Consider the following 131,936-nt stretch of genomic DNA (forward strand, 5'->3'; position numbering starts at 1 on the left):
CATCAAATTCACTTACCACAAACGAGGGTGTGAGACAAGGAGGAGGATTAAGTCCAACACTATTTCTAATTTACATTTACATTTACATTTAATGAAATAATTAAAGAATGTAACGTAAAATGAAAAAAAAATGTATAATATATTTATGTATGTAGGTTATACAAATTTAAGAAGAGCACATTTCAGAAGCAGCATTCGCTAATAACGTCATCATATTGGTCGAAAATGTGAAAAAACTACAAATAAATATAAAGATAGGAATGACATATTAAAAAAACATGGAATGACAATAAAAATAAAAAAATAGTTATGATCATAAGAGAAAATGAAGAAGAAGAAAAGATAAATATAAAAATAGAAGAAGTAAATATAGAACAAGTACGAACCTTCTAATGTTTAGGAGTAGAATTAGAAGACACCGGAAGACAAGAAACAGAAATTAATAATAGAATTCAAAAAATGATAATCCTACACTTTGCGAAGAGCAATCAATTCACAAATAAAAAAGAAATAACAAGAAAAACAAAAATTAATGTGTTCAAGTCAATACAGGGTGATTGATTGGTGGGGCAAAGCTCAATAGATCCGCTGTAGTAATAGATAGCAATAAAAGTTAATAACAAAGATTGTAAACAATTCATATTACAAAATTAGTTAGAATGTTACAGGGTGTTTGATAACCTAGTGGCAGATCAAACTTGTGTTTTTTTAAATGGAACACCTTATATTTTATTTTATATTTGAAATCTCCTTAACTGCCCCATCACAAAAATATAAAGGTTTGTTATGTTATACAGGGTATGTAAAAAGTTATAACCAATCTTATATGAAAATCGTAACAAGTTCAACATCCTGTATAAATAAAAATAAGCACAACAGAAATGGTTTATTGGTGCCATATTTTTTATTGATTGTCAAAATTTTCCAAAATGATTGATGCTGCTAATTTTCTTTATATCAAATACAGGGTGAGTCAAAACGCAACTACATCATTTTCTCAGTAATTTTAAATGGACTACCCTGTATATTATATCACTTTTGAAAAATACCATTACCGTACTTAAATTTTTATATAATATTCCCTATGTCTAAATTTATTAATTTTCGAGATATTTTAATTTTTCAGAGCAAATTATTAATTAGGTGTCTAAATTTTTCCAAATTTTAAGGTGATACAGTAGCGATCAACAGGTGGCAACAAACGCGGTCCAATATTGCGAAAGTTCTGCGAACTTTCAAAAGTGAGGCAACAGTACGTCGGTAATTCGACACTGACAGTCACGGTTCTTAGACATTATTACGGTTCACGGTTATTAGACTTTATTACGGTTGTCTTGTCCGACGGTGGTGGGGAGACTTATATTTTTGACTTTACGTCACAAGAGTTTACATTCCTATATTTTTAAATTATTTTCGATCATTGGATGTGTGTTATTGTGTATATATGTGTATTATTTGTGTTATTATGAAATAATAAGACAAATAGTACACATTTTATCTTATACAGGGTGGCAAATCGTAAAAAGAGCCATAGGAAACTCAATGTAAAGTTCTGAATTGTTGAATTCCTGCTTCCCTAATTATTCTACATCAAAAGTAATGAGAGAATACTTGTAGAGAATTAAAATCTGTATTAAAATCAAAAGTTAAAATTGTTCTACGATTTAAATGCATTCCAAAATTTTGAAAAATATGATACATTTGCCACAATAGGTATGCGTGTAAAAGTAAGGCCACACGTTACTATTTAACTGACAGTGCTCACACCATCGACTGAATAAAAAAATCTTTATTATTAATCCTTTCTCCGCAACTGAGGGTATCTTATCAACTGTATTGTTTTTAAACAATAGATGATAAAATAAAAATATTGACAGTTCAAAAATGTGTTATTGCATTGTGTGTGGCCTAAGTTTGGGCTGAAAACTAAAATGTACACTTCGCGTCAAAAAAAAACTGGTACAAGTCTTATAACCGAAAATCGTGTTTTTCTAGTTGTGTAAATTGGTCTTGTCACATATGTCATTCTTATTTCTAGGCAACGTTGCCAGTTCAACTAAAATATTATATCAAACCAGGTAAAAGCAGGGCTGTGCGGCAGACAGCAAGTTTTTAGTAGGTTTACTAAAAATTAAAACAACATCGAGCATTGTCGATTAGTCAGTCACATTTATTTAAACATGCATCCTAAAAAATTCTCTTATTAATTTTGTAATGTTCCATCATCTCAATTAAGTACCCATAAATTAATTCGTGTTCTATTATAATTTATGACAGATATGATATGAATGACAGATAATAACTCTAGACATGACATTAAATTATTATGTTTAATTTAAAATCGAGAAATGTGAAGGGTTTCTCGTAAAGTTGTGGGATACTAATAAATAAAACACACTGGAAAAATTAAAATTTGAAATTAATACAAAATAAATAACTTTTACAGTGAACAATTGTGAAATTTAAATATTATGTATTACAATAAAATTCGAAACTGCTGAAATATTAAGCACATAGGTGGAAAATGTCGCCTGTCAAAATGTTCAATGTGTTTTATTAAATGTATTCATTTTTTTTTCGAATCATGAGAAATATAATAAGAATTTTTCAGAGAAATACGCCAAAGTTAGGCCACACACATTACCATAATGTGTAGGTATCGGTTGCGTTCCGTCACAGTGAAGTTATTATAAATATTGACAATTTGAACTGTCAAAATTTTTATTTTATCATTTCTTGTTTAAAAAAATAATAAAATTGATAAGATAGCCTCAGTTGAGGAGAAAGTAATAATAATAAAGATATTTTATTCAGTCAATAGGGCTTTTCATTCACAGTCATTTGTTTCGAGCTTCTGTCATGTGTCACAATAATATTAATATATCTACGTCATACGTTATTGGTATATACCATGATACAAACCAAAGACGTATGCCGTAAATATATTAATATTATGTGACACATGACAGAAGCTCGAAACAAATGACAATCGATGAAAAGCCCTATAGTGTGCGAACAATAAGGTAAATAATACGTGGGCCTAACTTTTACACACATGCCTACTGTGGCAAATGTAGGTATTTTTCAAAATGTTGGAATGTGTTTAAATCCTAGAACAATTTTAGCTTTTGTTTTTAATACCGATTTTAATCCCATACAAATAGCTTCTCATGATTTTTGTTGTAAAATGATTAGGGAAGCAGGAATTTAAAAGTTTAGAATTTTACATTGAGTTACCTATGGCCCGTTTTACGATTCACCACCATGATTTTTGAACATTATTTTTTGTATTTAGATTTAGTGCAATTCCATTATCTGTGCTGGCAACAACGCCGTGATTCACGAGCCATTGTGTCCAGTCTGAACACAGGTTTACATTGGGAAAAAAAAGTGTACCAGTTTTTTTTGACGCGAAGTGTACCTATTACATTTTTACAAAATTTTGGAATATGTTTAATTACGTAGACCAATTTTAACAGTTATTTCCAATACAGATTTCAATCCTCTTCAAATAGTTTCTAATGTCTTTTGATGTAAAATAATTATTAGGGAATCTGGAATTCAACAGTTCAGAATTTTACATTGAGAATGCAAAACTTTGACGCATGTCAAAATTCTCAATGTGTTTTAATTGTATTCATTTTTATCGAATCCTGAGAAAACTAATAAATATTTTTGAAAAATTTAAACTCAGAATGAAATACTACATTATTACCGAGGGCCGAAAGTCCCTGAAAACTTCTATATTGTTTATTTTAATAAGTTACAGGGCTGAAAATAAAAGAGAAGTGTGATATTTAATTTCAAATATTTCATTCAATAGAATCTGCTTGTTTATTCTAAGGGGCTTTCCGCCCTCGGTAATAATGTAATCTTGCATCCTGCGTTTAAATTTTTCTAAAATACTTGGTTTTCTCAGGATTCGAAAAAAAATCATATTACGATTCAAATGACAGTAAACTCTCGTGACGTAATCTCACCCTTAATGTTCATTGGTTAGTCGATTTAGGCAACCGTAGTTTTAATAGGGCTTTTCATCGATTGTCATTAAATTTGTTTGGAGCTTCTGTCATGTGCCACATAATATTAATATATCTACGTCATACGTCTTTGGTTTGTATCATTGGTATATTCCAATAACGTACGACGTAGATATATTAATATTATGTGACACATGACAGAAGCTCGAAACAAATGACTGTGAATGAAAAGCCCTATTGTATTCATTTTGTTCGAATCCTGAGAAAACTAATCAATATTCTTGAAAAATTTAAACTCAGAATGAAAGACTACATTATTACCGAGGGCTGAAAGTCCCTGAAAACTTCTATAATGTTTATTTTAATAAGTTACAGGGCTGAAAATAAAAGAGAAGTGTGATATTTAATTTCAAATATTTCATTCAATAGAATCTGCTTGTTTATTCTAAGGGGCCTTCCGCCCTCGGTAATAATGTAATCTTGCATCCTGCGTTTAAATTTTTCTAAAATACTTGGTTTTCTCAGGATTCGAAAAAAATCATATTACGCAGTACCGGCGCTAGGGTATAAGGCGTCCGCCTGCAAAAGAAGCATAGGCGCCCTTCGGTGTCTTTTAAATTAGTATTTTGTATAGCACCGACAGAAAAAAGGTCATTTTGGCGCCCCCAAACAGGGGCGCCCGTCTGCAGTGCATCCCTTGCAGGCCCGTTATCGCCGGCCCTGATATTACGATTCAAATGACAGTAAACTCTCGTGACGTAATCTCACCCTTAATGTTCATTGGTTAGTCGATTTAGGCAACCGTAATGACTGACAGTGACGTTTATACTATTAAAAACAATAATTTTTATACAAGTAGGGGCGAAATGTTGCCAAGTCAGTGACGTTCGATTTCTTGTTATAAAAAAATCGATTTTTAGTAGTTCCAAGATTACACAAAATCAAGGCATGGAATAAAAAAGTTTATTTGAAGAAAGTGTATTTTTTTGTCTTTCTTAATGGCGGTACAGGCTCCTTTTTTCAATATTTTATTTAGTTGTAGAGTAATTTCAACATACTAACATATTTCTGAAATTGGGCTCTGTACCGCCATTCTTTATTATATTACGAATATGTGTGCCAAATATCTCGACAAAATATTCAAAATTAGAGCCGCAATCTTGGAACGCGTTTGTTGCTACCTGTTGATCACTACTGTTTCCTCTTAAGTAAGCCATGACTGCACCGTTTTTATGAAACGTAGCTTCATCTCTAAATAGTACATTATCCAAGAAATCTCTCTGTTGATTGATTTTATCTAAAGCTCATTCACAAAATAATATTCTCTTTTCAAAATCTTCCTGAATTAATTCTTGGTCCATTTGAATGCGGCAAGGGTGCATTCTGTTTATTGCAAGAATTTTTTGCACAGAGTAGTAAAGTTTGTTCTTTTTCTTTGCAAATATTTCGAATACTTGTATGTGGATCTTCAGTAACTGCCACCAACACATCTATTTCGTTCTCCTCTGTTACAGTACTTTTTGTTCGTTCGTGTTTTTCATACCTAACTGAACCAGTGCGGTTAAACCGATTATTCAATCTTTCAAAAATTGCTTTTGTAGGTTGTCGTTTTCCAGGGAACCGCTCATGATAACTTCTTACTGATAATAATGCATGTTTACTATACCCCCTCAATATCCGGCCAGATTTACCATTTCCTCAACAGTAAAATTCATCTCAACTATTTAATAACACAATAACAGTTTTATCACGATGAACTGCCAGTTTTTGACTACTCAGTCATGGCTTACTTAAAATTTGGAAAAATTTAGACACTTACTAATAATTTGTTCTGAGAAATGAAAATATCTCGAAAACTAATAAATGTAGACATAGGGAATGTCGAAAAAAAAAATGAAAGTATGGTAATAGTAGGTACTTTTCAATAGTGATATAAAATATAGGGTGTTCCATTTAAAATTACTGAGAAAATAATGTACTTGCGTTCTGACTCACCCTTTATTCAGTATAAAGAAAATTATCAACATTAATCAGTTTTGAAAATTTTGACAATCAACAAAAAAATATGGCAACAATAAACCATTGCTGTTGTGCTTATGATGAAAAACTGAAGTATATAAACACTATAATAAGAACTACGGGAAAGAAACACCTAACCAAATCTCCAAAGAAACATAAGGTGTGGATGACACCAGACATACTAGAACTAATGGATGAAAGACGCAAATTGAAGAATAATTCAGAAAAATACAGAGAGGTTGATAAGAACATAAAGCAAATAATAAAGAAGGCCAAATAATCATGGATTAAAGAACAATGTGTAGAAATGGAAGACTATGAAAGAAAGTATGACACATTCAATATAGGTACATAAAAAAGTAAAAGAACTTAAAGGAACCCAAAGAAGACATCAAATAAGTCTGCTTAAGGACAAAGACGGAAATATTATTGTAGACTTAACAGAAAAAATTAATAGATGGAGTGAATACATAAGAGAATTGTTTGAAGACAACAGAAATAACATTGACAAGGTAAATGGTGAAACGGGACCTGAAATCCTAAAATGTGAAGTAGAAATGGCACTTAGAAATTCCAAAACTGGAAAGGCAAATGGACCCGATGAGGTTCCTACTGAATTACTAAAGCTCTTGAATGATGAATCAATAGGTATAATATTGCACTTATTTAACACAGTATACAATACTGGTATTATACCTCAAGAGTGGCTGCTGTCTACATTCGTTACACTGCCAAAGAAATCCAATGCAAAAGAATGTTCAGAACATCGAACAATATCTTTAATGAGCCATCTACTAAAGATATTTCTAAAAATCATCCACAACCGAGTTTATCAAAAGTTGGAGTCAGATATTAGTAATACACAGATGGGGTTCAGAAAAGGACTAGGTACTCGAGAAGCTCTCTTCGGTTTGAATGTTCTTACACAAAGATGCCTAGACGTTAATCAAGAAGTACATGCATGTTTTATCGATTTTGAAAAAGCGTTTGACAGAGTACGCCACGATAGGCTAAGAGACATTCTTGAAAGAAAAGACATAGATAATAAAGATCTGCGAATAATTCTCAACTTATATTGGAATCAGAAAGCTAACATCAAAATAGAAAACGAGATATCAAAAGCAATAGAAATACGTAGAGGAGTAAGACAGGGAAAGAATCACAAATGAAAAAATCACAAATTGAAATTACAGATTGAAAGAATCACAAATCTTGAAGTAATACGAAGGATAGGAAGAGACCCAGAAATATTATTAAAGATAAAACGAAGAAAACTCGAGTATTTGGGTCACCTGATGAGAGGTCATAAATACGCATTACTTCAAAATATAATGCAAGGAAAAATAGAAGGAAAACGGAATCCAGGCCGTAGAAGAATGTCGTGGATGCGGAATTTGAGAGAGTGGTTTGGTTGCACCACTAATGAACTTTTTAGGTCAGCTGTAAACAAAGTCAGGGTAGCCTTGATGATTTCCAATCTCCGATAGGAGTGGCACAAGAAGAAGAAGAAGTTGTGCTTATTTTTATTTGTACAGGATGTTGAACTTGTTACGATTTTCATATAAAATTGGTTATAACTTTGTACATACGCTGTATAACATAACAAACCTTTATATTTTTGTGATTCGGTAGTTAAGGAGATTTCGAATATAAAATACAATACAAAGTGTTCCATTTAAAAAAACATAAGTTTGGTCTGCCACTCGGTTATCGAACACCCTGTAACATTTATACTAATTTTGTAATATGAATCCCAAAGTTGTCTATAATTTTTGTTATTAACTTTTATTGCTATCTATTACTATATACAGCCGATCTATTGAGCTTTACCCCACTATTAATCAATCACCCTGTATATAGCCCTGTATTAACCTTTGGTTGCGAGTCGTGGGTTCTAAGAGAACAACAAAAGAGTAAAATAGAGGCAGTAGAAATGGAATACCTTAGAAGAGTATGAGGAGTTACCAAAAGAAATTGACTACGGAACACTCGAATAAGATTTGGAAATAGAGTCAACCTTAGAATATAGAAAGAAGGCAACTTGTGGGGTTATCTTCAGAATGGATTATATAAAACTGGTGAAAGAAATTTCGCAAATAAAAATATGCAAAGAAGAAATGTAGACCACGACAAACATGGGCTAGAGCACTAGGAAAAATATTCGAAATAAGGAGAACAACATGGATAGAAGCAAGGACAATGGCCAGAAATAAGAATAAGAAATGGGTCACATTTGTATATAATATATTATTATGTGAACTTAAGCTTAAGATTAAGTTGGATATTCATATTGAGTTGTTTTTGTTTTGTATTATAATGTATTGTCGCCCTACACCACTATGTGGTAACAGAGTTTTTGAAAATATATTTTTATTTTTGTTATAAAACCGATATTGCAAACGAGAGTGATTTTTTCATAGAAGTGGGTTTAATGTAAGTTGAGGCAAGTTGAGGGAAAAGCTTACTTGAAGCTTGGCAACACTGCTTACGCTCCCTAACCTTCACTAAATTGACATCTGTCATTAAATTTTTAGTAATTTCAAGGTTAGGGATGTCATTTTAATAGTGTGTCAGTGGGATTATTAAATAAAAAATTCAGTGATAAAGTCGTCCTGTAGTAAAGTGTATATGGGTTAACATACCCAAATAATCGCGTGTCGTCCCTTTAAATTCTATATATTTTCTGGACAGTTTTTGTGCAATATTCCACATACCTCTGTTATGTAATTAAGTACTCAGTGTTCAAATGTAGTGAATATGTTAATCACATTTCGTGAAAATCAAACATCCTAAATAATTCTAAGGTAGTCTGGCTACCTAAATTAGTCAAATAGATAGTTTAGAACACACCATACACCATGGGATACAACTTGGACTGGATCATGCCTAGGCTAAGGAGTCCAACAACATTTTGGAAAGTGGCTAGTGCACTGACTGTGTGTGCTGTGGGTCTCTTTAGCAAAATTTTAATCCGTAATAGTAACATAGTTGATCTAATCAAGGAATATTTTTAATAAAGTGTGGTTTTTTAGATTTATTGAATAGAGCCAAAGTATACAATAGGAATGTAATGAGTAATCTACTTGACAATAGGCCTAAGCATGTTCCATTAATCACAGTATCTAACCATCACTCATGTTTTGATGACCCAGGAATGTGGGGTAAGTAGATAATGTTGTTTTAATAGTTTAATACTTTAACAAGATTATATTTATGCAAGTGTGATAATCCTATAATGGTTCCATACATTAAGTAATATAGTGTCTTGTGCTTTTTCCATGATTAAATGTAGTTACTTATTTGAATTTGCTTACTTACTAAACTACATTAATTCTGTGGCTCAGAATAAAAAGAGCAGGTGTCAAAATATAAACTCGAGTAATGGTCCATTGTTTATATTTGGCCACATAGTAACCACCCTTGCTTGTAGTTTTCTTGTTACTCAATACAATATCACCAATATATTCGTAAAAGTTAATGGAATATCCCTTTCTCTCTCTCCGCTCTCCTATGGCTAGTGTTGGAAAATTCTCTAGAGAATGAAAAATCTGAGAATACTCTCGATATGGAGAATTTTCTGAGAATGAACCCCCATGACGCAGTTCAGAATATTGTTGAAGATGAAAAATAGGGTTTTAAAAATTATGATCTTTCTTTCTTTCTTTCTTTCTTTCTTTCTTTCTCCCCTTCCTTGTACCCTATCAGGGTGTTGGATTTGGGATCTCTATTTTAATTTACATTCACCCGTCTCTTCCAGTCTTTTCTGTTTTCTGCCATTATTTTTAATTCCTCGAGTGATTTTCCATTAACTTTTCCCGCCTCTACTATTTGCTGTATCCATTTTTTCCTTGGTCTTCCTCTTTTTCTTTTTGCAATGTTCCTTGCTTCGTGGATTTTTCTCGTAATTCTGTTGGGTTGCATCCTCATCAAATGCCCATACCAATTTATTTGTCTCTTTTTTAGTTTATTCATTATTGGTTCTTGGTTGGCCATTCTCCTAATAGTCTCGTTGCTTAATCTATCCCATTTTGTCTTTCCAACTATCCTTTTTAAATGTCTCATCTCCATTGCATTTATTCTGCTCTTATGTTTTTCCAGAATTGTCCAGTTTTCACTTGCATAGAGCACAGTCGGTATCACTATTGTGTTATATATGCTTATTTTTGTTTCTCTTGCAAGTTCTCTTTTCCCCAGTATTGGGGCTAAGGCATAGTATAACTTGTTTGATTTCTTTGCTCTGTTTGTTATTTCCCAGTCTATTTTTCCGTCGTTAGTAATGATACTTCCCAGGTATTCATAAGTTGTAACTATTTCCAGTTCTGAGTTTTTGCATTTTATCTTTATTTCATTATCTTCTTTGCCGTTGATTATTATTATCTTACTTTTTTCCTCGTTTATTTCCATTTTAAGCTCTTCTATTTCCTCTACCCATATATCCATTAGTTTCTGCATTTTGTTCTCGGAATCTGCTATTAGTACTATGTCGTCCGCATACAATAAGGACTCTATTGTTACCGGTTGTAATCTATGGTATCCTATTATTGTCTGTAGTTGGTTGGTTCTTGCTCTAGTTTTTCTTATTAATTCATTCATTACGATTATGAATAGAGCAAAGGGCTGAGACTATCGTCTTGTTTAATACCTCTATTCCAATTAAATTCATCTGATCATTCCCCTGCTATTTGTACTCTTCCTTTTACCTCTTTGTAAGTACTTTCTATAATTTTTATCAATCCGTTTGGTACATTTATTTTCCTCAAGCATTCCCCTATAATTTGTCTTTCTATCGTGTCGAATGCTGCTCTTAGGTCTATGAATGCTAACACCAGTTTTCCCCCCATGTCTAAGCATCTTTCGATTAGGTTCCTGATGGTATATATGTTGTCATTTGTTTGTCTTCCTGGTCTAAAGGCCGCTTCTTCATCTCCCAATTTCATTTCTACTTCTTGCCTTAGTCTTTTCTCTATTATTTTCATATACATTTTAAAGCATACCGATGACATATAGCTCTGTAGTTTTCGCAGTTTATATGTTTTCCTTTTTTGTATATTGGTACAATTATGTTATTCTGCCAGTCCCTAGGGATTGCTTGTTTTTATTTATTTGAATTTGCTTACTCACTAAACTCCATTAATTCGGTGGCTTGGAATAAAAAGAGCAGGTGTCACAAATATAAACTCGAGTAATGGGCCATTGTTTATATTTGGCTACATAGTAACCACCATTGCTTGTAGTTTGCTTGTTACTCAATACAATATCACCAATATATTTGTAAAAGTTAATGGAATATCCCTTTCTCTCTCTACGCTCCCCTATGGCTAGTGTTGGAAAATTCTCTAGAGAATGAAAAATCTGAGAATATTCTCGATATGGAGAATTTTCTGAGAATGAACCCCATGACGCACTTCAGAATATTGTTGAAGATGAAAAATAGGGTTTTAAAAATTATGATCTTATATACAAAATTATAAGACGAAACAATACAGTGTTATTTGTATATAAAAAAATACAAAAACAACAGAAAACACAAAATTTCTTTGATAAAAAAATGAAATTTTCTTCTTAACAGCAAATAATTGACGTGGTATGATAAAAGATGAGACCTCAGATTCAGAATCTATTTCTATTAGCTCATCTTAGTCATCTACAATCTGCATTTCAATATACTGATGAGTTGTGGGATTTTGTTTTTCACGAGTAACCAACTCAGTCATGGATTGGTCCACGTCTAACAATTTTAAATTGTGAGCAATAAAAGTTACTTTATGAGCCCTCTCAGCAGTGAGCCAGTTTCTTTTAGAGGAGTGGATAAAAAAACCATAAGTACTGAAACTTCTTTCAGTCGCTGCACTGGATGAAGGTATGCTTAATATATCAACTGCTATTTTAGTTAATTTTGTTCCGAAACATGTACCTTTTCACCATATGATTAAGTCTAATTTTTCAATTGATTTTACAACGTATGGTTTTCCAAAAAATCTCTCCTTAGACCTATAAAATGTCAAATCTGCCATTATTTCAGCCAACTCATCACCATATTTTAAAGTTGCTAAATTATCTACAAACTAAGTTTCCTCAACTTGTTCTTCTCTGCTTAAATGAACACCATTCTAAATATTTGAACGTTAATATTTCACCAAAACAATAAATATTGACACTGTAAAAACCCTCGCTAGTGGTTCATGGGATTGGCAAAAACAATATACCTACATATTTTTTTAAATTATAAGAATTTGACCCGTATCTAGTTTTTATTTTTGTTTTGGTTTTTGAAAATATAGAAAATTTTTGCTGAGAATATTCTCGAGAGAATTTTCTGGCCGAGAATATTTTCTTGAGAATATTCTCTTCTAACATCACTACCTATGGCTCTGTAGCCTAGGTCTTGTTCTGGCCTCCCTCAACATCCTCCTCCAAGTATCTTTGTCCCTGGCTGCTCTCCTTCAGTTGTCCGCCGTCAATATCTCTTTAGCATCAGTTCTCACTTCGTCTATCCACCTCTTCCTTGGTCTTCGTCAGTGGCATAGCGTGAGTGTCGGCCGCCCGGGGCGGAAGACAATTTTGCCGCCCTCTTATTTAGGTATTATATTATAGTATTGTATAACATTACATACATTAATTAGAGAACTTTTCTGCAAGAACAGTCATCATTATTTTGCATTATACAGGTTGGATTTTAAATAAAAAAGTTTATCTAAGTTTTACAATCACGTTTATTAATACAAAAATTCTTTTACTTTAACCAATTAGATATATTGATATAGGTAACTTGTAGTCGGAAAAATGAAAGAATACCCATGAACGATCGGATCAATCACTTATTTTGTATTTGCTGTCTTTTTCTATAAATAACAAACGTTTGTTATAGGAAAAGATAGCAAATACAAAATAAGTGATTGATGTGATCGTTCAAGGTACCTATACGCTGTGAGCTCGTACTTAGAGGGGATATTTATAAATTCACGAGCGCCAGTAGTGACAAGTCTGTAAACGTTTACCGGAAATTTGACATAAATGTCAAAGTGATTAATTTAAAATTAAAATTAAAAACATTAATTATAAAAAATATTAGTTGGTCAAAGCTGTGGTATATATTTTTACCTTAAATATACTTACGTTTTAAATACTGAATTAACGTTTTTTTAATGTTCCGTAATATGTAATTATAAATTAATCTATTAATCTTAGCGCCATCTACACGATAATTGTGAAAGTATCCGAAGTAAGAAATTAATATTTTATCAATAGAACGTCAAAATGATTAGCAAAATTTAAAAAAAATCTATTACAATTTAATTACTTTTTAGCGTTGTAACTATTAATCGATAACAATTAAATAATTAATTTAAAAATTACCTCCTCTTGCTCAATAGACAAAATAGCCAAATTAGTTAGTCTTAGAGTACTCATTGTCGATCTTAAATAATTCTTAATTATTTTCAATTTTGAAAAACTCCTTTCACAGCAGGCATTGCTTATAGCAACTGTGAAAGATATTCGGAACATTATTAAAATATTGGGCAGGGTATCTTCCAGCTTGGATTTAACAATAAATTTAAATAATTCAAGTGAGTCTGCATTAATCAATATCGTTGCCTGTAGTAGCAACGAAAGTCCGCAGTCAAAGTTTGTCCAGCTTGAAACCCTGCTCTCAATTGCATCAGATGCTAGATTACATTCAGTGTTGTCTGGAACTAATAATATAGCCTGCGTTAGTTAAACAAACTTATCCGTTAAATTCTGTTGCTGTTGAAAATGCTCACGAATTTCTACAATAACTCTATCTTTACGAAGAAAACAGCTTTCATCTCAACTCATTTTTCCGTCATCGAAAATATGCTTTCTTGTTATGTGCCTCCGAGGTTTTATGGAAATTCCAAGTTCTTCACACATATTTTTGCATAACCTACAGCACCATTTGCCAATTCCTCTCTTTTCTCTGTCAACATCATCTGCAAAGCATTTACTTTCTGAGCGCACAATATTATGTCAAGTCCCCTTGTTTGTAAATATTTTTGTGCATTATTCACTTCATGTAGCACCGGTTGCCACAGGCCCCAAAAACAAAGAAAGGAAAATGACTGCATCGAAACTAGTAAAGTACCTGCATCTGTTCTAGTGTTTAAGCTTTCACCTGCCTCTGTCAGTTTTTCCAAAGTAACGAGAATGTCTTTGTAATGATGCCATGTCACATTTACGGCATAGCCTGTTGCACTCCACCGCGTGTCTTTAATCCTCCTTTTGCCTGTAGCTGCTATCAGAACTTCCCAACGATGTGTCGATGAGAAAAAAAAAAAAAGAATAGCAACGTTCTAAAGTGCCGAAAAAAGTTGTGCTGATTGTTAGTCATAAACGGGGAATTACCACAAGTCATTATAGACGTTGTTGCCAGTCGCTACAAAATATCATTAAAAAAAAAGGAGTTCCCCGAATTCGTCACAAAATAAGGAATGAAAAATTCCGAGCTACTTTCAATCGGTCCGAATTTGCAGTTGCGATAAAAATATAAAATGGTTCAAATATTTACAAAATATTTTTATTATTTATTGTTAAATTTTGCCGCCCCCTAAAAAGTGCCGCCCGGGGCGGCCCGCCCCTGCCGCCCCCACTACGCTACGCCACTGGTCTTCGTACGAGCCAACGTCCCACCATAGTTCCACTAAGTGTTGTGATAAGTAGTGTTCTCTCATTATCCATTCTTCATAATCTTATAATATTCGAATATTCTTCATAAGGTGGCCTGCTCAGCTCATTTAAACTTGAATTTTTGAGTAATTTTCTATAGAGGATTCTTTGTAATATTGATACAACTTGTGGTTGAAACTTATTCTCCACACACCATTGTCACAGATGGGTTCAAATATCCTTCCCAATATCCCTATCCTAATGTTTATGCTAGAAAAGTTATAAATATAAAATAATAAAATAAAGGGTCAATTGTCTTTTAATGAACTGGTTTTCAATTAATTCTTATGGGACACCTGACTTTTTAAGTGGATGGGTACGTAATTTCTGCTCCAATGTTATTCAAATCGGAATAATTTTTTTCGAATCCTGTGAAAACTAATAAGTATTTTTGAAAAATTTAAACGCAGAATGAAAGATTACGTTATTAGCGAGGGCCGAAAGTCCCTGAGAACTTCTATAATGTTTATTTTAATAAGTTACAGGGGTGAAAAACTAAGAGAAAATTTAGTGTGATTTTTAATTTCAAATATCTCATTCAAAATAAACTTTTTATTTATTCCAAGGGACTGAGCAATCAGAACTTGGTCATCAGCGAAACATAAAGAGTATAATGTCTCGTCATTGAGAGGGATTCCCATTCCAATACATTTTCTTTTCCACAGCTTGAGTGCTTTTTCCAGATGAATTTTGAACAAGGTAGACGAAATACAGCAACCCTGCTTCAATCCTTTCGTGACCTTAAATCACTTAGACATCAATGATCCAGTTTTAATTTTTGCAGTCGTTCCATTATACAGACTTTGGACTGCTTTGATAAGACCATGTTTAACGTTGGTTTGCTGTAGCGTTGACCATAGTTTGCTGAGGGGCACACTGTCATATGCTTTTTGTAAGTCTACATACGCTAGGTGAATAAAGTCTCTTAATTATTGACAGCTGTTTTTTTCTCAATAAGTTGCTTAATAGAGTACAGGTGGTCTACTGTGGACCTCCCAGCTAATTTGCTAATTTCTCTGGTATATAAATTATAAACATAGGTACTTACATACTAAAAATGAGTTTTAGATAATGTTTGTGACAATTTTTTACCATTTTATAGCGTTACTTACTATTATTAACTGTGGTTAACCAGGCGGAAAAACATACAAGTTTTAATCTAAAATATGTTAATTACAGTCATAACTTTACCTTTATAATTAGTCCAGAAAGCCACTGCGCATCCGCTAGGAAAAATATTCCGATTCGGATTTTTTGCACAATCTTATTCAAAAAGGACCCCTTTTAACAAATTGGCATGTTGCCAGGACCAAAAGTGGGTCAAAAAATTTTTAAACGTTTTTTTATGTTTTTTCCTAAAATTATTTTTTTTGCACGGAACAAAGTTTTTTTAAGTTTTTTAGATCATTCCAAACAGAAAAGGTCTTTAGTGACTTTTCTCTAAAGTTGATAGTTTTTGACATATAAGCGATTAAAAATTGAAAAATTGTGAAATCGGCCATTTTTAACCTTAAAAAACTATGTGAAAAACTTAAAATTTGAATGTTGCCAAAGTAGGTAGATATTCTTTAAACATCGATTGATGAAATCCCAAAGAGTTTTTTGCAATACAGTATTCAAATCTCCCTTGTTTTTTAATTTCTAATCACGCGTGCGCGACACTATTTTCCACCGTTGCATGAGTTTACAGTATGGTGCAAATGAAAGGAATAAATTCGTTATTTTGTAAACCGGCGACTTTAAGGAAAAAACCCGAAACAGTTTGATTTTTATTTTTAAGTTATGATATTGTGGCATATATGGTATACTAGTGACGTCATCCGTCTGGGCGTGATGACATAATCGATGATTTTTTTAAATGAGAATAGGGGTCGTGTGGTAGCTCATTTGAAAGGTTCTTCAATTCTCTATTCAGTAATGTAAACATTTACATAATTATTTATACAGGGCGTCCAAAAAATTTTTATTAAATTAAATTATTTGACAAAAAAAGAAGTAGAAGGACAGCCTGTATAAATAATTATATAAATGTTTATATTATTGAATAGAGAATTAAAGAACCTTTCAAATGAGCTAGCACACGACCCCTATTCTCATTTAAAAAATCATCGATTACGTCATCACGCCCAGATGGATGACGTCACTAGTATACCATATATGCCACAATATCATAAATTAAAAATAAAAATCGACCTGTTTCGGGATTTTTCCTTAAAGTCGCCGGTTTACGAAATAACGAATTTATTCCTTTTATTTGCACCATACTGTCGGTGAAAAATAGTGTCGCGCACGCTTGATTAGCAATTAAAAAACAGAGGAGTTTTGAATATTGTATTGCAAAAAACTCTTCGTGATTTTTATCAATCGATGTTTAAAGAATATCTACCTACCTTGGCAACATTCAAATTTTCAGTTTTTCACATAGTTTTTGAGGGTTAAAAATGGCCAATTTCGCAATTTTTCAATTTTTAATCGCTTATATGTCAAAAACTATCAACTTTAGAGAAATTTCACTAAAGACCTTTTCTGTTTGGAATGATCCAAAAAACCTAAAAAAACTTTGTTCCAGCAAAAACAACAATTTTAGAAAAAAAAAAAACAAAAAAAAACGTTTAAAAAGTTTTTGACCCACTTTTGGTCCTGGCAACATGCAAATTTGTTAAAAGGGGTCCTTTTTGAGTAAGATTGTGCAAAAAATCCGAATCGGAATATTTTTCCTAGCGGATGCGCAGTGGCTTTCTGGACTAAATAGGGGAGGCAAGTATGCTAAATTTGCAGTTACTCAGCATGAGTTTTAAGTAATGTTTTTGACAATTTTTTACCATTTTATAGCGTTACTTACTATTATTATCTGTGGTTAACCAGTCGGAAAAACATACAAGTTTTAATCTAAAATATGTTAATTACAGTCATAACTTTACCTTTATAGTAGGGGAGGCAAATATGCTAAATTTGCAGTTACTCGAGCATTATGCGGACCTATTGGGTTGTGAAGATTAGGTCCTAAAACCAAAAAGAGTTAAGTTTCCATTTTAGTGAAGACTTTCCATGTTTTAATTTAATTTTCCATTTCCAACAATCGTTTTTACCGATTATAGCGCCATCTATCCATAATTCGAAAAAATGTTTCGAATATAAGTTTTAGTCGATTCGCTAATCTGAGACACAAATATCTACACTACAATCACAGTGAAGATGCCCTAGAAATAAACAAGTACGAGGGAGTGCTGGAAATCATGGAAATCTTGGTTTGTTTATTTCTATATAGTGCATTTTTATTGTGATTGTAGTGTAGACAGTTGTGTCTCAGATTAGCGAATAGACTTTACTTATTTTTACACAGATAAGGAATCCAAATTTGCAATGAAAAATCGGGGTTCCTATTTAAGATTTTATAGCAACCCATTCGCGTTCATTTCGCGAAATATCGCGGGGTTCTTATTTAAAATTTTAAAGTTACCCCTTCCCCTCTCCGTGGAGGGTCGTGTTTGGTATCATTCGATAGACTTTTGAAAAATATTTTTTTTTATTTGCTAAGTGCTACAATCTGGTCTTTGACCAATGAGTAACTTTTTATCTATCCTATCTTACTAACTACTTAATATCTAAGAGTCACCCTTTGATGTCGTCTTAGTTGTTTTTATTATTACTGGGGCACTTTTTGCTTGCGCACTATCACACCAAGCGCTGCTTTTCACTTTATCACGCTGTGCACCAAAACGTTGCTTGCACACTAGTCGCGCAATGCTCCGCTATTAGCTCTGTCGCACTACACCAACTCGTGAGGTTTGGTCCTCTTCAGTCTTCTTTTCTGGTTTGAGTTGTCCAGGAGCTGGATGGCCTCAATATTTTCGTGGAGAAGAAGTCTTTTTTCATGACTTTCTGCGTGTTTTCTGATTTCTTTGTCGACGGGCTCCATTCGTAGATCCTTGTGGAGGTCGTCATTACGGATGTACCAGGGTGCATTAACTATGCCCCTTAATACTTTGTTTTGAAAAGTCTGTATTATTTTCAAGTTTGTCTTTTTTGTACATCCCCATAGTTGGATACCATACGTCCATACTGGTTTTATAACTTGTTTGTAGATTAGCATCTTGTTACACGTTGACAACCCTGAGTATCTTCCCAGTAGCCAGTACAATTTTTTATATTTGATATTTAATTCTTCTTTCTTTTTCTTTACATCTGCTTTCCAGCGAAGCTTCGTGTCTAGGGTTAAGCCCAAGTATTTGGCTGTATTGGCATAAGGAATATCTTGTCCATTAATTTTTATTGGTGCGTAGAGAATTTTTTTATCAGTGAAATCAACATGTACTGATTTGCTTTCATTCAATGTAATTTTCCACGTCTTAGTTCATTTTTGGAATTTGCTCATCGCATTTTGCAGTTTATTGGCTGTTTCTACGTTATCTTTACCTACTGCTAATATTTGCGGTGTCGTCGGCAAAGGTAGCTAAACAGTAGTTATCGAATTCTGGTAGATCACATGTATAAAGGAGATATAGGACCGGGCCCAATACGCTACCCTGGGGGACTCCGGCTTTTATTTCTTTAAGTTCAGAATAAGCATCATCTTGCTTGATTCTGAAATATCTATCAGTTAAGTACGATTTAATTATGTCTGTGTATGATTTTGGAAGAGTAGCCTCTAATTTATGAAATAGTCCTTCATGCCAAACTCTGTCAAATGCCTGGGCAACATCTAAGAATAAAGCTAAACAGACTTTTCTTTCCTCTAGTGCATTTTCTATAATATCGGTGACTCTGTGGAGTTGGTCTATAGTTGAGTGTTTCTGCCTAAAGCTAAACTGGTGATTTGGATTAATTTTTTGTTTACTATAATTGGTTGCAATCTTCTGAGGAGAAGCTTTTCAAATAATTTAGACATTGTGGGTAGCAGTGGTATTGGTCCATAGGAGGAGGTTATATGTGGTGGTTTGCCTGGTTTTGGTATCATCACTATTTCCGCCACTTTCGCACTGGTCGCAGCATTAATTAAATAGGTCAACTTGACAATTGCTTTTCTTGGGAGCTGTTTTAATATTTGTCCTGTTATTAAATCAAAGCCAGGAGCTTTTCTCGGGTTTAAATTATACTTGATTTCTTTTATTACTTCTTCTACAGTTACTGGCATTATGTTTTCTTCTTCTTGCAAATGGTTGCTCTGTAATGCTTCTTCTTCTTGTTGTTGTTGATGCGGTTGAAATATTTTCTCTAGATGTGTAGCAAAGCATTCTGCTTTTTGTTCGCTGCTTCTAGCCCAAGTGCCGTCTTCTTTTTTTATGGGTGGTATTTGCATTATTGGTCTTTTTAATCCTTTGGTTGCCTTCCATAGTGAGTATTCTCTGGATCTATCATTCGTTAGGTTGTTTAGGTATGTCCTAGTGGATTCTTCTTTAAATTCTTTTATCTCTCGTTTTAGTTGTTGGGTGAGATTATTTACAATTGTTTTATCACAATATTGAACACATATTTTTCAGTTTTTCGATCTGACGTTCATTTCGTGAAATATTCGCTTTTTTTGGGAAACTTTGTGACTCGCTTATTTCTTTACGCCCCTCACAAATAGTCAGATTTTTGAAATATACACTGTTCTCCATGTACTTATCTTAATCTGACGATTTCCAGTTTGACTACGGATATATTTTTTTTCGGACCCCCTTAACAAACTCCCCTGTATTAAGAGCCAATATGTGGTAGAGGTACATTTATAGAGTACAAGGTTTCTCCCCATGTGATTTTCTGACGCGCTCCAATAACTGCAAAAATCCCCGCTTGGGCTCCCCTACCATTAGTTAGGTAATTATTCATTCATTAGTTTATTTACTACAAAAATATATTTGCAAGTTTTCAACATTCAAAACAATTTGAGTTGCAAAGTCTAGATTTTATTTACAAAACAAACAACTAAAAGTAATTAAAATACAGTGTATTTTAGGGCTGTTGTTCGAAAGCTAATCAAGAAGTTGATTATATTCAAGTCCCCTTAACAACCATCAAATAACAAAATCAGTTGTTTGTACGCCAATCAGTTGATTGTAATCAATTATGTTAATTGTCATTATAATAATTAACAGAATTGATTGATTAATTAGATATTAATTAACATAACAATTATAAACATAATTGATTAACTAATCAATTAATCTCATAATTGTAATTCATAAACTCATAAATACATGTAACTCATAAATAATTAATCAGTTGATTGTAATCAATTATGTTAATTGTCATTATGATAATTAACATAATTGATTAACTAATCAATTAATCTCATAATTGTAATCAATTATGTTTTCAGCAACCCAATCAAAGTTGACATTGACAGTTGGTGACAGTAATTTAATATTTTGATAATGATCAGTTGATTCCATTTTTGATTAGCGTTCGTAATAGGTTTCAGGTTAATAGGCTAATAGAGTTTAGTAGTCTAATAGTTAATAGGTTTCAACTATAATATGGCATTTTAAATGTCTAGCCAAATAGTCTACAGTCTACATAATTTTTTTTTGGTGCGTTAATTTCGAAAGTATATTTTATTTGGCAATAATTACTGACGCATTCCAAAACTGTTTCTAGTCGATTGAAAATGGTTATTGTCATTGTATACTGTAAATGAATGCTATTTTAGATGGGCGTTTATCTACAGAATTGTGTTGCGGTCAATTTGGTATAGTCACTGGTCTGTTTAACAAGTTTGATAATATCGCTCTATATTTAGAATTGTAAAATTGACCATTCAATTGAAATAAGTACATATTGGTGTTATTTAAAACCAGGATCAGTGCGGTTTTTTTATAAACGTGGCCATTTCATTTTAAATAAACTGCTTCTCAAAAGGAACAGCGCCACAAAACGTTTAAACCAGCGGTTCTCAATATGGGATACGTGTACCACTGGCGGTACATATTTTTATTTGTGGTGGTACGCAAAACGCAAAAACACAGCCAAAATCAGCACCACTATTATTAGTCCGTTCTTTAACGGTAAAATATTGCAAAATTTCAAAATTTTAAAAAACCGCTTGGATTGACATGAAATTTGGCATACACATAGCTAACAAGTCAAAGAAAAAAGTGATATTGTGATGTGTGCTTTTGCCTTGGGGGTGGTTTTCACCCCCTCTTGGGGGTGAAAAAATATTCGTCCAAAGAAAGTCAGGAAATGGATAAACTGGCTAATTTTAATTAACTTTTGTTCTATAGAGTTTTTTCACTAAGTCAATACTTTTCGAGTTATTTGGCAGTGAATATGTTCATTTTTTCAATAAAATAACCACGCTTTTAGACGGTTTTTCGCAAATAAATCAAATAATAAGTATTTTGTCGAAAAAACAGTTTCAGCAAAAATAGAGCCTGTAAAATTTTTTAAAAAATGGTGTATATATCACGTCTCTACACCTAGTAGAAGCAGAGTTATAGCTAATGAAAAATAGGTTCATATTCGTTCAAATTCCAAATGGAATACTTTAACGTGAAATAACCAAAAATGAAGCGCATTTCGGGGAAAACTCATTACAACTTATTTAAAGTGTTTAAAAACAGCTTCATTTTTGTTTTATAAAAAAAATTTCTAGCATCAAAATTAAACAAGTTACGCTCAAAATAAAGTTAGTCCATTTTGGTTTTGGTAAAAAAATCGAGAAAATCACCCCCTAATTAGTATTTTAAATGAACTTAATCGTTACGACTTCACAAGTTTCTTGACTCGTGTATATATTGTTTATATGATCTGTAAGTTTCATCGGTTCAAAGTCCTTATTATTGAAAGGGCTGTAGTTAAAAGGGGTTGAACGAGTCACTGATCACGAATGTATGCAAAACACCAAATCTTAATCAATTTTTGTCTAACAGAAAAACAAAAAATACATGATATTCAGAAAAGCAAATCTGACTTTTTTTTGTTTTTCGAGATTTTTGGTATCTCTAACAATTTTTAAGTTATTTTGAAAAAAAGCATATTTTTCAAAATTTAAATTTAAAAAAAATTTACTTTGAAACCAATTTTTTTCAAAAATAAGCACTTTGAATCGATAAAACTTACAGATCATATAAACACAACGTAAGTAAAATAATTTGTGGAGCGGTAACGATTAATTTCATTTAAGTTGCTAATTAGGGGGTGGTCTTCCCGATTTTTTTTGCAAAAACAAAAGGGACCAACTTTATTTTGAGCGTAACTTGCTTAAATTTAATACTAGAAACATTTTGCAAAAACAGAAATAAAGCTTTTTTTAAACACTTTAAAAAAGTTATAATGGGTTTTCCCCAAAAAGTGCTTAATTTTTTGGATATTTCACGTCGAAATATTCTATTTGAAATTTGGTGAATATTAATCTATTTTTCATTGGCTATAACTCTGGCTCTACCAGATCCAGAGACCTAACGCGTACACCATTTTTTTTAGTTTTTTATAAGCTATATTTTTGGTAAGAACGTTTTTTTCGACAAAATACTTACTTTTTGAGTTATTTGCGAAGAACCGTCTAAAAATGTGGTTATTCTGTTGAAAAATGAACATATTCACTCGCAAATAACTCGAAAAGTGTTGACTTGGCGAAAAAGCTCTATACAACAAAAGTTACTTAAAATTAGTCAGTTTACCCATTTCCGGACTTATTTTTTACATATATTTTTTCACCTCCCAGAGGGGGGTGAAAGTCACCCCCAGGGCAAAAGCACACATCGGCACAATATCACTTTTTTTCTTTGACATGTAAGCTATACGTATGCCAAATTTCATGTAAATCCAAGCGGTTCTTTAAAATTTAGAGCAAAAACCGTGAAAGAATGGACTATATAGTTAATTAGATTACTTAGATATAATATATTACCTCAGCTAGGTGGCACAAAAAAATAAGAAGTATTTTGTGGTACATGACTCAAAAAGGTTGAGAGCCACTGGTTTAAACAATATTAATTTTCAAGCATAAATGGAAAACATTTATTTTCAAATAAATTAAGGTCAGTTTATATTTTTCCCAGCAATAATTTCTTTATTTTTAATTTGAAATATTTCAGTTGCTTACCATTTTTTTCTTTAAAAAAATTTAGAAAATCACAGGTATGCGTGCTAATGGTGAATATAATTTTCCTAATTGATGGCAATAAATACGCAATAACTATATCTTAAAAACGACCAAATTTCATTTGCATATCTCAACGGTATGTATCAGCGCAATAAATAAATCGTCAGTAGTTACGAAAAATTGTATCACCCCGTATCTCGGAAAAAGAAGCATTTGCGAACATTTTACATAGTCAACTGTCATTATTTTTTTATGCAAAATCACACTTTAAAGTTTGTCGCACTTAGTCACTAACACCCTGTATATTATATAAATATGAATTAAAAATTGACACTGATTCTTTCTGAATAGACCTGTATACACAGTGGGCCAAAGAAAACAGTCCACCTCGATATTTGGCAGTATTTATTAGGTTTTAAGGAAACGACGAAACAGATTTTTGATCTAAGGACACATTTTTACGGTACATACATTTGTCAACCCCCTCCCTTCCACGTCACACACCCCTTATTTTTAAATAGATAATAGGAGTCGTGTGCTAGCTGATCTGAAAGGTTATTCAATTCTCTATTCAGTAATATAAACATTAACATATTATTTATACAGTGTCCAAGAAAAAATATTTTAATTAAATTCCGTGACACAAAAAGAAGAATGTATGTAATTTATTGTAGACTCGCGATTATCCGAGATATCTGGCACCGTGACTACCCCGGATATGGAAAAACTCGGTTAACACTGAGATTGGTTATGTTGATAGAAAAACACGTAAATAACCAAAACTGTGGATATTTTAAATCACAAAACTAATAAGTTTTGCTGTTAGTGCAGTCACTGAAGGTTTTCACCCCCGATTTCGTTGAACTTCCATCGATTTTCATGAAAGTTGGTGAGTAATTAGAGGATACCTCAAGGAACAAAGGTGACATGATGCTAACTTGCGCTTTATCCTGGTTTTCTTTTTTTTTAAATAATACCATAAGTCGATAGAGGGACCAATTATAAGCAAAATTTATTATATAAAGTTATTAAAATAAATCGACACTTTTTGAGTTATTAAAGACCAAAGATTTTCTTTTTTTGTAAAAAAATACATGTTTTAAATCGGTTTTTCACGTATAAATCAAAAACTGTAAGCTTTAACAAAAAAGTTATTATTACTGAAATTGAAGATAATAAAAAATTGAATACATTCCTCACATAAAGAACTAAACTAATGTTAGTTCAAAGTGAGTTATTGGCAATTGAATGTGTATAACGTATAAATCAAAAACTATAAGTTTTAACAAAAAAGTTATTATTACTGAAATTGAAGATAATAAAAAATTGAATACATTCCTCACATAAAGAACTAAACTAATGTTAGTTCAAAGTGAGTTATTGGCAATTAAATGTGTATTATTTTCGACGAGTTCTCAAATCTGAGTATGCAATCAAGCTTAAATAACGGGAAACCATGCAATGTATAAAACATTCCTGCTAAACATTTGCAAAAGTACTTCGGAATACCTATCAAAAGAATTGTTTCGAATTTTTTAGGAAAAAGTGAAAAATAAAACATACGCCATCTCCACAGAAATTAAAATTTATAGTAATCCTTACAAAAACTTCTTTATATTAGCATAAGTAATGTTTTCAATAATTTTGACCGGTTTAGAATGCATATTTTTGAAAAAAAGATATAATTTAAAAAAATCATAATTTTTAAAATTATTGTAATTCTCATATTCTTTTGATAATAACTCCAAAAATACTCAATATACGTAAAAAATTATATATAACCCAATTTTAGTTTTTTCTGTGACAAATATTTTACCTGTTTTACTATTTCTATAGGGTAAAAAAATAACCGAGATAGAAACGTTTAAATCTTAAATTTTGCTGTGGGAACCATGCAACCGGGGTCATTTAACTTTTATTTTTAAAAACGTAAGGGGTTTCAGCTTGAATACTCTTTTAGTTTGAATAGTTTTTTACTCGCCGAAAAAAATATACATTCAATTACCTATAACCCACTTTTAGTTAACATTAAAAGATTTTTATAGTAAGGAGTTATTTCATTTTTTATTAGCTTCAATTTTGATAATAATAGCTTTTTTGTAAAAACTTACACTTTTTGAGTTATTGATGAAAAATTGGTTAAAAACATGCATTTATCTCAGGAAAAATTAAAATCTTTGATCTTTAATAACTCAAAAAGTTTTGATTTATTTTAATAACTTTATATAACAAATTTTGCTTGAAATTTGTCCCTCTATCGAATTATGGGGATATTTTTATTAAAATAATTTTCACCCCCGAGAAGGGGTGGCATCCACCCCCAGGGTAAAAGCGCAAGTTGGCACCATGTCTTCCTTGAGATATCCTCTAACCACTCACCAATTTTCATGCAAATCGATGGAGATATTACATTTGATTGATTTTTGCGTAAGCTTCATTCCTGTTTTTGAGGCGGCGATGTTGCACCAAGGTTGAAAGTTGTAACTCACCAGTTATGACTTTTGCCTCGGTTAACCGAGTGGTTCGGATAACCGAGACTCGGAAAATCGCGAGTCTACTGTAATTCAAAATACATTATACTGCTGTCACAAAACAGAAAAAAATGTTTTTTTTAATAAATAAACATTGCTTTTCGCTTAATTTCAATGTTCAAGCTGCCACCTATCTGCTTCTTGGTAGGTTGAATATTGAATTTAAGCGAAAAGCAATATTTATTTGTCAAATAAACATTTTTCTCTGTTTTCTGTCAGTGTAGAATGTATTTCGTGTCAATTAATTTAATTTAAAATAATTTTTCTTCGACACCCTGTATAAATAACTATGTCAATGTTAATATTACTGAATAGAGAATTGAATAACCTCTTAAATGACGTAGCACACAACCCCTATTAAGGGGGAACGGAAGGGAGGGGTTGACAAATGACAGATGTGAGTACCGTAAAAATGTGTCCCCCTTAGATTAAAAATTGACCTGTTTCGTCATTTCCTTAAAATCTAATAAATACTGCCAAATATCGAGGTGGACTGTTTTCTTAGGCCCACTCTGTATATTGGAATTTTTTACTAGCTTTGATGGCGTAGAAAGGTATTGTAAGATATTGTAAAGTGAAATCATTGAAATATAATAAATTAGTAGATTTAAATTCACAAAAGTGAAAATGATTCAAAGTCAATATTGCAACGGAAGATATTATTTATGCCCATATCATTAGCAAAACGATAGATGTGTTATTTAAAAGAGTGTTATGTAATGGCAATTTTTTATTCCAAATTTGCTACTGAAAGCCTCTGCATAACTACAATAGGTCTTCAAATTTAAATATTTTTAAATGCTTTTATGCACAGACAAAATTCAATGTTACCGTTCTTGTTAATTGTTACCGCTCATGGTCAAGATCACATAGATAGACGGAATAACAGTTTGAATTTGCAAATACGTATTTCGCTTGTACTTCAAAATGTTTCTTTTGAATGAGATATTTGAAATTAAAAATCACACTAAATTTTCTAATTTTTTTTTCACCCCTGTAACTTATTATAAACATTAAAATTATTGTTTATTTGCAAGTAAAATAAACATTATAGAAGTTTTTAGGGACTTTCTGTCCTTGGTAATAATGCTGTCTTTCATTCAGCGTGTAAATTTTTCAAAAAATACTTGTTAGTTTTCTCAGGATTCGGAAAAAAATTAATGAATTTAAACCACATTGGCGCGAAATTTTTGCACCTACGCCCTTAAGCTACTAAACAAAAATGCATATGTTTCACTATATAATGTACAGATAAAATAGTACCATCTATTATGCGTCATCTTATATATACCTCGTCCAATTTACTTACCTTGCACGTCATCCGCGCCATAGCCTGTGACACGATACCAACACGAAATATTTAGGCGGTGGGTATGTTCTTTTTTAGAATCAAAATGATTCTAAAGGGGAACACACCTACCGCCTAGATACTTCGTGTTGGTATCGTGTCACAGGCTATGGCGCGGATGACGTGCAACGGTAAGTAAATTGGACGAGGTATAGGTATATTTAAAGAAATGGTTATTTAATCATTATTAGAAAGCTACACTACAACACTTTAACTGGTAATTATTGTTAATGTCTAATGACATTATGATGTTTGCCCCGCAAACATCAAATGTGGGTTATTTTTCAATTATCTCAGGTGTCTATACCGAGTTAGCCTAAGTTATCAACAATTTCTTCACCTCTACAAAACGTTATACAACAATATGCAGTAAATATATAATATTCGTCAAAACATAGGAAACTGAAAACTTAGGATTTATTAAATACGAAAAATGAAATAACGAACATCAAATCATGTGAATTTTGAGATCTGCAATAAAAAATGTGTCAGTGTGCTCATACTTGCCATTAAGGCAGTACTGATAACTTAATTTTTGTAAAAATTAACTGCTGTGTTCTTATGAAAAAGTCAAAAATTCAGTACTGGCAAACTATGTATTGCCAAGAATTAAGTACAATATGTACCACTTCTTAATTTTCTGTAGGGTAGTATAGCTCAATTTGTGTATTTTATAGAGAAAACATCAGAAAAAGTGTAGGTATTTAATTTTATGCGGTCTATACAGGAAAATCCTGCCTCGTATACGTTAATTAAACATCATTAGTAACACCTCCAAATGTGTTATCGTCAAAATCTGATAAACATTTGAATTATCACACGAGGTTCAAATATTCCTAGGTTAAAGTTCAAACATCGATTGAAAGCTGTGATTCTAATTACCTGCTCCAAATATTATTTGCTTGTCATATATTATGTGCTTACCATAATGTCGGTATGGTACATTCACAAATATAGTGCCTTGCTTATGCATAATTTTGGTTAGCGGTAAACCACTGGATTTACCAAAGGTAGAGGTAGGTACTCGAGAATACCTGTTGAATATAAGACAGGTAGTCGAAAAATCTAGGAAATTAATATTTAAGGGCATGGTGCCTTTTAAGCGTGTACTTAATTTAATCTTGTAACATCGACTGGTAGTCACCATATTTTCATAAAATTTAAAATGTAAACCATGTATTATGAAGTTTCCACTTTAAATAGTGTGCTAGTTACAATTACTTAGCAGAATGTAAGTATTCTCCACATGTTTTTCTTATTAACAGTCACAATTTTAACCTTTTTGCCTTAATCTAACGAAGAAATACTTCATTCTAGGCACTGGAGATGTTCTGAATTAGAACGAAAACGTTTTGCACGACATTTTATGAAGTTTTTTAATAAACAATTTTATACCAGTATACAACTTGGAAGTTTTTACTTCTGTATGAGTTTTTTAAGCTATGGTATACAGCCAACTATTGGGATTTTCCCATTGATTTTAGTTTAATATTCCACTGTACATATGCTTTATAGATTATCGTAAAGCTTTCGACATGGTCAAGTAGAGACACTTATGGCGAATACTAAAAGAAGTAGGAGTACCACAACACCTTATTTCGCTTATAACTGAACTATACGAACACACTACTGGATCAGTTGATGTGCTCTACACACTTTCAAACGAATTTCATCCAGAATTGGGTGTCAGACAATGCTGTATACTATCTCCCCAATTATTCAATATACAGGGTGCGCCAAACCTCTGGTTTTCTTTGATTACGGCTAAATTATGGGATATACAAAAAAAGTTTTTTACAAAATTAATGTATGTCGAAGCCGTCTATAATTTAAAATTATTTTCGATTATACAGGGTGAGTCAGAACGACGGTACGAACCAAAGTTGTGTTTTTTTAAATGGAACACCCTATATATTATATATATCATTTTGAATATATTTTTTAAAAATATTAAGAAAATATTATAGGCCTAAAGTTAACAATTTTCGAAATATTTACACTTTTATTGAGAAAAATAGTAATATTCAAAGGACTGTAAATTAGGCTTTCAAGGTAATAAAAATTTAAATGACATTGTCAAAGTTTTTTTAGTATACCTACTATTATTTTTAAATAAATTAACATATTTGACATATAGCCATAAAATATACAGTGTGATCACTATTTGCAAATACAAAATTTTCTCATTTTTTTAATGGGACACCCTGTATATTAGTATTGCTGTTTGTAGTAAATATTACAACCTTTCTTTTGGTATAAGGTTGTATGTATCTAGCGTGTTTTGTTTTGTAGATATTAAAAAAAACTATAGATTTTACGTTTTTGCGGATTTTTTATTAAATTTTTTTTTGCAAAAAAATAATTATAATCTGGTTTTAGAAGGATACATCAAAATATCAAATATGACAATAAAAACGTAATTAAAGATTAAAATAAATCGTATACTAGTACAATCCAATTGAATTTAATAACTTAAAATTATTTTACAAAAAATATTTTACCATACTAATGAATACATAAATTAGTTACTATAACTTAGTTATAAATTAAATAAACAACCAAATTAATTCTTAGTTATATTGTATTTACGAGTAAGATCAGTTAAACTTTTAATTTACCTTTTAAATTTACTTACATCTTGAGAACATAATTATTATCAAGTATGCTTTGAAACAAATGAATGTTAAATGATGCAGTATTAACTGGTGTCACAAAAGCTGGTAATACCTACCTACTTTTGTAGTGGAAATTTTTGTAACAATTTTTTATATTTTAAATTTTAATTTTTCAACCGAACAATTGATGGATATGACATTTGTTTTGGGCGAAACCATTAGAAATTATTACCAGCTTTTGTGACACGACTACATAGACACTATTTACTTCATAATATACTTCTATAACGTTCATTTATTTCAAAGCATACTTTATACTTTCTCAAGATGTAGGTAAATTAAAAAGTTATTAACTGATCTTACTCGTAAATACAATTTAACTAACAAAATTGGGTACAATAAAGTTATTAGGGTAGAAAAATTTCTAGGGTAGATTTTAAAATTGGTTGTTTAATTTAATAATTAATTTTTCCATATTATTAATATTATATTTCCATATTAGTATGGTAAAAAAGTGTTTGTAACATAATTTTAAAGTTATTAAATTCAAGTAAGTTGCACTTGCATACGTTTTATTTTAATCTTTAATTACGTTTTTATTTTTATCTTTGATATTTTAGTGTTTGTTTCTAAAATCAGATTATAATTTTTTTTGCAAAAAAATTAAATTCAAATTATCGCGGATATAAAATATCCGCGAAACGTAAAATCTATAGTTCTTTTTTAAATATTTACAAAACCAAACATGCTATGTACTTACAACCTTATACCAGAAGAAAGGTTGTAATATTTACTAGAAAATGCAATACTAATATACAGGGTGTTCCATTTAAAAAAAAATGAGAAAATTTTGAATTTGCAAATAGTGATCACACTGTATATTTTATGGCTAAAAGTAAAAGATATTAAATTATTTAAAAATGACACTGTATTATAAAAACTTTGACCCACCACTTAAATTTTTATTACCTTGGAAACATAATCCACAGTCCTATAAATTACCATTTTTCTCAATAAAAATGTAAATATTTCGAAAATTATTAACTTAAGGCCTATAAGACCTTATACAAATTTTTCATATTTTTAAAAACTATATTCAAAAATAATTTAACATATAGGGTGTTCCATTAAAAAAAATACAACTTTGGTTCATACCGTCTTCTGACTCACCCTGTTTAATCGAAAATAATTTTAAATTATAGACGGTTTTGATATACATTAGTTTTGTTAAAAACATTTTTTTGTATATCCCATAGTTTAGCCCTAATCAAAGAAAACCAGAGATTTGGCGCACCCTTTATACGGGGAGTATATTATGAGAAGAGCACTTGAAGAATGGGAATATATCTCAATAAATGATTGTAAAATAAACATTCTACGTTTCACAGATGACACATCCCTTGTTGCAAATAGTCAAGCAGAGCTGATTGAACTAATATGACCGGTCGAAAACGAAAGTCAAATATTTGGTCTATAATTAAACATAAAAAAATAAACGAGATAGAAACTTTCAAAGCTTAAATTTTGCTGCAAGAACCATGTAACCGGAGCCATTTAACCTTTTACGTTTAAAAAAGTTAGGGATTTAAAGCATTAAATTTAACGTGGTTTAATAGCCCTTGGAACTAACTTTCAAATGGTTTTTAGGTGAATCTGATATCGTAAAAACTAACAGAGCTATTAACAAAAAACAATAACAATTTTTGGAAACATTTTTAAAAGATAAATTTTGAATAATTTTTGGAGCATACATTTTAATGCCATCAACTTTTTTGGGGCTCATTTGATAGATATTTCTAAGTACTTTAACAAATGTTTAATAAGTTTATGTTATAAAATGCATCATTTTCCCGTTATTTAAGCTTGAATACATAGATTTGGGTACTCGCCGAAAAAAATATACATTCAGTTAAGTACCTATAACTCACTTTTAGTTAACATTAAAAGGTTTTTTTAGTAATAACTTCATTTCATTTTTTGAGAGGAGCACTTAAAGAATGGAAATAGATCTCAATCAATGATTATAAAATAAACATTCTACGTTTCGCAGATGACACATCCCTTCTTGCAAATAGTCAAGCAGAGCTGACTGAACTAATATGACTGGTCGAAAACGAAAGTCAAATATTGGGTCTACAATTAAACATATCAAAGACAAAGATCATGGTAGTGGATATACTACATAACACACATAACCACAATTCATCGACTTGAGGTTGTGAGTTCATACTTATATCTGGGATCATTAGGTTTGTTCTAGCGTTAGTTTTAAACGGTTTGAAACCATCAGGAACATGCGCATTTGTTTGATGGCGTTCAAGCAAACAGATTACTAGTTTGAAACTACTGGTCGGGCGTTCTAACAACAGTAAATTTTCATTTGGAAACTGGCGTCAAACGGTCAAAAGAGTTTGCGGATTTTGTCCGGATTTTAAGTTTGTGCGTTGCGCAGTGGAATTATTTGTTTGACGTTTACAAATTTTAAATGAAAGTAGTAGGTTTTGACTATGTTACTTAACATTATTTACGTTTATAATATTAATTTTTAATATTTAGCATAAATCTTTAAAATTTGGATACTTATAAGAAAAATGTATTTCTAATCTAACCTCAAAATTATAAATAAAAACCAACAATTTGACGTTGGTATTTTACTCCGATAAAAAAGCGTTCTAGCAAAAAACAGTTTGTCAACAGTTTGTGGATGAAACATGCGCAATAAAGCAGTACAATAATTTGGTGTCAAACCATACAAAACTGCATGCTAGAACAAACCTATTGATCACAAACGCAGGGTCACTACAGGAAGAAATAAAACCTAGATATCATCTAGCAAAAGTTGCCACAGCAAAAATGACCACAATATGGAAGCACTGTCAAATTTCGAGAACGTTAAAGAGGAGGTTGATCAGCTGCTTAATATTCCCAATACTGACCTACGGATGACTAGTGTTGCCCAAAATCGGTCTTGGTCTTGCAGTCTTGGTCTTGTTCTTGCGTTCTCGCAAGACCAAGACCAAGACCGTCTAATTTTAGCAAGACCAAGACCAAGACTTACCGTGCAAGACTTAGCACAACAAGACTAAGCCTGCGAGACTCTTGCGTCTTTCAGTTAGAACTGAGGGTCGTTTTAGGTAGTATATAAGTTCGGCTATATTCTTAGATACTCTGTGAGAAACAAAAAAAATTGTAACAAAAATTTTGAAAATTGGACTTATGCGCATTACGAACAATACCATAAACATACATAGCGAATTAAAATATCCATTATAAGAACACTCGACACATTTGACATGTACTGAGAGGTCATTATTATAATGTAAAAATAAAATTTTTTAGTTATATATTCTTTCTCAGCAGCAGTGGCGTAGCTCTCAGGGGCCCCGTATCAAAGATTTTCGCGGGGCCCTTTTCAAGAACTGATATAAGGTAGTGCTAGAAAATGTTCAATGGAACACCGTACTTATGTGAATGTGTACTCTTTTGTATGGTGGCGAAGGTTAGACTTTAACGGATACCCTTCTCAAAAAGCTGGAAGCCTTTGAAACCTTGGTGTATCGGAGGATCCTACGAATAAGTTGGGTGGATAGAGTTCGTAACGAAGTTCTTATACATCGGAGGGGAAAAATTACGGGAAGTCATCAGAGCAGTAAAAACTCGCAAACTTGAATATTTTTTTGGCCATGTTATGAGGTGCTATGTGCTATCCGTATTATACTACGGGATGGAAGCGTGGACACTGAAGAAAATTGACGTGAGAAGACCGGAGACATTCGAGATATGGATGTGCCGAAGAGTGCTGAAGATCTCATGGGTAAATAGAATAACCAACGTAGAGGTAATCAGACAGACGTATGCATAAGGAAAGGGAAGTACTTCTAACAATTAAGAGAAGAAAACTGAGATATATGGGACATGTGATGGGAGAAGATAAATATCTAATACTCCAGTTCATTATGTAAGTAAAATCCAGGAAAAAGATTTATAGGAAGCTGATAGCTGATTTTACTCATGGCTGAAGAATCTTAGGGCATGGTTTGGATGTAGTAACAACGAATTATTTAGAGCCGCACTCTCAAAAGTAAAAATCGCTTTGATGATTGCCAACGTTCGAAGCGGAGACGGCACCTAGAGAAGAATGCGCCCAAAAAGAGAGTTATAATATACTCCATTTAATAATAAAAGTCAAAGGAGACGGAAGAAAAGGACCAGGTCGAAGAAAAACGTCATGGCTTAGAAACCTAAGAGAGTGGTTTGAGAAACTCCAGCTTCCCCTTTTCCGAGCTGCCGCCAACAAAATTACTATAGCCAATTTTGATAGCCAACACTCGATAAAAGAGCACGGCACATGAAGAAGAAGACATGTGTGAATAATTTTATTCCACTTTAAAATTCCTGAAATTCAAATACTCATCAGTACGAACTAACCAGCATCTGAAAGAATTACTAAGAAGTGCTGTCACCATTTATTCATGAAGATTTAAAGAATTATCAAAAGAAGTAAAAAAGTTCTGTAAAAAATGTTTCAACACCTCTTTTTTGCATAACTTTTTAATACGCATTTAATGACGGCTTCTAAAAGAATTCAAATTTCTATCAAAGAATATCAAGGACCTTGGCCACCCCCGTTACAGACGACAATTAGATAAGAATTATTGTTTCATTAGTAGATAGAGATCTAGTACCTACTTACCATTGCAATATAAATCACTTTAAGAATCTGGTTGATGGAAAAATGAAGAAATTTTGGGTATCTTCTTCAGAACTTCTTCCTTTTTTTGTTTCATTTTTCTTTTCATCGCTCCACTCAGCTACTCTCTTTTTATTTCACTCATTTTTTCACTTCACAATATTTTCAGAATTTAAAATTTAAACTTTCTGAATCGACTGCACAAATTGAACCTAATAAACTCTAATAAACCAAACTCAAAAAATAGATTTGAAAACAGATTCAGTTTTTTCAACAACACTTGTTCTTGTTATATTATATAAGCCAAGGGTGACTGGACAATGAAAAAATGGGCTAAACAATAAATAGATTAAGTACACGAAAATATACCCAAAACAATATACACACTTTTCCAAATCGTCAAAGATTAAGCGATAACAAAAATTGCAATTTGGCCATTTTACAGTGTGTCACCGCCAACAGTGAATGAACAATGAAAAGTAACTTGAAACCAAAAACAAAGCTACTTTGTTGTTATGGAATATGGCGGCAAATATTGTAGATAAAGAATCCATTACACGAAAAGGTCGACATCCAAACAATACACTGTTTCAAAGCGTTTTATTAGGGAAATTGTAGAATATTTTGTTCAATTTTTTAAATGGAAGTTTTGTTTCGACATGCAGCGCCGGGGCCCCGTATAATTGATACGGCGCGGCGGTAGCTACGCCTTTGCTCAGCAGCCGACTTCTTTGCTCTGAAATTATTAATTGTCCTGGTTTTGAGAATAGTCGTCTTCTAATCATATTCATATAACACAACATTCCTGCGTTGCGACGCCTACAGTAATATCGAATATCGTATCCAAACTTTTTAAAAATATGTCACCTTAGCACTTATATTTCTCCAAGAAATTAACGCACCACCTATCTTTATTTATACGTCCATGGCACCATACCACCTTAGAAACGGGGCATTTTTAATGTCTCAAATTTCCTAAACCTGTTGTTATTTAAATTTAAGTGATTTTTTTTTTAATATTTGGTCTTATTCTATTCTTTATAAATATCGCAGTAATAATATATATTATTGGTAGACAGGTCAATTATTGTCAGTGTATACCGGGTGTACCAATCGAACTGTGTTTTTTCTTACTTTATAAATGCTTTGTTTACCAAATAGGGAGGGGTTGAAATTTTTCTTACAAACTGACGATTTATTTATTGCTCTAAAATCGGTTGAGATATGCAAATGAAATTTTGTGGGTTTTAAGAGGTAGTTTTAACTTTAGTTAGTTAGAACATAGACAGCGATCGTGGGTTCAAACCCCACCCGGTGTCAGTTATTTAGATATTTATTAATTTGGCTAGTCTTTACTATGGCTATGATATTTTGGCTAGTCTTTACTATGGCTATGATATTCAAGCTTAAAATGTACCTCTCTGTTACGTTGTTCTAAGATATGCAATAGGCTAATGGGCAACTGCGAGACTTGCAAGACTCTTGCTGCAAGACCAAGACCAAGACCGGGAGCGCAATACCAAGACCAAGACCAGGTGTACTGGCGCAAGACCAAGACCAAGACTGTCTAAGTCTCGTCTTGGTCTTGCATTTGGGCAACACTACGGATGACACAATCGGAAAGAAGATAGACGCCACTGAAATGTTCTCCAAGACTTTGGACATATTATGAGAGCAAACACAGAAAACATGGAAAGACTCATACCAAGAAAGGTGGAAGTCCAAAGGTCACGAGAAAGATCCCCAACAATATGGATCAATCAAATTACAGGAATATGCAAAAGACCTATGCATGAATTAAAAGAAATGACCAGAGACAGAGATCTTTAGAGACGGATAATACACATCACGTGGACCACTACACTTCCTCCTGGGGGTCAGGATTGAAGAGAGAAACCAAGCAATAAACACAGCGGGGGTTTAAGAAGGAAAGGCTCTAGCTTTGAACTTTTAAAAGGACTGTGGTGAGTCCAAGGATCGTACGACTTTTTTATGGGATATTCTGAGTTTCATATAAAATTAGAGTAATTTGATAAAATCATTACCAATTTTTATAAAAAAAAACTAAGCACTGAACATACAAAATTGAAAAAATAAAAGCTGTAAAGGTAAATTAGGTAATTATCTCAGGTTTTAGGGTTTATTACAGTGAAAATCACGATAATCGAACAAATGTTGTATTTTCGTCTTTACAGTACAAACTCTGAATGCTAACTAAACTAAAACAGAAACTGAAAATAGGGTCTTTGGGTCTTTCTCAACATCTGCAAAAACATTAAAGATAAAACACACCACTCTAAGGACACATATTAAGGCATTAGCCCCACACAAGTATCGGTTCCCGGAAAGGCATGTGTCCCACTGGTTCCTTACCGACCGACGCATTCCTTACATAGACGGCGCGAAAGGGGCTGATTTGTTACAAAGCATATTAAATATTTATTTTCAAAATTTTACTATAATACCTTACATTCACATATATCTTCTTTTCTTGTCATGAAATAACCTACTTGGGAGTGATTTTGTTTACTTTTGTACGTAATAAGTTGAGTTTCTCCCTTTTGAAAGAATGTGTTACCGATCGCCATATCTAATGCTGTTGCTGATTCAAGCTTAAAATCTACAGCTACATTTCTATTTCCGTCCCACCTTGACGTTATACTACTTTACAGTATAGGGAACATAGGCAATGCAGTCCTGAGAGTTTTTAGCGCGGTGATGCCGATTTTATTAAAAAGAATTTGTAATCGAACATTAGAGAGATTAAATTAAAAGTGTTTTAGAAAGACCATCTACAATTTTAGGATTCATATGCGTAATGCCTATAGTATATCAAATAAACTTAAAAGCATTCGAATCATAAAATTGTAGATTGCCTTTCTAAAACAGTTTTAATTTAATCTCTCTAATGTTCGATTACAAATTCATTTTGATAAAATCGGTATCACTGCGCTAAAAACTCTCATAAGGACTGCATTGCCTATGTCCCTTACAGGGTTGGACAAAAATTGGTTAAAAAAAAAACAAAAAACATGTTTTTTTTGTTTAAAAACAATGTTTTTTGTTTTAAAACAGTTTTTTTTTTCATCTAAAAAAACACTGTTTAAAAAAAAGACACTGTTTTAAAACAGAAAAAAAAAACGTTTTAAAATAATTACGTACTTCACTGGATTTCTAACGGGGATTCCCATAAACCTCAACTGGCACACCTATGGGATTCCCGCGAAGACCGCTACCTGCGCGCATATGCAACGAGTGTTTAACTGTTTCGTTTCCTTATACCACGTGATATTATGTAAATCACAATCACATTTCACATTCGTTATTCAGTTTTTCAGGATAGATCGGAAGCTTCTGCTTTATTATAATATAATTTCATATTGGTATCTTCGGTTCTATTTTAATTTCTACTGGATAGTTGCAGTGTATACAGTGTAAATTATATTAAGTTTATAAATATCAAGTCAAGGAAGGCGGAGAGATCCAATTTGGATAAATTTTAATTTTATTAAAGAGAAAGAGAATATCAATCTTAAGGATGGGAGAGAAAGTAAAAAGACAGTGTCTAAAGCTGAGTGTAAAAAATGCAAGAAGCAATTGTCCATATTAGTTGCAAGAATGAAAAAGCATCATGAAAAATGTGTTTTAACTTTAACGAATGTTGATTTTGAGGAGCCAGAGGAAGCTAATAGTGGGACTGTGTAATAGATGCTGTTGTAATTCAATAATTATTTACTTAATTTCTTAATTTTCTTTTTCTTTCAACTTTATTAGGAGTATTGGTTTAGTTAATGTTACTACAGCACTCAGCACTGTCTACCAGTACTAATATGCTTACTACCTGAACATAAATAAAGTTTAGTCAGTTACTTTTTTTTCAGTTTTACTTTTTACTTCGCATTAATATTGTTATTGCACCTACTTACTCTATAATCTATGTTTGCAATTTTGCAAATTAGCAAAATACATTTTTAAATTTGCTTAAAAATCTTTGTTTTTCTCCATGTAACTCGAAAACGATAAGAGATACGAAAAAAAAAAGATACCGAACAAAAATGTAGGGTTTTTCCAGATAACAATAATTTTGTTTTAGATAAAAAAGATCAAGGCAGGTTTTAGGGTAAATTTTGTTTTAGTTTTTCATTACTGTATCTCTTATTATTGTTTTCAATTTACAGGGAGAAAAAGGAAGATTTTTAAGAAAATTAAAAATGCGCTCTATAATTTAATCTTATTTTTTTCAAAAACCATTCATTTGAAATCCGTCTAACTTTTTAAGCATAGAAATAACAATACAATAAAAGGTGTAGTATAAGGAAAACGATGCATTTAAATTCTGGTGGATGAGGGGTTAAATTTACTTCTTATTTTTTATTAAAATACAGTAGTCATCAATTTTTGTGTAGCATATCTCGCTTAGTTTGAATATAATCGACATTTTAATATTATTCATTTTAAAGGTCCTTTTGAGCACTACAAAAGGTATTGGTAGCATTATACACCTAAATTGACCGTTTCTTTGTTATTTCAAGTTGAATACACCGATTTAAGCATGCATAAAAAAAAACAAACTTTTTTCACCTACCATATCTCTTTTTGTATTATAACTAGAAGATTTATGAAGGAACGAGTCTCTTTGTCTTCTTATAAGCTACAAAAATGTTTTATAGTTTTTTTAGTGAGATGCACAGTTTTTAAGGTATTCGCAAAAACCGTCCGAAAAGGTGTCATTTTTTAATGAAAATGACCAATTTTCAATCACGAATAACTCAAAATGTATCGAGTTTTCAAAAAAGAAATATAGGACGGCTTTTGCTTAGAATTAGGTTCTATAGCCACTTCCGTGGTTATTTTAACCGAAAAATTTTCCACCCCCGAGAAGGAGTGAGAACCACCTCCAAGATAAAAGCGCACATCGGCATAGGGTAGACTTTGAATTAGGAGATAAGTAGAGGCTAATCTCAAAATTTCATTAAAATCCGTGCAGTATGATAGAATTCGGAGGTAATATCCTATTCTTACTCCCATTGTCTGGCGTAAAACACCCCTGTCAGAGTACCCCGTCAAAATAGCCCCGTCAAAAAAGCTCCGACAAAATAGCCCCGACATAATATCCCGCACACAACATAGCTCCGACAAAATAGCCTGCAGACAAAATAGCCGCGGAATAATAGCCCGCCGACAAAATAGCCCCGACAAAATAGCCCCGACAAAATAGCCTCTACAAAAAAGCTCCCTTCAGAATTCATCATGAAATAATTCCTTAAAAATACATTTTTTCGGAAATGGTAATTATCCTCTATTCAGATGTTTATCTTAACTACATTAAATAAAAATGGTCTTTTCAGAGAACTCGAGTCCTGTCTTCCCTGCCTCTTGGAAGTTTGAACATTTAAATTAAGCGAAAATCTTTCAATCAATGTTTATTTATGATATAAATATTTTTTTTATTTTCGGGCAAGAGTAGAATGCATTTTAAATTAAATAAATTAAATACATTCTTCCTTTTTGTCAAATAATTTAAATTAAAAAAAGTTTTTGGACACCTTGTATAAATAATTATGTAATTGTTTATAAGAGGCTGTTTTAGCCGGGGCTATTTTAGTCGGGGCTGTTTTGACCGGGGCTATTTTGTGTACGATCTATTTTGTCGGGGCTATTTTGTTTGCGGGCTATTTTGTCGAGGCTATTTTGTGTTCGGGCTATTTTGACGGGGCTTTTTTGACGGGGCGGTTTTGACCGGGCTATTTTGACGGCTCACGCCCCTGTCAGACTTCATTAGAATACAAATATTGCAATGGGCCAGACATGTGATAAGAATGGGAAATGGGAGAAGATAGGCTACCAAAAAGAGCACTGAATGCTAGAATGCAGGGAAAGAGACCGGTTGGAAAGCCATGAAAACGCTGGGAAGACACAGTAAACAGCGACGCACAAGCCCTTTTAGGAGTCCGTGTATGGAGAAGAGCAGCCACAGACAAGCAAGGGTGGAGGCAAAAAATAAAGGAGGCCAAGGCTCAATTTGAGCTGTAGTGCCGTAGAAGAAGAAGACGATATGAATATAATAATTATTGTTACCACAATATTGCGCCTTTGTTTTTTATATTATAGGTACATAGTGTTATTGTCACTGTCGTACTGCCGACACACTGTTGCCGCACTGTTGAATATACTCAGAACTTCCAAAAAAATATTGATGACGCGCTGGTGTAGCCTCTTAAGCTATTATTATCGTCAAAAAACTACATATATATTCAACAAAGGAGATGAAAGAAGGAACAGAATGTCACACCAAAGTTTAAGAAAAGTTTTATATAGGTACTAAAAATTGTTATTAATTATTATGTCGTTGTCGATGCGGTTTGGTATCCTTGATAATAGAATAATTGGTTTACAAAAATGGTTACACAGAATGCTAATTATTCAGCGAACGTTATTAAATATGACAATTTAGTCAATTTACATTAAATATACTATTAAATGTTTTTACGAATCGTGAAGGCTACCACTATAATTACGGTGTATTAATACTTTTTTAGTCAGCTAATTTAATTTTTTTTATCACATAAATATCTAATATGTAGTTATTTGAAATAAATACCTACATAATAAAATCGGTTAAGATTATAATCGGTAATACACACAAAACTTTTTTTATTGAAAAAATTTTACCGTATCATGATATGATAATCGGAAATATAATGTAGGTATACAATTCAAAAACTTTAATTAGGGCAGGCACTGAAGGTTTTCACCTCCGATTTCGTTGAACCTCCATCGATTTTCATGAAAATTAGTGAGTAGTTAGAGGATACTTCAAGGAACAAAGGTGACATGACGCCAACTTGCGCTTTTACCCTGGGGGTGGATGCCACCCTTTCTTAGGGGTGAGAATTATTTTATTAAAAATAATACCACAGTTCGATAGAGGGACAAATTCTAAGCAAAATCTGTTATATAAAGTTATTAATATAAATCAATACTTTTTGAGTTATTAAATATCAAAGATTTTATATTTTCGTAAAAAATGCATGTTTTAAAGCTGTTTTTCACGTATAACTAAAAAACTACAAGCTTTTACAAAAAGTTATTATTGCCAAAATTGAAGATAATAAAAAACAATTTTTCACTCCTCACTCCTCACTTAAAGGACTAAACTAATGTTAATTCAAAGTGAGTTATGAGTAATTTAATGTAGGTATATTTTGTTCGACGAGTACTCAAATCTAAGTATTCAAGCTTAAATAACGGGAAAACGATGCATTTTATAAAATATACCTGTTAAACACTTGTCAAAGTACTTTGGAATATCTATCAAGTGAGCTCCAGATAAAGTAAATAGCATCAAAATTAAGCAAGTTATGATGAAAATTAGAGAACTCTTTCGAATTTTTTAGGAATAAGTGAAAAATGAAACAAAATCAATGGGAAAGTCCCCGAAAAATGAAACGTACGCCATTCCCACAAAAATTAAAATTTATAGTGATCCTTACAAAAATTTCTTTATATTAGCATAAGTAATGATTTCAACAATTTGCACCAGTTTAGAATGCATATTTTTGAAAAAAAAATTATTAAAAAGAAAGAATTTTTAAAATTATCTAATTTTCTTTTGATAGAATATTTTAATAGAAGGGACTCAGAATGTCATTTTATATGGCATTATAACAAGTTATCGTGATTCAAAACAAGCTTTTGATAAAATTTTATAGTCTAGAAAACGTTAAAATACCGTTTTTTACATTTTCTTTTATTCCCAAAATGCATCATAATCGATTTGGATGAAAATTTGCCCACAGATAGCCAAAACATAGAACTTTAAGTGGTCAATACTAAAAAAGTTACATGCAATATCATAGTCAAAAATATAGGTGTCTACAGCAAGTAGGTACAATTAACTCGGAAAATATCGACTTCACGACAAAAATTGGCAAAAAGAAATAATTAAATTGTAAATACGATTTATTTGGAACAATTTCTTTTTTTCTTTCATTTAGCTAATGTCTCGACAACTAATGGCCATTGACATGGTAGGTACTGTGAATTTTTGCAGTTAGGTACCTAGTGTCATGTGTAGTGTATGTGTCGAGTAAGTGTCTGGATACTTTGCAAAGTCGACGTCATTGTCTTTGCAAAGAGACGCTAATTATATCCGAACGTCTGCGGTCCCTCCGGTGAGTACCGATCCCACAAGGACAGAAACTATTTTCATAAACGAAAAATTTCTGACCCTGGTGAGATTCGAACTCACGACCATTCGGACCGTTCGATCCAAAGGTAGGCGAAAATTTTGGGAAGCTCGGCATGCAAGCTCAAATGCTATCCCGACTGGACTAATATACTTTTGAGTCTGATATTATTGCATGTAATTTTTTTGGTATTGTCATAATTCAAATCCTTCTAACCACTTAAAGTCCTATGTTTTTTCTATCTGTGGGCAAATTTTCAGCCAAATCAAATATGATGTATTTTGGGACTGAAGAAAAATGTAAAATACGGTATTTTAACGTTTTCTACATTAAAATTTGATCAAACAACTTGTTATAATTTCTTATAATGACATTTTTGAGTCCCTTCTATTAAAATATTATTTTATCCATCGATACTTGACGATAGAAAATGCAAATTTGTTTAAATAAATACCAAATTACTCTAAAATCGCTTAAAATAAAATTTTGAGAAAAAAAAAAGAAGAAGAAGACGACAATTCGACCTTAAATGTTTTATTTTTACATTCCGCAGATGCTATATACCAATTTTCAGACAAATCGGAGATCCAAAAGTTGAGTGATTTGAAATGGAATCACCCTATTATATTAGATGCTAACTACATATTATACTAGTCATTGTTTGAAAACTTTTATTTATTTTAAATTACGTAGAACTTTAATTTTTTAAACCGAGATAACTCGACAAAATATTAACAATTGGGAAATGGCGGAAAATTCACAATTTCTATTTTTAAAAATTTTTTAACAACACCTCAACATGAAGAATGTGTAGTGGAAGAAGATGAGGCCCTAGAAATGTTTAATAATAATGAATAAACCAAATTTAATGTAATAAACAATTTTTGAATTTATAAAGGTATCTTTAAAGGCGGGATTTAGCAAAAAAAAACTAATTAAAATGACAGTAAAGTATAACACTTATTCATATAATGATCAAAAATACTATCTATACCTACATAATAAATGCATCATTAGTTTGCGAAAATTTACACAAACACATTGCTTTCGACGAATTTAATGCAGCGATAATAGTCGAGGAAATGAAGCTGAAAAACTGGCAAAACCTCGCAATTTTTTCGTCCAGCATCGATTTGTACAAAAATTTGGGATTAGGCTCATTACACCCTCTAGTTCATTTTCTATATTGATCCGTTGTACGCTTTTGGTTTTTTAAGGGTGAAAACTACCCCTAATTGTAAAAAATTATAAAATAACATTTTAAACTTTAATATTGTCAACATTTGATTCTTATTAGTTACATAATGATTGTTTTATGCTTTAAGGTATACTATCATAATATTTCAACCCTTAAAACCACCCTTGTTGGAGCTATATATTAAAAATTTACTTATCCTAAAAGAATAATTTCGGCTTGCATCGATTAACATAAAAATTTGGGATTAGGATCATCTCACCCTGTACTTCATATTCTATATCATGCTTAACGGCGTTGATTATTTTTAGGGGTGTAAACTACCCCTTATTGTCAAAAATTATATAAAAATATTGTAAACTTTAATATGTGTAAAATTTGGATTTGATTGGTTAAAAATGATTGTTTTATACTTTAGAATATAATATCATAATAGTTCAACCCTTAAAAACCACCATTAATAACATTACAGTTTTTAAGTAGATATTTTAATAGATCTATACAGAAAAAAAGTAGAATTAAGGAATTACAAAAACATTTATTTACACAAAAATACGAATTTACAAATATGTACAAATACAAATACAAATAGTTTTTTAGTCATCTTTCAGTATACGAACCAGTTCTGTGGTATTATACATACATTGAAAATTATCCATAAGCGGACTATTCGAATTTTTCGAAAAAAAGAATCGTTTTATAAACATAGCTCCTTCATTTTTGGCGATAAAAAGTTTTTTAAAAACTGAAGTTGTAGGATTTTTGAAGAGTTATAAGATTGTGTAAAGTAAATTCCGTAAGATCCCTTAGATTTTAATTAGGGTGGGTTTAAAGGGCTCGAATAAGGGGGTGTTTGCTCGTAAATAGAGGTTTTAAACAGCTATATCTCTCTAACTGTTCACTCAAATGAAAATCTATGCACAAGAAAATTTTAGTTATTAAAAAAGCTACAATTTAGTGGTCCATCATTTTTCTCGTATCTCCAGTATTTTCGGAGATATTTTGAAGTAAAAAGTGAAAAATGGGAAATTGCAAAAAAATAATTTTTCTTTAAACTCCAATTTTTCTAAAATTAGGCCTTTTAAATAGGTCAAACTTCTTGGGTGTATTGATAATACAAATATAAAAGGAATTACACAAAAGTGAAGACCAATTTTTAATTAGGAGGGTAGTTAGGGGGTTGTTTTCACTTATTTTTTCATAGAGAAAAGCAGGTACCGACCTTTTTTTGATCATAAGTCGCTTAATTTTCAGGCTATAAACTTTTTATTATTATGTTTTGAAAGATCTAACTGTATACTTGAAAAATATTATATAAGTTTTCCTCGAAAAATGCAAAGTTTTTCCGTTACTTGGCTTTGAATATTTCAAATTATGCATTTGACGAAAAAAGCTAACTTTTAACATGCCGTATCTCGGTTTTTATTGGTCTTAAAGATATTACAGAAAAATAATTTGGTTTGTGTTACTAAATGATACAATTTTGATATCTACAGTTTTTTTGATTAAATGCATATTTTTCGAGGTATTCTCGAAAAACCCTCTAAAAAAATCGATTTTTTCGTCGAAAAACTGTTACTTTCAACCGCGAATAACTCGAAAAATATTAGTTTTACGAAGAAAATGTAAAAAACATTTTTTTCTTAGAATTAATTTTTACATCGATTTACATGGTTAAAATTTAATAAAAAAATCCTGCCCCCGAGATGGGGTGGCAACCACCCCGAAGGTTTTAGCGTACAGCAGCATGATATAGAAAATGATCCTTGGACTATTCCCCACCTTCTTTGAAAATTTCAAGTAAATCCATGCTGGACGAAAAAATTGCGAGCCAAAATGCTTCATTTCCTCGACTATAAGGATTTATTAAACTAGTTGAGCATTTATGTTGCTAAAAAAATTTAAAAATTAGGAATTATGAATTTTCCGGTTTTTCAGAGAGATGGAAATTATCTGGTTGTTAATATTTTGTTGGATTCAATCTCAATATCTGATGGGCTCCAAACTTCTTCCTCCACCACTTTTCCTTGGCCAAGCCAAGGCCAAGAAAAAAATTCTGGGAAGATCAAAAACATCATCTGGATAAAACCCATCTAAACTTCAGCTTTTAACCCCATTTATTAATTGTAGAATGTTAACGAAGATATTTCTCATTAGACCAGGGCGCATCTTTAAAAATATTAGTACATTTGGACGTTGAGAGGCGACTCAAATTTTTTTGCAGAAAATGCTTGAAAATTACTCAAATAATAATATTTGAGTTATCCTCCCTCTCAAAAAGGTCCGGAACATTGTTTAACTAATCAAAATGTCAAAAAATGAAGGAAAAATTCAATTTTTTTCTTCGTTTTTTGATTATAACTTTAAAAGTATTCGTTTCCGAGAAAAGTTGAACTAACATAAAAGTTGCGCAATGAAATTTCCTACAGTATACAATTGGTTAAAAATTTAAAAAATAGTCACCCTTGTTGCAAAATAGCAATAATTGCGAAAAAACCATACAAAAACAAGTATTCGCATTTTACTTTTTTCAACCATTTATGCTACACGTAGGATCTTCATATTTCACCCAGAAAAACTTTATGATACAGTAAAACAGCACTGTAAATTTCATTAAGATCGGTTTAATAGATTTTGCAAAATAAATTTTGCAATCCAGCTTTCTCAAAAAAATTCATTTTTTCAAAATGTTACAGGACTGAAAATAAAGCAGATAGCAAGTTGAATTTTTTTTTGCTTATAGAAGTGTACTGTACCTTTCATTTGCAATTTGCAAAATTAAAATCGATTAACTACCACGGCATCAGGAATTTTTTTAAATAAACATTAATTATTGGTGCTACGCGCAGGACAGCGGATAGTTTGCTCTGATTGGGCATTCCAGTGACCTTTGATAATGGTTGATACATTTTAATTTTTATTACATTTCGATATAAATAAATAAATTTGTTTATTGCAAAATAAAAACACATACTTTATCTTTTGAAATAACACTTTTTTTAGCAAAAACTTTCTTTGTTCATATATTTTAACTTACAGAATAAAATTAGTTCAGCTCCCTGTATAAATAAAAATATGCACAACAGCAATGGTTTATCGGTGCCATATTTTTTTCATTGATTGTCAAAATTTATAAAAATGGTTGATATTGCAAATTTTCTTTATATTGAATACAGGATGAGTCAAAACGCAAGTACATTATTTTCTCAGTAATTTTAAATAGAACACCTTAATTAATAACTTGCTCTGAAAAATGAAAATATCTCGAAAACTAACAAATTTAGGCATAGGGAATATTATACAAAAATTAAAGTACGGTAATGATACTTTTCGATGGTGAGATAAAATACAGGGTGTTCCATTTAAAATTTCTGAGAAAAGAATGTACTTGCGTTTTGACTCACCCTGTATTCGATATAAGGAAAATTTGCAATATCAACAATTCTTAAAAATTTTCACAATCAACAAAAAAATATGGCACCAATAAACCATCGCTGTTGTGCTTTTTTTATTTATACTGGGAGCTGAACTTGCTACGATTTTCATAAAAAATTGGTTATAACTTTGTAAAAGCTCTATATAACATAACAAACCTTTATATTTTTGTGATGGGGAAGTTAAGGGGATTTCGAATATAAAATAAAATATAGGGTGTTCCATTTAAAAAAACATAAGTTTGGCCACTATGTTATCGAACACCCTGTAACAATCTAACCAATTTCGTAATGTGAAGCTGAAAGTTGGCCACAATTTTTATTATTAACTTTTATGGCTATCTATTACTATAGCGGATCTACTGAGCTTTATCACACTCATCAATCACCCTGTATATTGAATTTAAATTATTTTAGGACGAAAAATTTTTTTGTCATTACTTTTTAAACCACAGAAATGTTTGGCAATTACAGTTCATATTTCTAATAATGTTTAAAAAGTAATGACAAAAAATTTTTTCGTCTTACAATAATTTTAAATTCGGATTTGGAATGTTCATTTCATTCCAAATACAAAGTATTTGGAATGTTCATTTAAAGATGGAGCTACTACAAATAAAATGGTATCTTTGGATGGTGAAATGATTGTGAAAAGCAATAGTTTTAAGTACCTGGGATCGGTATTACAGAGTAATGGAGAAATAGATGGAGATGCGTGCAGTAGAATTAGGGCTGGATGGATGAAGTGGAAAGAAGCGAGTGCTGTGTTGTGTGAAAGAAAAATTCCAATGAAGCTGAAGGGAAATTCTATAAAACAGCCATAAGACCGGCTATGATGTACGGAACTGAATGTTGGGCAGTGAAAAAGAAAGAGGAACAACGAATGCATGTGGCGGAAATGAGAATGCTTAGATGGATGAGTGGAGTGACAAAGAAGGATAAAATTAGAAATGAGTTTATTAGGGGAAGTCTAGGTGTGGCACCAATTGATGTCAAAATGAGAGAGCATAGGTTAAGATGGTTTGGTCATGTTCAACGTCGAAATGTTAATCACCCAATACGAAGAATAGCTGAAGTGCAGATTCCTGGAAGGAGTAGGAGAGGAAGACCAAAGAAGACCTGGGGGTAGACGATAAGGCAGGACATGTTGGTAAAGGGGATTAACATTGATATGACCCAAGATAGAATTGTGTGGAGAAATGCAATTAGGGAAGCCGACCCCGCGTCAAAGCGGGGCAAAGAGAATGATGACAATAATTTTAAATTCGATATTAGACCAGTAAGGATCTGTTTTTAGGTGGATGTGAGAGGTGGCATTCAGATTTTTGCAGATAAAATTAGGTGATAACTTCGTTAATAATAATTGATGTATGCTCCTTCTCAAATATGCCCGGAACATTAATAAAAAGAATAAAATATTAAAAAATTTCAAAAAATTTCGTTTTTTTTCTACTTTCTTTGCTTATAACTTTAAAACGATTCATTTTGGAACAAAGTCGTATAGGAATAAAACAAAGATAATTAAATTTTCTATCAGATGCGATTGGTTAAAAATGTCTTAATTTATCACCCTTGCTTCAAAATAGCAATAAATATAAAATAAGGGGCAAAACAAGCCTGTCCTTATTCAATGATTTTTTGCAGAAATTGCTTGAAAATAACTCAAATAATAATAGTTGAGTTATCCTCCCTCTCAAAAAGGTCCGGAACATTGTTTAACTAATCAAAATGTCAAAAAATGAAGGAAAAATTCAATTTTTTTCTTCGTTTTTTGATTATAACTTTAAAAGTATTCATTTCCGAGAAAAGTTGAACTAACATAAAAGTTGCGTAATGAAATTTCCTACAATATACAATTGGTTAAAAATTTAAAAAATAGTCACCCTTGTTGCAAAATAGCAATAATTGCGAAAAAACCATACAAAAACAAGTATTCGCATTTTACGTTTTTCAATCATTTATGCTACACATAGGATCTTCATATTTCACCCAGAAAAACTTTATGATACAGTAAAACAGCACTGTAAATTTCATTAAGATCGGTTCAATAGATTTTGCAAAATAAATTTTGCAATCCAGCTTTCTCAAAAAAATTCATTTTTTCAAAATGTTACAGGACTGAAAATAAAGCAGATAGCAAGTTGAAATTTTTTTGCGTATAGAAGTGTACTGTACCTTTCATTCGATTAATCGATTAACTACCACGGCATCAGGAATTTTTTTAAATAAACATTAATTATTGGTGCTACGCGCAGGACAGCGGATAGTTTGCTCTGATTGGGCATTCCAGTGACCTTTGATAATGATTGATACATTTTAATTTTTATTACATTTCGATATAAATAAATAAATTTGTTTATTGCAAAATAAAAACACATACTTTATCTTTTGAAATAACACTTTTTTTAGCAAAAATTTTCTTTGTTCATATATTTTAACTTAGAGAATAAAAGCTTATTATTTTTAAACATATGCAATTGTTTAAACAATATTTCACAAACAATAATAACATTAGTTTGATTTTTGCGGAATTAAAATATTAAAATACAACAAAATATAGAGTAAGAAAATAATATATTAGATAAAAATTGGAAAAAATTTTGGTGGAAATCAACTTGTGTGAATCGAACACCGCTGTCCTGCGCGTAGCACCAAAATGAATGTTTATTTAAAAAATTTCCTGATGCCGTGGTAGTATATCGATTTTAATTTTGCAAATTCCAAATGAAAGGTACAGTACACTTCTATAAGCAAAAAAAATTCAACTTGCTATCTGCTTTATTTTCAGTCCTGCAATATTTTAAAAAAATGAATTTTTTTTGAGAAAGCTGGATTGCAAAATTTATTTTGCTAAATCTATTAAACCGCTCTTAATGAAATTTACATTGTTGTTTTACTATATCATAAAGTTTTTCTGGGTAAAATATGAAGGTCCTAAGTGTAGCGTAAATGATTGAAAAATGGAATTATTGCTATTTTGCAACAAGGGTAACTAATTTTTAAATTTGTAACCAATTTTGTATTGTAGGAAATTTAATTACGCAACTTTTATGTTAGTACAACTTTTCTCAGAAATGAACAGTTTTAAAGTTATAATCAAAAAACCAATAAAAAAATCGAATTTTTCCTTCATATTTTGACATTTTGATTATTTAAACAATGTTCCGGACCATTTTAAGTGGGAGGATAACTCAAATATTATTATTGTGAGTTATTTTCAAGCAATTTCTGCAAAAAAATTTGAATCACCTCTCAACGTCCATCTCAAAACAGATGCGCTCTGGACTACATTGTTTTACCTACGTTTAATTTTTGAAGTTACACTTCTTTATGATCGAAAGTGAAATTTTATAATACCGGGCGCATGCGCACACGGACAGTATGTAGTTCGTTGTTAATCTTTCAAGATATGTATGTATCAGCGCTGTCAGCGCAAATAAGTCATTAAAAGGATATATTAGTGTTTTTAGTAAATGTATTATTTATTATAATTTTTGTGTCTTTGGATTTGTCTTCCTCGGGAATAATATATTTTATAATAATGGTAAGTATATTTAAAGTATTTTTGTATACTTCACTTGGTCTCTTGATCACAAGGTAAGAAAGTTAGTTTAATATTTAAATAAAATACAAATAACCTGTTAAGTATATTTATTTCTTTGAAATTATATAATAGAAGTATAACTTCTTACGTGCGTACAAAGTACACACACACACACATTCTTTTTTCATTATACTCTACTTCTACTATTATCTATGTATTTAATACTTGATTTTTTGACGTTTCTGCTCTGTATAATTTTTTAAAAATCATACCTTGAATCTCTTATTTTAAACTAAAATACTTCTACCTTATCGATGTGTGACTTATCCTTGTCCAAGAGCAACGACTTGTTTTAAACCAATTTTACAGTTGTCTAAAATAATCGAATTGCGAAACCCCTAATTTAAAATTTCACTTGGTTAATGACCCTCGAATAGTAAGGAGTAAATTATAAGGTAGGCGTAGATAATTGCCAAAAATAATACAGTTCACAAACACACCACACACCAGCAGCCAGCGTGATTGTCAACTATATTGTATGTGGTTGGTGCAACTTAATCTCTTTGTCAAGGAACAGATAAACATAATAATCGTGGTTTAGATTTCTAATCTCGATATCATGAAATATGCAAACAAATCGTGGAGTGTTGTCTTTAAATAATCGTCAATCGAATTGTTTCCATAATTGGTCATAGATTATAAAATAAGACACACATGTTCTTTCTTCTTTTAATAGGATCTGCTTAATGCGTTCTGATTGATCCTTCAACTACATCCCCTATACCAGTGTTTTTCAATATTTTTGATCTCGCGACCCCTTTACAAGTTGAAATAATTTGGCGACCCCCTGGTGTCATAGAAAGCCAAAGAAATAAATTAATTATTAAAAACTATATACGTTAGGTAATAATTTTTTCCTATTTGGGTACATTTAACTTTTATTCACGGGGGCCAACAATTAAAGAACGGCCAACATTTGGTTTGCAGTTTGACGAATCTACACAATATGTCTCCAATTGTGCACAGTTTGTAGTATTTGTGCGCTTTGAAGCAGATGATAGTATCAATGGTATCATGGAAGAAATCTTATTTTGCAAAGCACTTTCTGCAAACACTACTGTCCAGTGTTTGTACGATATATTTTTAGAAAGCACTTGCGATTACAATATTGATTGGAAAAAATGTATCGCTATTTGTAGCGATGGCGCTAAAGCAAAACTTGCAAAAATAGCGGACTCATTGCAAAATAAAAACGACAATGCCAAACATATCCTGGACACACTATTTTCTTCATCGACGGGCTGAAGCTGCTAAGTACCTTTTGCTCTAAATAACGTGCTCAAGGAGGTAATAAAAATTGTAAAATCTATCAAAGGTAAAGCTTTGCAAACCGGGCTATTCAGAATCGTTTGTGAAGATATGGGATCGCTTCATTAAAATCTCCTTTATCACATAGAGGTCAGGTGGCTATCCAAAAGAAAGGTATTGTGAGCTGAATTGTTAATGTTCTTACAAGATGCAAAATCTAAATATACTTTTACTCTTTTTTCTGACCATTTCTGGCCTTTTGGCAGATCTTTTTAGCCACCTTAACAATTTGAACAAGAACCTTCAAGGAAGAGAAGATAATATATAAAATAAAAGCATCTCACGCAAAACTTCGTTTGTGGTGAACCTCTCTGCAAAACAAAATGTTTGTCTTTTCCATGTGTTCAGAAGATTAACGAAGATAATGCAACAGACCAAAGTTTTGCAGTATTGGCTCACATTCCTTGCATCATTTAGAGCTCGCATATTCTACAAGAGCAACTTTTGACTTACTTTCCAGACTTGCACGCTGAAGCTGACAATGGGCGTAGATGGATTTTAAACCATGTTTTGGACAAATCAATAGATCTGGCTAATATCACCGAAAAAATGAAAGAATGTCTTTTAGATTTAGCTGCTGGTGGCATGCTTAAAATGGAATTTTATTCGCAAAGTGTCGACGTACTTTGGATGAAAATAAAACACCAATATCCCGCGCTGGCAAGGGAAGCTCTTAAATGATTAGTTCAATCAGCCACTTCATACTTGTGGGACTGACATTTTCTTCAATGGTAGACGTAACTAAAAAGAGAAATATACTGCAATTAGAAAATGATTGCCTAAACCTAAACTAAACCTAAACTTTTTCTTTCAGTCGGCGACCCCCCGAGAAAGGCTTCGCGACCCCCCCGGGGGTCGCGACCCACATATTGAAAAACACTGTCCTATACAGTTCAAAAACTATGGACGTAAATAATTATTTTTTAAGTAGGAAATATAGAATTAGCCGGTTAATTAATAAAGGCCATAAAAAATGAAATATCTTCTTCTTTGTGTGCCGTGCTTGTTTTCAAGCGCTGGCTATCGTCGTAATAACAAGCTGATGAAATGTTTCTCGGTCGACAGCTATATGAAACATCCACAAGGAAGAACTTCGTGTAGTTGGCTGTATACCAATAATTACAAGTGAAATTTAATAAAAAAATTTCTTGGTAAAAGGTATATTAGTTTAAAAAGCCAGAAGGGCTACAAACATATAAACAAAACGTTTTCGCTCTGTAACAAGAGCATCATCAGTGTTACAAGAACATGGTGAGCCAACCAAAAAAATACAAAGGTCAAAGCCTTTCAAAAAACAGACAAAAGTCTTATATAAATGGATACATCGAAAAATCCAAAGGATGTATTAAATTCCTAAGGATACGGCCCTAGGGCAACATATGACTCCCACATGTGGTAAGTGGGTCAAAAGGTAACTAGGTATGATAATCATAATGACCTAGTTACCTTTTGACCCACTTACCACGTGTGGGAGTCATATGTTGCCCTAGCTAGAGCCGTATCCTTAGGAATTTTATACATTCTTTGGATTTTTCGATGTGTTCATTTATATAAGACTTTTGTCTGTTTTTTGAAAGGCTTTGTTGACCTTTGTATTTTTTTTTGGTTGGCTCACCATGTTCTTGTAACACTGATGATGCTCTTGTTACAGAGCGAACACGTTTTGTTTATATGTTTGTAGCCCTTTAGGGCTTTTTAAACTAATATACCTTTTACCAAGAAGAAAATTTTTATTAAATTTCAACTATATGAAACAATTCTTCGACTGTTCGACCTGTTTAAAGTGGACCTGCTGAAATTAAATATACATGGTTGTAGATATAAGACAAAACAATTGGCACAACTCATAAATTATTATCAGCACAAAGGAGAAACCACTTACCTTTTAAATCGAAACAGTAGCTACGAAGAAGAGGCATAGATTGTTGTCGCCCTCGCAGGAAGTAAAGAAATAGAGTCTGCGATGACGTGGGCGGTAACAAAGATTTCTGACTAAGTTCTAAGTAGCAGATGTGTGCGTCTAACTCCTTGGAAGGAGCGACCCTATTTACGTAGATGGATGTGGGACGAGCTTACGGAACCTTTCGAAAGTCGGATTGCTTAACGTTTAAAAGACGTATCTAATAAATTAAGTACTTTTCGAGTTAATTTTTCAAAAGGCTATGAATTCGAACGTTTTGGGGTAAATTATTGATTTTCCCACAAATATATCTAATAATATCTTATGGATAAGTGGCTCTTAGCTTGCAGCCTTCATACAACGCAATAAGTAATTAAATAAGTAATTAAATAAGTAACTAAATAAGGTCATATGTTAAAATAATAATAATATTAAAAATTCAAAAATAATAATAATATTAAAAATTCAATATTTACGGAAGCTCTAAATACTTTTCCAAACATTCTCCCCCTCTAAAAACGAATGTTTTTTAGAACAACTAAATTTATACGGGTAAAGAATGAACATAATGATGAATGAATGAACAAAAGAATGAATAGAATATAAATATAATGACAATAGAATGAAGTAAGGACAAAGAATATTTATGAACAAATAAGCAGTGGGCCCATATTTTGACCACTGGAAGTTGTAGGACGCCATCTAAAGCTGTCCTCAAGCAAACAACACGTTCAATGCCGTCAGTGCTGCAATGGAACTCAGTGATTCTGGACGATTGCCAACGAAGAAGAGGCTGTTGTTCTTTTTTTTTATAATAGTGAAAGACGTGGTAGGACTATGCCATTTGGATCGCCCTTAAAGGGAATGAATGTCCTCTTTAGACCATATTTTACAAGTCTCCTCGTATCCTTTGAATTAGTTGCCAATGATTCAGATCCACCATGGGTTCAAAAAACAAAAAGTGACCAGGAGTTAGTGCTTGCAACTTGTTAGGATTAGAGCTTGCTGCATACAAAGGACAAGAGTTGAGAACTGCCTGTATCGTTTGTATATTTTGCTACCCTGTACAATTGTACAAAATATTATCGGACTTAACATAAATGTCAGAAAAACTAAGATAATGAAAATATGTAAATACACCGAGAGAAATGCGAATATCACTGGGAGGCACGGAATTAGAAACGGTAGAGAAATTTAACTACTTGAGCAGTATTTTGAACAACAAAGGAGGGACGGAGGAGGACGTAAAACGGAGAATAGGAATAACTCAAAACGCATTTAATATGCTAAGGAAAATGTGGTCTTCACGTCAGATGACAAGAAAACCCAAGATATGATTATTCAACAGCAACGTGAGGATCGTGCTACTATACGGAGCAGAAACTTGGAAAGTGTCAAGAAAATGTATTGGCAGAAGCAGGTGTTCATAAATAAATGCATATGGAAAATTCTCAACATTTACTGGCCAAACCGCATATCAAACCAAGAGTTATGGACAATAACTAACCAGGAACCTATATCTAAGACAGTATTCAACAGGAAATGGAGTTGGGTGGGTCACACACTAGGTAGACCTGACACAGACATAACGAGGTAAGCCTTAGAATACACACCACATGGAAAGAGAAGACCAGGTAGACTCGTAGAAACATGAAAAAGAAGTGTCGAGAAAGAAATTAATACTATTGGGAAAACCTGGGCAGAAATAAAGATCAGTGCAAAGGATAGGGCAGAATGAACAGAATGGATAGGGCACACAGTTGACGCCCTATGCTCCGCATGGAGTGAAGAGGATTAAGTAAGTAAGTAGTTCGGATTTCTGTGCCACTTGTTATATAAACCAGTTGTATATTTTAATGATTTCATTTTCTGTTATACGATACGATTATACGATTATCACAGCATAAAATTGTAGAACTGAATTGAACAACTAGTCCAAGTAATGATGCTTAAAATAGGACAAAACCTCGCAATTTTTACAGAATGGATCGATTTGCTTGAAAATTTGAGAATAAGTAGTGGATAGTCCAAGTATCAAAATCTATATGATGCCGAAAGGCGCTTTTACCATGGGGGTGGTTGCCACCCCATCCCGGGGGTGGAAATTTTTTATTATATTTTGACCGCAAAGATTGGTAAAAACGTTCACTCTAAGGAAAAAACGTTCTATACATTTTTTTGATAAAATTAACAGTTTTCGATTTATTGGCTATCGAAAGTGTTAGTTTTATATCGAAAAAAACAATGTTTTTAATCAGTTTTCTGCTAATAGCTCCAAAAGTTTTCGTTTTAGCAAAACAACTTTACTTAATAAAAATGTAGCTTTTGAAAAAATAAACACAACCGTTTTTATTAATTTTCCGTAAGACCAATACTAATCGAACTATACTTTATTATATGTTAGCTCTTCTTCGTCAAATGCTAAATATTGAAGTTTCAAAGTCAAAGGACGGGGAAACTATGCATTCTTCGAGGATAACTTGTTCAAACTAATTTAAAGTACTTAAAAATATATATCTCCAGAAATAAAAAAAGTCTCTAGCTCGAAAATTAAGTGACTTATAATGAAAAGAATGTCAGTCCCTATTTTTTTCAGCGAAAAAGTTATCGGAAGCAACCCCCTAATCACCACCCCAATTAAAATTAGTCATTGACCTTATTTGGTCTTCTTTACTTATGTATTATTAATAGGCTTTAGAAGTTTGACTGGCTTAGAATAATTAGTTTTTAAAAAAAATTTAGTTAAAAGCGAATAACGAATTTTTGTAGTTTGGGAAAAAATGGTCCTTACTTCAGAATAGATAGATTGGCATCAGGCAGAGATACGAAAAAATGTTTAAATATGAAATTGTAGCTTATTTAATTCCCAAGAAACTGGTTTGCATAAATTTTTTCTACGGCAAAAATTAAGTGAGCTATTGACAATTAAAACTTGTAATAACATGCAAAAACCACCTTTACCAACCCTTTCAAAGTCACCTCTTTTTGCGACTGAGGATTTTAAAAAGATTTAATATTAATAGGCTTATATATCTTGTAAAAACCTACAAAATTGTTTTTCACCAAACTTTCTAAGATAAAAATAAAAAAGTTACGGTTAAAAAATCAATATATTAAAAAAAAGGGAGACATCCAATTGGAAGCAGAATAATGCAAGTTAGCGGTGTTTTTAGTCATTGGCCTTATTTATTCTTCTTTATTTATGTATTATTAATAGATTCTAGAAGTTTGACTGGCTTAGAATGATTAAATTTTTAAAAACTGGAGTTAAAAGCAAATAACGAATTTTTGTAGTTTGGTAAAAAATGCCATTTTCTTCAGAATAGAAAGATTAGCATCAGAGATAGGAAAAAATGTTTAAATACGAAATTGTAGGCTATATTATTCCCAAGAAGTTGGTTTGAAAAAAAATTTCTACTGCAAAAATTGAGTGAATCGCAAACGAGTATATCGAAAAACATTGATTTTTTCGATATATGTAAAACAAACACTTTCGATAGCGAATAAATCAAAAACTATTAATTTTATCAAAAAAATTTATAGAACATTTTTTGCTTAGAATGAATGTTTTTATCAACTTTTGTGGTCAAAATATAATAAAAAATTTCCACCCCCGAGATGGGGTGGCAACCACCCCCATGCTAAAAGCGCCTTTCGGCATCATATAGATTTTGATCCTTGGACTCTGCACTACTTACTCTCAAATTTTCAAGCAAATCGATCCATTCTGTAAAAATTGCGAGGTGAAAAGCTTCGGTTCCTGGACTACACCCACATTTTACTAATTATTTAGTTTAGTTCGATTTTGATCGGAACGAACCTTAAATAATATTCACTTATTTTTTTGCAGGTACCTTAAAACTAAGACAACTCTTGAGCCCGAAAACAATGAGGTGGTCATTAGCAGCGCACGACATTTGTTACACATGTGCGCAGCATGCCCACTTCTTCAGCCTTGGTAAGTGTATACCTGTCGTCAGAGGAGCAGGGGTTTACCAAGACGCCGTCGATTTTTGTATAGAGCAGCTCGCTAAGGGCGGGTGGGTGCACATTTTTCCAGAAGGTGAGTACAATATCAAAAGAAATGTTAAATATTATAATATATAAATATTTTTATTCTTCTTGTAGTTCCTTCTCCTATCGGAGGTTGGCTATTATCACAGCTATCCGTACCTTATTGGCGGCTGCTGTAAAAAGATGTACTGAGCTGCAACTATACCACTCTTTTAGGTTTTTCAGCCAGGAAATTATTCGTCTTCCTATGGATCTTACCCCTAATTTTACTTTGCATTGTGAGCCTTAATATCTCATATTTCTCACCCCTGGTAATGTGGCCTAAATATTCTAGCCTTCTTACTCCAGGGAGATAAGCTAGAAATAGACCATGCTCGAAGATCCAGGTAGCTGACTATTTTTTAGATATTGTAGACCTATAGGATGAAAACCTACCTGTTTCCTGCCTAGAGTTCGCGTCCGTTTTTTAATTATTAACAATTTAGTGCAAAAATCGCGATTTTTTCGATTTTTGCACCCCATTCAAATGCTCAATAGTTGACATAAAATTGTATGTATGTATCGGTTTTTAGAACGTCTTTCGACGTTGTCCGATGCCTAACTTCCACGTTCTTCTATCATCCCATTGGCCATCTCGAAGATCCCTTGCACTCATTGCTTTGGTTACCCCCTCTTTCCATGTATTTTTGGGTCTTCCTCGTTTTTTGCGGTTTGGTGGTACCCACTGCATGATCTTTTTGGGCAGTCTTGTGTCTTCCATTCTTTGAACATGACCATACCAAATCAACTGTTTCCTCTCAATGTCTGTTGTTAAGTAACAACAGTGACATAAAATTACAAAATTTAATTTTCTAGAACATTGAAAAACCTTCAAAATGCCGATTTTTTAAAGTTAAAAAGTTAATTTGTTGCTACGCAAACTGCAAAATAAGTGAAAATCGTTATTTGTTAATAACTTTTACTAAAACTACCTTTTTAGAACTTTAGTGTTTCACTCAAACTTGGGTATTTTGGTACTTAACAAACCCTCAAAATTTGAGACCGATCCATTAATTAGTTAAAAAGTTATTCTATTTGTTTATCCCAGAGACCCTTATTTTGCAATAACATAAGACAGAAAATAATGATAGGACAATTCTGCATATGCCAAATGAAAGTAGAAAAGTGATACTATCAAAATGTACTAAAAACAGATCAAAAATTATCTAATACCGGATTTATACTCAGCCCTGTTCGGCAGGAAATTGGACAGGGAAGTGGGCAGCGTGAATGTGTAAATAGCTCACTCGCGCTGCTGCTCGTCATGCTATTGCTATTGCACCTACATACCTCAAAAGTCGGTTTTCTGTGGTGGAAGTCAAAGGGAGGCAGCGCGAGGACGAGTGGGTATTCACATTCAACTACTCTCTCTCTCTCACTTGCCGCCGGCAAAGCGTAAGGGAGCAAGATGATGCTGTCATCACATTCCTTTCTTGTGAGTCATTCGGTAATGAGTTGTGAGGACATTGGCGAGGAACTGATGTAAACACCTCACTTCCATCGATATCGTATTTCACGCAATATTTCCGTCAGCGGCAGCAGGAGTGGCAATAGCTGAGTATAAATCCGGCATAATATAGTCAAAAATCCTAATGCCAAATTTTTGAAATTTTGTAGTTTATAAACATTTAGAATAACTTTAAAAATATTGTCCGTAGACAAAATCATTTTACATATTCAAAATGCTGGTATTTTACACGAATTTAAAAAAATGTAGTTTAATTGGTGACTAGTCGTGGTAAGTGTGGGGGGAGCTGGGAGCCGACAAATGCATGAATTCAAAAACTAAAAAAGGCAACTTAAAACTACTATTATTTTCTATATCTCGGGATCTACTGATTATATTTGGATCTTTCTTTTTTTAATTTGTATGTAATTTTTCTGTACATTACAAATATGAAATTTGTCTCTACATTTATTAATTAGTAAACAGTCTAATTTGTTTAAACAATTTTTGAAAAAATAATTTTATTGCCAACCGTCACTAAAGTCATTCATAATTGTACTCATTTGCGGCAGTAAAGTAGCACTTTATTGTACTGAAAGAAGAATTTTACTTTACGTGCCGCGATTAATCGAGATTGAATGTAAGTGGTCGATGGCAGTAATCGATTATTTATTTGAGTAACTTACAATTTATTTACTTTAGTTATTTAAAAATATTGTACACAATTTGCGATATTATCAATTAAATTTATGTCAAAAAGTGAAATTATGTAGTGTTTTGCAATAATTACATTCATATAAAATAAATTAAAACTTTACCGATTTAGTAATTATTCAATATTGATAACTATCGATTAAAAATCGAAAGCAACCATCTTGCAAAAGCTATCTGTCATCACTGTCATGAAATTATTATGACGTTTAAAATTTAAAAAGTTCTTAAATTGTAAATTGTAAGTACCTAAGTGTTAAAACCAATATAAAATGCTATAAAATTTTGTATGCACCACGTCAGTAAAGATTCTTTATCGACCTCTTCTGTTATTCGCCTCGCTCGCTAACGCTCGCTCTGCTCATAATATCAGACTCGTTCGATAAAGAGTAACTTTACTGACTTGGTACATAAATAACTATTTTCCCAAAAATCCATGTTTTTAATCATACTATCATTATTAATCATAGAAAAAGTTAAGGTATACTTTTATAAATAAATTATCTTCAATAAATAATTATCTAATAGAAATTATTTATTTATTAAAGTTACTTATGCCTGGTTACACCAACAAATCTTAACCTTAAGACGAGAATAAGATAAGAATTAATATAATATAATTATAATAAAATAATAATATTATAATATAGTAATATATTATGTAGATATAATTGATAATAAGGTAAGACTCGAAAATTATGGTGCACCGTAAGAGATACTTAAGGGAGCCCTATCTATAAGTTGAGCTAGGCTAAGCTGTAGCTTAAGATCTGTTGGTGCAACCGGGTATTAATAATTTATTTACTAAAGTTAAAGTGTACTTTAACTTTTTCTATGACCATTAATGATAATATGATTAAAAAAATAGATTTTTGTAAAACAAATGTTTTCAAGAATTGTTAAAACAGATTAGACTGTTTATTAATTAATTTTATAAATAATTTGCATATTTGTAATGTACGTAGAAATTACATACAAATTAAAAAGAGAAAGATCAAAATCGATTGAGTTGATCCGGAGATACAGAAAACTGTATTAAATAGCTTAACCCAGTGGTGCTCAGACTTATACTGCGTGGGATCTACCACATAAACGTCAAGCTTCCAACGATCGACTGATAGTAAAAAAAAAACAATTTTGAAAATGAAACACTTTATTGCACATTTCTATTTGATAAAAAGTTGTAATTACAGAAAGTCGTAATTAAAATCATGTTTTTCATCTTAATTTTATTTGGATGTTGATGCATGGCACTGCGTATCATCCACAAGTTTTTAATATTGTGATGGTACGTAATTACCGAGGACCAAAAATGATTACCAAAATCAGTTAGCCGATTACGATACTTTGATTTTACTACCTTAATTTGGGGAAATGCAGACTGACACAAGTATGTTGATCCAATAATGTTGTGAATTGCAGAGCTACTTGCCTCAAAGACGGATATTTGTCTGGCGATATAAAAGGCAAAAAAATTTCGTATTGGTCGCTCTGGATTGAAGATATATATCCGACATTATTTTCCTCATTTTGGACGGAAATTAGCTGATTGAATGTAATTGAAAGTAATGGAGATTTCAGTGGCAATTTTTTTCATCTCTTCACAAGAAAATTGATTAGACATAAATATTACAATATCTGTGTTTTTTAAAATCAGCGAAGCGTCTATCAAACTCACTACGAACTGCTTGCAGCTCAGTCTCCTAATAATAAACATAATTCAAATGAGGGTTACCCTTTTTTCAACGATGGAAAGTTGTTTAAATCCTTTCTGTTCATTTGATTAATCAATAATAATTTCAATTTGTCGATAAAAGAATGTAGGTACTGTGCTCATCACATCGATAATAATTGTTTTATTTTTATCCTGTAGTTCCAAATTAAAGCGGTTCAAATAATTTGCTAAATCTGATACGAAAGCCAGATCACTGAGCCAGTTTTTGGTTTTGAAGTAGATGAGCGTCGTTCCCTCGTTCTTCTAGAAAACAAATTATTTCGAAAAGTAACTCCTGGAACCTATCTAAAAATTTTCCACGTCTCAACCACCTCACATCTGTAAGCCAAAGTAAATCAGTGTGTTCAGCAGAGTCGCTAGCTTTCAATTGCGCTTTAAAAAGACGTCGTTGCAAGCTTCGCGCCTTGATTGAATTCACAATTTTTGTTGTCATCTTCATGACGTCTTTCATATTTAAAATTTTGGAACACAAAAATTGGTGATGAACGATGGAAAGTCATCGTTAGCTCGACACAGTGCAACACATCCATTGTTAATGCCAGTCATGAATGGTGCACCATCTGTTGTAACACACACTAGTTTGTAAATCGGTAGCTCCTATTATTTTACAAAATTAACAAACAAAACGTTGTATATATCTTCTCCGCAAATTTTTTCTTTCAGATGCATTGTTAACAATTCTTCTTTAGCCAACATATCAGAAAATACCATCCGAATAAAAATAACAACTGGGCGGTATCATTAATATCAGTTGAGTCGTCAAATTGCAAAGAAAAGTATATTATACACTTCATAGTATCACTTTTAACTTTGCTTTCCAAATCTTTTTCATGATTTAGATACATCTATAGAGCGTTTCACGTTAAGTATTGAACATTGCGGAGATAGCCGCATGATAGTAACCGTTGGACGTTACAACAGGACTTCTTTGATAGCAGACATATCTTTTCCATTTGTATTTTTCCGAGAATCGCGATCGACTTCAAAAACTTTGGCGATCGACCGGTCGATCGCGATCGACTCTTTGAGCACCACTGGCTTAACCCCTTAACGTGCACACTCGAGTTAACTCGAGTGCGCTAAACTGGCCAAAGTGTGAACACTCGAGTTAATTCGAGCGGTGTTTGTATGAGCGTACTTTATGTTACTATAATTTTTCACACTAGAATGCAATCGAGAATTGAAAATAATAATGTGAAAGCAAAAAAAAAACAATTGTTTTATTGATATACATAATTTACATGGGAATGTAAGCTATAACACGTATTCAAGTATAAAGATAATCCTTTTTCTACTTATCACTTCTGATTTATCTCTTCCTAGTGAGCCGCTTTCATTTCAAATGCTTCCAACTTGTTTATAGTATGTACTTTTAGTGTCCAGCTTTCCATTCCATACAACAAAGTCGATAACATGTAGTATCTTAAGGCTATCCTCAGTTCCAGAGAAAGGTCTCGATTAACAAACATTTTTTTTTCATTTTTATAAATGCTTGTCCTAATTGGTCTACCTTGGTCATTGTTTTTATTTACCCAGGTTCCCAGATATTTGTAGTTATTCACTTTTTCTACTTGTTTTCTCTCGGTATCTACTCTTCCTGCTGTATGTTGCTTAGAAATGATCATGAACTTGGTTTTCTTAACGTTCATTTGCAGTCCATATCATAGGCGTAACCAGGGGGTGGTTTTGGGGGTTACAACCCCCCCCCTTAGGATCATCCTGGTTACGCCGTTGGTCCATATTTTATACTAACTTGATGTAATCTATTTAATAATCGTTGCAGTGACGTTCTAGACTAGACTATCTACAAAAATAACGGTGTCGTCTTATTAATTAATATAAAATCGGTCGAAAATTATATCAAATGTAGACTTAAGATAGGTACTGATTCTTGGGAAATATTTATATTCTTTTGTTTATGGCTCCCTACCCTTTCGGAATTCCACATTTATCATCACAAGTTTTGACTGACCGTCGTAAATTCATAAATTGGAAGAATAGAATTTTTTCAGGTCCTTTTGTAAGAAGTTTTCTGGTAACAGACATGAACTGTAGCTCTATATAAGTAAAAAGTCAGCTTTGAGTTCTATAGGCTGGAATGCAAAGACAGTCCTGAGGCGGTATTGCAGGCTAAAGGATGAATATTCAATATTTGTTAGTCTTTTATTAGATATACATACATTAAGGGAGACATGAACTTAATGCCTAGATTAGGGTGATCAAATCATAAACTAGAAAAAATGGGACACACCCAAGGGGGGTTTGCGGGCGATGCCCTCCAGCTAAAGGGGAGTACGAGAGGGCTCCGTCGAGACTTAGGGCCAATTTCTCATATCGAGTTCAACTCCAGTTTAACCTGAACTTTTAGTGAACGTCAGTTTAAAGTCAAAAACGTCTTTCTCAATTCACGTTCAACCGATGGCAGTTTAAACTTGAACGATGCTTGAACGCTGGAATTCGGCCGTTCAAAGATTTCTGAACCCAGTTCAGATGATTTCATGGATTACGCATGCGTTGTATTAACACGAAACGTTGTCATAATATAAATATAATCTATTTTATTATATTAAGCCTAAAGATAAAAGATGACATTATTTTTGTTTTTATAACATTTATTCATAATTATTAAAATTACTATTTGACTATAAATACTTAAATTTAATAAAGGCATTTGATATTTAATTTCGATTCAGAGATCATTACCATCTTTCTATGGACCATTTCGAACTTCTGTTCTCTTCAGGAAAGCATGTAATGATGCTCTGAATAGAAAATAGACACCTTTGCCCGGTATGCCAATTACAAGAAATAATTAACATTTAGACTCAATAGCGACCTCTATTAAAGAAACCTCAACAACTTTTTTGATCTTTGCCTCGGTGAATTGATGTGCTGTGGAGTGCAACTATGTAGACTCCCCATGTCTCTGCATTCATCACCCTTTATTCCTTGCAAATTTTAGAAGGATGGGGAATAGGTAGAAGAGAGAATCTGTTTCCGAATTAAGAAATCCAAAGATTTTATTTTTAAATTATTTATTTTTGTTGAAAGTCGCTTGGGTTTCGTCGTTACTTAAATTTAACTTTATTCAAAAACAGCACAAAAAAGGTAGTTCAAAATGGCGACAGTTTTTTATCTTTTGCCATCTATTGGCATTTCTCGAAAGCTGTAGAACGTGCACTGACATGAACGTGCAATGAGAAATGCATTCCAAACAAAACCGAAGTTCACCGGCGAACCTGGTTCAACTGAACCATAGATTACCGCAGGTATGAGAAATCGACACTTAATCATTGAAATATGCTGTTTTTGGCTAATTTAAGGATAAATTAAATCTTTTTAAATACACCTATGAATACATAGGTTTTTTAATTTAAATAATTGTGACGCGTATAATAAATAAAAACAACAATTTTGCAGTAAATACTTATTTACTATAACTATCTTCAAAACATAATAAACAAGATAACTAAAAGTGTCAGTCACAGTTAAAATCTTTAGGAATCAAAAAATCTTTAGGATTTGAATAGGGTATATTTTTCTTCCGTTCCAGCCAATTTTAACACCTCATTCTTTTCCAATATAAATTTTTACATTTTTAAGTTGTAGAGTACAGACAATATTGCAGAAAGGGTATCTACTCCCATCTTGTTCCTTTGCTCCGTCCATTGAATGTTTATAAGCAAAAAGATTCTTTTAGTATAACCATACCATTATGGACAGGGATCGCAAACAACGTACTGGCATATCTACAAAAAAATTCAGAATGCTGTTCTGGGCTGGTATGCGTTTAAAAAAATCCATTTTCCAAAAATCCAAAACCATTTTTTGTGACACTGAGATGGTTTTTTTATCTTCAGTTCAATATTTACACTATTTTATTTTTTTGGGACCCCGGTACGATCAAACGGGATAAAACGGGACGTTTAAAATTAAGTTCGCTCGTACCTTAGGGTGACCAAATCATAAACCTGAAAAAACGGGACACATCCAAGAAACAGTAGCGCACCTAGAATTTTTCTCTGGGGGGTGGTTGGCTTGCTCATCGAAATTTTTTTGTATTGTTTGTGAAAGACAAGTTACATTTTCCTACTGTTCTTTATATATGTTTCAAATGCCCTGGAGAAAGGGGGTTTAAACCGCAAACCTATCCTAAATACGGCTCTGCCAAGGAAGGTTTGAGGCGATACCCAAACAGGGAGGGGCGATTGAAACATGGTCTTTTAGCTAATTTGGGACCTATAAATCCTTTCCAATTTACCTTTGAATGTGTAATTTACGTACGATCAAGACTGCAAAACAGACAGATCACAAAAAAATTCCGCCAGAATGACATAGATCAACAACCCGTCAGAACAAAACAGGAAATAATACAAAATAGCGAGAAACAAAGCCAACTCAACAAATAAAAAGAAGAAAAATGACTGGTTTCGCTGGAGGATATTGGAAAAGACAAAACCATAAAATAAAACAATTTTACAAAAAAGTCAGAGCACAAAAAATACCCCAGCATTAAAACAAGAGGAATAAAAAACCAAAAGGGAGAAACCGTATTTAAAGACAAACAGATCAGCGGAATATGGAAAGAATATTACGAAAAAATGCTATTCACTATGAAGAAAACACACTGCGATGAAGAAGTAAGGCCGTACAAGATAACGACGAAGTAGAAATTTTCACAGAAGAAGAAGTACAAAAACAAATATTAAAAACCTAGGAAACAGAAAAGCAGCAGGAGAAGATGAAATAGCAGTAGAATTAATAAAATACGAACGAAGAGAATTACATAAAGAAATAAACCAGCTAATACAACAAATATGGACAAAACAGACTACCAGACAATTGAAACTCAGGTATTATAGTACCTATATATAAAAAAGGAGATCGGGAGAAGTGAATGCATATTACGAGAATAACAGAACGGGTTCAGACCAGGGAGGTCGACGATTAATTGCATACATACAGTGGAGCAAATAATTTAAAAATCGAGAGAGCACAACAGAGAAATGCACTTACCTAATATGTATTCGTAGCTTTTAAAAGTGCTTTTGATACAATCAATCGGACGAAAATGATGGAGGAGATAGAGAATGTTGGAATCCCAGAGAAATTAAGACATATGCTAACAGTGAGCCTAAAGAACACCAGAGCAAGGATCAGTTTCAACGGAACAATTTCTAAGAAGATCAATGTAAACAAAGGCGTGAAATAAGGTAATGATATCTCCCCGACACTATTTAATCTGATAGTAATCATAAGGAGGACAAACTTTGCAAACAAAAACATTATTACGGATCAACTTCAACTAAAAAATGACACTTATAAGAGCAGTTGGAAAATTAGATAAGGAAGCGAAGAGAATAGGACTAGAGATAAACCAGCATAAAACAAAATACATGACGACAGGGAAGGATAACACAACAACTCAGAAATATCTAATAACACAGAACCATAAATTTGAAACTGTATCCACCTCTAAAAACCGGAAAAGAAAGAACAGAGGAAAGAATTCTGAAAGGCAGAAAAACATATGGAATTAATAGAAATCTGCTGAGAAGCAAGACTCTTAGTATAATATGAAGTCTATATTATAAGACCTATTGATATAGGATGGAAATAATGATGATGGAAAAAAAGAGCTTTCTGAAATTTGAAAGAAAAATAATGAAAACAATACTGGGCCACAATGTAACAAGAGAGGGAGAAATAAGAATGAAAACAAATTCTGAAATTGAAGAAAAATTAAAGAGAGAAAATATAGTCAGATACATAAAATCAACCCAACGCAAATATGGGACATTTAGGCGTCCCGAGAGACTTTTTCGGGACCCCGGGACAAATCGTTAAAAAACGGGACAATCCCGTTTGTATGGGACGTTTGGTCACCCTATCGTACCTAAATTCGTCTCTAGGATTCAAACTTCAAACTACCCACTTGTTAATTTCCTACCTGAATGAATACCCACAGTTTTAACTTACTATCTGTCTGTTTAGCTTTTCAATTTTGAAACTATATTAAAATAAATTTTCTTAACCCACGGTATACACTTCCGTCTTACACAACCGATCCAAACATCGCCGACATATTTGACTGTTTAATTCTTTGTGTTTGGCTTTCCACATTCACTTAACAAAACTTTCGATGTTTTTTTCACTAGTACACAAATCATATTTCTAACTAAATTCATATTTTAGTAATCTTACATTTTATGCAGCCTCCTCAAGACAATCACTTGCTCGAGGACAAGTTTAGTTGTGAATTTATAGTACCATAATAATATAACAGAACTACATATTGAAGGTAGGATCATTTGTATTACCTGCTCGTGGACCTACTTAGGATCGCCCACAACCCATATGAAAATCTAATGATTTTTTTATTAATGTAACTGCCATTTGTCTTTGGGAATTAATTTTGCTAAGCTTGATCTAATAATACTCAAAAAAATTTAACTTAATCCCCCTAATCTTTTCCTACTATCTAAATATACGGAAAAGGTATTATAGTTTATTAGCTTTGAAACAACGTGGCTGTCTGTGTGTAAATTTCATTTCCAAAAATACTTCAAATGATCTTATCACTTATCACTGTTCTTGTGTGTATAATTTTCTTGATTTTAATTTCGTTAATTTTGTTAACGATAATACCGCTATCAAAGAAAATAAATGAATCAATCATTTGAATAATTTTAGGTTTGTATCAGGATGTACACGCCTGCTTTATAGACTTTGACAAGGCCTTCGCTAGAGTCCGACACGACCGACTGAGACAACTTCTAATCGAAAAGAACATTGATGAAAAAGATATTAGAATAATAACTAATTTGTATTGGAATCAAACAGCACAAGTCAAGGTCGATGATGAAATGACCGAGGAGATCAAAATATGTAGAGGAGTAAGACAGGGGTGTATTCTGTCTCCTCTTTTGTTTAATTTTTATAGCGAAGTTATATTTAAAGAAGCTCTGTCGGAGGTTAGTTGTAGTGTAATGATCAACGGAAATACAATCAATAATGTGAGATACGCTGACGACACAGTGATATTAGCAGACAATCTTGCAGATCTGCTACGGACTTACATTAAACCTCAGAAAAACTAAATGGATGGTAATAACAAAAAATCACACGCCAGGAATGATTTGGTTGTCAATAACACCGTTATAGAAAGGGTATCCTCCTATAAATACCTTGGAGCTTGCCTGGATCATACAGGCGATCAAACAAAAGAAATAAGAGCAAGAATAGAAATAGCTAGATCAGCATTTAACAAGATGAAAATATTTCTCTGTAGTCGTGAAATAAATCTTGATCTGAGAGTGCGTATGCTGCGGTGTTATATCTTCTCCACTTTGTTGTATGGAGTGGAGTTATGGATCATGAAGATGGGCAGCATTAAAAACATTGAAGCTTTTGAGATGTGGTGTTACCGTAGAATGCTACGTGTATCTTGAGTGGACCACGTGACGGATGCCGAAATTTTACGTCGGATCGGAAAAGGATGTGAAGTTGTACTTACTGTTAAAAGAAGAAAGCTTGAATACTTTGGCCATGTTATGAGAGATGACAAATACTCGCTGCTGAGACTGATCATACAGGGTAAAATCAGGGGTACGAGAAGTATCGGTAGGCGCAGAATATCTTGTTTAAGAAATCTGAGGGAATAGTTCGGCTGCAGTTTCATCGACCTATTTAGGGCGGCCACCAGTAAAATAAGAATAGCTGTGATGATTTCCAACCTCCGATAGGAGACGGACTTTAAAAAGAAGAAGAAGAAGGTTTGTATATTTTTTATTAAAAAACCAGAACGAGGTTAAAGTTCTATTAATACTTGACCTGATAGTAAAATAATTGAATCATTATATATTTTAAACACTATAGATATTAATATCAACAACACAAAGAAAATGTTTGTGAAAATAGAAAATCAAGCAAAAACGTGGAAGTAAAGTGTGATAACATCTTAAAAGATTTAAATATCATGCAAATACAAGATTGGAGAGAAGATATAATGGACCGAAGTAGATGCAGACATATCGTATAGAAAACGAAGGGCTGTGAATCTAAAGAGAGAGAGAGCGAGATAGAGAGAGAGAGTTTTACCTTTTATAAGTTTTAAACTCAGAAAATTGTCAATCTTGATTCCAAATCCTTTTTCCAAATGGTCTACCCATAAACATACATAGACAGAGTGTCATGTTGAGCGAAGTGACGACACCATCTTTTTTTGTCTCAGGGCTGTTTCACTCTTCCGCATAGTAAAGCTGTGACAATAATCCTCCCCTTTCGTGCCTACGTATACCCCCACTTAGTTTCATGTTAGTTTCTCGATAAAATGTGCTAGAACGAGATACCTCAGTCTATGTTAGTATATACGTCTATGGGTCTATCAAGTCTAGGACAACCTTTTAGCATTTCTCGGCCAAAAATTAAAAAACAAAAGAAGAATTTTCGAATAAATTCAAATAAAACTTTGATGTGAACATCGCTTGCAGTATATGCCTTGATGAAGATATAATTAATTTTGTAGTCTGTAGTTTTATAATTTTTATGGCAAATTTATTTTATCGCATCATTTATAAAAAAGGCATCTTCAGTTTGCAATAAACTTATAATATAATTTTATTTTAATACTTACATTAAAATCGCTAACAAATGTATCTTTGTGTTAAAAGTAATAAAGTATTTGATTACACTCCTTACTAGACAGTGTAATTAGCTTTTTATGTCATCTTTTAAATTAAAATTAATTGATCATCTACACACAAAGAGCTTTCTATTTTTAATATCGAATATTGTGACTTGTCATTACAGTCTAGTCATAGATTTACATCATTTTGTATAATTTTTTGTACATGATCTAATTTGTTGTAAGTTTATCAACGAATATTGTACGTATGGGAATAGACCACAATTAATAATTGTAATTAAAAAAGTAAACATGAAGTACATCAGGTTTTCAGCTATATATATTTAGGGTATGAAATTAGAATAGGAAAATAAAATCAAACTTGTGAGATCCAGCGTCCTTTAGGCTTGGGATGTGCAACATTTGGCAAGATGAGACGCGTTCTAAATGGAACGCTACCGATTTGCTTGAAGAAAAGTTTACAACCAATGTATACTGCCGTAATAGCATATGGTTCTGAAACCATAACTTTGACTAAACTTTCTGCAAATAAATTGAGAATAAACCAAAGAAAAATGGAAAGAGCAATGTTGGGAACAACAAGAAGAGATATGGTACCACATAGGATAGTGACAGAGAGGACCAAAGTGACAGATGCTATAGAAAAAATTGCGCAAGCCAAATGGAGATGGACTGGACGGTTCCATGACATCTCGTAACGCGACAGTTCGTAACCGGACAGTTGGTAACGGACAATTCGTAACAGCGACAGTTCGTAACGGCGACACTTCGTAACGGCGACAGTTCGTAACTATACAAATTCGTAACGGACAATTCGTAACGTCCAAATTGAATTATTCTGTTTATTGTTGTTAACGTGGAAACTAATTGTTATTACAGTTATAAATGAAACTATGTTTATCAATTTAACGAATCAGTATCGGGATAAACATTTTTAAGGCATTTCATATTTCGTGTTTCAGAATATAATAAAAGTATTTAAACCAAGTATTAAAGTAATAAAAGCCACCCCTCTTATCAACTACAGTAAAACCTGTTTTACCGGCCACCTGCCAAAAATGGCCACCTGTACTAACGGCCAGTTTAAAAATTCTCCAAACCAATTATATGGAGACTACAAAAACTGGCAATACCGGTCACCTTTCAATATCGGCCCATAGTTCTTTCATTTTTAGTGGCCGTTACTGACAGGTTTTACTGTATAACCGTTGATTGAATGTCCCAAAGCTACATATTACCAATCACAAGGTTTATTATAATAACAGGTAGTTATAATCTTTCCAGGTTGAGAAGAATGGGAAAAGATAAAGATGTTTTATAATATTAAAGTTTTTAATATTAAAGTCAGAAAACTGCAATATCTGGGACATGTTATGAGGGGCGAGCGTTATAACTTGTTACAATTAATAATACAAGGAAGAATACAGGGTAGAAGGAGTCGCGGAAGAAGACGCATCTCCTGGTTAAACAATTTGAGAGCTTGGTTTAACTGCACTTCTGCTGATCTCTTTAGAGCAGCGGTATCGAAAGTGCGAATTGCCGTGATTGTTGCCAACCTTCTTAGAGGAGATGGCACATGAAGAAGAAGAATAATCTTTCCTTTACAAAATGTTTATTTAAAAAGTTGGGACTGTCTAAAGACGATTATCAGACTAAAGATTTCAGGAATTAAGTACTTCATTATTCCTTTGTCTAGGTACAGTAAAACCTGTCAGTAACGGCCACTAAAAATGAAAGAACTATTGGCAGATATAGAAAGGTGGCGGTATTGCCAGTTTTTGTAGTCTACATATACAGTAAAACCTGTCAGTAACGGCCACTAAAAATGAAAGAACTATTCGCCGATATAGAAAGGTGGCCAGTATTGCCAGTTTTTGTAGTCTACATATACACACACCGGCAAAATTAGCCGAACACGTTAAAAATGGGACTTGTTTGATGTCTCGTATTTCATAAACCAGTGGTCCGATTTGAGTGATTCTTTTAGTATGTTATAGCCTTATTATTTAAGAATATCGGTGTAATAATATTGTTGCTAGACAGGTAAATGTCATTTTATACCGGGTGTAACAAGCATACTGTGTTTTTTTCTTAAAGTTCGGAACACCCTGTGGAATATTCCAGCATATATAAAATATTAAAATTAAAACTCGATTGTAGAATTATGCTTTCTTAACATTTTCTTTTTTGATTCATTTGCTTATGTTGGAAAATAAAAAAGTTATGTGCTTTAACAACTAACCATGTTTTTTATCAATAAATCCTCATAGTAGGGGAGAAAAGTATGATAAATTTGCAATTACTCGAGCGTTCTTGGGACCTGGAGTAGATTGTGAAGAGTGGGTGCTACAACCAAAAAAAGTTAAGTTAAGTTTTCCATAAAGTGTGGGACTCTCCATTTTTCAATTTAATTTTCCATTTCCACCAATCGTTTTTTTCCGATTATAGCGCCATTTATCCATAATAGGAAAAAATGTTGCGAATAAAAGTTGCTTATTTTTACGTCAAGGATCCAAATCTGCAATAAAAATTGGGGGCTCCTATTTAATATTTTAATGTAACCACCACCCCACCTCCGTGGGGGGTCGTGTTTGGTGCCATTCGGTAGATTTTTGAAAAATATTGAATAGGTGTATTTTGCAGTTTTACGATCTGATGTTCATTTCACAAAATATCGCAGGGTTCGTATTTATAATTTTTAATTTACCCCCACCCCTCACCGTGGGGTGTCACGAGCCCCACGGAGGTGGGGTGGGGGATTTAATTTAAAATCTTAAATAGGAGCCCCCAATTTTTAATGCAGATTTGGATTCTTTACGTAAAAATAAGCAACTTTTATTCGACATATTTTTTCGAATTATGGATAGATAGCGCTATAATCGGAGAAAAATGATTGTTTCAAATGGAAAATTAAATTAAAAAATGAAAAGTCCCCCACTTTATGGAAAACTTAACTTAACCTTTTCCTGATTTTAGCACATACTCTTCACAATCCAATAGGTCCCCATAACGCTCGAGTAACTGCAAATTTAGTATACTTTCCTCCCCTACTATGAGGATTTATTGATGAAAAACATGGATAGTTGTTAACGCACATAACTTTTTTATTATCTCACATAAGTAAATGAATCGAAAAGGAAAATGTTAAGCAAGCCTAAGTGTACAATCGAGTATTAATTCTAATATTTTACATATGCTAGAATATTCCACAGGGTGTTCCAAACTTTAAGAAAAAAACACAGTATGATTGGTACACCCGGTATAAAATGGTATTTACCTGTATAGTAACAATATTATTACAACGATATTCTTAAATAATAAGGCTATAACATACTAAAAGAATCACTCAAATCGGACCACTGGTTTATGAAATACGAGACATCAAACATGTCCCATTTTTAACGTGTTCGGCTAATTTTGCCGGTGTGTGTATAATTGGTTTGGAGAATTTTTAAACTGGTCGTTAGTAGAACTGGCCGTTTTTGGCAGGTGGCCGGTAACACAGGTTTTACTGTATATGCAAATTTAAGGAACAATAAGAGGAATAAACTTTTACGCTTTGGCCACACGGGCGATTTTTTACGGCGCGATAATTTACGGCGCCCATTGGTTTAACTACCTCCTCCACCAATTTTAGATGAAATTATTTAAATCAAAATAAATATAAAAATGAATGAGTAAACTGTTCAGTGACCGCACTGTACATCAATTGAACTTTTCAAAGTCGCCGTCTCTAAAGTCCAAATAGCTATGAAGATTGTCGACCTCCGTCGCTAAGATGACACTTAAAGAAAGGGATATTACATAACGGAATTAAAGAACATGTAATTCAAATCAGTTTATAATTGTAAACATCCAAAAAACTTTCAATTTTATTTTAAATTTGAGTAGGTTCAGAACGCTATAACTTGTATACGACCCCGTCGATTGGATAAAAAATCGAATCATTTATTTGCATTGAAAACTCTCACTAAGAGGATTAAAAGTAATTGTAAGCATTTGGCAGATTCCTGTAAGTACCAGCAATCGCTCGCTAGGTAAGAATCATGAGAGCAGTGAGCGGTCTGAGACCCAAGGTTGTGTGAATTAGAACGCGGAAACGAATTTTTGGGATTTCATTTCCAAATTAGATCTATTGGGGGTCAATCGAATTGAAGGAGGCAAGCCATACCGGCTTTTTAATCGGTATGAGCGATTGTTTGTTATTTGAGGGTTCAAAACATCTTTATCTTTGAGAATCAAAAGTATCTTTGGCAGTAGTGTTGATTGGTGATAGTATGCAGTCAATGAAAGAATACGACGTAATCAAATATTTGCCGGCAAGTTATTCTTCAGAGATCTAGTTACTCGGTCTGGATCCCGCGTACCAAAAAAAAAGTTGATTAATAGCAAGCTGAAAATTTGTTAACAGCTTAACGCTGTCTAGTCGGACAAACTTTGATGTACGGGAACACTGGAACAGGGGAAGTTTTAATTGTGGAACAGTTTAAAAATTTGGAACGTCAGATTACGAAAACGTCCCATGTATTTTGTCAGACAGAACATCCAATTAATTTGTTACCCTTGCATTAAACTCTCATGCAAAAATCAGACTGCTATTACTAACCAACATGATTCCTGTCATTTGACATGTTCTTCGTGTTCCACTCATTAAAATGCCCAGTTGATGATAAAAACCAGTCTGATTTTTGCATGAGAGTTTAATGAAATGGTAACAAATCAATTGGAAGTTCTGTCCGACAAAATACATGGAATGTTTTCGTAGTCTGACGTTATAAATTTTTAACCTGTTCCACAATTAAAACTTCCCCTGTTTCAGTGTTCCTATACATCAAAGTGTGTCCGACTAGACACCGTTAAGCTATTAACAAATGTTCAGCTTTCTATTAATCAACTTTTTTTTGGTACGCGGTGTCCAGGTCTATACAGTAAGCGCGTAGGAAGTGTTTTGCAGTCTATAAAGTTTTTAGTGAAAAAAGGACAAACTGTAAGTTATAATATTTTTTTGTTCGGTTTTTTCTTTTTGATGAAACAATGGAAGCTGCAATTGTCTATGGAATGAAACCAATTTTTTACTAATAATAAAAACTTGTCACTGTTTAGTGGTAGTGTTGTGAAAAATCCGACAGTACATCTGGATTATTTTTTTTTATATTGTATAGAGAAACATTTAGTCCTGTCGCCAGTGGGGGTACAACGGCCTCCTGTATTCAGATGGACTTACCCAAGTTTTTTTATGTATTTTGACCCGTAGAACACGAATTTTTTGGGTAACAGTTGATCCGGATGTCGATAAGATTGTTATAAACAAAGAAGTTGAAGAATTACATAACAGCGATTTCTCGCAAAACAAAACATTTTTTTGTATTTTTTGGGCCATTCTAACAAAAAAATGTTTCTACAAATTTTTTCGTAGGATGCATAGTTTTCGAGATAAACGCGGTTGAACTTTCAAAAAATCGAAAAATTGCAATTTTTGAACCCAAATAACTTTTGATTAAAAAATAAAATAGCAATTCTGCTTACCGCATTTGAAAGTTCAAGTCAAATTATATCGGTTTTAATTGTTTGCATTGCTAAAAATTTATTATTTTATTGTTAAACCAAGCTATAAACACCTAGTGTTGAGTGATGTTTTCAATGATTTCTCATTTAAAATCGAACGAGTAGGTAGAGTAGGTAAAAGTGAGTGCGAGGCTATTTCTACGTAGCATGCGTTAAAACGCATGTATTAGGCACGGGAAACACTATGTGTTTATAGCTTTTTTTAACAATAAAAAAATAAATTTTTAGCAATGCAAATATTGAAAACCGATATAATTTGACTTAAACTTTCAAATGCGGTAAGCAGAATTGCTATTTTATTTTTTATTCAAAAGTTATTCAGGTTAAAAAATTGCAATTTTTCGATTTTTTGAAAGTTCAACTGCGTTTATCTCAAAAACTATGCATCCTACGAAAAAATTAGTAGGAACATTTTTTGGTTAGAATGGCCCAAAAAATACAAAAAAATGTTTTGTTTTGCGAGAAATCGCTGTTATGTAATTCCTCAACTTCTTTGTTTATAACAATCTTATCGACATCCGGATCAACTGTTACCCAAAAAATTCGTGTTCTACGGGCCAAAATACATAAAAAAAACTTGGGTAAGTCCATCTGAATAAAGGAGGCCGTTGTACCCCCCCTGGCGACAGGACTAATTGTATATTTCTTGTAAGAAAATTATTGTCTTTTTACTGTTCCATTAAATCTGCATGAAGATTGTAAGTAATAAATTTATGATTCAGCTATTAATAATATAACCAGTATGTAACAACATTGTATTTTTGATTTCTCTGACAATCTTCATGTCTCTTGGACACAAAAAAAATTGCCAACAGGTTTGTTGAAACGAGCGTATAAGGCGTAACGAGCGTGATTGTTACTTGTTCATTTGTTTATGTATGTAGTTTGGTTCTAAGAGTTTTCTTTATCTCTAGAAGAAAAGACAAAGTGGCGTCCTTTTTGGCAAATTGTTCTCAATTTGTTTTCTTCGTTTTATTTATTCAATATAAGTTTAGTAGCTATAATCATATATATTTTTATTTCTCTCCAATTACATTTTTGTCCGATTTTTATTTCAGAATGTTTTGAAAAAAATTAAAATAAAATAAAAAATGTCTTAATCAAATGTAATGTTAAAATAGTATGTAATGTAAATAAAATAAAAATTTGTATTACAATTATTCATCATTATCGTTCCTCACCTCTTGCATCTACTGTTGGATATAGGTCTCCATATTCTTCCATTGTTCTCTATCTTGTGCCTTCTGTATCCAATTTCCCACTGTTTTTCTCAAGTCATTCATCCATCGTTTTTCATCTAAAATTGGTGGAGGAGGTAGTTAAACCAATGGGCGCCGTAAATTATCGCGCCGTAAAAAATCACCCGTGTGGCCAAAGCCTTAAGAATATTGTTAAAAGTTTGTATGTATTTAAATATTTGTTTCTGTTTAAAGACTTTTAATATAGGTACTCTGAAACACGAAATATAAAATGTGTTAAACATGTTTATCCCCGTACTGATTCGTTAAATTCATAAAGATAATTTCAATTATAACTGTGATAATAGTTAGTTTCCAATAAACAGAATAATTCAATTTGGACTTTACGAATTGTCCGTTACGAATTTGTGTAGTTACGAACTGTCGTCGTTACCAAATGTCGCCGTTACGAACTGTCGCTGTTACGAATTGTCCGTTACCAACAGTCTGGTTACGAACTGTCGCGTTACGAGGTGTCTGGTCACGGGACTGGGCCCTGTTTCTAAATCAAATTTCGACACTAAACAAGTCGCTTTCAATATGGCGACGTCGAAATGCGACTGTGCGAGCCTTGTGGATAACGAAATGACGTCACGAAATAGCGACTATCGAAATTAATAGCGACTCCAAAAAAGTGGTTGATATTATAATTTCGATGTCGAAATTATTTGACACGGAGATGAATGAATGGCCAAAAGCGAGGTTAGGTTTAGTTTAGATCTGTTTTGTTTATTTCTTGCAAGGAAAACTAAAGCAAAAGGTATTAATATGGCTGGGTTTAATTGAAATTTGCTTGTTTTGAGGAATTAGATAGAATAGTATTAAATTAGAAATATAATAATTGAGAATGTCCACAACATGAATCATCAACTCAATGAAAGATGTAAGGTAATAATCTGGGAAAATTAGTAAAAAACAAGGAAAATTAACTACCAGCTATTTTATTGCTGGACATGCTGAAATCAAATCTTAAGATTTCCTATATTAGTAATATAGCTGTGCAAAGTACACAGAAAGTGTGCTATTTCTCCGAAATCTTTTTTTTAATTATTGCTCTATAACTCCGAAAATTTTAACTTTAAACCAAAACACTCGCATAAAAATTGACAGTAATTTAATTCTGAACATTGATAATTTATTCCAATTTCCTTCGACGGAAATTTTCCTCGGAAAATTCGGGTTTTCCAAACAAAATCTTTAATTTTCAACTAAAATTTGAGAGAAGTAATTATTTATCAATAATTAAATAATTTGGTGACAATGACATAAATCTTTTTTGCTATGAGTGTCTTGAAGATATGAGAATTTGTATGTACAAAGAGGACCGGAATTAAAAGGTATCTAATGGTTCAAAGATTAAAATCCTGTTGTTTATAACTCTGTCGCAAATGCCGGTCAAATTTGACCGGTTATACCTGGAATCACTCCTCACAATTCAATTTTTTTTTCTTCGAAAAGGGCACAGAAGCCGTGCCCTTTTCAACAGCGTTAACTTAATTTAATTTAATTTAATATTTTCTGAGGGGTTATATTTGTTTATAAGCCAAAAAAATGTTTCTTTATAACATTCCTGAGACCGCTCAAATGGTCCAATTTCAATCATGTAAGGTACGTTGAATAGGTATAGTGCTTTTTTATACGAAAATCATAGTTATTCTGGTGTATCATAATCTTTCTGGTTATTATTTCGACCGAAATTTTTTAATTAACATTTTAATTATTGCTAAACTATTGGTTAGAATGCCGCCGGTCTCCTGATATACAGAGAGGACCTAATTATGGAATAAATTCATTTTCTCTAAAATGGACGATTTTAGAGAAAAATCCCGAAACAGGTCGATTTTTATTTTTAAATTAAATTTTTTTGGCATATATTTGAAACTAGTGACGTCATTCATCCGAGCGTGATGACGTAATCGATTATTTTTTAAATAGGAATAGGGGTTCGTGTTGTAGCTCATTTACAAAGGCGTTCAATTCTCTATTCAGTATAGGGCTTTTCATTCACAGTCATTTATTTCGAGCTTCTGTCATATTTCGTATAATCCGTAAATATTAATATTATACACAGATTATTCAACATATGACAGGACCCCGAAACAAATGACAATCGATGAAAAGCCCTATTATAAACATTAATATCATTATTTATACAGGGAGGCCAAACAATTTTTTGAATTAAATTAATTGACGCAAGAAGAACAATGCATGTAATGTATTTAACTCAAAATACATTCTATTGCTGTCAGAAAATAGAAAAAATGTTTATTTTGCAAATAAACATTGCTTTTAGCTTAAATTAAATGTTCAAACTGCCAATAGGTAGGAGGGAGGCTGTTTGTGATTTAATTTAAGCGAAAACAAATGTTTATTTGTGAAATAAAACTTTTTTCTATTTTCTGACGGCAGTACAATGTATTTTGAGTTAAATAAATTACATACATTCTTCTTTTTGCGCCAATTAATTTAATTCAAAAATTATTTTTTGGCAACCCTGTATAAATACCTAATGATATTAATGTTTATGTTACTGAATAGAGAATTGAACGCCCTTTCAAATGACCTACCACACGACCCCTATTCCCATAAACAAAATTATCGATTACGTCATCACGCTCAGATGGATGACGTCACTAGTATGAAATATATGCCAAAAAATTGTAATTTAAAAATAAAAATCGACCTCTATCGGGATTTTGCTCTAAAATCGTCCGTTTTAAAGAAATGAATTTATTCCATAATTTAGCCCCTCTGTATAATCTACTATAAATCTTTCATGTCATCAATTATTTAATTATTGATAAATAATTAGGTACTTCCCTAAAATTTTAATTGAAAATTGCCGATTTTTTGGGAAACCTCGGATTTTCTGAGTAAAATTTTTGTTGAAGGAAATCGGAAAAAAAATAACTTTGTGCAGAACTAAATTACGGTGAATTTTTATTTGAGTGTTTTTGGCTCAAAGGAAAAATCTTAGGAGTTACAGAGCATGCACTAATGGAAAAAAAAGAAGATTTAAGAGTGCTAATTTGTTTATAAATAAAATAACACATTTTCTGCGGACTTGTCATACCCCATATTACTAATATATGCAATCTTAAGATTCGATTTTAGCAATAAAATAGCTGGTAAATAATTTTTTCAAAAAATGGCATTTTTTCGATAATTTTCCCAGACTATCAACAAATTCCAATAAACCGGAGCGCCAACCCAAATTCTAAGCAGTGTCAACATGATAAAGTTAATATCCCCAGTTGTAACTAATATCGAAATGAATAATAATAATAATAATAAAGGCCTTTATTCATTCTATAATATTATTCACATAATGAATATTAGTTTAAAAAAAAGCTCCAGGCGAGTTTCAGTTCAGGAGATGTATAATGCGGGGCAGAATACATGTCCTGTCTGTTCAGCTAACCTGGGCAAAACAAATAATAAAAAAAAATATCTAGGATTATGTATAATAGGTTACCTACTAACATTTAAATAAAAATAAATCAAAATGTAACATTAATTAACTTTAGTTTACCAATATGCGCTTTGAATGTAAGCTCTACTCATACCATGTCAGCCAACTCTACCTATGCAATATTTCCTAATTTTTCAATAACGAACCTTCTAAATTTGTTTTGAGTAAAATTAGTACCAGTAGTATATTTATTCATAACTTGGGCTATTTGATATGTAAAAGACCGCTTGTATTGCTGTGTACGATGATAAGGAATAGAAATGGTGTTTTTATGTCTTATGTTAATATTGTGTACATCAGTACGGAATTTTATTTTATTATAGAGATACGGGGGGTTTTGAAAATAATAATTTTTTGGAATTGACAAGCTGAATGTACATGTCTTCTATGTTTCATACTTAACCACCCTGTTTCTTTAAGTTTGTAACTAATTGCTTGATATCTACGGATACCATGTATCAAACGCAGACAAGAATTTTGCATTTTTTGTATCCGATAACTGTCACGTTCTGTGATACAGGAATTATAAATGGTATCACAGTAATTAAAGTGTGATAACACCAAAGTATCACAGAGCAATTTTTTTAATTTTTTAGTAAATATATGACGAGATTGGAATAAAAACTTCAGGTTCAAATAACTTTTCTGCAAACACTTGGCCACATGACCACCAAATCTTAGGTTTTGATCTATATGTAAACCTAAGTTTTTCACAGTTTCCTTAAACTCTATTGAAGAATTATCGATGGTGATCATGTGAGCAAAGTCTCTCAGAAAGATTTCTCTCCGCGCCGCTGAACCAAACACTATGCCTACCGACTTGTTGTTATTAAGTCGAAGACAATGGCTAGTCGAAAACTGATAAACTCTTTCTAAATCATAGTTGATTGCTGCCACTGCCTGTTCAGACTCATCAGGCTTAAAAGATAAATATATTTGAGTATCATCAGCAAAATAGTGTTGGTTACAAGAGAGAAAGTTTGCAGGAAAGTTTGAAGTGTAAATACTAAACAATTTGGGACCCAAAATAGAGCCCTGTGGTACCCCTTTATTTGTATTAAGATAGTTTGATGTCCTACCGTTGTAATGAACAGCTTGACTTCTATTACTGAGATAACTAGATATCATATCCGATGCCCGCTGAGACATACCAATATACTTAAACATTGAAGTTAATAGCGAATGATCAAGCGTATCAAATGCTTTCGAGTAATCCAGAAGTATCAGCACTGTGATTAAACCATTATCGCAGGCATCAAATATGTCATCAGTTATCTTTAACAAGGCACTAGTACAGCTGTGATCCCTTCTGAAACCAGACTGATTTTCTGGTAGAACTTTATGTTGACTCAAGTGAACCTGTAGTTGCTGATTTAGAATTTTCTCTAGTATCTTTGAGAAAGTGGGCAGTATACTAATTGGTCGGATTTCGTTATATCCTGTCGGATTAGTTGTTTTCGGTACCGGTATAATTTTTGCAACTTTCCACATTGACGGGAACTCGGCTCTTAGAATGCAAGCATTAATAATGTGTGTCAAATAAGGCAATAAAAAGGGTCAATAATAAGAATCGCTTATTCTCTGCGGCTGTCATGGCGGTGTCGAAATGAAATTGCGACTGTCGAAATGAATTAGAATCAGGCCCCTGGACATGTAGCATGTTTAAACGATAATAGGTGGACCAAAAGACTCATAGAATGGAGACCTAAAGAAGATAAAAGACACCGAGGTAGACCACCAAAAAGATGGATGGATGACTTGAGAAAAACAGTGGGAAATTGGATACAGAAGGCACAAGATAGAGAACAATGGAAGAATATGGAGACCTATATCCAACAGTAGATGCAAGAGGTGAGGAACGATGATGATGAATAATTGTAATACATATTTTTATTTTATTTACATTACATATTATTTTTACATTACATTTGATTAAGACATTTTTTATTTTATTGTAATTTTTTTCAAAACATTCTGAAATAAAAATCGGACAAAAATGTAATTGGAGAGAAATAAAAATATATATGATTATAGCTACTAAACTTATATTGAATAAATAAAACGAAGAAAACAAATTGAGAACAATTTGCCAAAAAGGACGCCACTTTGTCTTTTCTTCTAGAGATAAAGAAAACTCTTAGAACCAAACTACATACATAAACAAATGAACAAGTAACAATCACGCTCGTTACGCCTTATACGCTCGTTTCAACAAACCTGTTGGCAATTTTTTTTGTGTCCAAGAGACATGAAGATTGTCAGAGAAATCAAAAATACAATGTTGTTACATACTGGTTATATTATTAATAGCTGAATCATAAATTTATTACTTACAATCTTCATGCAGATTTAATGGAACAGTAAAAAGACAATAATTTTCTTACAATAAATATACAATGTTTCTCTATACAAGAATATAAAAAAAAATAATCCTGATGTACTGTCGGATTTTTCACAACACTACCTTTAAACAGTGACAAGTTTTTATTATTAGTAAAAAATTGGTTTCATTCCATAGACAATTGCAGCTTCCATTGTTTCATCAAAAAGAAAAAACCGAACAAAAAATATTATAACTTACAGTTTGTCCTTTTTTCACTAAAAACTTTATAGACTGCAAAACACTTCCTACGCGCTTACTGTATAGACCTGGACACCGCGTACCAAAAAAAAGTTGATTAATAGAAAGCTGAACATTTGTTAATAGCTTAACGGTGTCTAGTCGGACACACTTTGATGTATAGGAACACTGAAACAGGGGAAGTTTTAATATTGTGGAACAGGTTAAAAATTTGGAACGTCAGACTACGAAAACATTCCATGTATTTTGTCGGACAGAACTTCCAATTGATTTGTTACCATTTCAATAAACTCTCATACAAAAATGAGACTGGCTTTTATCATCAACTGGGCATTTTAATGAGTGGAACACGAAGAACATGTCAAATGACAGGAATCATGTTGGTTAGTAATAGCAGTCTGATTTTTGCATGAGAGTTTAATGAAAGGGTAACAAATGAATTGGATGTTCTGTCTGACAAAATACATGGGACGTTTTCGTAATCTGACCTTCCAAATTTTTAAACTGTTCCACAATTAAAACTCCCCTGTTCCAGTGTTCCTGTACATCAAAGTTTGTCCGACTAGACAGCGTTAAGCTGTTAACAAATTTTCAGCTTGCTATTAATCAACTTTTTTTTGGTACGCGGGATCCAGACCTAGTAACTAGATCTCTGAAGAATAACTTGCCGGCAAATATTTGATTATGTCGTATTCTTTCATCGACTGCATACTATCACCAATCAACACTACTGCCAAGGATACTTTTGATTTTCAAAGATAAAGATGATTTCAACCCTCAAATAACAAACAATCGCTCATACCGGTTAAAAAGCCTTGTCTCCTTCAATTCGATTGACCCCCAAGAGATCTAATTTGGAAATGAAATCCCAAAAATTCGTTTCCGCGTTCTAATTCACACAACCTTGGGTCTCAGACCGCTCACTGCTCTCATGATTCTTACCTAGCGAGCGATTGCTGGTACTTATAAGAATCTGCCAAATGCTTATAATTACTTTTAATCAGTGAGAGTTTTCAATGCAAATAAATGATTCGATTTTGTTTATCCAATCGACGGGCCCGTATACAAGTTATAGCGTTCTGAACCTACTCAAATTTAAAATAAAATTGAAGGTTTTTTGGGTCTTTACAATTATAAACCGATTTGAATTACAGTCGGAAAAATGAAAGAATACCCATGAACGATGTCATCAATCACTTATTTTGTATTTGCTATCTTTTTCTATCATAAACGTTTGTTATTTATAGAAAAAGTAAGCAAATACAAAATAAGTGATTGATGTGATCGTTCATGGGTATTCTTTCATTTTTACAACTGTACATGTTCTTTAATTCCGTTATGTAATATCTGTTTCTTTACGTGTCATCTTCGTGACGGAGGTCGGCAATCCTCATAGCTATTTGGACTTTAGAGACGACTGCTCTGAAAAGTTCAATTGATGTATAGTGCGGTCACTGAACAGTTTACTCATTCATTTTTATATTTATTTTGATTTATTTTTTTATTTACTCAGTTACCTTTTATTTTGATTTTTTAATTTTAATCAACCTATTCTGGTTCGGCACCGGTAATTAACGTAACTTCGACGCAAAAAGTGCGTTTAAACGAGACAGGAAAGAAATCGGCCACTAGATATACTTCTTCTTCTTCTTGTGCCACTCCTATCGGAGATTTGTTTACAGCTGACTTAAAAAGTTCATTAGTGGTGCAGCCAAACCACTCTCTCAAATTCCGCAACCGTGACATTCTTCTACGGCCTGGATTCCATTTTCCTTCTATTTTTCCTTGCATTATATTTTGAAGTATTGCGTATTTATGACCTCTCATCAGGTGACTCAAATACTCGAGTTTTCTTCTTTTTATCGTTAACAAAAGCTCTGGGTCTTGGATATGCAGTATGGTGCAAATGAAAGGAATAAATTCGTTATTTCGTAAGCCGGTGACTTGAAGCAAAAATCCTGAAACACGTCGACTTTTATTTTTCAATTATGATTTTTTGACATCTATATCACACTAGTGACGTCCTCCATCTGGGCGTCATGACGTAATCAATGATTTTTTAAAATAAGAATAGGGTCGTGTGATAGCTCATTTGAAAGGCTATTCAATATTCAATTCTCTATTTAGTAATTAACATTAACATCACTATTTATACAGGATGTCCAAAATAATTTAAAAAAAATTAAATTAATTCACACAAAAGAAGAATGTATATAATTTATTTAATTCAAAATACATTTTACTGCTGCCAGAAAACAGGAAAAAATGTTTGTTTTACCAATAGACGTTATTTTTCGATTAAATTTTCAATGTTCAAGTTGCCACCCACTTGCCTCTTCGCAGTTTGAATATTTAATTTAAGCAAATAGCAATGTTTATTTGTGAAATTAACATTTTTTCTGTTTTCTAACAGCAGTATTTTGAATTCATTTTTCTTTTTGTGTCAATTAATTTAATTTAAAAATTATTTTTTTGGCCACTCTGTATAAATAATGACGTTAGTGTTTATATTACTGATTAGAGAATTTAATAACCTTTAAAATGAGCTACCACAGGATCCCTATTCCCATTTAAAATCATCGATTACGTCATCCCGTCCCAGATGGATGACGTCACTAGTATGATGTATATGCCAAAAAATTATAATTTAAAAATAAAAATAGACCTGTTTCAGGATTTTTCCTTAAAGTCGCCGGCTTACGAAATAACGAATTTATTCCTTTCATTTGCACCATAAGGGTGTAAACTATTCAATGAACGCAGCTGCACATTTCTTATCATTTTCTCAGGTTGTGCAGCCACAATATTTTACGTCTCCCCATGCTTCTTTTTCTTTGAAACTTTCCCTGCTTAATGAATTGGAGCAAGTTGTATCTCTTTCCACGTCTCTCTTCTAATTTGCTGGTTTTGATGGTATTTAAGATTTCCATTTCTTTTTTCATCTTTCTCAGAACCTCTTTGTTTGTGATGTGTTCTGTCCATGCTATTTTCAGAACTCTTTTGTACACCCACAGCTCAAATGATTCCAGTTTTTTCATTGTTGCCGCATTCAAGGTCCAAGCTTCCATTTCACAAAACAAAGTCGTGAAAACGTAGAATCTAACCAACGTAGGCTCGTTTTCACACTACGTCTTATTGTACGTTTTGTGTGTCATGCAAAACGTACGACAAAACGTACGTTTTGTCCAGTGTATAATGTGGCGTGTAAACAGCAAAACGTACGTCTTGTCGACACACAAAACGTACAATAAAACGTAGCGTGAAAACAGCAAAACGTACGTCTTGTCGAATCGAAAAAATTAAATCCGCTTATTGACAAAACGTACGTTTTGTCGTACGTTTTGCATGACACACAAAACGTACAATAAGACGTAGCGTGAAAACGACGCTTAACTCTTAGCTCCAACATCAAATCTCTTTTGCAGAGCACTTTTCTCATTTTGTTAAAATTTGCTCTAGCCTTTTCAATTCTGATTTTGATTTACTGGAAGTAATCATTTTTGAAGTTGATTATTGTTCCAGGATATTTTGACATTAGTTCCGTTTATGAAAATATTCTCGTTATTTCTTTCAGTTTTCGATATTCCCATAAATTTTGTCTTCTTGACATTCATTGTTAGACCGCATTCTTGTCCATACTCCGCTATTCTGGTCATCAGTCTCTAAAGATCCTCAAAATTTTCGGCTAAGGTGACAGTGTCATTCGCATATCTAATGTTGTTAATGGGAACTCCTTTCCACAGAGAACGGCAGTTCTCACCAGTGGCGCACAACACCCCTACAAGCGACACTATATATACACGAAATTTTCGATTTTCTAAACCTGACTGAATTTAAAATTGGGCCAAATCCCATATTACAGTTTAGGAAAAGACTCGTCCATCCATATGTTACTTCTCCATTTTGGTCCAAGGGTGTGGATTTTACGGCCCTTCCCATTTAAAGCCTGTTTTTCGTTCTCGTCCCCAAAACTCCCAAAAATTTCAAAAATTTAAGCCCGACCTTTGCGGCTTCTGATAGCATAGATCATTACCTTTCCAACGCATGTTTAATTTTGAAAATCGGTTATACCATTCAAAAGTTATCGAGCTCAGACATATGACTCAATTTTTATTTAAAAAATGGAAAATGTTTGTGGATATGTATGTATGTATGTATGTATGTGTGTGGAAAAGTTAAACCGATCTGAATTTTTTTTTCTGTGTTTCAAGAGGGTGTGAGGGCCGATTCAGAACCGGTCCAATTTTTGACTTCTGGCTACCCGTAAGTTAGCTAGAGGACTAGGTAAATACAAAATAGCATATTTTTTGGGCGTATATATCTTAGGTTTAAGGAAAGACAGGAAAACCGCAAATACACCAAATCAATAGGGTTGAGTTAAGCTTTCAAATGGCGTTTAAGCGATCAAGCTGAGACATACGCAGTGCTCATCATAGCCAAAAAACTGAAAAATTAAACTTTGAAAATTTTGGTTTTTCGACAATTACTCAAAATTTCAACCTACGAATTTCGCCAATAACTGAGCGTTTGTAGAAGGACTCAGGACGCGTCTAACAGTGTATACCTGATATCTGGGAAAATTCGAATTTTTAAGTTATAGGCTTCATAAGTATGATCAAATCTATTTCTTATGGGAAAAAACGGTTTTTCAAGCTCAATAATTCCTGTAATACGTTCAGTTATCATACTCGATCTTGGATGCATCAGATACTACTTGTCAATACGTTTCAAATTCATGTTTAGTGATCAACATCAGATAAGCCGTTCAGAAGTTATAGAGCTCCAAATGTAGAATTAGTCCAGGAACTGAAATTTTTCACTTCGCAATTTTTACAGAATGGATCGATTTGCTTAAAAATTTGACAATAAGTAGTGGATAGTCCAAGGATCAAAATCTATATGATGCCGAAAGACGCTTTTACCATGGGGTGGTTGCCATCTCATCTCGAGGGTGGAATTTTTTTTTATATTTTGACCACAAATGCTGGTAAAAATATTAATTATAAGCAAAAAATGTTCATTATACATTTTTTTGATAAAATTAATAGTTTTCGATTTATTAGTTATCGAAGCTGTTAGTTTTATATCGGAAAGATTACCAGGTAACGGTAGTTCTCGCCAGTGGCGCAGAAATAAAACCCCCTACACGCGACACTTATATATACGAAATTTTCAATTTTCTAAATCTGACTGAATTGAAAATTTTGCCAACTCCCATCTTCAAGTTTAAAAAAAGACTCACCCATTCATATGTCAACCATCCATTTTGGTCCAAGGGTGTCGATTTTACGGCCCTTCCTATTTAGGGTCTGTTTTTCGTTCTGGTCCCCAAAACTCCCAAAAACTTCGAAAATTTAAGTCCGACTTTTGCGGCTTCTAACAGTACTGATCATTACCTTTCCAACGCATGTCTAATTTTGAACATTACCAGGGAACGGCAGTTCTCGCCAGTGGCGCACACCCACACCACCCTACACGTGACACTATATATACACAAAATTTTCGATTTTCTAAATCTGACTGAATTGAAAATTGGGCCAACTCCCATCTTAAAGTTCAGAAAAGACTCACCCATTTATATGTCAACCATCGATTTTGGTCCAAGGGTGTAGATTTTACGGCCCTTCCTATTTAGGGACTCTTTTTCGTTCTCGTCACCAAAACTCCCAAAAAGTTTAAAAATTTGTCCAACCTTTGCGGCTTCTAATAGAACTGATCATTGCCTTTCCAACGCATGTCTAATTTTGAAAATCGGTTATACCATTCAAAAGTTATAGAGCTTAGAAATGTGACTCAATTTTTATTTAAAAAAGGGAAAATGTTTGTGGATATGTATGTATGTGTGTTTGAAAGTTAAACCGATTTGATATTTTTCTCTGTGTTTAAAGAGGGGGTCAGGGCCGATTTAGAACCGGTGTAGTTTGTTACTTTTGACGACCCATAAGCCAGCTATAGGACTTGGTAAGTACAAAACGGCATATTTTTGGGGGTATATATATTCGGATCACGAAGAGGCAGGAGAACTGCAAATACATCAAATCAATAGTGTTGACTTAAGCTTTCAAATGGTGTCTAAGCCGTCAGGATCAGACATATACACGGCTCAGTATAGCCGAAAAACTGAAAAACTAAACTTTGAAAATTTTGGTTTTTCGACAATTACTTAACATTTCAACGTACGAATTGCTCCAATAACTTAGCGTTTGTAGAAGGACTCAAGACGAATCTAACGATGTATACCTCATATCCGGGAAAATTCGAATTTTTAGGTTATAGGCTTCATAAATATGATAAAATCTATTTCCTGTGGGAACAACGGTTTCGAAAGCTCAATAATTCCTGTAATAGCTTCAGTTATCATACTTGACCTTAGATCCATCAGATACTACTGGTTAATACGTTTCAAACTAATGTTTACTGATCAAAATCGGTTAAGCCGTTTAGAAGTTATTAAGATACAAAAGTATAATCCAATTAACGATTATTCCCCAAATGGTTTATGTAGTTGTAGTGGTTACGACGCTAAATTCGATCTGGCAACGGGCAATCCGACTTCATTTACCGGCCATCTCAATATATTTTTTTTTCAATCTATTTCGAATAGAAAAAAATCTAGTATACATTCGATGGACACTAGATCATTTGGCAGATAATGCAACAAAGGTGACAATTTATAAAGCTTGACGTGTAATAGAGGAACATTGCATTCAACTTCATACATTTAATTTGTAAATACCTTTGAAAAACTCATGATACAAGAATAAAAAACCGCTAAACGCCGTAAAAATGAGTGGCGCATAAAATATTCCAGCTACAAAATATCTGATATGAATGTTACGTGGCGCGAAAATGGATTTTCATTTGATGCAAAACAAAATTTTAGTTTTAGTTTAAAATATTTTTCCATAATATTTGCTAAATTTGAAGTAAACGCGCCACAAAAGAGTTTCAAAATTCAAACTGTATCAAAGTTACTCTTTTGTGGCGCGTTTACTTCAAATTTAGCAAATATTATGGAAAAATATTTTAAAATAAAACTAAAATTTTGTTTTGCATCAAATGAAAATCCATTTTCGCGCCACGTAACATTCATATCAGGTATTTTGTAGCTGGAATATTTTATGCGCCACTCATTTTTACGGCGTTTAGCGGTTTTTTATTCTTGTACCTTTATTCCAGCTGTTTCACCCTAAAAAGCTTTTTCAGGATCTCTTCCGAGTATTCATTCAAAAGAATTGGCGACAACACGCATCCCTGTCTCACCCCACGTCTGATTTAAATTTCCGCTGATAGAGGGTCATCCATAAACTACGTCGTTGAGAAGAGGGAGGGGGGCTTGCTTATTACGACGGAGTACGACAGGGGGAGGGGGGTATGTGTGCCCATTCGACGTCGTTTAATATATTGGTATATTTAAAGTTGTCGCTATTGTGTCTATAAAAATAATTTTTTACTAGCTTCTACCAGCATTAAAGTATCAGATATTCATATAAAAACGTAGAGTTTTTGATATGAAATTGAAAATAAAACAAAACGTTTACGAATAAATATACCTTTGTTAAAATTAAAAAGAATAATTCTATTATAGATACTTTTATCGCATCTTTTCATTTCGGTTTTATCAGTCACGGCGTTAAAATAATATTAGGTAGCACTTTTGTACAGGACAACAAACAATAAGACATTGTTATTTGGGTTTAAACAATCGCTTCTATATACAGAACGACGTCTGGAAGCAAAAAAATATTAAATTATTAGTTCATTTATGTGCTGCATACTGTGTATGAAACAACAGTTCTGAAAGAACGAATAGAAATAAAATATTGTTTTCTATTTAGTTAGTAAGTCGCATTTATACTTTAGAAGAAATGGCATCGAAATCAAAACAAAATAAATATAAAGATTTATATGATGCAGTTAAGAAAGCATACCCCGCAAAATCTTGGTCCAATGCTATTTAAATGAATTTTTTTTTTCGAATACTAAGAAAACTAATAAAGATTTTTAAAAAATTTTAACGCAGATTGAAAGACTGCATTATTGCCGAGGGCCAAAAGTTCCTGAAAACATATATAATGTTTATTTTAATAAGTTACAGGGCTGAAAAAAAAAGAGAAAATTTTGTCCGATTTTTTATTTCAAATATTTCATTCAAAAGAAACCTTTTGTTTATTCTAAGGGACTTTCAACCCTCGGTAATAATGTAATCTTTTATTCTGCGTTTAAATTTTTCAAATATATTTATTAGTTTTCTCAGGATTCGAAAAAAATTAATGCATTTAAATAGCATTGGACCAAGATTTTACGCCTCATTATCATCATCATTGGCTCGACAGCCCTTTCTGGGTCTTGGCCTGTTCCAGGATTCTTCTCCACTCTGATCTGTTTCGTGCTTTTTTTCTCCAGTTTTTTATTTTTAAGGTTTTTATATCATTTTCTATTTGTTCTAAATATCTCAGCTTCGGTCTTCCTCTTGTTCTTTTTCCTACTGGCATCTGTTTGAATATTTTGTTTGGTATTTCGCCTTCTTCCATTCTTTCTACATGTCCCATCCAACGCAGCCGTCCTATTTTAACCCGGCACCTGCCACGTGGGGTGCTACCAGCACCCCATAACATATTTTTATCAAATATTTGGTATTTCAAGTTTGGTAACCGAGCTGTGCGTTATAGTAGCTTTCTATAATATTATATAGCATAGATGTGTTAGTGTTTGAAGTGGTTATTTAGTGTCATTCTGAACTTGTAGCTCTAAAGTCGAATTGGGGTGTCATCATCTGGCACTTTAAGTTTAAATTTTTTTTTTGTATTTCTGATAAACAGGTCAAATTTACATTTTTATTGAAATAACTGATTTAAATTATTAATATAGACTTTATACTCACTAAATATTATTTTTTTTAGATATTTTACGTGATTTCATTTATTATGGCTTGGTACTTGCTCATTTGTTTATAACACATTTTTCATTTTATTTTTTAACTTTTATAACATATTAGTGGCTAATAAGTTAATAAAACATGTTTTTTTATATTCTTGTGTTACTGAACACATTATTTTGTTTTTTAATCAAGTAGATCACAGACAATTTTTACGGGGTGCTCTGAGCACCCCACGTGGCAGTTGGCGCCTTGCAAAGCCACGTGGCAGGTGCCGGGTTAATGAATGTTATGATATCCGGATCCTGGTATATTTCGTATAGTTCAAAGTTGTACCTTCTTCGCCAAATTCCATTTTCTTTTGTGCCCTTACATATGTGTCGCAAGATTTTTCTTTCAAAGGTGGCTAGCAATGTTTCCTCTCTTTTAGTGAGTGTCCAGGTTTCTGAGCCGTATGTGAGTACCGGTCTTATTAAGGTTTTGTATGTTTGGCATTTTGTTTTCCTTGCGACGTTATCTGATCTTAGTTGCCGAATTAAGCCATGGTAACTTTTATTGGCAATAAATATTCGCCTCTTCACTTCCTCTGCTACGTTATTATCAGATGTGACTAGGGATCCCAAGTATGTAAAGTTTTTTTACCCCCTCAATGTTGTATTCTCCTATTGTTATATTTTGTGGCTGCCTTATTTCTGTGTTTTTACTTACCTGCATATATTTTGTTTTGTTCTGGTTGATTTTAAGGCCACTATTTTGTGCAGCTCGTTCTATTTGATTGAATGCCTCTATCATTTCTCTTCTTGATCTTGCGATTATGTCAACATCATCTGCAAATGCTAGTATTTGCACGCTTTTATTAATTATTGTTCCTCGAGTATTGACTGTTGTGTCCCTCATTATTTTCTCGAGTACGATATTGAACAAGATGCATGATAGAGCGTCTCCCTGGCGTAGTCCCTTTTTCACATCTATTGTTTCCGTTAGTTCGTTTTGTATCCGGATTTTACTTTCTACTTTTAGAGATTCTTTTATCAGTTCTATTAGTTGTGTTGGTATATTAAATTCTTTCATTGCTTTTATTAAGAATTCTCGGTTTATATTGTCATATGCGTTTTCGAAGTCTATGAAGACAAGATTTTACGCCTACCCCCTCATATTTGATTAAAAAAAAACAGAAATAATATTGATTTTTTTTTAAATCAATGAAAAGGGGGTCGTGAGTTGCTACGACGACCGACATGTGGGGGAGGGGTCGTCTCTAAACGACGAATTACGACGGGGGGGGGGGGCTATTAAAAAGTTAAAAAATTTTACGACGTAGGTTATGGATGCTCCCTAGACGTATTTTTGCTGGCCGCATTCGATATAATCCCGAGGTCATTGTAGTCTATCTTCTTCGATTTCAGGATATACAATAATTGTTCATGTCGTACTTTGTCGATTGTTTTATTATAGTCAATAAAACACGCATATATTTATCTTGATTGACATATTGATTACTGTCTAATTTTGTCGTTTTTTGTGTTTAAGGTAAAGTGAATATGACAAAAGAAAACATGAGACTGAAATGGGGAGTCGGGCGAATGATCTACGAGGCTCCTGTGACGCCGATCGTCCTTCCCATCTGGCACATAGGCATGGATGACGTCCTTCCAAACGAACCTCCGTACGTACTGAAGTTCGGTAAAAACCTCACCTTCAACTACGGTGAACCACTAGACCTTTCAGAAATGGTCCAAGCGTTAAGAGAAAAGAAAGCGACGGAAGAAGAAGCCAGGAGACACATAACAGATTTTCTCCAAGAAACGTTGTTAAAACTTAAGGACAAAACTGAGGAGTTACATCGAAAAAGTCACAAGTTAAAATCGTGATATTAGGCTGTTATTAGTGATATGTAATTTGTAGGTGTCCATCTAGTCCAGGCTGTATGCTTGCCTCCGTTAGATAAATTATTCCGATTCGTTTTTTGCACAGACTTACTCAAAAAGAGGTCCTTATAGCAAATCCACATGGTACCAGGCGGTACCGTCGGAAAATCGTTTAAACAATTTTTTTAAACAAATTCAAAAAATCAATTTTTTTACTTCGGACAAAGTCCGAGTAGAATTTTTGGGTTATTCTGAGCAAAAAAGGTCTTTTGTGATTGTTTTCTAAAATTGATTGTTGTAGAGTTATACGCGATTTAGAATTTAAAAAACGCGGAAATGGCCATTTTTAAGGCTTAATAACTCGGTTAAAAATTGTTATTATGAAAGTCAAAAAGTGACCAAATCAAATTTTAAAGCCCCCCAACAAGATCCTGAAGGAATTTTTGTCATTATTTTATTACAAATCTGTTATCTTTAATTATTAACAATGAGAGATTTGCGCGTATTGAGCGTTGAATAACGTTAGAAATAACATTAGAAAAAAAAAACAATATACTTGCCACTAACAACACCAAGCGCCAGAAAGTAATTTATCAGGTAATATTTATGTACCAAGTCACTAAAGTGACTCTTTATCGAACGCGTCTGATATTACGAGCAGAGAGAGCGAAGCGAGCGAGGCGAGTAACCGACGAGTTCGATAAAGAGTCTTTACTGACGTGGTGCATACAAAATTTTATCGCCAATCGCAAAAAACATAAATACTTACTTAACACTTACTTAATTACATCATCCTTCTAATGAAAAAAAAAAGCGTGTGTACTTTGTACACACTTAATTAAAGAAGTTATACTTCTGTTATTATGATTTCAACGAAATAAATAATATTTTAAACAGTTAAATTGTATTTTTTTTAAATATTAAACTAACTTTAATACTTAAAATAATACCAGAAATTGAAAATAACGTTAATAATTACGTCATTTTCTATAAACTGTAGCCTACCCGCAGTTACTTTTCCCTTGATGAATCGTAGAAAATCTAAATAAATATATTTACTAACAAATTGTCACTAAAATATCTTATCACCGTAGTATATATAATCGAATTAACAAAAACACAATTTCACACTTTATTTGCATTAATACCTAACTTAAAAGATTTAAGAATTTTTTAAATTTTAGATGAAATGAAAATTTCGTGTGACAGTAATGACAGAATCCTTTTGCATGATGGCCGGTTTCGATGTTTAATCGATAGTTGTTTAATCGATAAGTAAATAAATTTTTAGTTCACTCAAATAAATAATCGATTACTGCCATCGACCACGTTCAATCTCGGTTAATTTGATTAATAATCGCGGCAGGTAAAGGAAAATTCTTCTTTCAGTACAATAAAGTGTTACTTTATTGCCGAAAATGAGGGCAAATGAGTACAATAATGATTGACTTTAGCGACGGTTGGCGGTAATAGTTATTTATGTACCAAGTCAGTAAAGTTACTCTTTATCGAACGAGTCTGATATGAGCAGAGAGAGCGTAGCGAGCGAGGCGAACAACAGACGAGTTCGATAAAAAGGCTGTACTGACGTGGTGCATACAAAATTTTATCGCCAACAATTTGATATTGGTTTTAACACTTACAATTTACAATTTAAGAATTTTTTAAAATTTTTTAACGTAATAATAATTTCATGACTGATGACAGATGACTTTTGCACCATGGCCGCTTTCGATTTTTAATCGATAGTTGTTAATATTGAATAATCACTAAATCAGTAAAGTTTTGATTTATTTTATGTGTGTGTGTGTGTGTGTGTGTGAAAAAATGGCTTGGATGCGGGTCCGTTAACCACAGATTTTTATTTTATTTTTACCTCAATTTATTAGTTTTGTTATGTTCCCACCTATCTGACTCAAATGACTATATTTGTTTCTTTCAAGTAGTTTATGAGTAATTTAAATATTTCCATTTTATGACAACTTAATAGATATTCTATACTAATTGGAAAGTGAACTTGTGATTGTCGTAAATTGTAATACAATTGATTTATATATCTCTCGTTAATTTTGCATTCAAAGAAAATATGGTTCAAATCTCTAATCGAAACATTATCACAAAAACAGACTGATGAATTAACTATTCCTAATTTGTGCAGATGTGCCTCATATTTTCCGTGTCGAGTTTTTAATCTGACGATAGTAGAAATATCTTGCTTTGGCAGGTTATACTTAAATATGTATTCAGGTGGCGGAGGAAGTTCTTGATGTAAAGAAAAATATAAATTTTTTGATATGCTTGAAATATTTTTCCATTGTTTTTTCCATATTTTATTTATTCTATCTTTGACGTCATTTATTGCATCTGTCGATAAGATCTGAGTTAGGATCTCACCATTTTTTATTGCATCTTTGGCCAACTCATCCACTTTCTCATTACCCAGTATACCGGCATGCCCTTTTGCCCATATAAATACTACTTCCACTTTAGACAAATTATTTTTTATATTACATCAAATTTTTGATTTGTATGAATTAAAATCAGTGTTTTGAATTGCATATATTGCAGATCTGGAGTCTGTTATTATCACAGCTTTTTCAATATTATTCTCTTTGATCCATTCTAGAGCTTTTTCGATGGCTATAATCTCAGCTGTAAAAATACTACTAATACTAGATAATTTATAATTATTATGTTGATGGGTATTTTGCACATACATAGCACATCCTACTCCTGTTTGATTTTTAGAACCATCTGTGTAAATTACTGTATAATCCACAAAGTCGCTCAGTATAGATTTTACTAAAATATTATTTAAATGATTTGATTCTGTATATTTAGGAATTATGATTTTTGGTTTTTTTATCAAAGTTTTATACGGAAATTTATAAACTGGTAATAATTTACTGTTGTGTAAATCTGTATAATTCCTGGTTTCAATGAATGCATCTGTTAGTGGTGGTGAATATGAATATAATTACAAAATACTACAGAATTTAACTTTTTGACATACATTTAATTAACAATGTTGGCGATAATAGTTATTTATGTACCAAGTCAGTAAAGTTACTCTTTATGGAACGAGTCTGATATTATGAGCCGAGCGAGCCTAGCGAGCGAGGCCGAGCCAAGGCGAATAACAGACGAAGTTATAACGAGTTCGATAAGGAGTCTTTACTGACGTGGTGTATACAAAATTTTATCGCCAGCAATTTGATATTTTTTTAATACTTACTTACAATTTACAATTTAAGAATTTTTTTAAAATTTTAGATGTAATAAAAATTTCATGACCGTGATGACAGGTGACTTCTGCATGATGGCCGCTTTCGATTTTTAATCGATAGTTATCAATATTGAATAATTCTGAATCGGTAAAGAGTTGATTTATTTTATATGAATATAATTACAAAATACTACAGAATTTCACTTTTCGACAGCAATTTAATTAACAATGTCGTAAATTTTGTACAATATTTTTAATAATTAAAGTAAATAAATTGTAAGTTAACTCAAATAAATAATCGATTACTGCCATCAACCACTTACATTCAATTCCGATTAATCGCGGCAGGTAAAGTAAAATTCTTCTTTTAGTACAATAAAGTGTTACTTTACTGCCGCAAATAGTGGCAAATGAGTACAATAATGAATGACTTTAGTGATGGTTAGCGATAAAGTAATTTATCACACACTCCTGAGTGTGAAAAAGGCATTGAAATATGCATTTCCGCGTTTTTCAAATTTTAAATCGCGTGTAACTCGACAACCATCAATTTTAGAAAAAAATCACAAGAAACCTTTTTTGGTCAGAAGTGCCAAAAAATTTAAAAAAAATTTGTCAGAGGCGAAAAAATTTATTTTTTGAATATGTTTAAAAAATTTGTGTAATTTTCCGACCGCGGTACCGCCTGGCGGTAGATTTTAAGTAAGTTTGTGCAAAAAAACCGAATCGGAATAATTTACCTGACGGGGGCGAGCATGCAACCTGGACTAATCTGAAATGTGGTTTGGCTTCTATTTCATTTTATCTTTACATTGTTAAACTTTTACCAGTTATCTTTTAAAAAAGAATTTTTGTCTTTTTTCCTTGTTGTTTTTTCTTGGGTCTGCCGTGGTTATGTAGATAGTAACTTCCGGTTGATATAAGAAATATGTCAACTAAATATTATAAATTGCATTTGAATTTTGACTTACCATATCAAATATGGGCTTTAACGTATTCGACTTCTTTATCAACTTTACAAGTGAATTTGTGGAGTCTTCTAAATATTTTAAATATGGTGGAATATTTTTACATTTTAATTTAATACTGAAACTGTAAAAACTACGTTTATTTATGACAATATTGAATTTAAACAAACTGCTTTAGGTAAATGAATATAACCAACTTCTTTTAAATGTTTACCATTTGAAGGATAAGTTGTCCTTCGCGTCGTTGCGCACTTATTATTACCATATTCATGGTAGCGCTCGGCCGAGCGTGCGCTTGACTTAATTTATCATAACTTTTTAATGAATTGGTCAAATTAAATTTTAGAAATTGGAAATGAAAGAGAAACAATAAAGCTATTTAATAGTTATATTACAAAGAAAGAAATATCATGTGCATAAGTACAGTGTGAGCGGAAAGTGGGACTTGCATGAATTTTGTTTAAAAATGATTTAAAAATGTGTTACTAATAAAATTTTACGTATAAAACTCTCAAATTTGCACAAATTACTTTTCAAACATCGTACTAAACAATGTTCCATTAAATTTTACACGTCTCAAAAAATGTGATTTCCCGAAATGTTAAAATAGAACTTAAAGTCATACCTAACAACAGCAGACCTTAAATTATAGTAAATTATTTATAACAAATATCTCAATTTAATTTTGAGATGTTGTAGATTGTGATATTGACGGATGATGCAGGGTGGGTCAATAAGAGTTCTGTTTAACTCTCTGGTACACTACTTTTTATACGAAGCTTACATAATTCGTCACTAATTTGTCATAATATTGAACGAAGAATAAAATGAGCCAACAGAAACACGTTTTGTCTTTAATTTAGTAAATTTTTTAGGCAACAAATGGAAAAAGTTTTAATATATCAGTACATATTCTCGTATTGATAATACAGTCGAACCTGCTTATTGGAATAGCCTTCGTGCCAAGCAAAAATATTCTTATAACCGGGATATTCTAATAACCGATCATTGGTGGCTAGCCGTAATAAGTGTACCTACCGAATATACGTAATAATAGTACATACTATGTTAATATTATGTATATGTATATGGTTTTAGGTCTTTTTATGTAAATAATACAATAGCGTAACGTATTTAATAAAAAACCAAATTACATTGTATTATGTGGATGGATACAGTAATTAATATGAAATGTATGCAATATATAGATTATGTAAATATTTTCGTATTAAAATACATAATACAGAGTGTAACAAAAATACAGGTCATAAATTAAATCACATATTCTGGGATCAAAAATAGTTCGATTGAACCTAACTTACCTTAGTCCAAATGAGCATACAAAAAAAGTTATAGCCCTTTGAAGTTACAAGATAAAAATCGATTTTTTCCGATATATCGAAAACTATTAGAGATTTTTAAATGAAAGTAGACACGTGGTATTCTTATGGCAGGAACATTTTAAAAATAAATTATAAAATTTGTGAACCCCATAAAAATTTTATGGGGTTTTGTTCCCTTAAACCCCCCCAAACTTTTTTGTACGTTCCAATTAAATTATTGTTGTGGTACCATTAGTTAAACACAATGTTTTTTAAACTTTTTTGCCTCTTAGTACTTTTTGGAAAAGCTAGTTTTTATCGAGATATTTTGAATATTTGTCAAATCCACCACATATTTGTATACTGTTACGTACGATTGTAGAGACCTGGTAATAATATGAATTTTTTTTTATAAATTACAGTTTGAGGTATATTTTGAACCATATTAGGAAATATGAGAATATATTTAGAATAGCTCGAGACAGAGACAGTTTCGCCATGTTAATCGCCAACGTCAAGGGGACTTGATAGGGCACGTTAAGAAGAAGAAGGAAAGAAGCCACATCTCGATAAAAGGTGCCTCATCGGAAAAATACTAAGAGGCAAAAAAGTTTTAAAAACATCCTGTTTAACTAATGGTACCGCAATAATAGTTTAATTGGAACGTACACAAACATTTGGGGGGTTTAAAGGCACAGAACCCCCATAAAATTTTTATGTAAACATAGTAAAAAAGAAGCCGCATCTCGATTAAAACTGGTTTATCGAAAAAATACTAACAGGCAAAAAAGTTTTAAAAACATTGTGTTTAAATAAGGGTACCACAATAATAATTTAATTGGAACGTACAAAAAAGTTTGGGGGGTTTAAGGGAACAAAACCCCCATAAAATTTTTATGGGGTGCACAAATTTAACTATATTTTATTTTTAAAATGTTCCTGCCATAAGAATGCCACGTGTCCATTTTCATTAAAAAATCTCTAATAGTTCTGGATATATCGGAAAAAAATCGATTTTTATCGTGTCACTTCAAAGGGCTGTAACTTTTTTTGTGTGCATATTTGTACTAAGGTAAGTTAGGTTCAATCGAACTATTTTTGGTCCCAGAATATGTGATTTAATTTATGACCTGTATTTTTGTTACACCCTGTATACTTAATAAGAAAATTACTTATTTAGTCTTGAAAAATAATCGGTAATTGTAGCTTGTTTTATTGTTACATAAAATATTAGTCACTTTTGTTCCTCTGAATTATATAAATTAGAAAAATTTACAATGGTTTGGCCATCCCGAAAACGATTTATAACTTTACAAGCGATTAGGATGGCCGAGCTGTTTCTTAAAAATTTTATAACATGCAACTGGGTGGCAATATGTATACTTTCTAGACAAAGGAAATTATTTTACGACTGGATTTGTCGGTAAACGATTGAATTGGTACTCATAACAACGCAATAAAATATTTATTATCTATCTGACAAACCCAAATAATATAAGTAAAACAACACTACAGGCCTTCGAAGCCCTCGGCGAGAAACCATAGTACAAGACATAATTTGAATTTTAGGAAATTCGAAATTGTAGGTAAAAATTTATTCGTCGATCTGAAAAATATTATTCTAATAAGCGGTATTGTTTTATGAATACGTATTCCAATAAACGGATAAATTTATTAAGGAGTAAATGAAAACGTTTCGGGACCTCGAATTTATATTCCATAAACCGGGATATTCCTATAACGGGTACTCTAATAAGCGGGTTCGACTGTCCAGGGGAAATAAAGGAAGAGATATAGAGCTCATGGTAAATTACCATCAACCTTCTAGGAACTACTGTTACTACTTCACGGCACTACACAATCCGTGGTGTTCCCGGTTCTTACCAATTACGTGCTTCCAAGTATATCGATCTTCAGTCACTGGGGACCTTCTTCTGATTCCTCACATCTTTAACATCGTCGATCCAGCGAAGACCGGCCTTCCTCAATATCTCCTGGAATTTCTGGGGTAGAACTTAGAGAGAAGCTAAAAACAGAATTCAGGAAGAATAACCTGTATCATAAATCACAAAATTTTCCTGTTTGGGTGCAAATTTAAACGAACAGTGGAAAAAATCGACGGAAATTAAGTTAAGCATGATAAGATCAGAAAATTAAATTGGAAATAAAAGTTCGTTTACCAAAATGCTACGTATTCTTCTTTCATAAGGGGAGTCATGGCCTTGACTGAACCATCACTGAAAAACTTGAAGTATTTAAAATGTGGTTCTATAGATGCACATTGAGGATTTCTTAGATGGACAAAGTTTCCAATGAATAAGTTCTACACCGAATGGGTCACAACCTGGCATACCTGGACTATTAATGCGTAATGAACAATCATACAACCTACTTCGGACCATATTTCAAGACAAGGTGTATGGAAGAATAAGGCTTCATCACCCACAAAAATGGTTTGACTTGATCACTACCGCGCTTTACCAACATTCAACAAATAGGCAACATAAGAAAAAAAAGAAGAAGAATGGGTAACGACATGTATCTGTGAAAGGATTGGAGTTTAGACAGGCGATATATCTCAGGAGACGTTACTTTTTTCTTTGTGAGCCGTCTTTATGTCCAGGTAATATCCTATGACCATATACCCTGTGGAAGAATAAGCTAGTTATGCTTGTGTAATTTCCTGCTAGTTAGAAAAACATCATATCTAGGTCACATACTGAGTAATAATAAGTATCAATATGCTAAACTAATATTGAAAGGAAAGATCAAAGGAAAGAGAAAGGACTAGTAAGAAAAAAACTATCGTGGCTAAGAAACATCCGACAATTAAATTTTTAACAGCTGAAGACAGCTTCTCCATTGAGAAGAGGGCACTTTAAGAAGAAAAAGAATTTTCTACTAGTGTTTGTATATCTTTAGTCTAGTTTTTCGTGTGTATAGCATTTAAAGAGATTCCAATCCCGTGGGATTATTTTATACGCCAGTCAATGAGAGCAAGAACAGGATCATATTACCTCCGAATTGTATCCTACTGCATGGATATTAATGAAATTTTGGGAATAGCCTCTACTTATCTCCTAATTCAAAGTGTACCCTATATACTATGGCGCTTCCCACCCCTTCTTAGGGGTGGAACATTTTTTGGTTAAAATAACCACGGAATTGGCTAGTAAACTGTACAGTAAGGGAAAAAACCCATTACTGTATAATATAATATGTATCTAAAAAATGTATATAAGTAATTAGGTTGTTACAAAAATGTTGTTTCTACATACGCAAACAAAACGAAGGTTGATTGACGGAGTTTCTTTTGTGTAACCTCGCAGAGATTCACGTATCGTTTACTTTTCAAAGTCCGAATTATAAGAAGATATAAATAGCTCACAGAGGGATTAATATTGACTTTATAGTATTGTTATTATTCATATTAAGATTAAGATCGTTACTATACTAGTTAACAGTCATGCGAGAAGGGTGTCCTGAAGGACTACCCCGCGAAACAACATCTTAGTAACCTTATGTTGATGGATGTTGTAAATCATAAATAAAGTTATGTTAGAGTCAGTGTTTCAACTCGACATACCAACCCTGTAACGTATCATGGCAATCTGCCAACTTAACAAAACCTAATTCTAAGCAAAAACTGTTCTATAATTTTTTTTTGAAACTCGATATTTTTTAAGTTATTCGTGGTTGAAAATTGGCCATTTTCATTGAAACATAACACCTTTTCGAACGGCTTTTTGCGAATACCTTAAAAACTATGCATCTTACTAAAAAAACTATATAAAACATTTTTGTAGCTTATAAAAAACGTTCCTTCATAAATCTTCTAGTTACAATACAAAAAGAGATATGGTAGGTGAAAAGAGTTTGTTTTTTTGGTGCATTCTCAAATCGGTTTATTCAACTTGAAATAACATAGAAGCGGTCGATTTTAGGTGTATACCTTTTGTAGTGCTTGAAAAGACCTTTAAAATGAGCAATATTAAATGTCGATTACATTCAAACTAAGCGAGCTATGCTTAAAAAAATTGATGACTAATGTATTTAAAGAAAAAATGAGAAGTGTATTTTACCACTCATCCACCAGAATTTAAATGCATCGTTTTTCTTCCACAATACCTTTTATTATAGTGTTATTTCTATGTTCAAATAGTTGGACGGGTTTAAAATGAATGGTTTTTGAAAAAAATAAGATAAATTATAGAGCGCATTTATAAATTTTCTGGAAAATCTTCCTTTTTCTCCATGTAATTTGAAAATGATAAGAGATACATTAATGAAAAATAAAAGCAAAATTTGTATCTAAAAAAACCCTACATTTTTGTACCATATCTTTTTTTCACATCTCTTATCATTTTCGAGTTACATGGAAAAAAAGGAAGATTTTTAAGAAAATTTAAAAATGCGTTCTATAATTTGAATAATCTTTTTTAAAAACCGTTCATTTTAAACCCATCCAACATTTTGAACATAGAAATAACACTATAATAAAAGGTATTGTAGAAGGAAAACGATGCATTTACATTCTGGTGGATGAGGGCTTAAAAATACTTCTCATTTTTTCTTAAAATACATTACTTATCAATTGTTTTTGTAGCATATCTCGCTTAGTTTGAATGTAATCGACATTTAATATTGCTTATTTTAAAGGTCTTTTCAAGCACTAAAAAAGATATAGGTAGCATTATACACCTAAAATCGACTTTTTCTCTGTTATTTCAAGTTGAATACACCGATTTGAGCATGCAAAAAAAAACAAAATCTTTTCACCTACCATATCTCTTTTTGTATTATAACTAGAAAATTTATGAAGAAATTAATCTCTTTGTTTTTAATAAGCTACAAAAATGTTTAATCTAGTTTTTTTAGTTAGATACATAGTTTTCAAGCACGAATAACTCAAAAAGTATCGAGTTTTCAACAAAAAATTGAAGAACAGTTTTTGCTTAGAATTAGGTTTACTAGCTACTTCCGTGGATATTCTCACCAAAAATGTTTTCACCCCCTTAAAGGGGTGGGATCCGCCTCCAAGATAAAAGCGTAATGGTATATACTTATATAGGGTAGACTTTGTTTCTTGAGCTATTCCCTACTTACTGTGAAAATATCAAGTAAATTGATGCACTAGAATGGAATTCGTAGCCAAATACCCTCATCGACTGCCCTATTAGATTTTAAGTGAGCAATACTTCCATTTTCCAGAAACAAATTTCTGTAATTCTTTTTGTAGATAGCCACTTTGTAGTATGAAAGAAGACAGATTTTTAGAGATTTTAGACTTTTGTTTAAAATAGTATAAAGTAAATTACATAATTTAAAACTAAACCACTAAGTATACCGCAGAAAATTAATTTTCCATTTCGAAAATCGAGATTTTGATTTATCTTTGCATGTAAAATTGAAGTGCATACATTTGACCCACCTTGTCTATCGTTCAAAGATGTCAGTGTTGTTGAAAACTTCTAAAAATCATCATCTAACGATGTTATTTTTTTAGTTTAAAAAGCTTTTGCTTATGAAAAGCAAATATTAAAACCTAGAAAACCGTAGTCCAGTGTAGTAACTTTTAAGAAAACTTTATACGGTAGATTATTGATATAAAACGTATTACTGATAACTTTTGGGCCGATTCTTGCAGTGAGAGAAGTATATTAGTCTCTTGAAGAGATAGAAAAAGAAGTACAAGTGAATCTATCAGAGCAACAGTGGACTAAGATCAAGAACGAGGTTTGCACATAAATGAAATCTTTGCATTCGTATTTCCAGTATATTTGGTTGAGACAACAAGAAATTATGTAGCGCCATCTAGCCAAATATACAGGCAAGTTCTGTAGGCTCCTGTTATTCCGAAGATCCTATGTTGGTGCTTTTATTGATATATTAATCTAAAACTGCTCAATTTGTGGCTTAGGCCACTGTTGCTCTGAGGGCCTCAAATATGTTTTGGGTAGTCAGTGACTGTTAAAGTGTACTAATAGTCCATTCTTTCACGGTTTTTGCTCTAAATTTTAAAGAACCGCTTGGATTGACATGAAATTTGGAATGCGTATAGCTTACATATCAAAGAAAAAAAGTGATATTGTGCCGATGTGTGCTTTTGCCGTGGGGGTGACTTTCACCCCCTCTTGGGGGTGAAAAAATATATGTCCAAAATAAGTCCGGAAATGGGTAAACTGACTAATTTTAAGTAACTTTTGTTCTATAGAGCTTTTTCGCCAAGTTAACACTTTTCGAGTTATTTGCGAGTGAATATGTTCATTTTTCAACAAAATAACCACATTTTTAGACGGTTTTTCGCAAATAACTAAAAAAGTATTTTGTCGAAAAAAACGTTCTTAGCAAAAATATAGCTTATAAAAAAGTAAAAAAAAGGTGTACGCGTTAGGTCTCTGGATCACGTAGAACCAGAGTTATAGTCAATGAAAAATAGATTCATATTCACCAAATTTCAAATAGAATATTTCGACGTGGAATATCCAAAAAATTAAGCACTTTTTGGGGAAAACCCATTATAACTTTCTTAAAGTATTTTAAAAAATCTTTATTTCTGTTTTTACGAAAAGTTTCTAGCATTAAATTTAAGCAAGTTACGCTCAAAATAAAGTTGGTCCCTTTTGTTTTTGCAAAAAAAAATCGGGAAGACCAACCTCTAATTATCAACTTAAATGAAATTAATCGTTACCGCTCCACAAATTATTTTACTTATGTTGTGTTTATATGATCTGTAAGTTTCATCGATTCAAAGTGCTTATTTTTAAAAAAATTCGGTTTCAAAATAAAATTTTTAATAATTTAAATTTTGAAAAATATGCTTTTTTTCAAAATAACTTAAAAATTGTTAGAGATACCAAAAATCTCGAAAAACAAAAAAAGTCAGATTTGCTTTTCTGAATATCATGTATTTTTTTTGTTTTTCTGTTAGACAAAAATTGATTAGGATTTGGTGTTTCTAAATTTGCATATATTCGTGATCAGTGACTCGTTCAACCCCTTTTAACTACAGCCCTTTCAATAATAAGTACTTTGAACCGATGAAACTTACAGATCATATAAACAATATATACACGAGTCAAGAAACTTGTGAAGTCGTAACGATTAAGTTCATTTAAGATACTAATTAGGGGGTGCTTTTCTCGATTTTTTTACCAAAACCAAAATGGACTAACTTTATTTTGAGCGTAACTTGTTTAATTTCGATGCTAGAATTTTTTTTTATAAAACAAAAATGAAGCTTTTTTTAAACACTTTAAATAAGTTGAAATGAGTTTTCCCCGAAATGTGCTTCATTTTTGGTTATTTCACGTTAAAGTATTCCATTTGGAATTTGACGAATATGAACTTATTTTTCATTAGCTATAACTCTGCTTCTACTAGGTGTAGAGACGTGATGTATACACCATTTTTTAAATTTTTTACAGGCTATATTTTTTCTAAGAATGTTTTTTCGACAAAATACTTACTATTTGAGTTATTTGCTAAAAACCGTCTAAAAGCGTGGTTATTTTGTTGAAAAATGAACATATTCACTGCCAAATAACTCGAAAAGTATTGACTTAGTGAAAAAACTCTATAGAACAAAAGTTACTTAAAATTATCCAGTTTATCCATTTCCTGACTTTCTTTGCACGAATATTTTTTCACCCCCAAAAGGGGGTGAAAACCACCCCCAGGGCAAAAGCACATATCGGCACAATATCACTTTTTTTCTTTGACTTGTTAGCTGTGTGTATGCCAAATTTCATGTCAATCCAAGCGGTTCTTTAAAATTTAGAGGTTTTGCAATATTTTACCGTTAAAGAACGGACTATAATGCCAGCAGTCTACAGATTTTTTATTAATGCTGTTATGACCAAATTGATTAATAGTAGTAAACAAATACAAGTTTTATCAATGAGAATTAATTATTTATTATGTATCTTAAATTATTGAATTAAATTGAAACTGAAATTTTATAGCATTGGTTAAGTAAAGAAGTATTCTTTTGTTCCTAGATTGCTAAGTTTATAAATTTGAACGCCCATCATAATTTTCGTCTTTCGCCTAGGGATGGCGGTTGTTTACAAAACACCAGTTTTCGGTTATACCGGTTTTTTTACCTACGGTTTAACCTGACGGTTTTGACCTAGCGGTCAAAAAACCGGTTATTCCAAAAACCGGTGTTCGGTTTTTGTAGTCAATAGCCAGTACCCAGTAGGTTAAAATTATATTGCTCCATACGAATCGATATCAGTCATCAGTGTTGTCAAATCGGTTTCGGTCAGCTTAAAATTTATCGTTCGCGTGCGAGGGGCGAAAAATTTTCCCATTTTTTCTCTGCATGCATTATTTTTTCCACTTATTCGGTTTTAACCGGTTATTAGTTGAAAAAGAAAAAACCGGTCATAACCGGGACAAAAAAAAAACAAACGGAAAAACCGATTATTGCGGAGTAAAAAAACCCGTTTTAGGTTATAACCGGTAGGTTTTTTCCATCCCTACTTTTCCCATCAACGTCTTTTGTTAGTTCGTCTAATTTTGAGTAAGGTCTTCTAATAACATTGACAATTTAGTTGTGCTATGCCACCACCTGAATCAATTAATGTTAATAGAAACTGAAATGGAAACTATTCAGGTTATAATGTCAAAATGATCAAAACATCACTTTTATTTTGATTACTTATGAAAGAGGTGGATCTTGTTCTTCAGTCCCGAGTTCAGCAATTTTTTCCTGTTCGAGGCCTTCTTCTAATATATACTCATATATTGAGCATCAGTGAGGAAGGTATTCAGTTTGAGAATAGATAGAAAGTACGAGGGAGCGAAATCAGGAGAATAAGGTGGATGTTCCAGCAATTTTTAGTACATAATCATTCAATCGGTAAGACATTGGGTGGTGTGAATGAAAACGGAGTATAAAATCTAAGTGTGTTCTCATGAGTATGAGCATAACTTATAAGTTTATACTCCATTTCATATAAATAAAAATATTTTGATGTGATGAGTTTCTACTCACAGTATATAAGAGTAGTTACTCTCTATTTAATTTTTAAATCGTCGGAACTCGTTATTTTAGTTATTCAAAACATCTTTCAATTAATATACGCCCTTTGTAAATAATTTGTTATAAGCAAGCTCTGCAGGAATATTTTGATTTCTAAAGGGCACCAATAACCATGGTAGTCCAAGTAATGAAGCTTAAAATAGGACATAACCTTGCAATTTTTACAGAATGGATCGATTTGCTTGAAAATTTGAGAATAAGTAGTGGATAGTCCAAGGATCAAAATGTATATGATACCGAAAGGCGCTTTTACCATGGGGGTGGTTGCCACCCCATCTCGGGGGTGGAAATTTTTTATTATATTTGAACCGCAAGAGTTGGTAAAAACATTCATAAGTTTTCTGCTAATAACTCCCAAAAGTTATTGTTTTATCAAAACAACTTTACCTAACAAAAATGTACCTTTTGAAAAAATAAACAAAACCGTTTTTTTTTAATTTTCTTTAAGACCAATAGTAATCGAGCTATACTTTATATGTTAGCTCTTCTTCGTCAAAAATGCTAAATATTGTAGTTTCAAAGTCAACAGACGGGAAAACTATCCATTTTTCGAGGATAACTTGTTCAAACTAATTTAAAATAGTTAAAAATATCTATCTCCACAAATAAAAAAAAAGTCTCTAGCTCAAAAATTAAGTGACTTATAATGAGAAGAATGTAAATCCCTATTTTTTTCAGCGAAAAAGTGATCGGAAGCAGCCTCGTAATCACCATCCTAATTAAAATTAGTCATTGACCTTATTTGGTCTTCTTTATTTATGTATTATTAATAGGTTCTAGAAGTTTGACCAACTTAGAATGATTAGTTTTTAAAACAATGGAGTTAAAAGCGAATAACGAATTTTTGTAGTTTATAAAAGAGTGATAAGAAAGAGTGATTTCTTATCAGAGATAAGAAAAAATGTTTAAATATGAAATTGTAGCTTATTTAATTCCAAAGAACCTGGTTTGCCAAAATTTTTTCTACGGAAAAAAATTAGTGAGCTATTGACAATTAAAACTTGTAATAACATGCAAAAACCATCTTTACCAACCCTTTCATAGTCACATCTTATTCCGACTGTGGATTTTAAAAAGATTTAATATTAATATGCTTATAGATCTTGTAAAAACCTACAAGATTATTTTTTACCAAACTTTCTAAGATAAAAAATAAAAAAATATTTTTTTGTAAAAAGAAAGGAAAAATCCAATTGGAAGCATAATAATGTAAGTTAGCGGTGTTTTTAGTCGTTGCCTTATTCATTCTTTTTTAATTATGCATTATTAATAGATTCTAGAAGTTTGACTGGCTTAGAATGATTAGTTTTAAAAAAACTGGAGTTAAAAGCGAATAACTAATTTTTTAGTTTGGTAAAAAATGCCATTTTCTTCAGAATAGAAATATTAGCGTCAGAGATACGAAAAAATGTGAAATATGAAATTTTAGGTTATTTAATTCCCAAGAATTTGGTTTGAAAAAATTTTTTCTACGGCAAAAATTGAGTGAATCGTAAATGAGTATATCTAAAAACATTGATTTTTTTCGATATAACACTAACACTTACGATAGCGAATAAATCGAAAACTATTAATTTTATCAAAAAAATGTATAGAACATTTTTTGCTTAGAATGAATGTTTTTTATCAACTTTTGCGGTCAAAATAAAATAAAAAATTTCCACCCCCGAGATGGGGTGGCAACCACCTCTATGGTAAATGCGCCTTTCGGCATCATATAGATTTTGATCATTGAACTATCGACTACTTATTCTCAAATTTTCAAGCAAATCGATCCATTCTGTAAAGATTGCGAGGTGAAAAGCTTCGGTTCCTGGCCTATGGTGCTACGCCGTAACCTTCATCTAAAATTATTGCATTTTACCTTCAAATGCTCATTTGAAGGCTCATTTTTAGTAATGTTACAAGGTGAGTTGTTCCATATCTGCGAATCATGAACGGATTCTGCCCATGATGCGGCCACGCCTCTAAACCACTCATCTTCATTACAAGTGGCTTGAACGTTGATACTGTGATATCCCTTGCGATTGATATATTCATCACATCACCATTGAGAGGTATTTTTTTTTATTTTTATGTGGGTTACATCCACATTTTGTGTGGAAAATGAAATCATCTAATATGCGTCATTTCACACTTTTGTATAGGGCTTTTCATTCACAGTCATTTGTTTCGAGCTTCTGTCATGTGTCACATAATATTAATATATCTGCGTCATACGTTATTGATATATAACAATGATACAAACCAAAGACGTATGAGGTAGATATATTAATATTATGTGACACATGACAGAAGCTCGAAACAAATGACAATCGATGAAAAGCCCTATTCAAACAACTGTCAGCAATGCAAAGGCAGTGAAAGGTTATAACATAAAATATTTTGCTGTTTCTGTTACCTTACAAATTAATTTTTTTGCTTTAGATTATTTTGTTGTCTTAAATTATATCTTGACCAGCGTTTCCTATCATTAGCTAATTTGCTGTTTGTATATCTATAAATGCAAAAGTATGCTTAGTTTAATGACTACATAGAGAGTATTTAATCACCTGTGGTATTATTTATATGTATATAATTACCATAATATTAAAACTGCCTTGTTTAAAGTGCTGATAAAAGACCATACAAGATCGATTGATATAATGACAAGTTCATTAATAATTCCAATAATAGTTGTTTTAATAGACTGACTGCTTTCTAGTTCTTTAATGTTTTAATGGTTTCTGTTATAATGAATACATTCACATCAGTGGCTGCTCGTGGCTTTAGGGTCGGCAACGTTTTGTCTCCTCAGATAGGTATGCCATCTAATTAAAAGGCTTCAATTTCATAGGAGATTTTTGGTTCTTTTTTTGTTTTTTCCTATAAATTTAGAACCTAAACCTGTTTATAAATTAACTCTAGTCTATGTTGTTTCGAAGTAGCAAAATGGGTTATAACGTCATTGTAAAATTTATTATTGTTTTGGAGAGATTTTAAAAGTTTTTTCTATTGACATTTGAGACAAGTTTGACATTCTCTCTTGTTTCATGGTGTTTCGACAATACATTTTGACTCTTTTGAGACAAGAGAAATCCCGTTTATTTGAGGCAGAATTTGCCCACATTTGAACACAATAATTTATTAATTTCGGGAACAGTTTGTTGTACCTAATGAATTGCAGTATATAAAATTATACATATTTTGTAACTTATCCGACCTTCCAAAATATTTGGATCAGCATAAAAAACTGTTAATCCATTTTCTTATTTTATTTGATTAAATAATGATGGTTAATTTTTAATGAACTTGTCTAATCGATATTTTGAAAATTCTTTGGCGTAACTTTTAAATTTTGAATCGTCAAAGAGGTCAATGACTTATAACAGTGAGCAAATAATAGTTTTGCCTGGTGCAAAAATTTTTAATCTGTCCTTTAAAACACCTAAAATATATTCTGTCTTATGGCTTCTACTCACGTCTGAAAACCTAAAAACCTCTCATAAATATTAGACGTAACGCGTATCGAAGAACAATTATTGATACTTGTGAATGACATGTTACCTCTATCAGTAGTTTCGTCTACTTCTACCGAAAAGGATCAAAATGTAACTACTAATTGATTCTTTCATTCTGTGCTGTTTTAGGTACGACGCTAAATGTCTTCGAGTCAGAAAGTAAATTAGAAAATTCCAGATCGTGTTTGTTAAACAATTTTATTTGTTCTCTATAATTAACTTGATTTAACGAATGCTCCGATTCAATCTGTCCCCTAAATGGTAATTCCTAACAACTTAAAAAAATACAATAACAATAATTAAACGAAGTAAAACTACTTACCTATTTCATAATTTTATCCCGGGCGCGCCAGCAAGGTACGTGGCTAGGTACGTGCCTTGCTGCCGTTTGCAGATCACCGCTCGGCAGATTGGTATATGCCGTGCTTGCCATTCAAATAAATACGGGGAATGTATAATTGGTTGCCTATCGGCTAATATTCCATAGCTTCTTATTACAAGCAAATCGTCAATCTGGGGACGGCTTGCCGAAACAGGCCTTTTAAGAATTCACACAATCGCAATCGGGTGCATGGCTATAGGATCATTAATTTGAAAAGTCTCTTACGCACAGCGCACAGGGATCACTTAACGTATCGGATCGATCGAATTCTTTTAAAAACAATGAATAAAATTTAGTTTGTATTATCTCGCAGATACTTTTTTTATTTCAAAGAAACGAATATCATCAACTCTTATTAAATTAAATATTTAACAAAATCTATAATGTGTCCATAAATGTGTGGGTCGGCAATGCCGACCCTGACAAGCCGCCACTGATTCACATTATACCTTTATAATTAATATTTACTACACTAGCAGTACAATATTTTGATAAATTTTATTTTTAAAGTCTTCATTACTTAATAGTTATAGTACAATTTCGTACAGTGCTGTCACAATTTTGAACGATTTAAAATTTACCCTTTAACAGTCACTGATTCTGATGAAGGGTCAGAGGAAAAAACGATGAATGTCAATTTTTGGTCATTTTGCGATTTTTGTGCAATCTGTTAGCTTAGACAGAGTACTATCAACCTGTGAATGGCCAACGGGAAATAACGATTATAATCGACTTAAAAACGCGTCACAAGATTGGACGCAAGGGGGAAAAGCAATCAATATGTACCTAACTTTGTTTCTCATTTTACCGAAAATGCTTCCAGATAGACATTCATCCTTCTTCCCCCTGACCCTTCAAATAGTTATCATATTTAAAAAGTAAAAACTGCTCTTTTTTATCTCTGAAGTTGATTATTGTTAATATAGATTAGTGCCGAGCTAGTCATTCACGAATTTGCCATTTTAAATAATTTTTTACTTCCACTCAGTATCACTTGAGAGTCTTATTCATTGGTTTGTAATTTCACCAGTAATCAGATAAGTACTTCTTTAAACTACTTTACTATAACTTCAAATTAAAACCTAAATTTTTTCTGAAAAATTAAAGAAATTTCTTAATAGCAATTTTGATCCAAAAAAGTTGAAAAAAATCGGTGTATTTTTGAGCATAACAATGTATGTTCGTAAATTTTTTCGGTTTTTTCAAAGGCAGAAGATCGCTCAGACAATAATAATAATATGGGGAGAATACCAAAAAATTAGGGTTTTTCGAATTTTGAGAAATTTTCTGAGACAAAATGGCAAATCTTACCCCGTTATTCAAAATAACGGATAAAAATACGCAAAAAATAATTATTTCGAAGTCCGCTAAAAATTACCTACATAACCTAAAATTTTTTTGACAACTTCAAACATTTTTCTTGATCTCAATTTTGATCCAAAAAATTTGAAAAAATTGGTGTATTTTTGGGCATAAATGTATATGTTCATAAATTTTTTCAGATTTTTTAAAACAAAAAAAAAACAAATTTTTTGCTATACGGTCACCTGGAATCACGTAGGGAGATAATAAATACTTTTGATAAGTTCTCCCTAAAGCATTATATCGAAACAAAATATTTGAAGAAGTACTCTTAAGACTAATATTTAAAATTTGGTCAGAATTCTTGATCTTACAGCTTGTAAACATTGTAATCAAACATTTGAGAATTGTATCCTACGTGGAGTTATAATAAGTTGAATAACGATTTTCAGGCACTATGTAAATAAAAAAGAATATTGTACCTTGTGTACTACCGTAGAAGGAATGTTTAAAAACGTTTTTATCGGACTTGTTACCATAGATCTAGCAGACATCTTACTGTGTTTATTATCTTCATATTCCAGTATTATTAATGTTTACTAAACTCATATTAAAAGACCCTGTATGCTTAGGTATCTTCCTCACCAGCACGAAATTTGATCAATCCTTAGACACTATTTCACCGTATTACTATTGAGTGGGATTAACCCGGGATCGGTCGCGCTGTCGCGGGAACAATTTTCCGTGATAAGTTGATGAAAAATTTGGCAACATAGTTTTCCACTCGTAAGTGCCTCGAGGAAGAGTAAACGACGCCACTGAAAACGTAGGTCAAAATTTTCAAGTATAATTTTCTGTATTCTGTAGTCTTTTTGTACTCAGGTATCTATGTATTGTTATGCTCTACTTTATCTCTTTTATTAGATCGATTAGCAAATTCTTAATTTAATTAATTACTCAATTATTTTAATTTCTGCCTATGTAAAAACAAAACCAAATTCAAATTAAATTTTCTAATGAACTTTATTCTCAGGGCTAATTTTGTATTCGATGCAATACCTTTGATTTGTGGCTTCTAGTATCTCTAGTTGCTTACTCCTTCCAGGATAAAACAGCATAAAACAACATAAAACAATATGCTGTAAAATAAGATTTGAAAAAAATACTAAAATCTAAATTTGTTGCAACAATTTCTTACTTAATAAATCAAGCTTTAATTCTGATGTCTCCTTGTTTTAACAAAAAAAAAAAAAAATATTTAAATAAATTATTGTTTATTCATACTAAATTTAATAAAATTTACTTTTTTCCTTTTGAATTGATTACTTAAAGTTGGAATAACTAACTGAGTTATAGAACTGTTCAATACAAAAAACATTGAGCATATATGGTGTGGATATAAACAAGCTCTCTCGGTTTCGACAAATGATTTGACTAACCTTTTTGTTTCTTCACTCCTTCTTTTCCCAGATTGCGTTGTCCTTGATTCTCCCACACGTACTCTTTTGATGTTGCGATAAGGTCCCTCTCGTCCAAACTGCTTCAAAAACAAACAAAACCAGGACTCGTTCGAATTCTCCACTCAGTTTTCTCCTTGCTCGATATCTTGTGCAAATAGATACCAATCAGCTACTCGTTCTAGACAGAACAAAGGAATCTTCCTCGGACACAGGAAAATTTTGCTTCTCAACCGGTCAACAATTTCGTTTCAACTTGATTCTGTTCGCAAAGGCCGATTTCACCACTTTACACTGACTTCTCACTTTTCAAAAACTGGACTGCCCTCTCCCGATATTCGTCACACAGTGTCTATCTTTTCTCTCTGAAATTCCGACTCCACATTCTCATCCCTTTCATCGATCTTTCTCTACCAATCCAAAAAAAAAACAATCTCTCTACCCAAAACATTCATACTTTCCTTTCCTAAGAAAACCAACTTAATTTGTATCCAACTTTCCATTTTGTTAAAATTCTAAGAGACATCAAATTACTATCGTTTTTTCAAAAAACTAAACGAAAGGCCTTACATTCTAAACTCAATAAAATTTGTTTAATCGTTTAAACCTTTTACGAATTATTTACAAAAATCCTATTGATGTTCACAAAACGAAATAACATGCACTTTCCAATATTTCCGGACCATTGTCTGTAAATCCCATTCAAAAAACCCATTAACGAAAACCATATTAACGATTTCACCTTTCCCGAACCACTGTTTATGAACTAAATTAGACTCTATACAATTTTTGGTCGTATACAGGGTGAAGAAAATCTATGATCTTGTGGTCCCTGATATAAATTTATTTTCTGAATTTTTCAAAAAAAAAACATTCTACAACAGTATACATATCTAAACGATCTCTAATCTAACGCGCGACCGATCGTGTGACAGAAATGAGCGCGACTGTTCCCGGGTTAATCAGTTTTTCCCATTACTTATTTTAGTTTATTGTTTATGAATGCTTTTCATTCTGTCTTTCATTGTGTTAAAGATAATTTTCTAGCGTCTTTGTCTGTTTCTGGTAAGGCAGATTCGCTAACAAAAGTACTTTTTAGTAACCTATAAAAAACTAGTATTATTATGAACAAAATTGTAATTAATTATGAACAAATGATTATTTTCTTTCGTCTAGGTTATTATTATATACTTTTTATACTAAGAATTAAAATAAAAAACCTTTATTGGTTCCACCAAAAGTATTCTTTTGCAAAATATTACGGGCTTGCAAAGGCACCTGCATACAACACACAATGTACTCATAACTCTGAGAAAACTAAACATTATACTGACCATAAAGTATCCTTACTCCGCTACTGACAAGCTTCCTGGTATAAGTCATAGCGATAGCAAATCGATAGGATAAAATAAGTGATCATGCCTATAACTCATTTCATTTTTTGTTTGCTGTAGTATAGCATCATATACCCAATATCTACGTTCGTTCACTGCTCTCATCAACAATTTTTTTGTAAAAAAAACTAAGTTTTCAATCTAATAGCACATAAAACAACATCCAAAAATGTGACTCTACATCCTACCAGATTGAAAACAATGGGAACCTTCTCTGGTAACACCTCCGAGGCTTCTACAATTTGCAAATCATAACGGATGCTGACACTAAGGAAGATGAGGGAATTTTACAATTTATAATTCACGTCCCATCTGCTCAGCGCGGTAAAGTTCCAACGAGAATGGTTCCCTTCGTACTCCAATCAGAGTAAACATGTAAATCAAAAATGAAAAAAAAAATGAATAATCATTTTCAATTTCGTTGCAACACGAAACTACAGCCGCATCATTATTCCAGTTCAATTAGAGAGTGCAGCAAGCACCTCTGCCGGTTTCGAAACTTATTAGTCTCTCATCAGGAGGCACATATGCTGCTCTCTCTGACCCAACTAGGACAAACCCCGGCGCGCGTGCAGTCAATGGTTATTCATTTTTAATTTTTTTTTGTAATTTGATATACTTCATTCAAACAGATAGGCAGAATAGCTAAATCGTTGTTATAGAAATGTTTCAATACTATACGCAGAGTACTTTTCACGATCGACTGACAAGATAGACGATAGATTCATGTAAAATCGAAAAGGAGTAGGAAGAGAGAATGACATGTGTGCTCATTACTTTCCGATCCCGCACCGATCAGATTTTTGGAGCAATATCGGACCGAAGTATGATCGGAAGGCTGCATAACAGGTGTGTCTAATCCTTTAACATGTTTTTGGACTCATGTTTTAGTATGTTTGAAACATTTATATCAAGACTGATGTATAAGTATATTTAGAGGTTTTTGATGTTATTACTAGTTTGTTTGGATTTGTTTAAGTTGCATCTTTATGTGTGATGAAAGATTTAAATGACTCGATGCAATAATTTTACCCATTTTTAACCGTAGGATGTCTGGTAGATGTACTTCTTTTAGAGCTAAAATATGTAAATACCACTTAATCGCGAAATATAAACAAACAAAACATTTATACTGTAGTGAACAAGGAATTTGGAATGTATTTTTCTGTTTATTATTATTTTTTAAAATAAAAATATATTATGTAGTCTAAATTATTTTCAGGACTGTGGTTCTGAGCGGTAAAATGTTATTTTAGTTAAGGGGGTAGGCGAAAAATTTCGGCTCCAATGCTTTTTGACTGCAGTAATTTTTTTCGAATCCTGAGAAAACTACTAAGTATTTTTGAAAAATTTAAACGTAGATTAAAAAATTACGTTATTACCGAGAGCGGAAACTCCCCGAAAACTTCTATGTTTATTTTAAAAAGTTACAGGGGTGAAAAAAAAAAAGAAAAGTTAGTGTGGTTTTTAATTTCAAATATCTCATTCAAAAGAAACTTTTTTTTAGTTTAAGGGACTTTCGACCCTCGACAATAATGTAATCTTTCATTCTGAGTTTAAATTTTTCAAAAATATTTATTAGTTTTCTCAGGATTCGAAAAATATGAATGCATTTAAAAAGCATTGGAGCCAAAATTTTGCACCTACGCCATTAATACTTGGTTGACGTTATTGGTACTCAATTTATATTGTTAGCATTTATTTTGGAAATTTTTTTACAAAATATTTGACCAGTTTTGTACAAAACATTAGGTATTATTGGATGTGTGTATGTAGGTTTGAATAGAAAGGGGTGTAATAATTTTTATTAATGAACAAACTAAGAATATATAGAAAGAAAAAAGGTAATACTTTCTACAGTTTGATATGTGAAGCATCATATTAAAACTCGAAAATTTTATTTGGTGGAAATAAAACACACTTTTCATCATCTTCGTATTGCCCCGTCTCCTTTCGAAGGTTGGCGATCTAAATGGCAACTGTAGCTTTGGAAACTGCTGCACGAAAAATTTCTGCAGATGAGCGGTCAATCCATCTTTTCAAGTCTTTCAGCCACGAGTTCTGGGGTCTCCCTACTGATCTTTTGCCCTATACTTTAGCTTCCAATATGATTTGAAGTACATAATTCATATCTTTTCCCTTTCAACACATGACCCAAGTATTGTATTTTTATTTCTTGGATTCTTAGTAGCTATTTTTGTTTGTTGATGCGCCGAAGTACCTCATTGTTAGAAACCTTTTGCACCCATGGAATTCTCAGCATCCGTCTGTATGTATACATCTCAAAGACATCTATTCTCTTTTCTGTTTCAGAATCCATCGTCCAACTTTCACAGCCATATATCAACACAGAAAACACATAACATCTGAAAACACATCATCATCATTCTCTTTGCCTTATCCCAATGCGCGGTCGGCTTCCCTTATTGCATTTCTCCACACAATTCTATATCTTGGGTCATATCAATGTTAATCCTCTTTACCAACATGGCCTGCCTTATCGTTTCCCCCCAGGTCTTCTTTGGTCTTCCTCTCCTACTCCTTCCAGGAATCTGCACTTCAGCTATTCTTTGTATTGGGTGATTAACGTCTCGACGTTGAACATGACCAAACCATCTTAACCTATGCTCTCTCATTTTGGCATCAATTGGTGCCACACCTAGACTTCCCCTAATATACTCATTTCTAATTTTATCCTTCTTTGTCACTCCCCTCATCCATCTAAGCATTCTCATTTCCGCCACATGCATTCGTTGTTCCTCTTTCTTTTTCACTGCCCAACATTCAGTTCCGTACATCATAGCCGGTTGTATGGCTGTTTTATAGAATTTTCCCTTCAGCTCCATTGGAATTTTTCTGTCACACAACACACCACTCGCTTCTTTCCACTTCATCCATCCAGCCCTAATTCCAAATACTCTGTTTTTGTCCTACTAAGTTTTAAACCTTTTTCCTCCAGAGCTTGCCTCCACTGTTCCAGTTTTTGTTCTAAGTCTCTTTCACTATTTCCTACTAACATGACATCATCAACATACATTAAGCACCATGGAATATTACCCTGTAGTTTCGCTGTTATCTGGTCCAAAATTTACTTACTTACTTAGTCCTAAGCCTTTCTACCTTTAGGTGTAAGGCTGATGGAGTTGAGTTTGGCATTGTAGTCTCCATGCTTTCCGATCTTGCGTTAGGTTTCTTGCACTTTCCAATGTCAATCCCTTCTTCTCGACTTCTTTCCTGATTTCATCTACCCACATAACTCTTGGTCTTCCTCTTTTGTTTTTCCCCTGCACTCTCGTTTCGAACACTCGTTTTGTAAGCCTCTCGTTCGACATTCTAAACACGTGCCCGAACCATCTTAGTTGTCCCTCCACTATTTTTTCATTGATTGGTTCCAGTTTTAGGTTTTGTCTAATTGTTTCGTTTCATATTTTGTCTATCCTCTTTCTGTTTGCTATTTTCCTCAGGATCCTCATTTCCATAGCATTGACTCTGGATTTTTGTCTCCTAGTGAATGTCCATGTCTCGCTGCTATACATGATTGTTGGTCTAACTACTGATTTAACGACTGCCGTTTTTACTTTCTCTGGTATCTCTTTTGTCCCCAAAAATGTTGTTTTCATAGCGTTAAATAATCTTCCTGTTCGTCCCATTCTCTCGTTTATTTCCATGTCTTGTTTACCATTTGATTCGATTATTACTCCTAGGTATTTAAAATATTCCACTTGCTCTAGTTGTTTCCCGTCTAATTCTATTGCGTGTGTCTTATTCGTACTTGAAATTATCATTGTTTTTGTTTTCTCTGTATTAATTTTCATATTTATGTTTAATAGTTCTTCTTCTAGGATTTCAAGATTGTTCTGTAAGTCTTCTCTGTTTTCTGCTATCAATACCATGTTGTCTACAAATAGTAGCTCCGATAGTTGTGTCCATTTCATTTGCCAGTATCCTAATGTTAGTTTTCTCATTCTTCTCTTGGCTTTCTTTATCGCTTCATCCAGTACCACTGAGAATAGCAGTGGACTCAGCACGCATCCTTGTTTGACGCCTTGACTTGTAGTCAATTCTCTGGATTCCTGGTTTTTGATCTTACTGTATTTGTATTATTTTTGTACATATCCTTTATTACTTCTATGTGTCTGTCGACTCCCCTTTCTTTTAGTGTCTTCCATACGTCCTTTCTTCGGACTCTGTCAAACGCCTTTTCCAGGTCAATGAAGCACATATGTATCTCTCTATTCTTTTTGATTACCTTCTCACTTGTCTTAATGTGAATATTAGGTCTTGCGTGCTTCTGTCCTTCCTGAATCCACACTGTGTGTCTTCCATAGTTGTTTCTATTTGGGTTTTTATTCTTGTCTCTATTATTCTTGCGAATACCTTCCCAGGGATACTTGATATGGTGATACCTCGGTAATTATTACAGTTTCTCTTGTCTCCCTTTTTGTGTATTGGTAATATAATGTTTTTCTTCCAGTCCTTTGGTAATTCTGCTCTATTTATGATACCATGCAATCCATTTCCTCTGACCCCATGAATTTTATCATTTCCGGGGTGATATGATCCTTGCCTTGTGCTTTGCCCAATTTTACTCTATTGCTTTCTCTAATTCCTCTCTTGTTATGGATTCCACTTATTGTTCTTAATTCCTTTCTTGTATCTCCCCTATGTTGTCCGTGTCTGCATGAGTTAGCTCTTTGAAATGTTCTCTCCATCTTTCCATTATTTGTTTTTCTTCTGTTAGTACGTTTCCATTTTTGTCTTTTATATTCGGCATCGTGTGCTCTTTCTTTTGTCTGAGTTGTTTTAATGTGCCGTAGAATAGTTTTTGGTTTTCCCTATAATTTTTTGTCATTTTTTGTCCAAATCTCTCCCACCTTTCCTGCTTTCACCGCTATTTTAACCCCTTTCTTTTTTTCTTTATATGTCTCGTAATCTTCCGGGTGTTTTGTGCTTAGGTATCTCTTCCATTTGTCTTTTTGTTCTTTATTTTCTCTTGTATTTCTTCCGTCCACCATTCCGTTCTCCTCATGTTAGTATTTGCTATTTTTGCTTTCCCGCAAGTTTCCTCAGCTGCTTTGATTATGCTGGTTTTTAGATATTCCCATTTTTATTCTATATTCGTATTTTTTGCCCTACCTTTCAGAGTATTATCTAATTTTTCTTGGAATTTCTTCTTATATCTTTCCTCTTTTAATTTGTAACTTATTATTTTTTCGTTTACTACCTTTCTTCTCTTTTCTTCTTTTTCCTCTGTTGTTCTCATTCTCATTATTACTAGATGGTGGTCACTGCCAATCTCTGAGCCTCTTTTCACTTTCGTATCCTGTACTCTTTTCCATTTGTTGCTGCTGACCAAAAAGTAATCTATGGTTGATTTTTCGTTTCTGCTGTCTTGTACTCTCGTGTATTTGTGTACTTCTTTATGTTTAAATTTTGTATTTGTTATAACTAGTTTGTTCTCCATACCTATTTCTATTATTCTTTCACCATTTCTGTTTAGTATTTCTTCTCCTTCTTTTCCCATGCACTCCTCTATTCTGCTGTTGTTGTTTCCGACTCTACCGTTTAGATCTCCTTTTACAATTTTGTTTTCTTCCCCATTATCAATTTGCATTTGAAGCTGCTCGAATAATTTATCTTTCTCTTCCTTTCTTGCATATTCATTTACTCCGTAGGCTGTTATCATTGTCCATATTTTTTCGTCCATCAGTTTCATTTTCACCGATAATATTCTGTGGTCCAACCCCACCTTTTGGACTTTATTTCATTTTCTACCCTCTTTTGTTCGATCAGGTGTAGCAGATCATCGTTTTGATGATTTCAGACAAGACAATACGAACAATTCTTGAACAATTCTTGCTCTTGTTAATAAAGACCTGCAGAGTAGAAAAGACATGACATTTGACTGGGATATTCGGATCTTTGTCTTTGCAGTATAACTGGCCAGAACTCCCAACAGTGTTGAGCATGCTGAATTCTTGTTGAGATTTTCGTATCCTTATACACATGATATTCATCTTCTGTACCTCTGCTTTTTGTTATGACACTTCCAAAATACGTAAGATTTTCCATATTTTCAATCTGAATGTTGTTAATAGTAAACAGTATGTTGTTTCTTGCGTTTATTCTTATGGATTTAGTTTTATTAATATTGATTTTCAAACCTATTTGATTGGCTTCGGTGGAGAGTGTTTCCAGTTGGTCAGCCACATCTTGGAACCTTTGTCCTAAAAGGCAGGTATTATCGGCGTATTCTAGATTGCTTAGGCGTGTGTTTAACGTTCATTGTATACCTCTTGTGTCGGAGTCTAGTTTGGAGAGAACATAGTCTACAGCTATGTTAAAAAAAAAAGAGAAAGCAAGCATCCCTGTCTGACTCCAGTATGTTAAATTTGCCACTGTTGATCCCATTGTGTGCCACGCTGCATCTCATCTTCATAAATTCACCCGTTAATCGCTATTTCTTCATTGCTTATGCTATTTAGTCCAATAAATTTAAGATTGTTTCCAACACAATGTTTTCTTACGTGATGGAACCGTCATATGCATTTTTTAAATAAAACTGAATCTTAAACTATTATTGTCAATACTAGGAATAACTTTGAAAATCCTACAATCGGCGCATCCACTTAATGCGCAGTAAAATTATCTTAGTAGGAGAAGTCAACTCGACATGTAAACTATTTTTAAAAATCACGTAATCGACTCCGGGCGTTCATACAGTTCTTTTTCTCCGAATGTTTTCTCTGTCTGCTCCCTGCGCCGACGGATAAAATTTGGAAAGTTATTCCTAGTCTTGACAAGTAATACATTTTACGAAATGAAGTAAAGAAACACAGACTTACTCACAATCATTTAATACTTTAACGACCGGTTTCGATCTCTACACTATTCAGATCATCATCAGGTCGGCGTTACAAGTAGTTAAATGATGCCGTTACAAGGGATGCTTTGTCAGTTCATCGATAACATGTTTATACGTCCAACTTATGCCAATAGGATAGCTAGGTAGGGACTGGGCAAGCGGACATGCTTCGTAGGTCAAAACATAGTAAATGGAATGGATCCTGAAGGCAGATGTGTTGTGAAACAGAGAAAGATGTATTAGTAATGAGAAAGACAACGTTCGAGGGGAATGTTCTTAAATGCAGCTAAGTTCTAAATAGACTTATTGTAAACAAATGTAATATTGTGAAGGTCTTTGCTCGTAGATGTTTTGAGCTATGGGCAGAGGTCAAACTAAGGAAAATGACAAATAGGAATAAATATTCAAGTTTAAATTGTTCCCAATTACGTTGACCTCTTACTTTGACCTCTGCCCATAGCAAAACATCTACGAGCAAAGACCTTCACAATATTACATTTGTTTACAATAAGTCTATTTAGAACTTAGCTGCATTTAAGAACATTCCCCCTCGAAAGTTGTCGTTCTCATTACTAATACATCTTTCTCTGTTTCACAACACATCTGCCTTCAGGATCCATTCCATTTACTATGTTTTGACCTACGAAGCATGTCCGCTTGCCCAGTCCCTACGTAGCTATCCTATTGGCATACGTTGGACGTATAAAGATGTTATCGATGAACTTACAAAGCATCCCTTGTAACGGCATCATCATTTAACTACTTGTAACGCTAACCTGATGATGATCTGAATAGTGTAGAGATCGAAACCGGTCGTCAAAGTATTAAATGATTGTGAATAAGTCTGTGTTTCTTTACTTCATTTAATATGGACTAACATATGCAACCCATTCAATATTTTACGAAATGTTCTCTCGATATGAATTTATCTTCTTTGGTCTGTTATTTTCCATGTCTTTAAAAAAAACCCAAGGGTAGGTAATAGTAAGAATTTTACAAAAATGTTTTATATCAGTATTATTACATAGACGGTGCTATCAATTTTTCTGTTATTGTACCTATATATTCTTAGATTTTTCATTAACATTACCAGTGTTAACAAATTTTGTGTTATTAGTTACTTTTTAGTTTATTTGTTACTCTCTTGTCATTTTTACATAATTTATAAAATAATGTATTAAAAATATGAAAATTGATTAATTTTTGCTGTATTTACTATAAAACATAAGTTTGATCTGCTTATCTCACGCAACTTTAGTGCAAAACTATCAATCAAAATTGAAAAGACCACTAAATAAATGATGTAAGACATATTAAAAAATAAAAGAAGTTTTTAGACCACTAACAAGAATATTTATTTTAAAATAAGTTGACCATTCTTCTTCTTGTAGTGCCTATCCGTTTCGGATGTTGACGACCATCATGGCAATCTACACTTTGCACACTGCTGCTCTAAGAAGATTTGTGGTTGTTGTGTTGAACCACGTACGTATAGTGTTGGAAAATTCTCGAGAATATTCTCGGTATGGAGAATTTTCTGAGAATGAACCCTATGACGCCCTTAGGGATATTGTTAAAGATGAAATAGGGTATTAAAAATCAAGAAATTAGATAAAAAATGATGAGACGAAACAACAGTGTTCTTTGTATATAAGAAAATACAAAAACAACGGAAAACACCAAATTTATTTGATTAAAAAATGAAATTTTCTTCTTAACAGCAAATAATGGATGTGGTGATCTAATCTGAAAAAGATGAGGCCTCAGATTCAGAATCTATTTCTATCATTAGCTCATCCTGGTCATCTACATTCTGCGCTTCAATGTACTGATAAAAAGTTGTGCGATTTTGTTTTTCACGAGTCGCCAATTCAGTCATGGATTGGTCTACGTCTAACAATTTTAAATTGTGAGGAATCTTACTAGCCCGTTCAGCAGTAAGCCGGTTTATTTTAGAGGAGTGAATAAAAAACCATAAGTACTGAAATCTGAAACTTCTTTCAGTCGCTGCACTGGATTATGGCATGCTTAATATATCAACTGCTATTTTAGTTAATTTTGTTCCGAAACATGTACCTTTCCACCATATATGATTGGGTCTAGTTTTTCAATTGATTTTACAGCGTATGGTTTTTAAAAAAATCCCTCCTTAGACCCATAAAGTACCAAATCTGCCCTTATTTCAGCCGAGTCATCATATTTTAAAGTTGCTAAATTATCTATAAACTCAGTTCTCTCAACTTGTTCTTCTCTGCTTAAATGAATACCATTCTAACTATTTGTACGTTAATATAGCACCAAGACCAAATCAATAAATATTGACACTAAACACCCTAGCTAGTGGTTCATGTGATTCCCAGCCACGGCTACTTTGATTTTCGGGGATTTTATCTTTATCTATAATCGCGTGATTCCCCGGTCGGCCAAAGTGGTAAAGCATTTCATGAGCAGAGCGGCAAATAGGTGTTTTGACTTCAAGAATAATAATGTTTGGAATGCAAAAAATATACTAGGTGAATTGGCAAAAACAGTATACATATTTTTTAAATTACAATAATTTGACCAATATGTAGTTTTTATTTTTATTTCGGTTTTTCTAAATATAGAAAATTCTCGCCGAGAATTTTCTGGCCGAGAATTTTCTCGTTCTCGAGATTATTCTCTTGAGAATATTCTCTTCTTACATCACTACGTACGTAATGTTAACTATTACGTTCAGACAATTATTCTGTAAATGAATACTGCTAAAGTAACAACAGAAGATGGTAGCTCAAAATCAAATGCAATAGAAGCAGGAGTGCGACAAGGCGATTCTCTGTCAACCACACTATTCAACATAGCAGTAAAAGGAACAGTCAAAGCCAACGGAATTAAAGGAACTCAAGCCCATTCCTCAACACAAATAGTACTTATACCGGGTGTCCGCGAAAATAGTGCGTTCCTTTGAGATATGGATATAATACACAGTGTAGAATAAAAAAGTCCTATAACATTGTTTTCTAAAGTTAACCGTTTCCAAAAAAAAAATTACACTGTTCTCCATATAGGCGAACTTTTATTTTCATTAAATTAAATAATTTGGCATCACTGTACAAAAACTGTTTGTGGCATGGTTATTGACACCAGAAAAATGTAGGTAAGACAGGTACACCTGTAAAATAATTATACCACCCCATGTTTGAAAATTAAACAAAACAATTTATAGACAGGGTTTAATGTAAATAATAAAGGCCCATGCCTCAACTATTTTTGGATTGTGATTGTCTATTTCGTCCTATTAGAGGTAAAACTCACTAAGTGCAATTTTTTGAGATTTTGAAATTTTCATCAATTTGAACTCAATACGGTACTGCCCAACTCTGGAGAAGTCACCTGGGGCTCTAACCCTTCTAATTGGTGAGATAATTTATGGTACAATTCACTAAGTCCATTATTGTGAATTTCGGTTTGGGGGCAAAACTCATTAAAACGTATTATTGCACTTAGTGAATGTTTCCTTCCAATATGAAGTGCAATATTGTGAATTTCGATTTTAGGGTAAAACTTATTAAAACTTTTATTGCACTTAGTGAATTTTTTCTTACAATCTGGAATGCCGAATTGGTACTTATAGTGATCTTTCAAACAATACATTAGATAACATAATCTATTTTGCGATTAAGCAGGAGACTTGTGTTTTACATTGTATTGTTGAAACTGTACAAACTGTACATTATATTTGTGTGCATTATCTGTTCGGCGATTGATTAAAGAAATATGACATTAAATTTCTTTGTAACCGTGATAGCTTATATAACGGGTAACATAATAATCTATTTTGCAATTAAGCAGGCGCCTTCTGACTTTTGTGGCTGTCATAAATGCCGAAAGAATTGCATTTATTTTCGAAGAACGAAGCTTATTGTTCATTTTTTAAATAATAGACTGTTATTTTTGATAGTTCGTTTGTTGTAAGTCAGCGATATTTTATGGAGACAAATTCATTAACTTCTCAATATCCAATAATTGTGTTTAAGGAAAAACTCATCAAGTACAAAGTGTAGTTAGTGAGTTTTACCTGTAATAGGATATCAATATCCAATAATTGTGTTCATGGAAAAACTCATTAAGTACAAACATTGATCTAATATTCAAGTCAGGTGAATTTAAAAAACAATTTGTACCTTAAAATCGAGTTTTCTCCACTTTCTGAAAAGTGTAGTTAGTGAGTTTTAGCTTTAATAGGACGATTTTTAGATTTTTGTATACATAGTTGTCAGATTTCAATTTGCATACCAAAATGTATCTTGGTTTTTTGGCCAAACGGTTGAATTAAGAAAAAAATGTTACGAGATTTTTTGCTCTACATGGTGCCTTCTACCTATACCTTTAAGGAACGCACTATTTTCGGGGACACCCTGTATAGTTCAATACAAAATATTGGCCTACATTCTTTGCACTCGACTGTCGAGATATTGTGAAGCCATAATTATAATAGGCAAATAGTGTGGGTTTCGCAAAGAAAAGTCTACTATCTATCAAATATTCCTTCTAAGACAAGCTTTGGAAAAACATGAGTATGTAATTAATACTCACCATTTGTTTGTAGATTTTAGATGTGCCTATGACAGTGTAGATAGAAACGCATTATATAAAGGCATGGAAGAATTTAATATCCCAATACACTTAGTGAGGTTGGTAAAAGCAACCCTCTCAATAGTCGGGTGTAAGGTTAGAGTGCAGAATGGAATATCAAGAACTTTCCAGACACAAACAGGACTTTGACAGGGAGATAGCCTTCTATTCAACATGGCTCTGGAGGAAGCTATTGGAGAATCTGGAATAATAACAAGAGGGACCATTATAATTAATAGGAGTGTACAAATACTAGCGTATGCAGATGACATTGATATCATAGCAGGAAGAAAGGCGGACCTGGTTCAATCGTTCACGGCAGTGGAAGCAACAGCAAAAAGAATGGGGCTACAAGCTAACACTAATAAAATTAAGTATATGAAGGTCACAACTAATAAATCAAGTAGCAGAATCCGAAGATCTAACGGTCGGAACATATAATTTCGAAGGAGTAAGACTGGCTTGCTCGAGTTCGTATATCTAGGCTCACAAATCAACCAAAGTAATACAGTAACTGCAGAAATTAACAGATGTATATATATCTAGCAAATAGAGCATACTATGGATTAAAGAAACTTTTAACATCAAACATACCTAGTCACAAAAACAACAAAAATATTGATACACAGAACTCTACTCAAGCCCGTCCTCACCCGTCAGAAAAGTGGGCGATAACAAAAAGTGATGAACGGTTAGGCTGTTTTGAGTGTAAAATCCTCAGACATAGGTATCTATAAAGGCATGCAGGGAAACGGATTATGGCGTAGACGCTATAATTTTGAGCTTTACCACCTTTATAGTGAGAATAGTATTGTAGATCTATCAAAATAAACAGGCTGCGGTGGCTAGGCCACTTATAGAGAATGAATGAGGTGGAGCCGTCGAAACACATTTATAACCAGAGACCGGATGGAGTGAGGAGAAGAGGTAGGCCTAGAGCACGATTTAAGGACCAGGTGGAAGACGACGAAAACCAAGGCGAAGGATAGGAAGGAATTGAAGCTGATTCTGCAACAGGCCAAGACTCACTATGGGTTGCAGAGGTAATGATGATGATGTTATTTTCTGAGTCATATTACGAGTGTTTGAAGTATTCAGCAATATTTATTCAGCTCTTTTGGTTACTTTTCTATTTCTCACTCCTCGAATGTATTCAGTAATGTGTCTAATAGGGTGGGTCGAAAAAAAATAATGTTTCATTTTTTAATCGCTATACTGCGGAAAACTTGCGCTTGGGGTATATAAGTAAAATGCAAAGTAAAATAAAGTTACTTATATATTGAACCCCCGCTAGCGCAGCATACTTAGAATTTAGTTCTTTTCAGAAATCAAGACATTTTTCAATTATTTTTACAATCTTTAGCCAATATTTTTTTTATTTAGAATTTCCGCATTAACTACTAAAGGTTATTAGCGGGTTTTACAGATTTTACAGTTATTATTAAATATACTAATTACAAATTGCGTATTAAATTACAAATAATAAATTACAAATTACAAAATGATACATATAATAATATAACTTAAATTTTGTGTAGTAAACGTATGTCCTTAAGGAATTTGATTGTATTTGATACATTACAGTTTAAAATATCTTTAAGTTTCTTTGCTTCTTCTGATACGTTGTTGATGGCTCTTTCGTAGGAATAAAGAGGGCATTCAATCAATATATGTTGAACAGTTATTGGACATTCACAATAGGAACATTCAGGTGGTAGTTCTTTTGTTATGAGATGCTGGTGAGTTAACGCTGTATGTCCAATTCTTAGTCGGTTTATAATCACCTGTTGCCTTCTGTTTTCTGGAAATTGTAATTTAGTGCCAATCCTAGTTTTAACGGTTTTAAGGTTAGCCTTATTAGAATTCCACATTTGTTGCCAATTTTTTACACAGTGCTGTTTAATATTGGGCTGTATATCACTGAATGGAATTGTAGTAATTATTTTAGTTTGCTCGTCAGTAGCAGCTTTCTTTGCCAATTCATCTACTTTTTCATTTCCTGCTATACTTGTGTGTGATGGTACCCAAAGAAATTTAACGTTTACGTGTCTGTTTTGTAGGTGATAAAGTGCTAATTGTATTTGTTGCAGGATGGCATGTACTGGATATATTTGCCTTAAGCTCTGAAGAACAGATAAAGAGTCAGTAATGATAAGCAAGTTTGAGATTGCATGTCTAATGCTTTTAAAATGGCGATTACTTCTCCCGTGAAAATGCTGATTAGAATAAAGGCCGCTGCATATCCGTTTTCAGTTCTTGATGCATCAGTAAAAATCTTGTTATAGCCAGTGTATTCTGATATCCGTTCTTGATATAGTTTGTTAACGATTATAGGATTTGTGGTACTCTTTGGATAGGCCGTGAGGGATATATCAATAGTGGGAAAATTAATAGTCCAGGGAGGTATAGTTCGTTGTGTAGGATAAGAATATGTCAGCTGCTCCATGTCAAAACCATATCTCATTAAACGTTCTTTAAGGGGTGGATATTTAAATTGTTGATGGCAATGAGTAGGTGGATATGTTTCGTAAAGAAGTGGATAGTTTGTGTTATTAAGGGTTGGAAGACAATCTCGCGGTATAATTTAAAGAAATGTGTTGTCTTCGTATTGATAGGGCTAATTTTTAGCCAATATTGTTTGAACGTGCTATAGTGAAAACTGTTAAGTTAATAATTTAAAAAATAGGAAATAAATTTGAAACAGACAATATATTTTAATGTGCGGTATCGCAAAATATTCAAAAATTGGTAAAATTCACATATTAGCACCTTAAAACAAGGTGTGGTCTAGTATGTTGTGTTGGGTGTTAATAGCACAATCCATTTTTTGTTCTTTTACACTCCATTTAATTGAAATAGAATTATTATAGTGTGTTGAAAGTTATAAAGGATATAAATAAAACAACTTATAATTTTAATAACATGTTTAATTTAAACAAAAATTAAACCAAATTGTAGCCAAACAATGTCAACAAATTAAATGCAATTTTTACTTTAGAAAGAGTCTTTTACTCACTATTTCTGAGTGGGTACGGTATCTCTGGATGCTACGGCAGATCTTATGAAACCATATCGTTCATTAGCACCGAAGACTTTTAGATGCTTCGGTCACTAACTTGACGTAGCGTCCACGGCT

The 131,936-nt window shown here is 32.6% G+C and overlaps 1 protein-coding gene across 2 annotated transcripts; it reads left to right on the plus strand.

Annotated features, from left to right (window-relative positions):
• The first annotated feature begins 8,542 nt into the window (after window positions 1–8,542).
• Window positions 8,543–99,759, plus strand: LOC114338867 (tafazzin). Of its 2 annotated transcripts, none has more exons than XM_028289500.2 (4): window positions 8,543–8,978; window positions 9,032–9,160; window positions 58,377–58,589; window positions 94,384–99,759. In XM_028289500.2, exons 1-4 carry the CDS (start codon window positions 8,858–8,860, stop codon window positions 94,722–94,724), a joined length of 804 nt encoding a protein of 267 aa, XP_028145301.1. In that variant the 5' UTR covers window positions 8,543–8,857; the 3' UTR covers window positions 94,725–99,759. The 2 variants fall into 2 exon arrangements, with proteins under 2 accessions (XP_028145301.1, XP_028145308.1); XM_028289507.2 differs by having other exon boundaries at window positions 8,543–8,972.
• Window positions 99,760–131,936: the final 32,177 nt, after the last annotated feature.

The sequence above is a fragment of the Diabrotica virgifera genome, chromosome 4 (genome assembly GCF_917563875.1).
Source record: "Diabrotica virgifera virgifera chromosome 4, PGI_DIABVI_V3a".
Taxonomy (NCBI): domain Eukaryota; kingdom Metazoa; phylum Arthropoda; class Insecta; order Coleoptera; family Chrysomelidae; genus Diabrotica; species Diabrotica virgifera.

Bases quoted from the DNA above. Each gene is read 5' to 3' on its own strand.
- LOC114338867 (XM_028289500.2), top strand. From the start codon at position 8,858: ATGGGATACAACTTGGACTGGATCATGCCTAGGCTAAGGAGTCCAACA. The intron at 9,161-58,376 runs GTAAGTAGATAA...ATTTTTTTGCAG, and splicing joins TGATGACCCAGGAATGTGGG to GTACCTTAAAACTAAGACAA. The intron at 58,590-94,383 runs GTGAGTACAATA...TTTGTGTTTAAG, and splicing joins GGTGCACATTTTTCCAGAAG to GTAAAGTGAATATGACAAAA.